Source organism: Hemiscyllium ocellatum, chromosome 19 (genome assembly GCF_020745735.1).
Source record: "Hemiscyllium ocellatum isolate sHemOce1 chromosome 19, sHemOce1.pat.X.cur, whole genome shotgun sequence".
NCBI lineage: Eukaryota > Metazoa > Chordata > Chondrichthyes > Orectolobiformes > Hemiscylliidae > Hemiscyllium > Hemiscyllium ocellatum.
This window is the reverse complement of record NC_083419.1, coordinates 17,897,678-18,041,856: the sequence shown is the minus strand read 5'-3', so window position 1 is coordinate 18,041,856 and position 144,179 is coordinate 17,897,678. Positions and strand designations below refer to the sequence as shown.

Here is a 144,179-nt window from a genome sequence, read left to right as displayed (position 1 = left end):
ATATATATGATTCCTGATGAAGGGCTTTTGCTCGAATCATCAATTTTCCTGTTCCTCGGATGCTGCCTGACCTGCTGTGTTTTTCCAGCACCACTCTAATCTAAACTCTGGTTTCCAGCATCTGCAGTCCTCACTTTCACCCTATATATATTGCCTGGTATAATACCTCAGTGTATTTGTTTCTGCTTTATTTTGTAGTGAATTTGTAGTTAAGGAAAAACATTTTTTCTCTCTTGGCAAAAACATTTGGAATTTATCAGAAAGTGGACTGCAGCTGTTCAAGAAGGTATCTCACCACCACTATCTCAAAGACAGTTAGGGATGGACAATAAATGCTAGCCCAACAATGACATCCAAGGCCTATGAATAAATGAAGAGAATGAAGGAAGGAGGAGATGATGCAGTTATGATGTCAATTATAACTCCAGTTTAGAGCTTGCCCATAATATTCTGGAGATTTAGGCATAGACTTGCTCAGTGTGCTTTGTGTTCAGTGAATGGAGACTCTATGTTCATTAATACTCAGGAGCCTTTTGATGTGGATACAATACATAGGTTCTGCACGTGGGACAAGTGCACAACCCTGACCAAAGCCAAAGCTTGATCACTCAGCTTTACTTCACCCACAAAGCAGGTGAAGTTATTTGCTTTGGTCGAGAGCCTATCTTAATGTTGATGCTTGCTTGTACTACATATTTGACTGAACATTATCAATGTTATGTTGAGAATGTGCTGCTAGAAAAGCATGGCAGGTCATGCAGCATCCGAGGAGCAGGGAAATCGACATTTCAGGCAAAAGCCCTTCATCAGAAGTTGTCAGTGTTGTGACCTTGAATGGCTGGAATATGTGGAAATTGTGGCTGGCAGTCTTTGTTACCTTTTTAGGCTGTGAAGTTTGAGACTTGATGTTGTAGCAGATGATGCAACAACTTCCTTGGTGAAGCAGGGCAGGCAGGGATTACTTGTTTTTCCTTTGACAGGTGGCACCTCTAAACTCACATGAGATAAGACCTGTTACTCTCCCTCCAGCCACATCTCCCTGCAGTCTCCAAACTCAATGATCACCATGTTTTTTCCTCCTATTGATCCTTCAGACCCCCAACAGACAGAGTGAACAGAACATGCATGCACAGGCTATGTTTAACAGCACACTATCAGAGTTTGTGAAGGACTCTCCGTACAAAAATTATCTCTGAGCACCAACACGCACATCCACCCTCACCCTCACTAACCACCAAAATATTTGCAGCCACCTCAGCCAGAAATGGAATAACCCATTGGGGCAGCACAGTGGCTCAGTGGTTAGCACTGCTGCCTCACAGCACCAGGATTCCAGGTTCGATTCCAGCGTTGGGTGACTGTATGTGTGGAGTTTGCACATTCTTCCTAAGTCTGCGTGGATTTCCCCCAGATGCTTCGGTTTCCTCCCACAATTCAAAGGTGTGCAGGTCAGGTGAATTGGCCATGCTAAATTGCCCATAGTGTTAGGTGCATTAGTCCAAGGGAAATGGGTCTGGGTGGGTTACTCTTCGAAGGGTCGGTGTGGACTGGTTGGGCTGAAGGGCCTGTTTCCTCACTGGAGGGAATCTAATCTAAATACAGACTAATACAACTAAACCGGTATCATCTTTGTCGAAGGTGAGGAGTTCCTTAAACAACAGACCAACATCTCTCCCAGTCACTTTTCTCCAGAAGTTGTGAATGGGTTTTCAAATAGGTGAAAGGAGCATTCAACAAATTGAAACTGAAAACAGGATCCTGAAAGGGGCTCGGTTTTAAGGAAGGAAGCTGACCTATTAAATTGCAGCCGCCTCAAAATGTTTGCACTTTGAGCAGACGAGGATGGAATAGATACTGGAGCAAAATCTGGAAGCCCAGAGCTCCCTCACTCAGCCCCGCTATTATTTTAGCAGCACCACATAGATGTCTGTGCATCTACTCTGTTACCGAGCCACGTAGTGACATTAGGGCATGTATAAATAGCTCAGTAATATTTTCATTATTTTGAATTGCAGCTAACAATCAGACAGTAATTTAAACAATGGCTGGAGAGGAATATGCTTCAATGATGGAGGAGGGCAGTGTGGAGGAGATGGACACATCTGATACACAGTGGAACTGGTACTATTTGGGTGAATGTGGAAAATGGCACATTTTTGAGGTGTGCTATTACTTTGTTCCTTTCCTTTACTTGCTAAGCAAATACTTAAGAAAAGAAATGTAAACCAATATGAACAATCAAAAATTGTGGAAAAGAAGTTCTAGTCTCTGGACTGGTCTCCCATTTTATTCTGCATGAACTTGAACTCATCCAAAAATGTCCCTGTGTCTTAAAAGCACTAATTCCCATTCACCCAGTTCCCGCAGACTGACTTGTTTGCTTTAGGCCAGTTCTTCCCAAAAGGTTCCCTCCCCATGACCGCACTTTGAAGTTTGAAAATCATTGCAACCCTTAAATGAGAATTACCAGAAGGAGGGTAGACCTGCTAGAGTGAGATGAGGGCTGTGGAAGTGGGGGCCTATCTGTCATAAATCAATCATTGCTGCCATGGAGCTCGGTACATCAAAATTACATGTGAGACCCTACTTGGGGTCCCAACTTATATTTTGGGAAGTCCTGTTTGCCTGCCTTCATTTTAAAAGTTTTCTATTTCTATCTCGTTCTGAGGCTTCATCCCTCCCCAACTCTGTTATCATTGCCAACCTCACAACCGTCCCAAGACGTCTGTGCTCATCTAATTCTGCCCTCTTCAAACTCCCTTGGCTTCCATATGACTCAGACCCATAGCAATGTGGTGGATTTGTAAATGCCTTCTTGCAATCAGGAAGAGGCCATTTAATGCTAACCCAGATAGCAACACCCTACGTTCTATGAATAAATTTAAAAAGGTCCTAAGCTCAGGAACGCCTTAAACCTCTCCTCCTATTGACCTTTTGTTTCTCCCTTAAGACATGTCTTAAAAGTTTTGAGCATCAGATCTAATATCCCCCATGTGGATCGGTAACATATTTTGTTTTATGTCCTGTAAAGTGTGTTGGGTGAGCATATTTTCACTGTTAAATAGGCATACCATTCCTGTTCACATGAAGCTCCCTGCAGATAAATTTTCTTCAATATAATGTCATAATATTGGGAGTTGCAGACTGAGTTTATGAAATTAAAAAATTGGTGAGTGGGTATTGATGTTGTAGCATTATTGATTTGTCAATCACATCTCATTAAGCTTTTTAGGTCAAGCTTTAAACTTTTAAATGAGTTTTTCAAATAACCAACAAGTTATTCAATTTAGTTTCACAGTGCTCCTAGAATAGTGGATTTTGCTTAATCAAAGGGAAATTTCATTTCGTAATATGTTATGGTTCTGAAATGTGAACCATTGTAAAATTAGACAGCAAAACAAATATCAAACAATTATAACGTTCTGCTTAATCCTTGAATTGCCCTGAGCTTAGGATAGAAAAGTCTCATTGAAATGAATATTGTTTTTCAATTTATACACTGTAATATACTGAAACAATATTAAATTCAGTGAAATATTTATTGCCAATATTACTGATCTTATATTCAAGATCTTTTTAACAGTATCTGATTCAAGACTTGATTAAGGTGAATTAACTGAATTATTAATACTTTTGAGAGGGCAGCATTGAGTAATTCTCATGTGTTGTATAGAATCACGCAGTTCAGGCCCTCTCAGTTGTTATGATCATTGAGAGGCCATTATGTCTGCACTGACTCTCTAATGAGTATTATAATATAGTCTCACTTGACTGCTTTTTTTCCCCAAAATTCCTGCGCATTATATGTATTCAAATAAATATCTAATGCTCTCTTGAATGATTCAATTGAACCTGTTTCCACCACATTTCCAGGCAGTGCATTCTAGATTCAGAACACTCGTTATATGTATGTTTCACTAAGTTTGGCTCATTCTTCTAAATTAAAATGAATGCACATCCAACTCACTTCACAAGAAAATTCCTCCATTTCCAGAATCAATACAGTGAATCTTCTCTGGCCTTCAATGACAATATATGTTTCATTAGATATGGGGACAGTATTCTAGGTATGGCCTCACTAGCCCCTTGTATAATTTTGGCAAAGTTTCTATTTTTATACTCCATTTCCTTTGATATAGAGGCCAAGATTCCATTTGCCTTTCCTATTACCCAATGAACTTGAATGAAAGTTTGTTGTGATTCATGCATGAAGACCCTTCCCGAAACACTCATAGCTGAAGCTGACTGCAGCCTTTCTCTATTTGCCTAATATCTAGCTCCTTTATTCCTTCTGCCCAAGTGCATACCCTTACATTTTCCCAAATTGTAGTCCTTCTTCCAAGTTTATGACACTCAGTTAATCTATTTATATTGCTCTGTAGCTTCTTTGGACCATCCTCACTATTTATCTTCTCACTATGTATGTCATTTGCTAATTTGGCAATAGTACTTTCTCTTTCCTCATCCAAGTTTTTCATATTTATTGTAAATAATTATGGCCCAGTGCTGATCCTGAGGCACGCCACTCGTTAGAGTTGTGATCCTGGAAATGTCCTCCTTTATTGTTAGCCTCTGTCTCATGTTAACTAGTCAATGCTCAATGCATGCAAATACAGTAGCGCCTCGACATGCGAACGTCCCCGTTCACGAACAAATCAGTTTACGAACAGGATTGTACGTAAAATTTTGCTTCAACATACGTACGAAAATCAAGGTACGAACGAAGGTACAAACGCAAAAAGCCCGTGTGCGACCACATGGTTTCATTGTTCTGCTTTGCTATGTGCTTGTTGAACGCAAAAGCTCTCGGGCCCCGCGTGATCTCATTCAGTTTGTCTTTGGCGTGTGCGCTGTGAACAGCCATCCAAGCATTCTTACGCTTTCCGAACAATGGGAAAAATTGATTCAGTTCGCGAACTTTTCGGTTTGCGAACCGATCCCAGAACAGATTAAGTTCGTAAGTCGAGGCACTACTGTATATTGTTCCCAACACCATGGGCATTTTTTAATAGCCTAATATGCAGAACCCTATTGGACACCTTTTGGAAATCCAAATATGCTACATTTACTGGTACCCCATTAGCTATCCTGTTTGTTACCTCAAAGAATTTGTCAGGCATCCTCTTTATGAAGCCATGCTGACTCTGCTTGACCTTAAAATGCAACCTTTTAGACACTCTGCTATTGTGTTTTCTCATTTAATAGTTTCTCATTCCTGGGTTCCTCCTGGTAGATCTTTTCTACAGTCTCTAAAGTATTTACACCCTTCCTATGGAGCCCAGAACTCATAAATGTTATTCTAAATGAGGTCTAATAATTGTCTTATATAGTTCCAGCATAACCGCTTTACACATATAGGGGATGGCTGTATTTATAAAGTCCAGCAAAAATTGCCAAGGGAAACCCATTTGGCCGATCTGGCAGTGATTTACCATGCCGGGTGATCAATTACTCTGCCAACACTATTGCATAGATACGTACACTAACGAGATGATAGTATAGTATTATATCGCAAGACTATTAATCTAGAAACTCAGCTAATGTTCTGGGACCCAGGTTCACATCTTATCATGGTAGATAGTGGAATTTGATTTCAACAAAGAATCTGAAATTAAGGATGGAATGATGACGATGAAACGATTGTCAATTGTTGGAAAAACCCATCCAAATTCATTAATGTCCTTTAGGGAAGGAAATCTGCCATCCTTACCTGGTGTGGTCAACACATGTCTCCAGATCCACAGCAATGTGGTTGACTCTTAACTGCCCTCTGGGCAATTAGGGATGGGCCCTAATTCCTGGCCTAGCCAGAGATGCCTACATCCTGAAAGTGAATTTAAAAAAACAATATTATGTCATGACATAATGCTTAGAAGCGTTAGCCAGTACCCCAGCAAGGCTAAGTATTCCAAGGGGTCTGTGCTATTAAACTCCTGACAGTGAGTTGGCGAAGGAAGAAACCAGTACCAGTCTTTAATTTGTGAGGTTTTACTCTGTGAATAAACCAAATATAAAACTCCAATCTAGTTCTATATCAATAAGTATCTCTTTATAGATGCCCATGTAACCTTTATCGATGCCCTTATACATATCAATTGATACAATTAATATGTAGGTTTGTACTCTAGAAAGGGTTAATCATTCAGGAGTTTATGGAATTATACCATAGCAAGGGTCAAAGTGTTTGAGAACCTGTCTTTCCTGTGATTTTTTTCATATTCCATTTACAAATCATACCTTAACTTTTGTTAAATTCTATCCTAAACATGTGTTACAAATAAATTAAGATCTACCTTTCTTTCAAAATAGTGATAAGAATAGAAACTTTAGCTTTCAAAGGTCATTTTCTGCTAATCACGTGGCACTATGAACAGATATTGTCACTGCAGAAAGGTTTGTTTTTGTTTGTTTCCCAAAGTTGACATGATGGTGTGAAAAATCAGTTCTCTTTTCTTGGATTTTCTATGTTTATTTCAGAGGGACCCAAATATTTCAAGTTCTATGAGCAGCGAAGATATTGAAATGATGTACAGGATGAATCCACAAGGTTGTGTTTCGTTTTCCACTGCAAAATTCAACTACACATTAGACTTCCAAGGTAAGAAGGTTCATCTAATTAATCTGTTTCTCTTCATGGATCGCAGCAGTGGCTGGTGCAAATGAAAATTGATTCGGTGTCAGTGTAAGATTGGTGGTTTAAATGTAATATTGTTGAAAATCTATAGCCTGAAGAGATCCCAATTTCATCTCATATCTGCACTAAAATATTGCAGATGCTGAAGATCTTTAATAACAGCACTAAATACTGGAAGTACTCAACAGATCTGGCAGCATCTGTGGAAAGCTTATGTACCTGAAACACAACTCTGTGTCTCTCTCCATACTGGAGGAGAAAGTGAGGCCTGCAGATGCTGGAGATCAGAGCTGAAAATGTGTTGCTGGAAAAGCGCAGCAGGTCAGGCAGCATCCAAGGAACAGGAAATTCGACGTTTCGGGCATAAGCTGCCTGACCTGCTGCGCTTTTCCAGCAACACATTTTCAGCTCTCTCTCCATACTACCTGACCCACTGGTACTTGCAGTATTTTCTGCTTGACGAACTGCCAAGCTGAGGTTTGGAGAGTAGGTCACATTCCCACTGCTGATGGTTCTCCAATGTTTTGCTGAGGATAGGCAGCGTTTGTTTTGCTGTGCAGTCTTACAAACCCATATACACAGTCTTTATACACAGTTCAGGTTTGCCGCATGAATTAACAATAACTTATGTTTATATCACACTTTGACATAGTAAAGCACACAGTGTTGCCAAACATAATTTGGTGCATCTATGTAGGGAATATTATGGCAAATAATCAAAAGCTTGGTCCAAGAAGATTGTTGTCAGGTGCAACTTAAATGAAGACTAAAAGGTCTAGGGAGGGAATTCCTAGAGCTTGAGACTCTGACAGTCGTAGGTATTGCTGCCAGTGATGTAGCAATTAAAATTCAGGCTGTAAGATAGACAGGTGCAGAGAGCTCGAAGAATAGTAGGGCTGAAGATGGTCAAAAAGATGGGTAAGAGGCTGCAGATGTGTTTGAACATAGCAGTTTTAAGTATGAAGCATTGATGGACCAAATGATCAAGAAAGTAAGGGAGCACAAATGTGATGTGTGAACTGGAGGATGAGAGTTAGGATACAAGTAACAATGTTTTGAATTAGTCACGGAATGTCAAATGTAGGAAGCCAGCCAGGAGTGCTTTGGGATAGTCAAGCCGAGAAGTGATAAAGACACTGATGAGAGTTCTCCTGCAGAAAAACTGAGATGGGCTGGTGTTGGGTCACTTACAAAGTAGGTAATCTTAGAATTGAAATGGATATGGAATTGGAGGGTCAGCTCAAGATCAGACAGAATGATGTGAATCATCTGGTTTGGTGCCAGTAACAAGAATGAAGAGTGTAATCTAAATAAACAAGGTACTAGAAGACTTGCTGCTCCAATGAAGTCAGCATCTCAGTAGCTGAGGAGAGAAATGCATATGTTTTATAGTTAGGCTGCATGAAGTAATGAAATGTGGCAAAAAGTAAATTATGATCCTAACAAATTACTGTCAAGGTAAAGCTTGAAAGGTATATAAATGTAACTGAGAGTCCAGAGATATAATTAAATCCTTGTCCTCTGATAGCTGAGTCATTTATTCTTTTTCCCTGCCTCTAACACTTCTACTTCTGCAAGGTGGAAGCCGCTTCCTACAATGCAGATGTTTTAACCCATATAACTGTATGTGCACCATATTTCATCACTTCATTTGCAGCATAACTTGAACTGCAATGTGCTACATTCTAACTCTTCACATTAGATTCCCTCCTATATTGTTTCGCTGACAAAATGTCCTACTTCTTAACTTCTGTTTCTCTTCACACATGTTCTGTAGTTTTAAAACAGCAAAGTACTGCAGATGCTGAAAATCAAAAGTAAAGGTAGAAAATTCCTGAAATAATCAATAGGAGTTAGCATTCAATAAGAGCCAGGTAACATTTTCAGTACTTCAGGTCTGGTTGTGGTGATGGGTCTTCAACCCATTTTTATTTTAGATTTCCAGCATCTATAGGATCTTGCTTTTCTATTATTGTGATTGTTTGTGCTGCTGATCGACTTCTCTCATTTCACTCTTTTCCTACTTTCCAACCCATCACAGAGCTCCTCTTTTGTTTTCTTCTCGTTCCCATCTTCCTCTGCCTCTGTATTTGCTCATAGCCTGTTATATTTCTGAACATCTTCTCTTCCTGATGATATTTCACTGAGCTGAAACGTTATCTCTGTGCCTATTTCCACAGATGCTGCCTGATCTACTGAGAATTTTCTGCTTTTATTCAATCATTTACATACTTGCTTTGATGTTATGTTGTTATAGATTAATAAATTTAGTTAGCTGCTGCTTGTAGACCTGAGGTTAGGATCTTTCAAAATTGCTTGGTATATAGGAATTCTTTACCACAGAGAGCTATTGAGGCTGGATCAGACCTGTTAGTATATTCAAGGCTGAGATACAGACTTTTAATCAGTAAAGAAAGCAAGGATTCTGGGGAAAAGGCAGGAAAGTGAAGTTGAGGATTATCAGATCAACCGTGGACAAATGCATTTGCAATCAATGTACCAAATTTTGACAGTAAATGTAAAAAATAATTGAAATAGCAAATTAAATCAAGGACACGTTCATTTATTCCTCCATATTTTATTTAAATAAATTCAATCTACAATGATTCTTTGTTCTGAGTCTTTCGGCCAAACCAAAGTTTTGGAGATGGACCTGCTGTTTTGATGTATTAATTGTCAAATTAATTGCAAGTGCCAGTGATAGGAATATCCTTCTTTTGCAGCAATGACACAAACCAATAAAGCAACAGGGAGACAACGACCAGTGAAACGTGCAGCCTTCACGGTCACTGCTTTCAGGTTGGTAAAGTCTGACAGCAAGAATTTATCGAAATGTAATGAAGCTTTCCTAATAATTTGATTGCAAAATACTAACTTTTAAACCTATATTGATCATCTCAGTCTTTTAAAGCCGTTATGTGAACATTGTCAACTGTCATGGAGTAAAGAGAAGAGCCTTTGAATTAATTAGAAGGAAACAGAGCCATAGATCAACAGTAGATAGATCATTGCAAGTTAATGTTTTGAAGACTAGGACAATTGAGATAGGTCAGGTTTACAAAGGAGGATTTAATTAAGCAACAAAAACATTTTAAAAATGTCTATAAACCTGAAAATTTTGGGGATTAAAAAGGGTGACAAACAATCTGAAGGAAACTTCATATAAAATTGATGGGCAACGTCAGTGTCTTTTGTTGGCACCCTAGCATTTAAAAGATAACCAAGGTAGGCCTGCGAAAACATTGTCGAGAGTTAAGGAATTACATGGAGAGGCAGGAGAAATGAAAATGGCAAAATGTTGAAGGAGTTTCAAGGACAGATTCACCTGAAGATTTTTGCACAGGACTATTTGCAGATGGCAGGACAAGTTGAAAATACTGTTTCAAAAAAGCATGTAAGAGTTTTGGCTTTATAAATTGATGATTATGATATAGAGTCAGTTAAGTTTGCTTAGCCTTTATAAATCAGTAGTAAGACCTCAGTTGGCATGTTGTGTTCAGTTCTTCAGAATGATGTGAAGCCTGTGACTTCAGCAAATTGCATTTGAACATAAAATTCTGAAAAGGCTTGACAGGGTAGATGCTGAGAGTCTGTTTCTAATGTTGGGATTTTGTAGGACCAGAGGGCATAATCGCAGTGTGGAATCACCTAATTAAAACAGAGATGGGGAGAAATTTCTTCTGAGGTTAGTTGATCTATGGAATTCTTTATTGCAGAGAGCTATTGAAGCTGGGTCATTAAGAATATTCAAGATGTGGAGGAGCCGGTATTGGACTGAGGTGGTTGAAGTTAAAAATCACACAACACTAGGTTATAGTCCAACAGGTCTATTTGGAAGCACTAGCTTTCAGAGCACTGCTCCTTCATCAGGTGGTTGTGGAGTATAAGATCATAAGACACAGAATTTACAGTGATACATTGAACAAACATGAATTGTTAAATTTCATCTTTTAGAATGGGTTGACCTTTTGATTCATTAACATGTAAATTCCAGAACTTATTTTAAGTCACTTTCTTGAGATAACTTAAGGCTTTATAACAAAAGATGACATCTCAGCTCAGACAGTGCATTAAAGGTGTGAGGTCAGAGTCTGTCTATATCCCAATCTTGAGTCTGACTGGTTCTATTTCCAAAGTGGAATCTACAAAATATTACATGGATTGACTGACTGCAGACTGTGCATTTTTTGAGTAAAATAGAATGTATCTGCAAATATAATTCTGCAAAAACAAATTCATCCCATAGACTTAAGTGTGTGCATGCATGAGAGAGAGAGAAAGTGAGTATGTGTACGTGAGTGTGTGCTTGTGAGTGCATGTGAGAGTGTGTGTTTGCATATGTGAAAGTTTGGTAAAGTATTTGTGTGGGTGTGATGGAGTATAAGCCTGTGTGAGGGTGCGTGCATGAGAGAAGGTCCGCAAGAGTGTGTGCTTTGTGTGAGAATGTATAGTGTAGTGGGGTCACCTGTAGTGTGACATGAACCTAAGATCCTGGTAGAGGCCATTCTCACGGGTACTGAACTTGGCTATCAGACTCTGCTCGACCACTGTGCGTTATTGCCTTTCCCAAAGTCTGCCTTGGAGGACGGTCACCTGAGGATCTAAGGCCGAATGTCCCTGACCGCTGAAGTGTTCCCCGACTGGGAGGGAACACCCTGCTTGTTGATTGTTGTGCGGTGTCCATTCATCTGTTGTTGTTGTGTCTGTTTGGTCTTGTCAATGTGTCATGCTTCAGGGCATCCTTGCCTGCAGCATATGAGATAGACAGTGTTGGCAAAGTCACATAAGTGCCTGCCAGGTACACAGTGGGTGGTGTCCCCATGGATAATGGTGATATCCATGACACATCTTGCAGTGCACTCAGCCAACGTTTTCTATCTCGTACGCTGCAGGCAGGGATGCCGTTCCGAAAGCTAGTGCTTCCAAATAAACCTGTGGGCGATAATGTGGTGTCGCGTGATTTCTAACTAAGAATATTCAAAGTTGAGATGGACAAATGTTTTATCAGTAAGAGAATCAAGATTTATGGGTAAAAGGCAGGAAAATGGGTTTGAGGATTATGAGATCAGCCATGATCTCATTGGATGGTGGAGCAAATGGCCTACGTTTGCTCTAGTGTGTTATGAGGAACTCCAGTTATTTGGACAGGTGGAAGATTGGTTCTCTTGTAGCAGGAATGGTCAAGAGATCCCATTTAGCAGTGGTATTTCTGATTTTAGAGAGATCTTAATGGGACAACTCTTCATTAGCAGGAGAGGCATCTTTATGATAATGTAAAAGAAATGGAGATAAGGAAACAAAATACTGAATTAGAAATTAGAATTTGTTACCTGAAAAGGTAATGGAGGCAGATTCGATAGTAACTTACAAAACGGTATTAGATACGTACTGTAAAAGAAAAGGGTATGGACTAATACTTGGATTTGTATTTTAACCACCCTATCTTTGAGTTTAATAGAAGTTTGAGTTTGAAACAAAATCGCGCTCTATAGGACACATCTGATCTCCCCGTGTTAGTCTGCCCATTAACCTTGCTAACTGAAATCAACCTAGTAATCTTCCACACTCCTCCGTGAGAGCTTTTCTCTGAGGTGAGACACCCAATTCACTTTGCATGAGGCAATCACACTCTACTCCCAGCTGTAATTCAGTTTGGCAGTCTCACAAGACTGCCGAGCAACCTGTGTCAACTCTCTTAAAATCTTTATGGTCCATGGTTTGAGGCACGCTGGTCCAAATTGCTTTTGCCGCAGAAGTGACAGAGTTACTGACCAAGTCAAGCTCACACTGAAATACAATAGCTTTTCATGCTGCAACAAGCTTTCATCTTTGTAGGCACCAGTCGATATAGAAATACAGAGAATTCTATTAAAATGCCCCATCTAAATAACTAAATGAAAGGTCAGCGTGCAGAGCAGGCAACAGGAGTTTCATTTACCAGAGCGACTGGGCTTGTATACACTTGAGTTTAGAAGGATGAGAGGGGATCTGATTGAGACGTACAAGATTATTAAAGGATTGGACATTCTGGAGGCAGGAGGCATGTTTCTGCTGATGGGTGAGTCCAGAACCAGATGACACAATTTAAAAATAAGGGACAGTGGAGGTCAAGTCTCTGGATACTTTTAAGAAAGAGATGGATAGAGCTCTAAAAGATAATGGAATCAAGGGGATAAGGCAGGAACAGGATACTGATTGTGGATGATCAGCCATGATCATAATGAATGGTGGTGCTGGCTCGAAGGGCTGAATGGCCTACTCCTGCACCTATTGTCTATTGTCTGTAAGAGCCCTGCATCACCTCCTTTGGGGGAGGCTTTCTGAAATTAAGTACCTCTTTTCAGTTGGCAACGACAGATCTTCTCCAGGAACAAGGATCCTGTGGGTGGGCAACCATTCCCCATGCAACTGGTGCTGGTCAATCAGAGGGCAGCAGCTGTCCAGTGCAGGCAACGTCCTCAGGGGAGTGTTGACTGCTGCTGACAATACATCCAGAGAGCAGCCTCGAATTAGACAGGGATGCAGGCCATGGGTGAGTGAGTGGGGGAAAGGGTTTTGACACATGCAGGTTTTGGAGGAGTGGTGGTTGGCTTATAGCATATATACACGCACATGCGCGCACACAGACAGACAGACACACACGCACACGGGCGCACACACACTGAATACTTCTGAATCTGGGGACCATGCCCACATGTAGCCCTGACAGGGTGTGATGTTTAGAATTCCCACCTGGTAACTGCCCTACCCTCCCCTCCCTCCATTTGCTGAATAATTGCAACAGCAGAACAAAGCTCTTAAGTGGACATTAAGAACCTGGAGACTTCCTGCCCCAGAATTACAACAAAGGTGATGGTGTCCCCATCAGGCCATCGTCCCGCCTGAACAAACTATCTCAGCCCCTCCCCAGTAACAGTGGATGGGTGCGGTTAGCATTATCTGTGTTATATTTATCAGTTTATAATGTTGAATGGTAACTTTTTGATGTCTGTTTGTTTTGGCATCTTTTCAAAAGTTTCATATGTGGAAACGAAGAAATTCCGGTACCCGTACATTGGGACAGTATAGAGCGAGACAAACCTTATCAGGTAGGTCTGTTCAGGTAATTTATTTCAAAAGCCCCAAGTGCACCATAACTTACCAAACTAAATTATCAACTTTGTTTCTAGCTCAGCCCATTGCACAAATCTTCAAATGAATATGTGGAAGTCGCAAAACTCTTTGGCCACTCAATTGACCAAAATCGAATCAAGAAAATTCAAAGAATTCAGAATCTAGACTTATGGGAATTCTATTGCAGGTAATACATAAGGAAGATCTTGTTTTGATTTTGTCAGTATGAGAGAACTCTCCCTGTCTTTGATTCATTAGAATGGGTTTAAGTCATTTTTATCGAAGGATTGTGCATTAAAGTACTTACTAATATTTCCTGTATTTGGGGCTCAAGTTTCTTTGCTCTATCCCATGCTGATTTATGCTGATTTCTCATAGAGTCATAGAGCATAGAAGCAGGGACAGCAGCCCACCACATCCATGCTGACTAATAAATACCAAACTATATTAATTCCATTTAACTGCACTTGGTCCATAGCCTACTCTGCCCTGGCATTTTTATTAAATGTTGTGAGAATACCTGACTGCACCACCCTCTCAGGCATCACATTCCATATATCTGCCATTCTCTGGATGTTTTTTTTTCTCCAATCTCCTGGAAACCACTTGCTCCTCACCTTAAATTTGTACCCTCTAGTCTTTGACGTATCTGCCATGGGGCAATGATTCTCACAATCTACACTTCCTAAACCTCTCATAATGTTACATCCCCCAATCAGATTCTTCCTCAGCCTATCTAGTCTGTACACATAACCAAGATTTTCCATCCCAAGCACCACCCTGGTGAATCTTCTCCGCACCCTCTCCAGTACAATCACATCCTGCTGATCAGTGTCGGCGGATCGGTAGACGAGCGGATTGAGATCTGTGTAGGTGGAATGGGAGAGGGGCTCACCATCAGAAAAGTATTTCCCTCCCCTCCCACCACCAGCATTCCGCATAGACCATTCCATCCGTGACTCCCTCGTTAGGGCCTCGCTCCCCCCCCCCCCCCACTAGCCCGTGTGGCGACCAGAACTGCACACAGTATTCCATCTGTGGTGTAACCAATGTTTGATAAAGTTGTATTGAGACAGCCTTGCTCCGAGAGTCTACATGCTGACTAATGAAGGAGAAAGTGAGGACTGCAGATGCTGGAGATCAGAGTCAAGAGTGTGGTGCTGGAAAAGCACAGCAGGTCAGGCAGCATCCAGGAGCAGGAGAAGCGATGTTTCAGGCTTAAGCCCTTCATCAGGAATGAGGCTTGTGGGCCAGGAGGCTGAGAGACGAATGGGAGGGGGCTGGGGTTGGTGGGAAGGAGCTGAGAAATCGATTGGTAGATGAAGGTGAGGGAGAAGATGATAGTTCAGAGAGGAGGGTGGCGCATATAGGTGGGAAAGGTGATGGACAGATCAGGAGGGCAGTGCTGAGTTGCAAGCTTGGGACTGGGATAATGCGGAGGGAGGGGAAATGAGGAATCTGTTGTAATCTACATTGATCCCGTGTGGTTGCAGGATCCCAAGGAATAATATGAGGCGATTTTCCTCCAGACATCAGGTGGGAAGAGTTTGGTGATGGAGGAGGCATGTCCTTGACGGAGTGGGGATTGGGGGAAGTTGAAGTGTTCAGCTACAGGGCAGTAGGGTTGGTTGGAGCGGGTGTACTAGAGATGTTCTCCGAAACGATCTGCAAGTAGGCATCCTATTGCCCCAATGTCGAGGGGACCACATTGGTTGCAACAGATACAGCAGCTGACATTGGTGGAGGGACAGGTAAATTTCTGTAGGATGTGGAAGGATCCTTTGGTGCCTTGGACGGAGGTGAGGGGAGTGGTGTGGGTGCAGGTTTTGCATGTCCTGTGGTGGCAGGAGAAAGTGCCAGGAGTGGGGTGCGGGCTGGTGGGGGTGGGAGAGGGGGGGAGCGAGGCCCTAACGAGGGAGTCACGGATGGAATGGTCTATGCGGAATGCTGGTGGTGGGAGGGGAGGGAAATACTTTTCTGGTGTTGAGCCCCTCTCCCGCTCCACCTACACAGATCTCAATCCGCTCCTCTCCCACTCGCCCTACACTGATCTCGATCAGCTCTTCTCCCACTCCCCCTACACTGATCTCGATCTGCTCCTCTCCCACTCCCCCTACACTGATCTCGATCTGCTCCTCTCCTGCTCCCCCTACACTGATCACGATACATTTCTCTCCCACTCCCCCAACACTAATCTCGATCCGTTCCTCTCTTACTCGCCCTACACTGAGCTCTATCCACTCCTTTCCCACGCCCCTTCACTGATCTCGATCTGATCTTTTCCCTCTCTGCCTACACTGAGCTTGATATGCTCCTCTCCCACTCTCCCCACACTGAGCCCAATCTGCTCCTCTTCTGCTCCCCCTCCACTAAGCTCGATCTGCTCCTCTCGCGCTCCCCCTACACTGATCTTGATCTGCTCCTCTCCCATTCCCCCTACACTGATCTCAATCTGCTCCTCTCCCACTCCCCCTACACTGACCTCGATCCGCTCCTCTCCTGCTCCCCCTACATTGACCTCAATCTGCTCCTCTCCCACTCCCCCTACACTGATCTCAATCTGCTCCTCTCCCACTCCCCCTACACTGATCTTGATCCGTTCCTCTGCCACTTCCCCTACACTGAGCTCGATCTGCTCCTCTCCCACTCCCCCTACACTGACCTCGATACGCTCCTCTCCCACTCCCCCTACACTGATCTCGATCTGCTCCTCTCCCACTCCCCCTACACTGAGCTCGATCTGCTCCTCTCCCACTTCCCCTACACTGATCTCGATCTGCTCCTCTCCCACTCCCCCTACACTGAGCTCGATCTGCTCCTCTCCCACTCCCCCTACACTGAGCTCGATCTGCTCCTCTCCCACTCCCCCTACACTGATCTCGATCTGCTCCTCTCCCACTCCCCCTACACTGATCTCGATCTGCACCTCTCCCACTCCCCCTACACTGATCTCGATCTGCTCCTCTCCCACTCCCCCTACACTGATCTCGATCTGCTCCTCTCCCGCTCCCCCAACACTGACCTCGATACACTCCTCTCCCACTCCCCCTACACTGACCTCGATCCACTCCTCTCCCACTCCCCCTACACTGCTCTCGATACGCTCCTCTCCCACTCCCCCTACACTGACCTCGATCCACTCCTCTCCCACTCCCCCTACACTGCTCTCGATACGCTCCTCTCCCGCCCCCCCTACACTGATCTCGATCTGCTCCTTTCCCACTCCCCCCTACACTGACCTCAATACGCTCCTCTCCCACTCCCCCAACACTGACCTCGATCTGCTCCTCTCCCACTCCCCCTACACTGACCTCGATCCGCTCCTCTCCCACTCCCCCTACACTGAGCTCGATCTGCTCCTCTCCCACCCCCCCTACACTGATCTCGATCTGCTCCTCTCCCACTCCCCCTACACTGAGCTCGATCTGCTCCTCTCCCACTCCCCCTACACTGATCTCGATCTGCTCCTCTCCCACTCCCCCTACACTGAGCTCGATCTGCTCCTCTCCCACTCCCCCAACACTGAGCTCGATCTGCTCCTCTCCTGCTCTGCCTATACTGAGTTTGTTTTGCCCCTCTCCTGCCCCCCTCCCTGTGTTTGGTCTGGGTTCTGTTCCTCAGGAAGCTGAGCTGCTTCCCCCCATTCCCCAGTTTCAGTGTTCATCTTGCCAATGGCTGCTTTCCTCAGAATTTCTCCAAGAATCCCATCAGACAAGAGGTATGAAAGCCAGTGTAAAGTGAGAGCAACTTCCCGTCAACTGGTCAACCTGAGGAGTTTTTCTGTCCATGTTTTTCCCTATCAATCAGATCTGGTTTATTTATGTGTTAAGTTGCTGAAGCTTCATTCATGCAAATTAAACAGCATGTTGTAGAAAATGTGGTTGTTGAAGGTATTGTTTTTTTAGTTTTGGAGCATTAAAGATGTGAAGATATAGGGAATACAGTGCACATATCAGCAAAGCACGTTTAAAAATGCCGAGATCTCTGAACTTGTGACCACTATATCTAAAGCTCAGAACTAGAATGTATTCAAGAAATATGATTTGTCTTGTACTTTTGCAGCAAGGTTACTAATCAACTTAGTGAGAGAATTGAAAAGACTTCAGTGGGATGGTGCAAGTTAATGAGGGAATTTGAAACTACCACTGTTTCTTTGGAAGGCTGACAAAAACCTGGTGTGAATCTCCTCAGGAAAACACAGCACAACTCCACATCTAGACTGTAGTTGCATTGAGACTTGCCAGAAAATGTTGGTTGAATTTTAATTTACAAGTTTAATTAGTTTGCTTTCTCAGATGGTAAGATTGTCCTATAAGGTGAGATAACAGTAATTGGGCGCAAATTCTCTTGAGTTAAGAATAATGAGAGAATCTCATTGAAACATGCAGAGTTCTTAACAGAGCTGAACAAGCTCGATATAACAAGGGTGTTGCCCCTGGCTAGGGGATAGGGATAGGAGTGGGGACATCTAGAATTAAGGGACAAGGTCTCAGAATAAGGGCAGAAGAATCACAGACTGTGATGAGATATTTCTTCACTCAGATGGTGATTAATCTTAGAAGTATCTCAGATTACAACAGGATGTTGATCAGATGGGCCAATGGGCTGAGAAGTGGCAGATGGAGTTTAATTTAGATAAATGCGAAGTGCTGCATTTTGGCAAAGCAAATCTTAGCAGGACTTATACACTTAATGGCAAGGTCCTAGGGAGTGTTGCTGAACAAAGAAACCTTGCAGTGCAGGTTCACTGCTCCTTGAAAGTGGAGTCACAGGTAGATAGGATAGTGAAGGCGGCATTTGATATGCTTTCCTTTATTGGTCAAAGTATTGAGTACAGGAATTGGGAGGTCATTGGTTAGGCCATTGTTGGAATCTTGTGTGTGCAATTCTGGTCTCCTTCCTATCGGAAGGATATTGTGAAACTTGAAAGGGTTCAGAAAAGATTTACAAGGATGTTGCCAGAGTTGGAGGATTTGAGCTATAGGGAGAGGGTGAATAGGGTAGGACTGTTTTCCCTGGCGCGTTGGAGGCTGAAGGGTGACCTTATAGAGCTTTATAAAATCATGAGGGGCATTGATAGGATAAATAGACAAAATCTTTTCCCTGGGGTGGGGGAGTCCGGAACTAGAGGGCAGAGATGAGAGGGGAAAGATATAAAAGAGACCTTAGGGGCACGGTTTTCATGCAGAGGGTGGTATGTGTATGGAATGAGCTGCCAGAGGAAGTAGGGACATCACCAATATTGTTAGGAAGAAAGTTCTGTGATTTTGACCCAGCCACAGTGAAGAAATGGCAGTGTATTTCCAAGTCAGGATAGTGTGTTGACTTGGATTACCTCTGTTTCCAAACCCTGTGTGGACCCAAAACCCCAGATCTCTATTTGAATTCAAAGCAAGAGAGAGAGAGACTTTGTTGAAAACCTGAAAATCCACAACTGCATACCTTTTATAAAATTGATCATTTCAAAATATTCTACTAAATTTGTCATTTACAACTCTTAATAAAGGAGTGCTATTTGGCACTAATGCACATGATTTCAAATACACCCTAATTGAATTCAAATCATGCATTTAGAGAATTTGTAATTATCGTTGTTGTACCACAATCAAGTATTTTTTTTCTCTCTGCATGCATTGTATTCTAGTGTCTGGTATGCCCATGGTTCAGACCTCGATGTCTAAAATCCACTGGGAATTGAATAAAATGGTCAAGATGCAGACAACCTTTGCTTTATCTTTTCAAATTGATGTTTTGACTTTTAATTTTCCACATTCAGAAAAAAAATTCACTTGAAAAAGATGAGAAATGGGATCGAGCTGAATGAGAGAATGCTCTTTCATGGTACAGGCAATGAATTTGTCGAAGCAATATGTTTACAGAATTTTGACTGGAGATTAAATGGATTGCATGCTACAGTCTATGGAAAAGGTAAGCAGCAATTATATCAGGAAATTTCATGAGAATTTCCACTTTAATCATGAATCGTTGTTTAATTGATGAATTGTTCTATAAGGAGTGTACTGAGGTATATTTTTAACCCTCACACAGGGACTTATTTTGCCCGTGATGCCTCATACTCCAGCCGTTATTGCCGTACCACTGAAATGACTGAGCCATTCTTGCAAATACCATCCTCATCTGCACCACACCGCTGGCGATCGAATTTTAAGACGATGTTCCTCGCCCGAGTTCTTGTGGGTGACTATACCACTGGAGATCCCAAATATACTCGGCCTCCTTCAAGAGATGGAAGTCTGGTGAACTTGTACGACAGCTGTGTCGATAACATGGAGAATCCAAAGATTTTTGTTATATTTGACTCTAACCATATTTATCCAGAATACCTAATTGAATTTACGTAATTGCAAATTAAGCAATTCTTGCTCAGAGACAGGAAAATAAATAAAATGAAATCAATTGAATTATGTTATAAATGTAACAATTTCTTCAGCTGTCAAGGCTAATTTGGACAGCCCAACCTATCAAGTATGTTGTGGTCATGGAATGGTTGCAGAGATGGTGGACTTGATGTTGGAACTTCCTGCTGCCTGGTCAGAGCAGCTACCTGAATCGAGTAAGGGCATCTCATGAATCTCTGCAGCTAAGCACCCTAGCATATACATGAGACCTTGGTGACGTTGTGAAGGCTGGTGGAGTTGATTAGCTGACATTGTCACTTCACTGTGCTCAGTAAAGCTTGGAGAAATGTGAGTAAAGGCTGTTTGCCAGCTAAGGGAATTGGGGGCGGGGCAGGGGGGTGATGTTGAATCCCACATTTTCTCCCCACTGTGGAACAGCCTCCAGCCTCCAATCCCCACTAATCCTACCTTTTCTATTGCTCGATCATCCTTTGGAAATCCTGCTATTCCAAAGAGGGTGAGCTGCCTCAGGACACTTGACACTATTAATGTATATACGATCTCAATGGTCTAGGAAAGAAAGGCTTGCCTTTAACATATTATATTTCATGACTGTAGGACATCTAAAAGCACTTTATGGATAACTAAATACTTTTGAAATGTAATCACTGTTTTTGGAAAGTCACAGATAATTTGTGCACAGTATGCTCCCACAAATACTAATGTGATAATGATCAGATAAACTGTTTCAGTGGTATTCATTGGAGCATAAATATTTGCCTTGATAATAAGGATAACTCCATGGCTCTCTGCAAACTGGTGCCATGGGATTGTGTACATCCATCTGAAAGGGCCTTTACTTAATGCCAAAAGACAGCAACTCTAATTGTGCAGTTCTTCAGTTCCTTCAGTGTAGGTCTCTAGATTGGTACAAGAACTCACAACTTTTCAACTTGAAGAATTTCTGGTTGCAATTCTTGAGGTGGCTGTCCCACAGACCCCCAAAACCCCCTTTAACCCTGAATCAAAGTGCGAAGAATCATGATTCTGGTTAAGTCTGCTCATGCTTTCACTGGTAACCACAATGCATTCTATTGACCAGCTGCTAGAATTGTAAAACATTAATACAACTAAAAGTAGAAATGCCAGCAGGCCTGGATAGTCAGGTGTTGCAGAATACTTATGGTCAGGATTGAGGTGATTTTATTGGAGGTACTAGAGTAATTTTTGACTAACCCTCTGTTCCATTCTATCCTCCTGTTATTTTTCACATTTTCATGCAGCCTTCCTTCAAACGCTGTGGTACTCCGTTCTCCGATCCAGCATGAATAATCCTAGTGTTTTTTAACAGCTCCTAAAATCGGTTATTCTCATCCCTGGCCTCAGGCTGGCTGCTCATATTGTACACTTCCTGAAGTAACAGCATTGTATCTTATGACATATCACAGACTATGTAACTTCCCACTCACAGTTTACAAATAATAAAAATAAGGTAGAGGCATGAAAGGAATATAGACAACAGTTGAGCAGAGACTCATGTATTTTGAAAGAATATTGGATGAGTGTATTGAGGAGAGGATACTGAGGTACAGTGACAAATTTGGGTAGTAGCATTGGTTTAAGCTTACTCCTGTAGCTCCATTAAATTCATCTCAATATCCCTCAATATTCTTGGATGCCTATCATCTACTTTGCAATCCATTATTGTTTTAATATGACTTTCTTTAAGTTCATATTTCCAGTAGGGCCGGTTTGATTGGCTCCCACATTCCTGTTGACAATATAATACTTTTGCTTTAAAATCCTTCACCGTTTGCGCAGTCTCATGTACAGGCACATCTACCTGAGCAATTCTTTGGATTTTAATATATCTTAAATTTTTTTTTTAATTTTGGGTGCTTATCTTTTCTCATTATCTCTCTTAATTCCTACCTTCCCAGTTCAACATCTATATTTTTTGAGTTTTGAAAAAAGAGCCTACCTAGTGAATGTGGAGGGGATTAAGCAAAAGATATTTCCCATGTTTGAATATCTTGCTCACTAAAGGGATAAGGATAAACCTAGCAACTACAAGCCAATCAGTTTAATCTTGTTGGTGGTAAAGATTCTGGAAGCAATAAACATTTATTAGAACAGAAATTATTAGCATTTCATTTTTCTAAATGTTAACAAACATGGTTGAATTAATTTGCTTCCACATTCAAGTTTTGTTGAAAATTAACCTGACATGAGCATTAAAAAACAGACAGAACTTGTTTTTGCTTATGCTTATCTGTCTGACTTGATTCAACTTTATGAACATAAACAAGCTATAACAATAGTTATGTAATTAATGATGGATTATTTTGTATATTTAGTCATATCTTTTCAAAAGTTTTTCCTAACTTTCATAAATTAATATTAATAAAGTTTTTAAAATCTCTCTTCTGCATTTTCTTTGAATAATGATGAAGGAAAACCACTCATGAAAATGAGAGACTTATCAAGAATATTCCATCAGCAAAGCTCGCTAGATAGAACACCCTGTGAATGATCATTTAAGAGTAAGTAGGTGGTGCTGGAACCGTACAAAACATTGGTTAGGCCACAGCTGGAGTTTTATGTGCAGTTCTAGAATCCAAATTATAGGAAGGATGTGGTTGCACTGTGGAAGGTGCAGAGGACATTTACCAAGATGTTGCCTGGATTGATGTGCTTTAGTTATGAAAAGTGATTGGATAGATTCAGTCGGAGGGATATGATTTTTTTAATTCGTTCATGGGATGTGAGCATCACTGGCTGGCCAGCATGTATTGCCCATCTGTAGTTGCCCTTGAGAAGATGAAGATGAGCTGCCTTCTTGAACCGCTGCAATCCATGTGCTGAAGGTAGACCCATAATGTCCTTAGGGAAGGAATTTAGGATTTTGACTCATGTATAAAACTGAGAGTGTCATAGGCAGAATAGATGGGAAAAGCTGCTCCCCTTGGTGGAGGGATCAATGACCAGTGGGGCAGTAGATTTATGTTAAGGGGCAGGAGGTTTAAAGGGAATGTGAGTGGGAAACAACATCTACGCATAGGACGGTGCGAGTCTGCAACTCATTACCTGTAAGGGTGGTAGAGGGATCAGCCTTGACTGATGATGACACGATTTCAACTTGCATGGGTTTTCATCATTATGCCTTTACAATTTATAATGTGACACCAAAAAGTAAGATCAGCAGCGGTCTTAAAGCATATGTAAATGTAGTGCTTTTGCAAAAGAGAACCAGCCCTGTGCTATTGCTGATATGCAAACGCAGCAAACAATTAGGGCAAATTAAATTTTGGTGCTTATTACTAAAGAGATAGAGTGTAAAAGTAGGGATGTGTTGGTGCAACTGTACAAAGCATTGATTAGACAGCATCAAGAGTATTGCATCCAGTTTTGTCCCCATACTTGAGGAAGAATGCAATTGCATTGGAGGTAGTTCAGAGAAGGATCACTAGATTCATTCCAGATATGAAAGGCTTCTATTATAAGGAGAAATTGAACAGTTTATGCCTATGCTCACCAGAGTTTAGAAGAATGAGAGATCTAATTGAGATGTATAAGGGAATTATGTGGAACAGAGTTTCTCCTTTTGGAGCCATTTAAAATAAGAGCTCACAGTTTTAGGCTAAGGGATGGCAGATTTAAAACTGAGATGAAGAGGAATTGCTTCTGAGTCATGAATCTGCTTCATTCACTACCTCAGAGTGCAGTGAATGCCAGGGCATTAAACAAATTTAAGGAAGTGGATTTTTAATTAGTAAGGGATTAAAAGGTTATGGGAAAGGGGCAGGAAAATGGTGTTGAGACTGACATGAGATTCGCCATAATCGAGCAGGTCCTAGGGGTTGAATTGCCTACTCCTGTTCCAGCTCTTAAATTTTTATGGTAATTAGTTAGCAAATTGGAATTCATGGTCAATACAATGTTTTCAAAAAATGCTGTGAATATTTGTATTAATTCATGTTTCTTTGAGAAGTTTGCATTAGATCATGGTAGGCATCTGAAGTATGTGAAGATTTTATGATGTATGTTTGCTACAGGAATTCATATGGTAAGTCAAGGATTCAGTTATCATGTAATGCACAAGATATGACTTTGCCAAAGTGTTTCCCTTTAAGGCTACGTGATGCACTTTAGTTTGCTATCTTGAATTTAATCCTTGGATCATAGAATCTCTACAGTGTGGAAGCAGGCTATTTGTCCCATCAATTCCACACCAACCCTCTGAAGATTACCCTTTCCCTGCAACCCTGTATTTCCCATGGCTAATCCACCTAGCCGCCTTATTCCTGAATACTAAGAAATTTAGCATGGCCAATCCACCTAACTTGCACATCTTGGGACCGTGGGAGGAAACCAGAACATTAATTATAATGACTGGAGACCCATTGTTGTCTTAGGTGATGGATTCTTCCATTGCTTTGGATGAGTGTTCAGCAGAAAAGTCAACTCTTTTAAAAGTGAAGATTAATGGCATCTTGTGTGATATTGGGCTAAGTCTTGATTTGCATAGGCAATTGTAAGTAGCGTTGAAGGGATGAGTGAAGCATTGGCTTTCCAGTGCACTTGTTCATTCTGAAGGCACTTGACTATATTCTCCTCAAATGTCAAAATTGCTTGATGATCAAAACCTTTCCATTTGGATGTGTCCAAGGTTGCTTTTTCCTATGTATTAAATTTCAGTTTTCAACCTTTTGGGGTTGATTTTTAGACTGTCTTTACATCTCAGTTTGGGAAGTCCAGTAGTTTGCGTTTCCCCACAGTTGGCTGTAGACTATTGTCTTTGTTACATGGGAATCTCACATGCAATGCATCTGTCCAACTCAGCAAAGTTGGTCACCAACTCTGCTGAACATGTATTCAATGGGTAGGCTGTGCTTTAGAGGAACGGCAGTGTTGGGGATTTTAAAACGCACAAAGAGAGTTCAGAGAATAATGGTGGAATGCTTAAAGTTGTTTAATGCAATAGTTATAGGTTGCCTGGAGATGGGGACTTCTGAACTGGATTTTCTTGGAAACTACCACACCGTCTGAAACCAGGGGAATTCAACCAACAATTGTTCCAGGAAGAGAGCCTTTTATCAAAAGTTTAACTGTGGCAAAAATGTCTTAAATTTACACTCGGCAGAGTTTTTATTTCTTTGTTTCTCCACAGACATGTATTGGCTTCTTTAAAACAGTACGTGCGTATTTGCGTAATCAATAATAATTGCAACATTGTTTGAGTAAGTTTGTTTTGGTTACTTGCTGACAAACGAAACCTGGCTAACTCATTCTTAATGCTAAACCTGGCACAGTCTCATGCTTATAAAGTTAGGCATAGCGTCAACTTGGTTAAATTTAAAACGTATTCTGCCCAGTGGAGGGATGAGACTAGAAAAGTAAACAGAACACTTCTGTGTATGACAACATCTTTACCTTGGTAACATGTCAAAATGTTTGAGTGCATACTAGAGAAGAGATGAGAATTATATGGCAAACACTAGAGACAGCCTTCCTTGGTGGCATGGGCTGGCCAACAATTAAAAGATACTGATCTTCTTGAATGAATGCCCTGGGTTGAACCCTTGACCTACATTTGTGTTGTTCCTTGCTTGTCTTTTTCTTTCAAGCTCATGATATCACTGCAGAGCTGCTTTGCTGTCTGTGTGTACATAATTAAGGGGGTATAGCTCAGGTCTGAATAGTATCTTAGTTTAAATGTTAAGTTTGTTCTTAAAAATAGAGTTTTTTAAATTTATTGAAGAAACATGGTGCAAGTCCATTTTACTCTTAAGTAACAAAATAGAGAAACACATTGATTATTAAATATAGCATTTACATATTTGGTAGAACTCATGGAGTAGTGGGACTTGATCGCACTTTTCCTGTCCAAGTCGTAACAATTGAAAGTCAAACAATGATGGCAAGGGCATGCTATATGTGGATCTGCTGTGGCATTGCTTGCATAAATTAAATGAATAAATTACAAATATATGGTGATCTGCTGCTAATTTGAAAATGTGTTTTCTGTTCTATCATTTTTTTTTGTCATTCTCCTGTCATAGGCCTTGTCACTCCCTAAAAGCTGATGATAAACTTTCTCCTTAACCTGGTCTAGTCAAGGCAGTACAGACAAAAGCTTCATCAAATGAGTCGAAATAAATAACTGGACAGAGAACCTTTAACAATGATTAAATGTTAATGAGGAGTGTCACAAGAAGTATGTTAGTATATTGCATACACAACTAATATATGGTTTACTAAAGTATAAGTCATGACAGTTTTGATGGAGTAGTGTTGTGAAGAGATCCAAATATTAATTTTTAAGTATACATAGGACTACTTAATCTTTTATGACCTGAACTTTTAAACAAAGGACATTTAACGAAGCAGATGGCATTGAATATAGCAGCAATAATGCTGTACCTGCAAGGATTGGGAAGATTGGATGAAGACTATCAGAGTGGAAAATTTTGAGAAAGAAAAATCACATGGATCATCATGCTTGCATTTTGAACAGTGAGGGATAGATTCCTCTCAGCGATGTGCAAAAGCTGAAAACCCACTGAAAGTTATCTTTGCCATTTGTAGAGGATTCCTGGAGTGGATTTATTGGAAGCTGTCCATCATGTCTAGCAAAAGGATGTCAGCCATCTGTTCCAGGAAGGAAATGCAGTACCAGCAGGTTATGTCTGTTCAGAATAGCTTTAGAATCAGAACACTATATTTGAGATAAGCCAAGGCATTTTTTAAATGAGTCATTATCATAGTGTCATACCACACAGAAACAGATCCTTTGATCCAATTGATCCATGCCAATGATGTTCACAAACTAAACTTGTCCCACACGCCTGCATTTGGCCCATATCCCTCCAAACCTTTCCTATTCATGTTCTTATCCAAATGTTTTTTAAGTGGTGTTACTGTACCTACATCCACCATTTCCTCTGGTAGTTCATTCCACAGACACACCACTGTGTTTCTGAAAAGAAGTTCCCCCTCAAGTCCCTTTTAAATCTTTCTTCTCCTCTCACCTTAAAAACATGCTCCCCAATTTTGAACTCCCCACCTTAGGAAAAAGACCTTTGCTATTCACCTTATCTATGCTCCTGATGATTTTATAAACTTGTATAAGGTCACTCCTCAATCTCCTACACTCCAGTTCAAAAAGAAGGTCCCAGCCCATTGAGCCTATTTTTATAACTCAAAATCTCCATTCCCGGCAACATCCCTGTTATTTTTTTTTCTCTGAACCCTCTACTTGGTCAATTATTGTGCAAACTTTTCATTTTATTATTTCTTCTCAGATCTGGACATGTGTTGTTTTTACAGGATAGACATATATTTGCATAATTGAAACTGTTTGTCCATAATCTTTGCATCTTTGTGTAAATTTGTTTTTGGTAATAAATCAATTACTTTTTGTCTGAAGAAGCCAGACTGACTTCTTCTTAATACTGAAGGTAACATTGTTCAAGACCTGTAAAATTAACCATATCATATCACCAACCTAATTACATTAAAAATTTGTTGTGACCAACAGCGGAGTGGCCCTAGAAAAGGAAATAGTTGCACACCTTCAAGCTATGTTGTTACTGTGATAAAAATATTTCTCATTGCTGGATCAGTGATGCTGGACAAGCACCGCAGTTCAGGCAGCATCCAAAGTGCAGCGAAATCGACGTTTCGGGCAAAAGCCCTTCATCAGGAATGGTGTTCGTCCAGCACCACTGATCCCGAATCTGGTTCCCAGCATCTGCAGTCATTGTTTTTACCTCTACATTTCTCATTGCTGCAAGAGTCGAGAGCCAGAGGGCACCAATTCAAGATAATCAGCTAAAAAAGAAACAACATGTTAAAGATCATCATTGCACAGCAAATGGTTTCAATCTGGAATGCAGTGCCTGGAGGTAAGTGATGGTTTTCAAGAGAAAATTTGATAATCACCTGAAAGGGAACAAAATTGTGACTTTTGAGAATAGTCAGGATGGTGGGACAGGGCAAGTTGCTCTTGCAGAAAGCCGGCAGGGGTTGAATGGGCCTTAATGTTTATATGTGATTGTGTTGATTTCCCATGCCAGTACTGTTATGACTGTGATGGGAGAAATGTGCAGATAATCAAGAGCGTAAGAAATAGAACAGGAGTAAGCCATTAAGCCCCTATTCAGTAAGATCTTTCCCAGGGCTCAACTCCTCTTTTGTGTCAGCTTCATCACCCTCAACTCTGTGATATTTCAAAAATTTACCTCTTCCTTCAATATTTTCAGTGATATTGCCTCCCCAACTCTTTGGCAGAGAGAAATTCAGACATTCACTACACTCTGAGAGAAAAAAATCCTTTGTAATCCAGTTTTAAATGAGCCAACCTTTATTCTGTAACTATGATCCCTAGTTTGAGACTAGAATCATCAACTTGACATCAAACCTTTCAAGCCCCACTTAGAATTGTGTATGTTTCAATAAGATAATTCCTCATCTTCTAAAATCAAAAAAATTAAGGCCTAACCTAGTCATTTTTGCCAAGTCACCCCTTCATCTCAGTCCTCCATTTGCAGTGTCACCAAAGCTCTGTGCAGTGGTAGCAAGACTTTATTTTAAATCTTCAACCCCTTAGCAAAAGCCAAAATTGCATTTGCTGCCTTCATTACTTGTTGCATCTTAATGCAAACCTTTTGTGTTTCGTGCATAAGAACACCCTGATCCCTCTGTGCTGCAGTTTTTTGGAACATCAATTCATGTAAATAATAGTCTGCTTTTTGATTCTTGCCATCAAAGTTCATGGCTTTGGACTTTCCTTCATTTCATGTGCCAAGATTTTTGCCCACTCACTCATGTCCAAATCCCTTTGTTGATCCTTTATGACCTCACAATATGCCCTCCTACCTATTTTTGCTCCGTGCTCCAAGTCATGAAGATAAATTTGAAATAATTGAAGCCCTTGGTTAGTGGGGGGTCTATAAGTTCCATTTTTCCAACCTGAAAAAGACCCATTAATCCCGACTGTCTGTCTCTGTCTGCATTTCCTTTGAAACCCTTGGATGCAAGCCACCAGTCCTGATTACCTGGTTTGCCTTTAGTTCTGTTAGTTTGTCAAATACTTTGTCCCTCATGAAAGACACTGTTGGAAGATTTTTCTTCTCATTAACACTTTGCTTATCTAGTACCTTTTGGATGTTTACAGCACCCTCCATAGTGAAGATTGATGCAAACTATTGGTTTAGATAATTTTCTTTGTGGAAAATACCAGGAAGCCCTACAAAATCCCCATTATCAATTTCCCAGCTGCATCCTCAAAGGGGACCGCACTTACATCAGCTGCTGTTTTTTATATACTCATAGAAGGTCTTGTTATTTGTTCTTATATTTCTTAGCAATTTACTTTCATAATAAATTTTCCACCTCTTCATTGGCTTTCTAGTCTGTTGCAAATGTGTTGCTGGTCAAAGCACAGCAGGTTAGGCAGCATCTCAGGAATAGAGAATTCGACGTTTCGAGCATAAGCCCTTCATCAGGAATAAGAGAGAGAGAGCCAAGCCGGCTGAGATAAAAGGTAGGGAGGAGGGACTAGGGGGAGGGGCGATGGAGGTGGGATAGGTGGAAGGAGGTCAAGGTGAGGGTGATAGGCCGGAGTGGGGTGGGGGCGGAGAGGTCAGGAAGAGGATTGCAACAGACCTCCCTCCGGATCCTCCGCTCCACCCTTGCAGCCATGCGTCGCCACTTACACTCCCTGCAATCAGCCCTACCCCAGCTCAGGACAACACTCTCACAGACCTGCAAAGGACCCCTGCTGTTCTTATATTTCCCTCCCCTCCCCTATCAGCATTCCGCAAGGACCACTCCCTTCGTGACTCCCTTGTCAGATCCACACCCCCCACCAACCCAACCTCCACCCCCGGCACCTTCCCCTGCAACCGCAGGAAATGTAAAACTTGCGCCCACACCTCCACACTCACTTCCCTCCAAGGCCCCAAGGGATCCTTCCATATCCGCCACAAGTTCACCTGTACCTCCACACACATCATCTATTGCATCCGCTGCACCCGATGTGGCCTCCTCTATATTGGTGAGACAGGCCGCTTACTTGCGGAACGCTTCAGAGAACACCTCTGGGCCGCCCGAACCAACCAACCCAATCACCCCGTGGCTCAACACTTTAACTCCCCCTCCCACTCCACCGAGGACATGCAGGTCCTTGGACTCCTCCACCGGCAGAACACAACTACACGACGGCTGGAGGAGGAGCGCCTCATCTTCCGCCTGGGAACCCTCCAACCACAAGGTATGAATTCAGATTTCTCCAGCTTCCTCATTTCCCCTCCCCCCACCTTGTCTCAGTCGGTTCCCTCAACTCAGCACCGCCCTCCTAACCTGCAATCCTCTTCCTGACCTCTCCGCCCCCACCCCACTCCGGCCTATCACCCTCACCTTGACCTCCTTCCACCTATCCCACCTCCATCGCCCCTCCCCCTAGTCCCTCCTCCCTACCTTTTATCTCAGCCGGCTTGGCTCTCTCTCTCTTATTCCTGATGAAGGGCTTATGCTCGAAACGTCGAATTCTCTATTCCTGAGATGCTGCCTAACCTGCTGTGCTTTGACCAGCAACACATTTGCAGCTGTGATCTCCAGCATCTGCAGACCTCATTTTTTACTCGAAGATTTCTAGTCTGTTACTGGTTCCTAAAATAAAAGATCCCAATCCTGTTTCCATGCAGCTTTTTTTCAAGATGGCGGTGGTGTCACAGCGTAACGAGCGAGCCCCTCAGTCCAGGAGCCCAGAGCTTGTCTACTCCATCCACTACTTTTTATTTTGTTTTAATGCTTTTAGAAAAAATGTTTCTACTTACTATTTTACCTTACCTTTTTTTGATGACTTTGGCGCAAGGTGTCATCTCCTAGCCCAGGCCCAATGACAAGGTGCTTTCAATAACCTAGAATGCTTCTCAGTCTTGGTCATGTTGTAACCGCATCTTTCGTATGAGCTTTTCGCCTGAGAGAGGATGCTCGCATTGTTATGCCAATCCTGCCAGTGGGTTTCCAGGATTTTGCAGAGTCAGTGCTGGTGCTAACTCTCAAGGGATTTGAGGTGTCAGCTGTACATGGTCCATGATTCTGATGCATGCAGGAGGGTGGGCATCATGGCTGTCCTGTAGACTATGTGCTTGGTTCTGGGTTTGATGTCTCATGCAAAGCTTGTGAGTCAATGCACACGTTAAACAGTAAACCACATGCTAAAATCCATTTTAAAGCACATAACGTTAAGTTGCTTAAAACTTACTTTTCAAATAATTCCAGTAGTCCCCATGGCTAGTTGAGTGTTTTTGGAAAAGGAGGGATGGGGTAGGTTCATGGATTCATCAGGAATTTGAATGGACTGAAAGAACAGAATGAACTCTGGCCTCCTGACCCTCTCCCAGAGAATAGGCAGCCAGTATTCACAGCTCCTGATGCCTGAATGTACTGTCAATGAATATTAGACCCTGAAGTGGTGGTGGTAACTTCAGTGAGTGCACAGGAGACACTGCAAGTGGCTACTTTCCCAGTTTATTGATTGACAGATTTTGAAATCCACATCAGAACTGGAACTCTGGGGAGTCTGGAGTCTCTCTTCCTACTCCAACTCAAATCCAAGGATTCCCTGCCAGCGTGAGTTATGGGGTATCGCCACTCATCAGGACCCCTCCTGTATCTTTAGTCCCTAAGAGTGTGAGGTCTGCCACCTCTGAATTCTGATATCTCCCCATTTTCCCAACCCCGAGTCTGTGCTCTCTCAGGGTTCAGGGTTGATTTGGAGTCTGGTATCTCCCTACCCTCATCCCCAGAGTGAGAGGTCTCTTTCTATACCCCCAACCCCCACCCCCAGCCTCCCACTGATTGTGACTATTTCCTGAGAACGCAGGTTATTGGTTTTGCATGGATGATCCAAGTGCTTATAGTTTCTGGTCCTAAAGGTAAGATAAGAGAGGAGTATGTTGATATTCTTGGATGTGTCAATAATAATAAGGAAGGGGCATCGGATGTTATGAAAAACATCAAGGTGGATAAATCTGCAGAGCATGATGGTACCAAAGAAGGAATTTGCTGGGGTCTTGATAGAGGTCTTTGTATCCACTTTAGACACAGGTGAGTTCCCAGAAGACTGGAGAGTAGCTAATATGGTTCCTTTGTTTAAGAAGGGCAACAGAAACAGTCCAGAAAACTAGGTCAGTTAGCCTTACATCAGTGGTCAGGAATTTATTGAAGAAGATTCTTAGGGACAGGATTTACTTGCATTTGGAAAAGAATGGCTTCATGTAGCATAACTTGGAGGTACCGTTGTTGGACTGGGGTGGACCAAGTTAAAACTCACACAACACCAGGTTATAGTCCAACAGCTTTATTTGGAAATGCTAGGTTTTGAAACGCTGCTTGCTCCTCAGGTGGTTGTGGAGAATAAAATCATAAGACACAGAATTTATAGCCAAATGAGTACAGTGTCATGGAGACGTGCTGATACATTAAACAATTTTAGATCAAGTCTTTCATCTTTTAGAATGGGATGTTGTAGTGGTTCTGTTCGCCGAGCTGGAAGTTTTTGTTGCAAATGTTTCGTCCCCTGGCTAGGAGACATCATCAGTGCTGTGGAGCCTCTGAAGAGACACAACAAACAGTGAGACAAACTGTCGTACCTAAGATGATAAGAAAAAGACAAACACATAACCTCAACACCAAGGAGAGGGAAGCACTGAAAGCACTAAGAAATGATAAGAACATAATCATACTACCAGCAGATAAAGGCAGAATGACTGTCATCCTAGATAAATCAGACTACATCAAAAAAGCACAACACCTACTAGCAGACACCAACACCTACCAAATGAAGGATTCGAACCCCACACCACAACTCACCAATAGAATAAATAACACTCTAAGGAATCTACAAAAAAACGGACAGATAACCAAAGCGGACCTACGAAGAATGAAACCGGAAAGCAACAACACCCCCAGATTCTATGGACTACCCAAAGTACACAAACCAGACATCCCACTCAGACCCATAGTATCACTACCAGGGACACCAGCATACAAACTGGCCAAAGAACTACAACAGAAACTGAAACACCTGGTCAGCGGATCCAAACACTCCATATAATCAACACAGGAATTCTTGGACGCCATCAGGAATACACACATAGACAAAGAAGAAACCATGATCTCATTCGACGTGACGGCACTGTTCACTTCGATTGACAAAACCCTAGCCAGAGAAACAATAGCCAACCTACTGGACATACATAACAGAAAACAGGAGGCGGAACCTATCAACAAAGACGGCATACTTAAACTACTGGACCTATGCCTCACTACACACTTTACATTCAACAATCAGATATACGAACAAATCAACGGAACACCCATGGGATCACCAATCTCGGGACTCACAGCAGAGGCAGTTATGCAAAGGTTAGAACAAACAGCCCTACCACAAATTCAACCCAAACTCTGGGTCAGATATGTCGATGACACTTTCGTAATCATCAAAAACACGGAAATAGAAAAAACACACCGGATCATCAACGCCACACTCACAGGCATCCGATTCACGAGAGAAGTAGAAAAGGATAGCCAACTCCCATTCCTAGACGTGATAGTACAGAGAACACCGAACGGAGAATTCACCACAAGGGTACACAGGAAAACAACACACACAGACCAAGTCCTAAACTATGAAAGTAACCACCCCAACACACACTAACGAAGCTGCATCAGGACACTATTCAAAAGAGCTACAACACACTGCAGTACACCAGAACTGCGAAAAGAGGAAGAGGAACACCTATACAAGGTATTCGCCAAAAACGGATACCCGCGCAACTTTATCAACAGATGCCTAAGAGATAGACCACGGAACGAGGACATGCCACAACCAAAAGGACTAGCCACACTACCATACATCAGGAGCGTTTCAGAACTGACAGCCAGACTACTGCGACCCCTAGGACTCATAATGGCACACAAACCAACAGCCACGCTCAGACAACAACTTACTAGAACAAAGGAGCCAATACCCAACATGAGCAAAACTAATGTAGTTTATAAAATACCATGCAAGGACTGCACAAAACACTATATAGGACAAACAGGAAGACAGCTAACAATCCGCATACATGAACACCAACTAGCCACGAAACGACACGATCAGCTATCCCCAGTGTATTCACCCCATAAACATTTATGTGTGCACGTGTAGGAGCGACAGTGTGGGTGTGAGTACACGTGATAGTCTGTGTGTGTGTGTGTATGTGTGTGGAGTTGGTTAAGTGTGTGTGTGATGGGGCAAATTTGTTTTTGCAGAATTACATTTTTATTTTGCTCAAAAACTGCATAAATCCATGTAAAACTCTGTAAATTCTACTTTAGTCATGCACGCACTCATTCTGTCTCTCCTACACGCGCACACATATAACATAGAACATTACAGTACAGTACAGGCCCTTAAGCCCTTGATGTTATGCCGACCTGTGGAACCAATCTGAAGCCCTTCTATCCTACACTATTCCATTTTCATCCATTTGTTTGTCCAAAGACTACTTAAATGTCCTTAAAGTTGGCAGGTCTACTACTTTTGCATGCAGGGAATTCCGCGCCCTTACTACTCTCTGAGTAAAGAAACAACCTCTGACATCTGTCCTATATCTATCACTCCTTAATTTAAAGCTATGTCCCCTCGTGCTAGCCATCGCCATCTGAGGAAAAAGGCTCTCAATGTCCACCTCTAACCCTCTGATTATCTTATATGTCTCAATTAAGTTACCTCTTAACCTTCTCCTCTCTAATGAAAACAGCCTCAAGTCCTTCAGCCTTTCCTCATCAGACTTTCCTGCCGTACCAGGCAACATCTTAGTAAATCACCTCTGAACCCTTTCCAAAGTTTCCACATCCTTCCTATAATTTGGTGACCAGACTGTACACAAAACTCCAATTATGGCCACACCTGAGTTTTGTACAGCTGCAACATGGCCTGGTGGCTCTGAAACTCAAGCCCTCTACCAATAAAAACTAACACACCGTAAGCCTTCTTAACAACCCTACCAACTTGGGTGGCAACTTGCAGGAATATATGTACATGGACACCAAGATCTCTCTGCTCATCTACACTGCCAAGAATCTTACCATTCGGCCAGTACTCTGTGTTCCTGTTACTCCTTTCAAAGTGAACCACCTCACATCTTCCCGCATTAAACTCCATTTGCTACCTCTCAGCCCAGCTCTGTAGCTTATCTATGTCCCTCTGTAACCTGCAACTTCCTTCAGCATGATCCACAACTCCACCGACCCTAGTGTCATCTGCAAATTTACTAACCCATCCTTCTATACTCACATCCAGGTCATTTATAAAAATGAGAAACTGCAGTAGCCCCAAAACATATCCTTGTTATACACTAAACTCCAGGATGAACATTTCCCATCAACCGCCACCCTCAGTCTTTTTAAGCTAGCCAATGTCTGATCCAAACCGCCATACCACCATCAATCCCATACATCTATATTTTATGCAATAACCTATGGTGGGGAACCTTATCAAACGCCTTACTGAATTTAATAAATTCATATACCCCACATCAACCGCTTCACCCTCATCCACCTGTTTGGTCACCTTCTCAAAGAACTCAATAAGGTTTGTGAGGCATGACCTACCCTTCACAAAACCATGTTGACTATACTTAATGAACTTATTTCTTTCTAGATGATTATAAATTCTTTCTCTTGTAACCTTTTCCAACACTTTACCTGCAACCGAAGTAAGGCTCACTCGCCTATAATTACCAGGGTTGTCTCTACTCCCCTTCTTGAACAAGGGGACGACATTTGTCAGTCTTCTGGCACTATTCCTGTAGACAATGATGACATAAAGTTTATGGGGTGAATTTGTTTTTGCAGAATTACATTTTGTTTTGCTCAAAAACAGCATGAAGCCATGTAAAACTTTGTAAATCTCACCTTAGAAATAGAACCAGTCTAACTCACCATTGGGACACAGATAGACCTCGCACCTTAATGCATTGGCTGAGCTGAGATGGCACCTGTTGTTAGAAAAGCTAGACCTTTCCTGAGAATGTAATTTTAAGGAAGATCTGGGATTGACATACAAAGAACAGAAACCAACACATCCCATCACTACATCTCCATGACACTACACTCATTTGGCTATAAATTCTGCATCTTTATGATCTTATTGTCAACAACCACCTGAGGAAGAAGCATCACTTAAAAAGCCAGTGTCTCTAAATAAACCTGTTGGACTATAACACGGTGTTATGTGATTTTTAACTTTGTCCACCCCAGTCCAACTCTGGCACCTCCAAGTCATGGCTACCATCGACACCATGATCCGCCAGCTCAAAGTGGAGATGATCTCCATGACGATCACGCATATCCACACAGACATCAAGTTTCTGCAGAAATGCAGAAAAGCAGGAGAGATCCCAAAAGGATTACAGATCACAAACCCACTCAAGTCGACCTACAACACAGACTACACAGAGAGACTTTGCTATTGCTCCTCTCGCAAACTCCTCAATTATCTTGTGCACCAACCGCACAGCAGGTGCCACAACCTTGAAATCAAGATGGAGTCTCAGCTTGCGCTCAAGATATAGCAATACAGTTACGCGACACTGCCAGCCAGACAAGGTGACAGAACAAGGCCATGTACATGCATACCAAGATCAAGAAACTGGAGAAATTTGTCATTACCATCACCAACAGCCAAGCCTGGCACCACAGTTGAAAATTTTATCTCCACAGGGAAATCAACAGTCAACTTATCGGACCACACCCTTCAACCGGAAGAGATCAAAGTTCTTAGCAGAGGGCTCAATTTCTGCCCCACCACCAAAATGGACCCCATGGGTCTAGCAGCAGACACAGAGGAACTCATCAGACAGATGGGACTCTGGGAATCATAGGGTCATAGAGACGTACAGCATGAAACAGATCCTTCGGTCCAACCCGTCCATGCTGACCAGATATCCCAACCCTATTTAGTCCCACTTGGCCCATATCCCTCCAAACCATTCCTATTCATATACCTATCCAGTTGTGTTTTAAATTTTGGATTGTACTAGCCTCCATCACTTCCTCTGGCAGCTCATTCCATACACGTACCACCTTCTGCGTGAAAAAGTTGCCCCTTAGGTCTCTTTTATATCTTTCCCCTCTCACCCTAAACCTATGCCCTCTAGTTCTGGACTCCCCGACCCCAGGGAAAAGACTTTGTCTATTTATCCTATCCATGCCCCTCATAATTTTGTAAACTTCTATAAGGTCACCCCTCAGCCTCTGATGCTCCGGGGAAAACAGCCCTAACCTATTCAACCTCTCCCTGTAGCTTAAATCCTCCAACCCTGGCAACATCCTTGTAAATCTTTTCTGAACCCTTTCAAGTTTCCCCACATCTTTCCGATAGGAAGGAGACCAGACTTGCCCGCAATATTCTAACAGTGGCCTAACCAATGTCAAAAATCACACAACACCAGGTTATAGTCCAACAGGTTTAATTGGAAGCACACTAGCTTTTGGAGCGATGCTCCTTCATCAGGTGATAGTCATCACCTTCATCACATTATCACCTGATGAAGGAGCGTCGCTCCGAAAGCTAGTGTGCTTCCAATTAAACCTGTTGGACTATAACCTGGTGTTGTGTGATTTTTAACTTTGTACACCCCAGTCCAACACCGGCATCTCCAAATCATGACAAACCAATGTCCTGTACAACTGCAACATGACCTCCCAACTCCTCTACTCAATATTCTGATGAATAAAGGAAAGCATACCAAACGCCTTCTTCACTATCCTATCTACCTGTGACTTGATTTTCAAGCAGCTATGAACCTGCATTCCAAGGTCTCTTTGTTCAGCAACACTCCCTAGGACCTTACCATTACGTGTATAAGTCCTGCTAAGACTTGTTTTCCCAGAATGCAGCACCTCACATTTATCTAAATTAAACGCCATCTGCTACTTCATATTGGTATATCTGATCAAGATCACGCTATAATCTGAGGTAACCTTCTTTGCTGTCCACTACACCTTCAATTTTGGCGTAACCTGCAACTTACTAACTATACCTCTTATGCTCACATCCAAATCATTGATATAAATGATGAAAAGTAGTGGATCCAGTACCGATCCTGTGGCACTCCACTGGTCACAGGCCTCCAGTCTGAAAAACAACCGTCCACCACCACCCTCTGTCTTCTATCTTTGAGTTAGTTCTATATCCAAATAGTTAGTTCTCCCTGTATTCCATGAGATCTAACCTTGCTAACTAATCTCCCATGGGGAATCTTGTCGAACACCTTGCTGAAGTCCATATAGATCACATCTACCGCTCTGCTCAGTCAGTCCTCTTTGTTACTTCTTCGAAAAAGTCAATCAAGTTTGTGAGACATGATTTCCCACGCACAAAGCCATTCTTTCAAGATGTCAGCAGTGATCCCAATAGGTCCACTGATGAACCAGAACACTCATCACAGAGATCCGTAGTGGAACGACCAAAGAAGGTTGCAGCTCTGGGCTCAACATATATGCTCAAATTGTCAGGGAATATATAAATGCCAGATTCATCAGCTGCACCCATTAGGTAGATGAAAACACCACCTGATCACAATGCAATGCTACCCATGCTCTCAAAACCAATCAAAACATTGTCATCAAACCAGCAGATAAAGGAGGAGACATCGTCATTCGGATTAGAACAGATTACTGAAAGGAAGTGTACGAACAACTGAACAACTAGGAACACTACAGGCAACTACTGGCCGATCCAACCAAAAAACACACCCATGAACTAGAATTGTTGATCAGGACTTTAGATCCAGTCCTTCAGAGTTCCCTACACACTTTCATCCCACATATTTCTCGTGTAGGTGACCTCTACTGCCTTCCGAAGGTACACAAAGCCAACATACCAGGAAATCCCATCGTATCAGAGAATGGGACCCTGCATAAGAACCTCTCTAGCTATGTCGAAGGCATCTTGAAGCCCATTGTACAGGGGACCCTTAGTTTCTTTCGCGACACTATAGATTTCTTACAGAAACTCAGCACCCACGGACCAGTCAAACCAGGAACACTCCTTGTCACAATGGACGTTTCAGCACTCTACACCAGCATCCCCCACAATGACGGTATCACAGCAACAGCCTCAGTACTCAACACCAACAACTGCCAATCTCTGGGCACCATTCTACAACTCATCAGCTTCATCCTCCATCACAACATTTTCACCTTTGACAACTAGTTCATCAGCCAGACGCACGGAACAGTGATGGGGACCAAATTTGCACTCCAATATGCCAACACTTTCATGCACAAGGTCAAACAAGACTTTTCTACGCAGGACCTCCAACCAACATTATACACCAGGTACATTGACGATATTTTCTTCCTCTGGACCCATGGCAAGGAGTCACTGAAACTACACAGTGATATCAACAGGTCTCATCCCACCATCAAACTCACCATGGACTACTCTCTAGTATCCGTCTCATTCTCGAACACATGAGGATGGGCACCTCAGCATCTCACTCTATTGCAAACCCACAGATAACGTCACGATGCTATACTTCTCTAGCTTCCCCCCAACACATATTAAAACAGCCATTCCCTACGGACAAGCCCGCCACATACACAGGATCTGTTCAGATGTGAAGGAAGGTGATGGACACTTGAAAGTATTCAAGAATTCCCTCAAACGAATAGGGTACGATGCTCAACTCATTGCCAGTTCCGACATGCCACAGTGAGAAACCATAATGACCTTCTCAGGAGACATACACTGGATGCAACCGACAGGGTACCCTTCATTGTCCAATACTTCCAGGAGCCAAACGACTACACCATGTTCTTCGCTGCCTGCAACACATTATCAATGAGGATGAATACCTTGCCAAAAGCTTCCCTCTGCGTCTACTTCTCCTCTTTAACCAACCACCAAACCTTAAACAGATCATTGTTCATAGCAAACTGCCCAGCCTGCCCAGCAACACTGTAAATCCCTGTCACAGCAGCTGCTGCAAGGTATGCCAGAGTGAAGACCATTACACGAGGGACACCTCCCACTATGTACGTGGCAAGCTCATGTGATTCGGCCAACGTGGTCTATCTCATATGCTGCAGGCAAGGTTGCCCTGAGACACAGCACATTGGCGACACCAAGCAGGTGCTATGACACCTGATGAATGGACACTGCACAACAACTACCAGGCAGGTGTGTTCCCTCCCAGTCGGGGAACATTTCAGTGGACCCGGCCATTTGGCCTTGGACCTTTGGGTGACAATCCTCCGAGGCGTACTTCAGAACATGAAACAACTCAAAGTGGCTGAGCAGAAGCTCTTAGCCAAGTTCAGTACCCATGGGGATGGCGTCACCCGGAACTTTGGTTCATGTCATACTACAGTTGACCCCACTGCACTACACACTCTCTCTCATACACACTCTTACATACATACACTCATGCAGACCCTCTCTCATACACAAGCTCTCTCTCATATGCACACACATCCACCCCCACACTCACATCCACTCCCACACCCTTACACCCTCTTACCCCATCACACTCACACATACACACTTAACCAAACCCACACACACGCACTCTGATCACATGCACTCACACCCACATGCACACACGTACATGCACACACTGTCTCTTCTACACGCGCACACATAAAAGTTTATGGGGTGAATTTGTTTTTGCAGAATTACATTTTGTTTTGCTCAAAAACTGCACAAATCCATGTTAAACTCTGTAAATCCCACTTTAGAAATAGAACCAGTCTAACTCGACATTGTCACACAGACAAACCTCACACCTTAATGTATTGTCTGAGCTGAGAATGGTACTTGTTGTTAGAAAAGCTAGACCCTTCCTGAGAATGTAATTTAAAAGAAGTTCTGGGATTGACATATCAAAGAACAGAAACCAACACATCCTATTCTAAAAGATGAAAGGCTTGGTCTAAAATTGTTTAGTGTGTCATTACATCTCCATGACACTGTACTCATTTGGCTATAAATTCTGTGTCTTATGATCTTATTCTCCACAACTACCTGAGGAGGAAGCATTGCTTCGAAAGCTAGTGTTTTCAAATAAACCTGATGGTGTATTTGGTGTTGTGTGTGTTTTTTTAAACTTTATTCCGCACAGTCAGCATAGCTTTATGTGGGACAGGTCTTGTCTCAAACTTAATTGAGTTTTTTGAGGAAGTGGCAAAAATGATTTATGAGAATAGTGAATGTTGTCTACATCGACTTTTCTAAAGTATCTGACAAGGTTCCTCATTGTAGGCTAGTCCAGAGGATTAAGCCACGTAGCTTCCGTGATAAGTTGGTAAATTGGATACAAAATTGGCTTGGTCATAGGAGACATAGGGTAGTTGTGGAGGGGTATTTTTCTGACTGGAGGTCTGTGACCAGTGGTGTTCTGTAAGAATCATGCTGGGATCTCTTGTTTGCAATTTATATCAATGACTTAGATGAAAATGTAGGTGGTCTGATTAGTAAGTTTGCAGATGACACGAAAGCAGGTGGAGTTATGGATAGTGAGGGAAGTTATCAAAGGATACAGCAGGATATAGATCAGTTTGAAAGTTGGGCAGAGAATGGCAGATAGCCTTTAATCTGGACAAGTATGAGATGGTGCATTATGGGAGGCCAGATGCAAGAGGAATGGCAAGACCCTGAGGAGCACTGATAGATGAGGAATACTGGGGTGCAAATCCGTCGCTCCCTAAAGTTGTCAACACAGTGGATAAGGTATTAAAGAAGGCATACAGCATACTTGCCTTCATCGGCTGGCTACATTGTGTATAAAAGTTGGCAACTCATTTTGCAGCTGTACAAGACTTTAGTTAGGCCATATTTAGAGTATTGTATGCATATTTGGTACCCAAACTATCGAAAAAAATGTTAAGGCATTGGAGAAGGTGCAATAGAGGTTTATGATGATATTGCCTGGATTGGAGGGTGTTAGCTAGAAAGAGTGATTGGCCAAACTTGGATTGTTTTCACGAGAACGTGGGAGGCTGTGGGGGTGACCTGATAAAGTATGTAAAATTATGGGAGGCATGGATAAAGTTGGAATCTCTTTCCCATTATAGACATATCAAATACAGGGAACATAGGCTTAAGATAAGAAGCAGCAAGTTTAAGGGCAATGTACGAGGCAATTATTTGAACCCAGAGGGTGGTAGGTGCCAAACTCAGTGCCAAGTGAGATGGTAAATGCAGATAGGTTGGCAATGTTCAAAAGGCTTTTAGATAGACTGGTGAACAGGCAGGGAACAGAGGGTTATGGGCCATGTGCAGGCAGATGAGATTAGATTAAAATTGCATCATGGTCAGCACAGACACTGTGGGCCGAAGGGCCTGTTCCTATGCGGTGCTGTTCTGTGTTTGAACCAGGAAATTCTGAGAGGTTCTGTGTGGGCTCACACTGTGCGGGAGGGTGGTAGTGCTGTGGGATCGGACTGTGCGGAAGGGAGGCGGTGTTGTGGGATCGGACTGTGCGGGAGGGAGGCGGTGCTGTGGGATCGGACCGTGCGGGAGGGAGGCGGTGCTGTGGGATCGGACCGTGCGGGAGGGAGGCGGTGCTGTGGGATCGGACTGTGCGGGAGGGAGGCGGTGCTGTGGGATCGGACTGTGCGGGAGGGAGGCGGTGCTGTGGGATCGGACTGTGCGGGAGGGAGGCGATGCTGTGGGATCGGACTGTGCGGGAGGGAGGCGGTGCTGTGGGATCGGACTGTGCGGGAGGGAGGCGGTGCTGTGGGATCGGACTGTGCGGGAGGGAGGCGGTGCTGTGGGCTCACACTGTGCGGGAGGGAGGTGGTGCTGTGGGATCGGACTGTGCGGGAGGGAGGCAGTACCGTGGGATCGTACTGTGCGGGAGGGAGGCGGTGCTGTGGGATCGGACTGTGCGGGAGGGAGGCGGTGCTGTGGGATCGGACTGTGCGGGAGGGAGGCGGTGCTGTGATCTGGGAGGTGACACTGTGGGGTCGGATATATCTCAGTTTGTTGAGAGTCAGAGTGAGGGAATGTCCGGTTACCGCGGTAAGTTTGTTCTAAAGTTGACTCTAAGTTTGATGTAAGTTCAGTGTTATGTTAGTGTGAGGGTGTCCGGCTGTTTAATGCGATTGAGGTGCACAGGGCAAAAGTCCCAGACGATCTCTGCCGACCTTAGACAAGGTGTTCCACCTCTCGATTCTGGGAAATACCAGGGAGAAGTGTTGGTGTGTCTGGAACAAGTTTTAACATTGATGATTTCAAGTTGAAGGGACGCTTTTGACAATGGGGACCGAATTCATTCCGGCACACTAAGCTTCACATTGTAACAGGGACTCTCTTCAGTGAATGGCCCCTGTTTGAGATGTTCTTGTTGCATTGGAATGCGCTATATAAATGCAATTTCTTTTGCTTCCTATCCAACCTGAATCCACAGTTCAGCCCCAGTCTGTGAACAGGATTAATTTGTATATTATATGATTCTTGTTGTCCTTATGAACTGTTGCCTTTGTCATGGTTACCCTGGTAACATCAATTTCCTTTTGCAACACGTTTAAGTAGTCTCGCAGCGAAGCATTCTGTTAGCCTGATGCTAATCGAGAGTGTGGTGCTGGTAAAGCAGAGCAGGACAGGCAGCATCCGAGGGAGCAGGAGAATCGACGTTTCGGGAATAAACTCCTTCATCAGGAATGAGCCTAATCCTAATGTCTCAGTTTAGATAGCATGCCTTCTTTTAACATCTTATCAGGTTAATTCGGAATATTCTCATACACATGGTTGAATTCCCAGATCCTAATCAGCCTCGAGTTCAAAATAATCTATTAAATATTCAAAAGAATCAATTAAAATCTCATGGTTTGCTGAGAACCGCTGGGTAAACAGGTAGTTAAGGCATGAATAGCTTTTTAATCAAACTGCTCAGACACGTTATGACACAGGTCTGGGGGAGGTGGGAATTCTTAGAATAGAGACAGAACCATTTCGCTACTGCAGACCCTTGCATTTTTATGTTTTTAATCAACCTGTACAGAAATGTTATGACACACCTCTTGGAGCAAGTGGGACTTGACCTTGGTCTTCTGGCCCAGAGTGAGAGACATTGCCTCAAGACCCCTTCCGGCTTGCATTTATGAATCAGGCAGTGGACTATTATTCAGAAGAAAAGTTATAATGGTGTTGATTTAGCTATTCTCAGACATTAGGAACACTGCAGAAGCGGACAATGCAAGCTAACTCAGATCCGAGGTTTCCTTAAGATTGTCTCAGAATGGCAGCAGGTGGCTCAGTGGTTAGCACTGCTGCCTCACAGCGCCAGCGACCCAGGTTAGATTCCACCCTCGGGCGACTGTCTGTGTGGAGTTTGCACATTCTCCCCGTGACTGCGTGGGTTTCCTCCGGGTGCTCTGGTTTCCTCCTACAGTCGAAAGATGTGAAGGTCAGATGAATTGGCCATGCTGAATTGCCCCTAGTGTTCAGGGATGTGTAGGTTAGGTATATTGGTCAGGCGTTAATATAGGTTAAGGGAATGGGGTTGGGTGGGTTACTCTTTGGAGGGTCAGTGTGGACCGAAAGGCCTGTTTCCATATAGTAGAGATTCTGTGTAGCAAATCTCACCGGCCCACCTTTTCTAGGGCAGTTAGGGATTGGCAATGATTGCATGCTCTCCCACAAAATAAGCTTTGAAGAATTATTCTCTATTTAAGATTTATTTTCTTAATTTGGATACAAAGTTTGAACAAGATCAGGTTTGAAAAGGTTTTCAGCAAATGGCCACAACAAATTGGTTTTTAAAATGTCTCATGGTTTCCGCTCTAGAGTTGATGTGAAATTTATGAGTTAGAGTGTTCCTAATTGCTTCACCTCTGTTGTTAATGATTTAATTTGCGTCTCCAAAGTCTCATCGTGTTCAAATATGAAACCGTTTTCTTGAAACCCTCGAAGATAACCCTATTGCCTATGTCTAAACTTTCACAAATTCCCATCCCATCTGCTGATTGATCGACATTGACTCTGAGGGAGGCAGCTGTGCTTCATTGACTGTAAGGTGTTCAGATGAATATTGTTACTGAAAACTGCTATGTAAATGCAAATTTATTTTATTTAGTGTTACCTTTTATCTATCAGCCTTAACTTGCGGCTTTAACATGGTCCCAAACCATGATTAGAAAGAAGGCTTTGCTAAACTAGAGACAGTACAGGAAAGACTTACAAGGATGTTGCCAGGACTGGAGAATTTGCATTTTAGGGAGAGGCTAAACAGGTTGGGTTTTTTTTCCATAGAGCATTGGAAGCTGGGAGGTTACCCTATCGTGATTTCTAAAATCATTGGGGGGGGGGGGGGGGGGGCACAGATGGGGTGAATAGCAAATGTCTTTTTCCAGTGTAGGGAAGTTCAAAGATTTAAGACGAGAGGGAAAAGTTTTTAAAAAAAAGACCTGAGGGGTAACTTTCATACAGAGGGTGTTGTGTGTACGAAACGAGCTGCCAGAGGAGGTGGTGGAGGCTGGTATGATTACAACATTTAAAAGGCTGAGAGAAAGTGAGGACTGCAGATACTGGAGATCAGAGTTGATAATGTGGCACTGGAAAAGCACAGCAGGTCAGGCAGCATCCGAGGAGCATCCTGATAAAGGGCTTATGCCTGAAACATCAACTCTCTTGCTCCTCGGATACTGCCTGACCTACCATGCTTTTCCAGCACCACACTTGTCAACATTTAAAAAGCATCTGGATGGGTGCATAAAGATATGGGATTAGAGAGATATGGGCCAAACGCTCGCAAATAATACTAGGTCTGATTGGGACATCTGGTCAGAGAGGATGAGTTGGCCCGAAGGGTCTGTTTCCATGCTGTACGACTGTATGAGGGGCTGATTTGCTGGGCTCATTGTCCTACTTCAATTTCCATGTTCTTATGTTGATCACAGGCACAAAACACATTCAAGATGTTACACTGGGCTACACAAAGAGATAATATGGTAGGGAACCAACAGCTTAGTTAAAGAGGTAGATTTTAAAGAGTCTTGTAAAGCCCGGGAGAGAGGGAGATGCAGAGGTTGAGGGAGAATATTCCAGAGATAAGGGTTAAGGTAACTGAAGGCACAACTGCTTGTGATGGGTTGATTAAAATCAGGCCTGATTCAGAGAGTGGAACTAGAGGAGCACAGCATTCTGGGAAGTATTTGGAGTTGGAGATAACACGGAAGGGTGAAGGATCAAAGAGAATGTTCAGAATCACTTTACTTGACTGCAACAAATGTAAATCAGGGAACACAGAGGGTGATTTGTGAATGAAACATGAGGTAATTTGGGATACAGTCAGCAGAATTAACTGAAAGTGTCGAAGGAGTAGAGAACTGTGGCTTCACATACGTTATGTGAAGGCTAGGTACAATAATCAGGGTAAATATAGAATAATACAGGAGGGGAATGGGCCTGGTGGGTTATTCTTCGGAGGGTCAGTGTGGACTTGTTGGGCCGTGGCCTGTTTCCACACTGTAGGGACTCTACAATTCTATGATTTGAAGGTCATGATTTGGAGATGCCGGTGTTGGACTGGGATGCACAGAGTTAAAAATCACACACAACACCAGGTTATAGTCCAACAGGTTTAATAGGAAGCACACATTTGAAGGTGGCAGGGCAAGTTGAAACAAAAGCGCACAAAATCTTTGTTTGTAAACAGGTGTATTATATAAAAGCCAGGAAGATATGCTAAACTTGTATAAAATGCAAGTTTGACCTCAACTGGACACTTATGTCCAATTTTATGCATCACTTGTTAGATGGTCTGTCTAAGCGTTGGAGGAAGTCCAGAGGATGAAGCATCAAAATTATTTGGAGATAGAAACACTGGAATTGCTCTTCTTAAAGCAGAGAAGTTTAAGGGAAAATTTAGTAGAAATGTTCAGAGTTACAATAGATTTAAATAGTCTAAATATTAAGAGATTGTTTCCACTGCTGGGATGATCATTAATCAAAGGACACAGATTGAAGATAATTGACAGAAGAACAAAAAGAGAAATGAGGATAATTTTATTCACACAGATTGTGATGCCTGAGAGCTAGATTATTATGGAAGCAAATCCAATAATAACTTTCAAAGAGGAATTGAATAAATACTGAGGAAAAAAAATGATGTGGTTATGGGGAAAGAGCAAAGACGTAGGAATAATTGCAGAGATTTTTCATATCCCCCCTTTTCATAGTTTAATGTTGCAACTCATTTCTATTGGCAAACAAAGCCTTTGCCTTATTTCCTCTACTTTACAAACTGAAAATGCTGGAAATAATACAATTTAGCAGCATCTGTCAAGAGAGAAACAGTGTTAGATTGATGACTTAAATATAGTTTGATAAAATCAAACAGTACTGATAATAGAGTATGGCAACTTGCTAGGTTCTTTATCCAATTTTAACAATAGCTTACCAACATTTAAACTGTTATGCCACTAATCAACAGACAGTAAAAAGAGTATTTCCCTTTATGAAGTGTTTTATTGCATTTCCCATGTCATCTAATGCTTCACAGTGGTTTCCAGTTCAGTCACCTTCTGCACACACTATTGTTTCTCAAAAACCCATTGAAGAGAATGCAGCTAAATCAAGATGATGAATCCCACAATTTAATGGTTACCTGCAGCTCATTGGCTGTGAATTTCTAAAGGCCACCACACAGCTATGCTTGTGGTTCTCTTAACGTATATCTCTCGCTTCTTTCTAGTTTCCTGCACACTGTGGCTACTGTTGTTTCTTTACCCCAAACCTTGCTCCACCTCCAGTGTGGTTTACAGTCTGCTGTCACACTCAACTTATAGCTCCCACAACTTCTCCTCCATCTCTACACCTGAGCACAGGGTTTGACAAGGATCCTCACTTTGTGTCTGGGCCTTGGTCTCCAAATACATGACCACATGCACACAAAGCCAAACGTCTTTGTAAAACAGAAAGTACAATTAAATGGCATGTTGGGAAGTTAAGAGACTGATAAAAAAAATTTAAAATCAAACATGAGATTATGATCATAGGGTGGGGGGAGGACAAAGCACATAGTTGTACAGACACAATGAAAGACATTCCTCTATTTATTGAGTCCATGCTGAAATGCTCTCATAAATGTACACCTAGAGCAAACAAGGGCGAAGGATGCTTGAAGTGAGTGACACAATAGAAAAGTGACCAATCTCCTCGGTTACTTTTATCTCTGAATGTATGTGCCTTCTCAGAGGAATTACATGAAAAAAGTACAAGATTAGGCCATTCAGCCTCCATTATGACCATGGTGATTAGATTAGATTCCTTACAGTGTGGAAACAGGCCCTTCGGCCCAACCAGTCCACATCAATCCTTCAACCCCTCCAGGCGCTTTTCCAAAGATTTCCAGTTCAGCCTGAATAAGCAAGTGTGAAGGACAAAATTGGAAAACAAGAGACTTTTAGCAGAATTGGTTCAGGTGTTGTCTGCTTTCCCCTTATTGAAAATTTCCACAGTCTCACGGTAGATAAATCAGTTGGCAAACAAATACAACTACATGCAAACTATTGAATTGGGAGCTGGGGAATGACACTCACTCCCTGAGCCATTCAATAAGATCATAGCTGGTCTGATTAGACCAGATTCCTACTCATCCCCCATAACCATTCACAGCCTTGCTTGTCAATAATTTATTCAGCTCTTTCTTAAAAATATTCAAAGACTCTGATTCCACCACTTTTTGAGGAAGAGAGTTCCAAAGATTCATGACCCTCAATGAGGAAAATAAAACCACATGATTTTTACAAAAAAATAATTCATGGGATGAGGGCATCACTGGCTGGCCCAGCATTTATTGCCCATCCCTAAGGTCTGAAGGCACATATAGGCCAGACCAGGTAAGGATGGCAGTTTCCTTCCCTAATAGATATTAATGAGCTAGATGGGTTTTCCAACAATGGATTCACAGCCATCATCAGACTCTTAATTCCAAATTTTACTGAGTTCAAATTACATCATCTGCCATGGTAGGATTCAACCCCAGATCCTCAGAACATTATTGGGTCTCTGGATTAATAGTCTAGATTCGAGTGGTGCTGGAAAAGCACAGCAGGTCAGGCAGCATCCGAGGAGCAGGAAAATCAACGTTTTGGGCAAAAGCCATTCATCAGAAATAGAGTCAGGGTGCCTGCAGGGTGGAGAGATAAATGAGAGGGGAGTGGGAGTGGGGAGAAAGTAGTATAGAGTACAATAGGTGAATGGGGGTGGGGATGGAGGTGATAGGTCAGAGAGGAGGGTGGGGAAAGTAGCAAAGAGTACAATAGGTGAATGGGGGTGGGGATGAAGGTCAGAGAAGAGGGTGGAGTGGATAGGTGGAAAGGAAGATAGGCAGGTAGGACAGGCCATGGGGACGGTGCTGAGCTGGAAGGTTGGACCTGGGGTGAGGTGGGGAAAGGGGAAATGAGGAAACTGGTGAAATCCACATTGATGCCCTGGGGTTGAAGTGTTCCAAGGTGGTAGATGAGGCGTTCTTCCTCCAGACGTGGTGAGGGAGCAGTGGTGGAGGAGGCCCAGGACCTGCATGTCCTCGGCAGAGTGGGAGGGAGAGTTGAAATGTTGAGCCGCAGGGTGGTGGGGTTGATTGGTGCGGGTGTCCTGGAGATGTTCCCTAAAGCACTCTGCTAGGAGGCGCCCAGTCTCCCGAATGTAGAGGAGACCGTATCGGGAGCATCGGATACAATAAATGATATTAGTGGATGTGCAAATAAAACTTTGATGGGTGTGGAAGGCTCCTTTGGGGCCTTGGATGGAGGTGAGGGAGGAGGTGTGGGCACAGGTTTTACAGTTCCTGCGGTGGCAGGGGAAGGTGCCAGGGTGAGAGGGTGGGTTGTGGGGGGGGCGTGGACCTGACCAGATAGTCATGGAGGGAACGGTCTTTGCGGAAGGCGGAAAGGGGTGGGGAGGGAAATGTATCCCTGGTGGTGGGGTCTTTTTGGAGGTGGCGGAAATGATGTCGGATGATGTGATTTATGGGTAGGGCAGAAGGTGAGCACCTGGGGGGTGGGGTTCTGTCCTTGTTACGGTTGGAGGAGTGGGGTTTGAGGGCAGAGATGCGGGATGCAGATGAGATGCATTGGAGGGCATCTTTAACCACGTGGAAAGGGAAATTGCTGTCTCTAAAGCCTGTCTCTTCATTGTCTAGATAGAACAGTCCATCTTCCGTAGTTACATCGGCACCACTTCCCACCTCTTCCTCTGCTACATTGATGACTGCATTTGCGCCACCTTGTGCTCCCGCGAGGAGGTTGAGCAATTCATCAACTTCACCAACACATTCCACCCTGACCTTAAATTCACCTGGACCATCTCTGACACCTCCCTCCCCTTCCTGGACCTCTCCATCTCCATTAATGACGACCAACTTGACACTAACATTTTTTACAAACCGACTGACTCCCACAGCTACCTGGATTACACCTCTTTCACCCTACGCCCTGAAAACAAGCCATCCCATATTCCCAATTCCTCTGCCTCCGCCATATTTGCTTCTAGGAGGACCAGTTCCACCACAGAACACACCAGATGGCCTCCTTTAGAGACCGTAGTTTCCCTTCCCACATGGTTAAAGATGTCCTCCAACACATCTCGTCCACATCCCACGCCTCTGCCCTCAAACTCCACCCCTCCAACTGTCACAAGGTCAGAACGCTCCTGGTGCTGACCTTCTACCCTACCAACCTTCGCATAAACCACATCATCTAATGTCATTTCTGCCACCTCCAAACGGACACCACCACCAGGAATATATTTCCCTCCCCACTCATTTCCGCTTTCTACAAAGACCGTTCCCTCCGTGACTATCTGGTCAGGTCCACGCCCCCAACAATCCACCCTCCCTTCCTGGCACTCTCCCCTGCCACCGCAGAAATTGCAAAACCTGTGCCCACACCTCCTCCCTCACCTCCATACAAGGCCCCAAAGAAGCCTTCCACATCCATCAAAGTTTTACCTGCACATCCACCAATATCATTTATTGTATCCATTGTTCCCAATGCGGCCTCCTCTACATTGGGGAGACTGGACGCCAGCTCGCAGAGTGCTTTAGGGAACATCTCCAGGACACCCACACCAATCAACCCCACTGCCTTGTGGCCCAACATTTCAACTCCCCCTTCCACTCTGCTGAGGACATGCAGGTCCTGGGCCTCCTCCACCACTGCTCCCTCACCACCCGAAGTCTGGAGGAAGAACGCCTCATCTTCCGCCTCGGAACATTTCAACCCCAGGGCATCAATGTGGACTTCACCATTTTCCTCATTTCCCCTTTCCCCACCTCTCCCCAGGTCCAACCTTCCCGCTCAGCACCGTCCCCATGACCTGTCCCAACTGCCTATCTTCCTTTCCACCTATCCACTCCACCCTCCTCTCTGACCTATCACCTCCATCCCCACCCCCATTCCCCCCATTCACCTATTGATCTCTATGCTACTTTCTCCCCACCCCCACCCCCCTCTCATTTATCTCTCCACTCTGCAGGCACCCTGCCTCTGATGAAGTGCTTTTGCCCGAAACATCGATTTTCCTGCTCCTCGGATGCTGCCTGACCTGCTGTGCTTTTCCAGCACCACTCTAATCTAGACTCTGGTTTCTAGCATCTGCAGTCCTGGTTTTTACCTCTGGATTAATAATCTGGTGATAATAGCACTATGCCAATGCCTTCCCTGATCACTGACTTAAATGTTTGCATGTTGTTGATGGAATTTCTTTGGAGTATTGTAAACAGCAGCAGGAGAGGAAGAGGGGGTTTGATGAACACGGTGTTCATTCATTCCATCTTCTACTATCCTGTCATCACATGGTCACATGGTAATAGAGTCATTGACTGATCTTAGCAATCACCTGTTACCAATTGGTCTAGTCAGACTCAGGAATTCCATCAGGCAACCAATGTAGTGAGGAGTTTAGGAGTCATAGATTGAAAGTCACCTGCTTCTTCTAAACATTTTACCCAGCCACAAGTCAAATCACATATTGCATCTGACAAACTTATTTTCTGGGAGATACTATCTAGAAGATTCAAGTAGCCTCTTTCAACAGCATCTTCCAAACCCTTGACTGTTACTATCTAGAAGGGCAGTGGCAGTGGATATATTGGAATATCACTGTGGGCGGCACGGTGGTACAGTGGTTAGCACTGCTGCCTCACAGCGCCAGAGACCCGGGTTCAATTCCCACCTCAGGCGACTGACTGTGTGGAGTTTGTACGTTCTCCCTGTGTCTGCATGGGTTTCCTCCGGGTGCTCCAGTTTCCTCCCACAGTCCAAAGATGTGCGGGTCAGGTGAATTGGCCATGCTAAATTGCCCATTGTGTTAGGTAAGGGGTAAATGTAGGGGTATGGGTGGGTTACGCTTCGGCGGGTCGGTGTGGACTTGTTGGGCCAAAGGACCTGTTTCCACACTGTAATGTATCTAATCTAATCCCTTGCAAGGGCCCCTCCAACCTACTCACTGTACTGCATTGCAAACGCGTCATCTTCAGTGCTGCTGAGTCAAATGCTGGAAATCCCTTCCCACCAGCAATGTGGGTGTCCCTATATTCAAATGACTATTGCAGTTCAAGCAGATAGCTCACCACCACCTTCTCAAGGGCAGTCAGGAGTGAGCAATAAATGTTAGCCTCGACAGTGACACCCACATCCCGTAGACAAAGTTTAAACATGCATTTTTCAAGTAATTGAGTAAAATGAGTCAGAAGTTGTAGAATACTCAGTTATGAAAAAGACTCCTCAATGGTATAAACTTTTACACTATGAACAGGTAAACTTATACATGTGAGAAACCCTCAGTTCCAGTTATAGATTTTGCGGCGTTAGGGTTCAATTCAAGATTGCCTGGTCTTGTCTGGGGCAGTGGGTAGGTTAGAGTGCTATTCACCTTTGCACCATTGTGCATAAAGAAGACGAAATTAGGAAAAGAGGAAAGGGAGGCTTCTCTCTCAGCAAGGCTCAGCAACTTCTGCTGTAAGTGCATTTAGGTAAGGGTTGGATGGAACATAGCTGTCGATGCCTCTATGCAAGCATTGCTGATCAAGATTGCTGATATGTAATGTCCATTGAAGTGAAGTAGGTGTGAAACCAGCAAAGGGCCAACCAATTCAGATGAAAAAGGGGAGAATACCCGTGTGTATGTGTGTGTCTGAGAGAAATTAGTCTATCTGTATAGGTTTTTTAAACAATTATAACTCCTCAATTGGAGCTGTTAGGATCAGGAAGATCTCTGAACCAATTTCCTTCAATTTCTATGTAACTTGGATCTGCTGAGCCACTTACCTCTCCACACAAAGGAGAAACGCCAGTCAAGGATTCTCCTGACAGTTTATAGCTAGACTGTAATTTCTGGGCGATCATAAGGATCTTTGTGAGAGCCCTCAGAAAATATTCCCCACTAAAGGAGATAGGAATTGGGCTCGCTGAGCTCTTGATTCAGAAGATTGAATGAAACAATTAAAATTTTAAGTAAATGTGTTAATTCAATATAATAAGAAATCGTGCAGTTTTGATGCTTCTGTGAAGAGTGTGAATCAGAAAATCATACGCTGGAAAGAATAGATAACTTGTTCTTATTTCTACGAGGGAGTCCAAACATCAACCTCTACATATTACAGCTACAAGCCTTTGAAAAAGGACGAGAATATCCCTCAAACATCAAAGCAGGATTACCTCAAAACCTGAGTGTGAGACCCATTAGAGGTTTCAGAATGAATCTCAACCAGAGGTGATCAATAACTCCTCTGATCATTTAAGTTATATTGAGATATTCTAAGTCATTTTTCCTGTGTTGTTTAATTAAAAAGTGATGTGGGATACTATTTATTGAATAGTAGGTATTCAATAAATGGGTAGGTTACCCATTAGGCCATTCCTAATCATTACCATTTTGGGTGAGAGGGCCTTCCCAGTATAATTAGGTTGCCCATTTACTCTGCAAAATATGTCTTTTTTAAAAAGTTATTCTTGGAAAACCAGCTCTGGATCATAGTCATATTGGTTAATATGTTTGGTCACAACCCTGGGTCACACCCTGAAACCAGTGTGAGAAATAAGACTTGGAGCCTAGAGTTCTTATATCAGGTCAGGGTTTAGTTATCTGAACTAGTATTGCACCTTAATACTAGTGGCATCCCAAGGATGTCCAAGATAATGGAGTTTAAGCTCTTGTTATGTTTATCAAGGAAGGAAGTCGACCTTTTTATGCCTAGTCATCTTTGTCTTTGGAAAAATGCAGTTTGTTGTAGCTTTTACTGAAAAGTAACTGATTTAAGTTAATTTTTTCTATCCATCCCAGATATGTCAGTCCTGATTCCTTCACACAGATATTGGGACTATCTGCACATTACCTATCTACTACTCCCCCCAGAAACATAGTTAATGCATATCCATTGTCTAAGGATTGCAACATTTCTTGGCAACTGGTGCATGTGTGGGTGATCAGTGTGAAGGCAGTAAAATATTCAGAAGTCTATATCTTTGTTCATTACTTAAGTAATTAGGTGTGACCAAATATAGGGCGGCACGGTGGCTCACAGTGCTAGGGGTCCCAGGTTTGATTCCAGCCTTGAGCGACTGTCTGTGTGGAGTTTGCACATTCTCCCCGTGTCTGCGTGGGTTTCCTCTGGGTGCTCCGGTTTCCTCCCACATTCCAAAGATGTGCAGGTTAGGTGAATTGGCTATGCTAAATTGTCCATAGTTGTTAGGTGCATTAGTCAGGTGGGTTACTCTTTGGAGGGTGGGTGTGGACTTGTTGGGCCGAAGGGCCTGTTTCCACACTGTAGGGAATCTAATCTAATATTGGCAATAGAATCTGTAAAGCCATTGATTCTGTATATTATCATCCTTATTGACACTGAAATTATTGGTTTGTTGGTATTTGTGGAATTAGTACATCATTTTTGCATGATGCACATGTTAACTTGGGGTTAGAAACAAAAACAGAAATAGCTGGAAAGGCTCAGCAGGTCTGGCAGCATCTGTGGAGAGAAATCAGGGTTAACTCTGAACTGAGGAAAGGTCACTCGACCCAAAACATTAACTCTGATTTCTTTCCACAGATGCTGCCAGACCTGCTGATCCTTTCCAGCTATTTCTGTTTTTGTTTCTGATTTACAGCATCCATAGTTCTTTCCATTTTTTAATTTAACTGGGGGTTAGTTTGATGCAGTTATTCAGTGGTTGGTGGAGCAGTGAGCAGGGTATGTTGGTTCTGGCAATGGAGGAATAACTATAAACATTAGGGCCATTGTCTGGGAATAAGGCGATCAAATGATTAACTGGGAGCTAAAACTTGGACCTGTGAGGCAGATGTTGTTGGTAAAGGCTGAGAGTGGGCAGCCATAGCTGGAAGCAGCTTTATTTCAAGTTACCCAGACAATGAATGTTCTGTTGGAGCAATATCTAACATATTGAATTTTCACTTGTTAATGGACAGAAGCTGTGAACTGCAGAATGATACTGTTCCCTGTGCTGGTTATAGACTGGCCCTGGAGGCACTTCCTAAGTGTTAATTGTCGATAACATTTGATATGAAATGCAGTGGTTTGCTTGTCATATCAGGGTCATTTACAACAGTTGGCATGCCTGTGAACTGAATATTCCAATGCAACGCATTCAGAAAATGATTAACAAAGTACATTTCATTTTGCTATCTGTTTGAAACAACTATAAATAGGAAATCTTTAACTGGATGATATTGGAATGCTGTAGATTAGATGGGCTTTAGACTGGTTTCTCAGGTCAGTGCAACATCGAGGGCTGAAGGGCCTGTACTGCGCTGCAATGTTCTATGTTCTAGAAGGAATTTCTCATTTAACCAGAAGAAGATCTCATTGTCAATGGTCAAGGATATACAATCCAATGCAAGGAGTTTAGCAAATAAAGCAGACCAGCTGAGAGCACAGATAGAATGATGGCAGATTGAGATCATAGTTGTTACTAGAATATGGCTTTAAAAAGGGACAGATATGGTGTCTTAATGTTCCCAGTTACAGAGTTTTCAGACTAGCTTACTTTATAACCATCGTATCCATTCATAGCCTCCTTATTTCCTTAATTCAACATGTCATTCTACCTTTCTTGGCATCAACACATTCAGCAACCATGCACCCTTGGTTCCTACATCTGAGTAATTTCAATATCACTTTGTAAAATATTGAGGCCTCAGCACTGATCTCTATGATGCACCTCATATTCCATCTTGCCAACCAAAGAAAGACTCACTTTTGCCCACTCTCTGTTTCCAGTCTTCTATCCAATATGTTACCCCCAGTCCATGAGCCTTTAAGTTTTTTCCCCTCCAAGCCACTCACCAACCTGACGTGGAAAAATATCGTCGTTCCTTCCTGTCACTGGATCAAATCCTGGAATTCCCTCCCTGAGGGCATTGTGGGTCTATCTACAGCACATGTACTGCGAAGGTTCAAGAAGGTAGCTCACCACCACTTTCTCCAGGGTGGCTAGGGATGGGCAATAAATATTGGCTGACCAGTGATGCCTTGTACCGTGAGAGAATGTGATATCTGATCAACTCCATCCCAGAAATCTGAGTATAATAGATTAACCAGTTCTCCTTTATCTACATGATACTTCCTGAAAAGATCCCAATAAGTTGATTAAAAATGCTTTATCATTCCCTAAAACATATTGACTCTGCCTATTATCTTGAATTTTTCTAACTGTCCTGCTGTCGCTTTTAAAAAATTTAGCTTCTTGCATGTACTCAATGACAGATCTTGAATTAACTGGCCTGTGATCTCCCGATTTCTATCTCCTCCCCTTTTTGAATAAAGGGGTCACATTTACTAATCTTCAAACTAATGTAAACTTCCCTACATTTAGAGAGTGTTGGGGGAAAGGGGTAAGGCGTAAATGATTAATGGGGATAGAGCCCAAAGAGAGAGAGGAATAGTTAGTCAGAAACAGAGTTGCTAATGATCTGGCTAGGAGAGTAAAAAGCTGTTAATGGAGACTGTTAATGGCTAACAATGGGTTGGGTGTCATAGCAAACTATGTGATCGGGGGTGGGGGGGTGGGGGCGCGTGTGGTGGCACTGCAGGTGTGTGTGTGTGTGTGTGTGTGTGTGTGTGTGTGTGTGTGTGTGTGTGTGTGTGTGTGTGTGTGTGTGTGTCTCTCTGTAGTCCTCAAGCAGCCAATGAGATGCTGTTCTTCCAGCTTATGCTCACTGTAGAAAGCCTGAGGCAAAGGTGTTGACCAGGGAACAGGGTGGTTTATTGAAGTGGCAGGCGACTGGAAGCTCAGGGTTATTTGTGTGGACAAAATGTAGATGTTCTACAAAGTGTTCTTTCCCCAATATAGAGGAGACCATATTGTGAGCAGCAGTAACTAAAAATCAGTGCAGATCCCATTTCCATAGTACTGATGCTAGTCACTCATGAACAGGATTCTGGATCAGTGGTGCTGGAAGAGCACAGCAGTTCAGGCAGCATCCAATGAGCAGCGAAATCGATGTTTCGGGCAAAAGCCCTTCATCAGGAATAAAGGCAGCGAGCCTTTATTCCTGATGAAAGGCTTTTGCCCGAAACGTCGATTTCGCTGCTCGTTGGATGCTGCCTGAACTGCTGTGCTCTTCCAGCACCACTGATCCAGAATCTGGTTTCCAGCATCTGCAGTCATTGTTTTTAACTCATGAATAGAGCTCACTTCTCCTCCACCAGTCTTTGAGCTATTCTTTCATCTCTCTAATCTGATTTTCCCAATGCTTCTTGTCTCTCATAATAATCTAGAGATTATTTAGTTTGATGACCAGCTCCTTATACAGACCATGGGCAACTTCTTTCCTTGTCGGCACTACGTCTTCACCTATGTCTTCGGCACCTACATTGCTCATGCCAACTGGATTTTCCCACATCCCAGGGCAAGGTCATCTTGAGCCCTGAGCAGATGCTCTTAACCTTGGCACCAGACAAGCAACACCAGACAAGCTACAGAAAGCAGTTTTAACCCTCTCATTACAATGCCACTATATTCCTTTCTGTTCCCTTCAATCGAATACTTTCTTGCATCATAGAGTCATTGTCAATTAATTCATCCATTCTGCAGACCAAAGTCTCATCCAGACAAGTTTATTATTAGATTTTTATTTCTTATTAGATTCCCTACAGTATGGAAGTTGAGGGAACCTGAAGCCTGTTAGACATTTACACAAGCTGATTCAACTTTGCTAGGGTTCCCTTATCTCTTAACCTTGCAGTCATACTCGCCTGACCTGTCTTCCACCACAAACTATATCGAAAGACCCAATCATAAGCAGTATGATTGCCTCCTGGTACCAAGCATTCAGGTAACTGTCTGCACTCTGAGATGCCTCAGTGTCTGCAGCTCAGCCACCAATTTATAAACTCGGAGTTGAAGTTCCTGTCACTGCAACCACTTGTTACCGAAATGTTTGCCCTGAATCACATTGGCATCTAGGAGCTCCCACATGTTGTGGCTGTGATACATCACCTGTTCCACCATCCTTCACATTTATTAATTAATGACTCAATTATTTTACTTATTTATTTACCATTTTATGTATAGGCAGTTCCTATTTGTTGTTGGCCAACTTAAAAACATTTTGTTTTAACATTGTTTATTCTTTGAAATCGGTTTATGTAAATGTTTCCCACATTTACTGTGATTTGACTCATACATCTCCTACCTTACTACAAGGTCAATAGTCCTTTCCTTTTCTATTAGATTTTGTCTGCTTAGATGTCTCAATTGCCATTTTATCTCTAATTCTGGCTTCATTTCCCAACTCAAGAATAAGTCGGAGACATATTAACCACACAAGTTGAGTGGGGAATGTTTTTGTGAGGATATGAGGGGCAACTGTTTTACACAGAGAGTAGTTTGTGTGTGGAATGAACTTCCAGAAGTGGATGCAGATACATTTACAACATTTAAAAGACATTTAGATAAATACATGAATGGAAAGGGTTTGAGGGGATATGGGCCAAACGCAAGCAAGTTGGGCTAGTTTAGTTTGGGAACATGGTTGACATGGACTAGCTGGACTGAAGGGTCTGTTTCCAAGCTGTTTGATTTATAAATCACTTGCTGTTAAAGTTAAATACAGTAACTTTTACATGGCACCTCTGGGACCAGGAATGTGCAAATTGATCAAGAGGTCCACATAAACAATGTAAAACACACAGCACGTAATAGAAATGTAATACAGAGGATAAACATCACTGTTATATGTTACTTACAGTGTAAATCACTGAAACAATAATGCAACTTTGTCTTAAATAAAACTGACCAGCAGAGAGCTGTCTCGCCTTTGACTGACTACTCAGACATTATCGTATCATTTGAAGAGAAACGACTCGAAATGGAATCAACTTTTGATATTTCATGTGGACGTTTGATTGAACATTAAGCATATTTACATTGAGGTAAATAAATTAACAAATCTGTAATCATTGGACAGAATAAATGTTTGAGGTCCAAAAAGTTTGCCGGTATATCAAAACTCCAGATTCGTGAAGTGTCAGTTCAAACAAAGTTTGCTGTATCTTGTTGTGACTAATGCTCAGCTCCAGTGACATTCTCTCTCACTCTAGTTGCTGACCATTTCTTGACTGTTCTGAAGTCCCTCTGCCCATTCTGCCTTGCTGAGTCCTGCCACTTGGTTCACTTCTCAAATGGGATTTGCAAATGTTCAACTCTTCCAGCTGTTTTTAAAGCTCTGTTAGAATAAATCTTCAGAACTCAGCCACTGCCAGTATGTGGGAGGCAGGTAAATGGAGTACACATTCTTTGTCACCATCTTGTAAGATAAATCCCCACCACTGCCCACCACATTGTATAAGCCATCTGGTTGATTTGGTAACAGTACCCACTCTCCTGGTTTGGATTACAGAATGATAGGATAATGCACTACAGAAGAGGCCCTTCAGCCCATCAAGTCTGTGACACCAAAAGTACATTAGTCCCACTTTCCCAGGCCTATAGCTGTGAATTCAAGTACTTTTTAAAAAGTTGTGAGGTTACCCACCTCAAGTACCATCCCAGGGAGGCACTCCAGACCTCCCAGCACCCTCTGAGTGAAGATAGTATTCCTCAAATCCACTGGTTCTAGTACGTCTACAGGGTCCAGAGTGAAAGAGGAAAGTCACTTTACCTAATGAAAAGAGAGTACTGAGTTAAATACAATGTTGTTCATTGCTTGATAGCAACTAAGTATGAGTTGGCCTGGTGTGATAGATATTGTTACAGAGGCGATGAGGAGGACCCCTGTGGTATGTCTCACCCCTTCGAGATCATAAGCTTGTCCCCCACCACTCCATCTGACACCATCATTGAGGCACTTGTCAGCATTAACCTATTCAGATATTTTGTTGCTTGAGCTACACCCTTGCCCAAAACCAGCCAGAGACACAAACCGTGAATAAATAAATAAATAATTGTTGCCGTGTTTTTTAAAATTGATTCAAACATTGGCGATAGTTCAGCAGTGGGCAGGGTTTTGTTTGTTTAGGGAGCAACACCACGGTTCTAAGTTCAGACCATCTGTCAGAAACTCCATGGGCTGGTCAGGTTGGGAGAGCAGGAACTAGTGTTGCCTTGGTGACAATGTGTCCTTTCCAGTAATCCAATTGTACACTGCTGGCGTTGTGTAAATGTTTACTCTGTTAGAAAGAATTAGGTGGGATCACAATGAAATCATGACTAACCCATTTGCAGAATACTATTTCAACAGTACAACAGACATAATGCGGAGAGAACGAACAGGATGTAGTTTATCTCCCTGGAATTTGTTTTAACACGAGAGCAATCATGTTATATTAAAAATGCTCACAAGAGCCTCGGGTATCATAAACTCAAAACCTGATGCTGCAGGAATGATATCTGATTTCTGTTCTAATCATGTGTGAACAAAATAGGCACCAATTAGGTCTGATAATATCGGATATTTCTGTTCCTTTTCAGAATGTAAAGCATTGTTGCTTGAGCTACTAAGCCTAGAGAATGTACACAGCATCTGTACGGTATGCATAAAGTCACAGAAAATTCCAGGACCTTCATATCATTAGGTTTGTTCTCGTTTTCTCAAAGCACGACTCCTATTTCTTAGGTTCTTTCAGTAAATTTATTTTCTCTTCCCTTTTACAAGCTAGTGAGGATTGTATTTCCTTCAAGGTAGATCATTCCATGCCCTACGAATTTCTAATATTTCCATAATCCGTCTCATGGCTGATTTTAATGGTGTTAACTCACCAACCAGCAGAAATTGTTTACTCCTGATTTCCGTTCTCAGTTGAACACCTCTATCATATCGCTGATTGTCATTCTTTGTTTTCCCCCTTACTTCTTCTAATCTTTCTTGGTGATCCTTAGCATCATCACAGAGAATCTCTTCTTAAGATTCTCCAGAGACTTGATATTGGTGTTGTGTCTTAGTTCACTCGGAGAGGCTGAGTTGCCGTGGAAACGTGCACTTTTACACACTAGGTTGATATCTGAAATGAGTGGGTTGTCTTATGTGATGATGCTGTGCTTAAGATATGCATTTTGTCCATTTTTGTTTTGAAGAGAGGTTTTTAGGCAGAAATACAGGACAGTTTACCAAAGCCACTAGAGGAACAGGTGTTTTTTTTAAGTCATTGAAACAATAGAAGCAGCCTGAATGCGTCTGGTCAAGATTTTTAGTTTGAGTTTTTAGCAGTTGCTTTTGGGGTCTTGGAGTGGAAGCTATTTTTCCCCTCTCTTGGTTACAGATGGGGTGAGGGGGGTGGGGGAGGGGGGGCGCGGTGTGGTGATGGGGTGGCTCTCTTTCTGCAACAGGAGTTGCATGTGAAGCAATCTGTTTTCTGAATTTGTCTTTTGTCAAGGGTGTGTTTATGGGATGTTGCTATATTGGAACAGTTAATTAGAAATACTTAATGTATCTGTTAGTCTGTTATGCTTTCTAATAGAGTTATAGTATTCCAATTCCTACTTTCTTATGTTGTATTTTACATATAACGGATGAATACAGTGTGTTTTACTTTAAATCTGATAGTTTGACCAATTGACCTGCACCTGGAACGCAACACCTTACATTTACCTTTAAAAGAAAAAAAAAGGTAGGGTTTAGACTATCTTCTGAATATTTTAAGGGGGTTTGGTTTGGTCCATAACATACATGAGGTGGGGTTGGACATGCTAGGATTGTTTCCAATGGAGTTTAGAAAAGTGAGGGCGACCTGATTGAAGTATATAAGATCTTCAGTAGTCTTGACAAGGTGGATGTGGAAAGGATGTATTTTCTTTTGGGTGAATCCAGAACTAAGGCGCATAGTTTTACAATTCAGGGTCACTCTTTTTGGTTAAAGATGAGGAGAATTTTATTTCTCTCAGAAGTTTGTGCGACTTTGGAACTCTCTACCTCAAAAGGCAATGGGAACCAGGGTGACTAAATATTTTTCAGTAGGTCGACTCTTATTAGACAATAGAATCAGAGATTATCAGACTAGCTGGAAGGCAATGGCCTAGTGGTATTATCACTAGACTATTAATCCAGAAACCCCAGTAATGATCTGGGGACTTGGGTTTGAATCCTGACATGGCAAATGGTGACATTTGAATTCAATTTTAAAAAATCAGGAATTAAGAGTCTAATGATGACCTCGAAGCTATTGTCAATTATCAGGAAAAACCCATCAGGTTCACTAATGTCCTTTAGAGAAGGAAAAAGCTGTCCTTACTTGGGCTGGTGTACATGTGACTCCAGACCACACAGCAGCGTGGTTGGCTGTTAACTGCCATCTGGGTATTTAGGGATGGGCAATAAATGCTGGCCTAGCCAATGACACCCACATCCTGTGAATGAATGAAAAACAAGAATTTGTAGATTTTGAAACACAGACAGATCAGCCATGACCTTATCCAGGTGAGGTGTACATCAGTTGGAGAGCTGGCATCGCTTTTTATCAGGAAGGGTCACTGCATTGTTCCACAGAGGAACTTGATGGGCTTATCCCACAATCAAGGGCCTGCGGGTGAAAGTTCCACTCACTGAGAACTATGGCCCACCAGTGTCCCACCGCTAATGGCAGCACCCCCAGGAAACTACCCACTTAAAGACCTCAACTGTGCTGGGATCCTGTACCCCTCCTGCCTGATTATATTCCCTATCACTGAAGCTTCCACCAGGAGGGCATACTTTCTGCCTATCGTCACAAAAAAAAACCCATTCGCCAATTGGCAGCCAGCAGTTTCTCACATGATCATGATCATAGGGAGGCATTCACGAGAGGCTAGACCGGGCCTTGGTTTTATGGTCTCATTTGACACACAGAAGTTGAGGCCAAAACATTGAATGTGTTCAAGAGGAAGTTAGACGTAGTTCTTCGGGATAAAGGGATCAAAGGGAATGGGGAGAAAATGGGAATGGAATATTGGTTTGGAAGATCTGCTATGCTCATATTGAATGGGGTACTAGGCTCAAAGAGCTGAATTAGCTCCTCCTGTCCCTTTTTCCTAAGTTTCTATCACAAAGTCATTGCTAATGAATTAGATGCCTTTAGATGGAGATGAGAATTTCTCTCTTTTTTCAGAGTTGTCAGAGTATGGAATTCTTTTCTACTGAAAACGCTCAAGACATAGTCATTAAATTAATTCAAGGCTGAGTTAGAGAGATTTTTGATAGACAAGGTAGTCAGCTATGTTGGGTGGGACATACAAGTGCAGTTGAAACCACAAATGATTCATTCATGAACTTGTTGAATGTCAGAGCAGGCTTGAAGGGTCAAATAGCCTACATCTGCTGTTATGTTCTAAACGACAGCTCCTCCAATGGTGCAGCACTGTGCAGGGTCAGGCTGGCTTTTGTGCTTAAGACCCTAGACCTTCTAGTTCACCGTGAGAGGTTAGGCTCTGAGATATATCTGGCTGTCCTTGAGAAAAGCCAGGCTTCTAAACAATAAAGACATTTCCTGTTGTATTTGATTTGAATGATTGGAACATTTTAGGCATAACGTCATCATTGCTCCATCCTCTTGTCATGTTGAGAATATGAATATAGAATGTTTTTGTTCTTCTGGCTATTCTGTCATCTGGAGATAGTTAGAAAGTAGCTGAAAATGTGTTGCTGGTTAAAGCACAGCAGGTTAGGCAGCATCCAAGGAATAGGATGCTGTCTAACCTGCTGTGCTTTAACCAGCAACACATTTTCAGCTGTGATCTCCAGCATCTGCAGACCTCATTTTTTACCCGATAGTTAGAAAGTAGACCAGGTCAGTAACTTGAGCAGGTATTTCTGAAACGTTACTGTACAGTATTGATCGCCTTTGCATTGTGCTGTTGAATGTTCAGGTTCTAAGCATTGGTAATGGAATTAGTCAACTCAGGAAGCAACAACGTTGTATTTGTTTGCTGCTCTTCTTCAACATTTAGTTTGAACTGAAGTTCAATTTATTGATAAAATAAAGTTTTTTAAAAAGGATTTTTTCCCTTTCCCAGACACCAGTTGAAAGAAAGAGGCTATTGCTTGGAATGTCAAAGACTAGAACGAACCTGAAGTAGCCTTTATCTGTTGGAACTGGACTAAGGAAGCTTGGCAGACATGACAAGTAAAGACCAAAGGGAGGGCGACAATGGTTTATCAGCACAGAGAGCTTTGGTAATGGCTGACGGGAAAAGCACTGAACTGCAAAACCATGCACATTTGGCACTCCTGGAGAAATCCCGGGAATTCTTCCAGATCTGTGACCGAGAAGAGAAAGGATTTATTAACCGAGCAGATTTGCAGGTGAGATTTGGCAACCGGGATTTACAAAAGCTCAAGGAATGTCTGAAATTCAACAATGGATCCTTCAGCCAGCTTTCAAAATAACTCATGCTGAAGCTTTATGTATTTCTGCTCCTCCCAATGTCTTGGATTCTTTTTCTGTCAGAGTACTACACTTTGTGGACAGCATCTCTTGTTCTTTGACAGACAGGAAGCCAGGGCCTTACAGGTGATGACAGGCTATCAGTGATTGTTTCCCTTCAGAGGCATTTATAGCCATTTTGGACATTTAAGCCTCCATCGCCGTCACTGACAGAACAATATTGAGGAACAGGAGTTAGCCATTCAGCTCCTAAGGATGCATTCAGTCGATTTATGGCTGGCCTGTATAGAATCCCGACAGTGTAGAACGAGGCCATTCAATCCAATAAGTCTGCACCGATCCTCTGAAGAGCATCCCACATAGACCCACCTTACCCTGCATTTCCCACAGTTAATCTATCTAACCTGCAACCCCCTCTTTACCAATCCACCTAACCTGCACATCTTTGGACTGTGGGAAGAAACCAGATTTCCCAGTGGAAACTTATGCAGACACCAAAGAACAAATGTATGTCAACTCTATACATCTACTTTTGTTCCCTTACTCTTAATACCTGTAACTATTAAAAATTAACCCTCCTGCCCCATCCCTGACCCCGACCTCCACCTCAAAAGCTTTCTGGGAGAGAGATTCACATTTCTACTCTCCCACAATGTGGTTCAGTGCCCCCCTGGTGTCACCCCTAAACAACCTGGCCTGACTTTGATGGTTCTACACCTTAGTTCTAAGCTCTCCTTACCCACCAGAGGAATCAGTTTCTCGCTATCATCCCCAATGAATCCTTTCCTCATCTTAACCATCTCAGTTACATCCCATCTGAAAGAGTGCAAGTCTAGTCTATACAATCAGTCCATTCCAGGTGAATCACATCATTGTTATAGTGACAAAAACACAAGTTGCTGGAAAAGCTCAGCAATTCTGAGGAAGGGTCACTGGACCCAAAAAGTTTACTCTGATTTCTCTTCACAGATGCCGCCTGCCCTGCTGAGCTTTTCCAGCAACTTCTGTTTTTGTGTCTGACTTTCAGCATCCGCAGTTCTCTTGGTTTTTATCATTATGGTGAATTGAATTTGCACTAACACCAAAGTTAACATTCCTTTCTCATTCTTTCATTGGGTGTGGGCACCTCTGGCAAGCACTAGCATTTATTCCCCTTGAACTGAGTGGCTTCCTACTTCCTCTTCAGAGGACAGCAAAAAGTCAGCCACATTGCTGAGGATCTGGAGTCACATGTAGGCCAGACTGGGTTAGGATGGCAGATTTCCTTCCCTGTAGGACACTAGTGAACCAGATGGATTTTCCTTCATGACAATCAATGATAGTTTCATGGTCATCATCACTGAGACTAACTTTATGTTCATGCTTCCCAAACTTTTGTCGCCATTTTGGCTTTTGAAAATTGCTGTGAGCCCAATTGGAGGAGAGAGCTGTAGGAAGAATGAGGCATTGAGGGATATAGCAGAGGTTGTGGGAGACCTGTGAGCGAAGGAGTGTTGGGGAATGGGGGGTGGGGGGGAGCTTTTAAACCAACAGAGTTATTCAGTATGAGGTACTTTTGCTACTTCAGGATTCAGGCCTCAGGGATCAACCTGTTAACAACAATAGTGAGACTTGAAGGAGCCATGCACCTGCTGGTATGGCAGCCATTGCTGTCTGAAAACTCCTGATCTGAAAATTTCACAGTTCAACAATCTTTATATCCCAGATTTATTAATAGATTAAACTTCTATTTCCCAGGGGCTAAGAGCCTTGGGAGGGGGGAGGGTGTTAGATTTTAATTCTGTCCCCAGATCATCACCTTGGGTCTTTGAATCACTGCTAGTTTGGGTTGAATCAGTAGCAAAATATCCATTCCTTCATGTTCCAGCAAATATTCCAATGGCCTTTTTGATATTTTTTCTTGCACTTGACGGCCCCAAAATATCAGGGAAAAGGACAAACTGAGTTGAGTTGAATAATTTTCATTCTAGTTTGAACATTTCTGCAGATTTCCAGGAGGGGGCAATGGTTCTTTTATTGTGCAATCCTAAAATGTGATTGCTGAAATTTTGTCAAAGTGTTTTTAAGCTGTGATTACTGAGCTCTTTCTTGACTGGGTTTTTTTTTCATTTTGTAATTCTGAAGGGGTAAGTAATTTTCGTGGTACTTGCAAATTGCCTGTTGAACACCAGACCTCGCATCCTGTTACAATTGGATTCAACAGTGACCCTCGTAGTATTTTTGTTGCCTTTCATCTGGAATATTCCAGAGGATCTGGGAAATAAACCAGGTCATTAATGAATGACTATTCAGTCAGAACACACGCAAGTCAGAATCTAACAATATCAATGTGGTTCATATCCTCACATTGAAATAATGGTCTTTATGCACAAACAGCCGAGCTAGGAGTAGGAGTTGGCTATTCACCCCTTGAGCTGCTGTAAATTCAGTAAGGTTATGGTTGATCCAGTTACTCCATATTCCCGGTTATCTCCTGATAATTATCCACCCCTCTCCTGACCAAGAATCAATTTACTTTGGCTGGATAAAGGTTTAAGGTCTCTGTTTTCACCACCTTTTGATGCTAAGAGTTCTAAACATTCACAATCCACTGTGAGAAAAGAAATCACTTCTCCCTCCATTTTAAATGGGCGATCCCTTCTTTTCTCAAACAGCGGATCCTTGTTCTAGATTCTCTCACAAGAGAAAACATCCGGTCCGCATCCATCTATCAGGAACCCTCAGGATTTTACATCTTTCGATCAAGTCACCTCTTAATCTTCTAATCTCCAGTGGGTGTAAGCTTAGACTGGTTGACCAAAGGTGTGCAGCTTAGTTGGATTGGCCATGGTAAAATTGCACCATAGTGTCCGGGTACATGTAGGCTAGATGGATTAGCCATGCTCACTGCAGGATGAAGGGGATGGAGTAGGTGATGCGTCTGGGTGTGTTGTTGTTCAGAGAGTTAGTGCAGGTTCAATGGGCCAAATGGCCTTTATCTGCACTGCAGGGATTCTATCACCTATTCTAGCTATGGTCTACAAAACCTTTTCTGAACTGCTTCCAGCATATTTACATATTTCCTTAAATCAGAAGACCAGTACTTTACACCGTACTCCCAATGTGGTCTTGCCAATGCCCTGTATAACTGAAGGCTAACCTTCCTAACCCACCAAAAATGATAACATGCTGAGGAAAGATACGTTTTATCAGAGTTTTTAATCACTCAACAAGACAGCTGCAAGAATACCATTTCAAGGGGAAACCCAATGTGTACACAGTGTAAGAGGAGAGTGCTTATTGATTGGTCATTGTATACTGATCAGAAATGGTGTAACAATGGAAAATGTGCAGGGTAATGATGACTGACAATTAACTGCCAAATTTTGATTAAACTAGGAGGGTCTACTCTAGTTGGTTAAAAGGGTTGCCCTGAGGAATGAACTCGAAAATGGTTGTTGCTCATTTAGTTGACTCGAAATGGGCACAGTAAATAACTATGTTCCTTCTGTCTGCAAAGAATACAGCACTATTTATAAATAAGTTTAGTTTCCAGTGCACATAGACAACATATCCTTTAAACTGCATGACTGCACACCTGCGCAGCTGCTCTGATGTTCCATGCATATCAATTAGCGACACTGCGCTAATCATGGCATTCACTTTCAGTTCGGGGCATTGCTGTGCACTGGGTAAGAAAATTAGAGGGAGCACTGCTTACAGCTACACTGCGCTGTGAGCCTAGGTGACAGTCTTAAATTGGTTGTCATTGCACTGCCCTGCAAATCAAATCATTCTGGCTTTTACAGCACTGAAGCCAGCTTCACCTCAGCAACCCACTGGAACTGGCCTCTGCTACTACTCCTGTCCAAGCTGCATTCTTCAGTCAGAATGGCCGCAATTTCCCACAGGGAAAATAACTTCCCTCTTCTCCTGGACAGCATTCAGGAGAACCTCCAGGGAGGCGTTACTGAACCATGATCTTGCTTTCTCCCAGCTCTCTGAGAGGTTAGTAAGGGTAATAAGCAGAGGTTGGATCTGTGTTGCAGAGAGTGAAGTGCTGCCAGGATGCCAATTAAATATGGCCACCGGGAATTGGAGCTTAGAATCTGTCAATCTGCCCACCTGCCCATCCACCTGCCTTCCTACCTGACTGCCAGCCTGCTCATCTACCTACCTGACTACCTGCATTCCCACCTGCCTGCCCACCTGCCGGCCCACCTGACAGTCCATACAAGGTCACAATATAAAAGAACAATAGTTTCATAATCTTTCCAGTTCCCAGGATAGCGAATTAAATACCTTATCTAGATCAGCGTTTAAACAAAAAGGTCAACTACGTTCCATCATGAACACAATGATAGGTTTAGTGTCAATAAAGGTGCGAGAATTAATTCATGTACAGAGTCCATATATATAGAAATATAAATGTTTATCACTATAAGTATTTCAAAATATACATGCAATCGTGCACACACTTTCTTTCTCTCTCTCTCTCTCTCTCTATCTTCAGGAAAAGGGGAAGATCAGCTCCCCATTTCCACTTGAGGACTCTTCAGGACTCAATATTAAGTTCAACAATTTTAGGACTTGAGCACCTTCTCCCATGTCCTTCAGCCATTCCTGAGGCCCTGTCTGGACAGCCACTACATTTTCACCTACTCATAGTCCCCATTATCAGCTTTTCTTTCACATTGCTATACTACATCCATCCATCTAACTGTTGTTTGCTCTTTCTGAGCTCTATCCCCAGCTATCTCCTTACTCCTTTTCTCCACCCCTCACCCCCAACCCCAACCCGCTATTTTCAAATATATCACTTTTTCCCAGCTACTATCAGTTCTGAAGAAGGGTCACTGGTTTCAAAACAAATTTTGCTTCTTTATCCACAGATGCTGCCAGACTGCTGAGTTACGCCAGCAATTTCTGTTCTTGTTACACAATTAGGAACACTGGCTCTCACTTAGTTCATCAGTCTCTGGAAAGCCCCTGGAGCAGCACGGTGGCACAGTGGTTAGCACTGCTGCCTCACAGCGCCTGAGACCCGGGTTCATTTCCCGACTCAGGCGACTGACTGTGTGGAGTTTGCACGTTCTCCCCGTGTCTGCGTGGGTTTCCTTCGGGTGCTCCGGTTTCCTCCCACAGTCCAAAGATGTGCGGGTCAGGTGAATTGGCCATGCTAAATTGCCCGTAGTGTTAGATAAGGGGTAAATGTAGGGGTATGGGTGGGTTGCGCTTCGGTGGGTCGGTGTGGACTTGTTGGGCCGAAGGGCCTGTTTCCACACTGTAAGTAATCTAATCTAATCAATCTTTCGCTGAACTGACATCACCTGGCATTGGGAAAGATCATCTAATGTGACAAAGACAGATATTTCCTTAGCTCTTGGGGTTAGAGGAACTTACCAATATCCATTTAAAAATCTCTTTTGGTCAGAAATCTGGCACAACCAACCTTGTCAATAAATTCATCCAAGTAGGGGATTGTGTAGGAATCTGCCTTTGTGATGACATTGAGCTTTCTGTAGTTGATATTGAATCTGGTTAAGCATCTGGCTTTGGAACGACCATTTCTTGGGAACTCCTTTAAGGTGTGTTCCAACATTAGATTTCTGTTTTCACCTAGACCTCCTTCTCAGGAATGTCAGTTATAAGGATACTACTTTATAAGAAGGGACTCCCCTACATTCACATCATGGTTTGTCTCTGAAGCTTCCTTTAAGTTCAGCAAGTACCTGGTTAGGTCTTTTCATCCTTCTACCTCGAAATATCAAAGCATGATATCTAATCTCATGCAAACATCAGTATTAATGAACTGAATAGGATGTGGTTTAATTTGGAAACTATCTAGGCCTCAGTCTACCTTATCCTCAATAACCCTTCCATCTTCCACTATCAAAAATCTCCACAGAGCTTTGCTGAAAAATAGCAATATGCCTCCAGACTTGTGAAAATCTCTAGCCAGAGACCTCCCAATTTGGAGAAAACAAATTCGTAAAGAAGCTAGCTATATTGAGTATCTCCGATGGGCCCAGTCAAGGCGGTCAAGTGCAAACAGTGGGAGGAGCATGCAAAAATCCAAGGTTCCAATTCAGTCTCCCCTTCAAACACTACCTACCACCCCTACAGAAGGATGTGTGTATCTGGTACTGGACTGATCACTAATGCTAGAGTGAGAGAAAATCATCCTCAGTCTTGAGGACTGCCGATGGAGAAGAATAATCCAACACAAATAGCCAATAGTTCACTCCAAAGAACTTTCCTTTGATTAGTTTCAGAGGTCCCCTTACATCATGGCTGTAACCTAATTTGAAAGGACTAAAGCCAGGAGGTGACAGTACGTGGCAAATAAAATAAATTCCAATCTTTTGTCCTAATCATGAAGATATTCAGATGCTTCCTCAATAACCTTCCCTCCATCATAAGGTTAGAAGTGGGGATGTTCGGTGATGATTGCACAATGTTCAGCACCATTCATGGTTCCTCAGATACTGAAGCTGTCCATTGTCATATACAGCAAAACCAGCACAATATCCAGGCTTGGGCTGAAAGGTGATAAGTACCATCTGTGCCACACAAATACCATACCATGACCACCTGCAGCAAGGGAGAATCTAACTATCAACCCCCTCGACTATCACAGAATCCCTCACAATCAACATCCTGGTAGTTAAGAGTCACGGTTAGTAAGTTTGTGGTTGATGCCAAAATTAGTGGTATAGTGAGCAGTGAAGAAGATTATCTAAGATTACAAAGGAATCTTGATCGGTTGGGCTAATGGGCTGAGGAGTGGCAGATGGAGTTTAATTTGGGTAACCTGTGATACAACTTTCAAAGCATTATGTATCTGAACCCCCAAGTGTCTCATACATGGAATTTGTGCTTGTTGTTGTGCCAAGCCTTGTCTTAGAATCCCTACAGTGTGGAAACAGGCCCTTCAGCCCAACCCGACCCTCCAAATAGTAACCCACCCAGAACCATTCCCCGATTCTATATTTACCTAATGCATCTAACCTACACATCCCTGAACACTATGTGCAATTTTGCATGGCCAATTCACCTAACTTGCACATCTTTGGATTGTGGGAGGACACTGGACCTCTCAGAGGAAAATCCACACACACATAGGGAGAATGTGAAAACTCCACACAGACAGGCATCCAAGGCTGGAATTGAACCTGTGTCCCTGGCGCTGTGAGGTAGCAGTGCTAGCCATTGTGCCGTCCCTAATTGTCTTTCTGACATTTTCTCAAAGGTGGTCTAATGACAACAGGAAAGTTGAAATGTGTCCCCCATGCGAAAAGATCGAATACCCCTGCTGTGTGCTACATGGTTGTCCACACCTTTGAATGCAAATTATTGCATTCTGGTGATCTAATCACTCTAACCCACTCTAATTAGCATAACTCCACTAATTATCCCCATCTCACTAAATATCCTAATCTCACTATTTATCCTTTCTCCACCTCTGGTGGTCATTCTACCTTCTTAGCTATTCTAACCCTCTCTAAGGATCCATTTCTAATCTCTTCTGATTGGACAGTTTTAATATTCATTTTTGTTGTGAATTGCAGTAAAGGTTTTCACCAAACCTTTTCAAAACAACTGTTCCGCCTCTTCGTTTCTTCCATTACTCCATCTCTTAACCCTCACTGTGACCTTTTCACTTAATGTACAGTTAGAAAGCCAGCCGTTTCCTCATAATTTTCCATCAGCTGCCTTTTGGCTTGTATTTCCTTTATAGCTTTCCCTTGTACACTTGCCTCAGTGTTCTTTTTTATTTGTCCTGTGAAAGCTAAGTGCTTCTATTTTTAGTTCCAATTTGAGTTAATCTCTTTATCTATGAAAGCCTAGCCCTTGATACACTTCCTGTTTTCTCCTGACTGTAAGTTTTTTTGATGAGTTTGCTTGCCAGTTTAAATATTCCATTCTAGTCAAGGAAGCTTTTAATTATCCTCATTTTCTGCTATCAGCCTAGCAATTATCACAAGGGGATGTGCTCTAAGGAAAATCTTAAAACTGGGGACAGGGATGCAAATGTTGAGAGAAGGAATTCCAGAATTTATGGCCAAAGTATCTCGGGAGTGTTGCCCATCTCTGTCAGCTACTGCCCAGACTCTCAGCCATGCTTTCTGTCTCATCTGTTGGAGTCCACACTTGGCTTTTTAAAAAGAAATTCATTCACAAGATATTCCTGGCCAGGCCGGCATTTATTATGCAACCGTAATTGCCGAGAAGGTAATGGCCAGGGAGTCACATGTAGGCCAAACCAGGTAGATACAAACCTTTTCTTCCCTAAAAATGAACCTGATGGATTTTCACCAATAATGGGTCATTGGTAAACACAAAAATCCACCATCTGGCCCTGGTGGGATTTGAACCCAGGTGTCGCAGAGCATTAACATGGGCCTTTGCATTAATAACCTAGTTTAATACCATGAGGCCATTACTTCCCCTTGTTGCCTGTAGAACCGGAGAAGTGTGACAGCACAGAAAGAGGTCATTCACCCCATTGTGTCTACACACGTTACTCATTCTAATCCAACTTTGCAGTTCCATTGCATAGCCTTGCAGGTTAAGGTATTTCAGGTACAGACCCAAGTTCTTTTTTTAAATGAGTTCATTCCGAACACATCAAAAAACTCAACCCCAAATAGGCAACGGATTCCAGATACTTACTAGATATTCATTTTATCAATGGATGATAAAGGTTTCCTCATATCCCCCCAAAACCATCTACTGTCACCTCAAATCTGTGTCTTCAGTTAATTGACCTCACTGCTGGAGGAAACAATCTTCCTTGTCAGCTCCATTCAAGCCCTCTGTCATTTTGACCTATCTTACATTCTCCATGACCTTGATCTCACCCACCCTCACCGGTGTCAATTCTCAATTCCATATCGCCCTTGCTCCCTGACCTAAATCTGTACCCAGATCTGAATGCTTCACCTTAAAAATTCATAATTCCTGTGTTCAAGCAGTTTTATTGTCTCATCCCTCCATGTCACTGGTAACGTCTCTATACAAGTAGCTCATAAACCCCAGATTAGTGCTATGGGGACCCATGGCAGATAGATTTTTAAAACAAAATCTAGAATTGTATCGATAGTAAAATCCCATCTGGTTCACTAATATCCTTGAGAGACGTCGAGCATCTTTACCTGATCTGGTTTAAATGTCATTCCAGACCCACAGCAATGTGGTGGACTCTTAACCACCCTCAGAATCAAGCCAATCAGATCAAAGGGCAATTAGGGGTGGGCCAGTCAGTGAAGCCAATAGCCCATGAATGGATTTTTAAAAATGGCATGTAAGCAGCTTGATTTTTGAAAGAAAATTAATCGCAATAAGCTTCTGAGAAAGGTTTGTTTATTTGCAGCACCTTCAGACTGAGCTGTCCCTCAGTTCAAACGAACTCCAGGATGTGTTCGATGTCCTGGATGCTGATCAGAATGGCTCCCTGACCTTGGAGGAGTTTACCACAGGATTTAGTAAGTTCACAGCCTTAACTTCACCCTTCAGTTTCTGTCAAGAGAGTTTATACCATGACAATTCTTGGACTTTTCCCTTTTCCATTTATCCATTCATGAAAAGTGGATCTCACTGACTGGTCCAACATGTGTGGCCAATCCCTAATTGTCCTGGAGAAGGTGGTGTCTTCTTGAATGAATCACAGCAGTTCAAGAACGAGAAGAACAAAGACAATTATAACACAGGAACAGGCCCTTTGGCCCTCCAAACCTGCATCGATTCAGATCCTCTATCTAAACCTGCCATCTATTTTCTAAGGGTCTGTATCCCTCTGCTCCCTGCCCATTCATGTATCTGTCTAGATACAGCTTAAGTGATGCTAACATTCCCACCCCTACCATCTTCGCTGGCAACATATTCCAGGCACCCACCATCCTCTGCGTAAAGAACTTTCCCTGTATATCTCCCCTAAACTTTTCCCCTCTTACTTTGAACTTGTGACCCCTACTAATTGAGACCTCCACTCTGGGAAAAGGTTTCTTATTATCCACCTCTCATGATTTTGTAGGTCTCAGTCAGGTCCCCCCTCAACTACAACCTTTCGAATGAAAATATTCCTAATCTAAACAACCTCTCCTGATAGCTTGCACCCTCCATAACAGGCAACATCCTGGTGAACCTCCTCTGCACCCTCTCCAAGGCACTCACATCCTTTTGGTAATGTGGCAACCAGAACTGTACACAGTATTCCAAATGTGGCCGAACCATAGTCTAATACAACTGTAACATGACCTGCCAATCTTGTACCCAATACCTCCTCTGATGATGGAAAGCATGCCGTACACCTTCTTGACCACTCTACTGACCTGTGTTGCCACCTTCAGGGGCGGCACGGTGGCACAATGGTTAGCACTGCTGCCTTACAGTGTCAGAGACCTAGGTTCAATTCCCGCCTCAGGCAAAAGTCTGTGTGGAGTTTGCACATTCTCCCCGTGTCTGCGTGGGTTTCCTCCGGGTGTTCCGGTTACCTCCCACAATCCAAAAACGTGCAGGTTAGGTGAATTGGCTATACTAATTGCCTGTAGTGTTAGGTGGATGGGCTTCTCTTCGGAGGGTTGGTGTGGACTTGTTGGGCCGAAGGGCCTGTTTCCACACTGTAAAGTTATCAATGGACCTAAACATCCATATCTCTCTGAAAATCGCTTTTCCATTTACTGTATAGTTCACTCTTGAATTGCATCTTCCAAAATGCATCACCTCGCATGTGCCCGTATTGAACTCCATCTGCCATTTCTCTGTCCATCTCTCCAATCTATATATCTTGTGCTATATTCTGTGACAGTCCCCTTCACTACTTCACCAACTACTTGTCATCTGCAAACTTGCTAATGAGGCAACCTTCACTTTCCTGCAAGTCATTTATGTATATTACAATCAACAGCAGTCCCAGCACAGATCCCTGTGGGACACCACTGGTCACAGGTCTCCATTTTGAGAAGCTCCCTTCCACTACTACTCTGTGTCTCCCATTGTCCAACCAGTTCTCTATATATCTAGCTAGAACACCCTGGACTCCATGCGACTTCACCTTCTTCATCAACGTACCATAGGGAACCTTATCAGATGCCTTACAAAGTCCATGTATATGACATCTACATCATTTCCCTCATCAACCAACTTTGTCACCTCTTCAAAGAATTCTATTAGGTTTGTAAGACTTACTCTTCCCTGCACAAAACCATGCTGCCTCTCACTGATAAGCCCATTTTCACCCAAATGGGTATATATCCTATCCCTTAGTATCTTCTCGTGGCTTCCCTGTCATTGACGTCAGGCTCACAGGTCTGTATTTACCTGGATTATTCCTGCTACCCTTCTTAAACAAGGGGACAACATTAGCATTTCTCCAGTCCTCTAGGACCTCTCCCATTTTCAAGGATGCTGCAAAGATATTAAATTAAGTCCCTACAGTGTGGAAACAGGCCTTTCAGCCCAACAAGTCTACACCAACTCTCTGAAGAGTAACCCAACCAGACCCATTTCCCTAAGACTAATGCACCTAACACCGTGGGCAATTTTGCATGACCAATTCACCTGACCTGCATGATTGGACTATGGGAGGAAACAGGAATACCTGGAGGAAACCCATGCAGACAGTTGCCCGAGGCTGGAATCGAACTCAGTTTCCTGGTGCTGTGAGGCAGCAGTGCTAATCACTGAACCACTGTGCCTTCCTTATCTGTTAAAGCCCCAGCTATTTCCTGTCTCGCTTCCCTCAGTAACCTGTGATAGATCCCATTTGGACCGGGGACTTGGCCACCTTAATGCCTTTTAGAATACACAACAGTTCCTCCCTCCTTATGCCAACTTGACCGAGAGTACTCAAAGCTCTATCCGTAACCTCAACATCCACCATGTCCCTCTCCTCGGTGAATACTGATGCAAAGTACTCGTTAAGAATCTCACCCATTTTCTCTGACTTCAAGCATAGCTTTCCTCCTTTGTCCTTGAGTGGGCCAACCCTTTCCTCTTGTTTCTTAAATATGAATAAAAGGCTTTGGGGTTTTCCTTAACCCTGCTCACTAAGGATATCTCATGACCCCTTCTAGCCCTCTTAATTCCTTATTTCAGATTGGTCCTGCATTCCCAATATTCTTCCAAAGCTTCATGTGTCTTCAGTCTCCTAGACCTTATGTATGCATCTTTTTTCCTCTTAGCTAGTCTCTCAATTTCACCTGTCATCCATGGTTCCCTAATGTTGCCATTTCGATCCCTCTTTTTTACAGGAACATATCTCTCCAGAACTCTAATCAACCTCTCACATATCGAATGTGGATTTCCCTTCAAAAAGCTGCTTCCAATCTACATTCCTCAGCTCCTGCCGGGTTTTGGTACAGTTGGCCTTCCCCCAACTTAGCACTCTTCCTTTAGGACCACTCTCGTATTTGTCCATGAGTATTCTAAAATTATTGCATTGTGATCACTATTCCCAAAGTAATCCCACACTGAAACTTCAACCACCTGGCTAGGCTCATTCCCCAACACCAGGGCCAGTATGGATCCTTCACGAGTTGGACTATTTACATACTGCTTTAGAAAACCCTCCTGGATGCTCCTTACAAATTCTGCTCCATCCAGTCCTCTAACACCAAGTGAAACCCAGTCAATATTGGGAAAATTAAAATCTCCTATCACCACTACCCTGTTTGCTCCGACATCTTTCCACGATCTCTCTACATATTTGTACCTCTATCTCATGCTCGCTGTTGGGAGGCCTATAGTACAATCCCAACATTGTTACCGCACCCTTCCTATTTCTGAGTTCTGCCCATATTGCCTCACTGCTTGAGTCCTCCATCGTGCCCTCCTTCAGCAGCTGTGATATTTTCTTTGACTGGAAGATTCGCTGTAGATAGACCCACAATGCCATTAGGGAGGGAATTCAGGATTTTGACAGTGAAGGAATGGTGATATATTTCCAAGGCGGGATGGTGAGTGGCTTGGAGGGGAACTTGCAGGTAGTGGAGTTCCCATGTGGTGGGCGGCACGGTGGCACAGTGGTTAGCACTGCTGCCTCACAGCGCCAGAGACCCGGGTTCAATTCCCGCCTCAGGCGACTGACTATGTGGAGTTTGTACATTCTCCCCGTTTCTGCGTGGGTTTCCTCCGGGTGCTCCGGTTTCCTCCCACAGTCCAAAGATGTGCGAGTCAGGTGAATTGGCCATGCTAAATTGCCCGTAGTGTTAAGTAAGGGGTAAATGTAGGGGTAGGGGTATGGGTGGGTTGTGCTTCGGCGAGTCGGTGTGGACTTGTTGGGCCGAAGGGCCTGTTTCCACACTGTAAGTAATCTAATCTAATCCATGTATTTGCTGCTCTTATACTTTGCGATGGTAGGAGTCACAGGTGTTGGTGAAGAAGCCTTGGTGAGTTTCTAGCGCATCTTGTAAATGAAATACACACTCTTGCTACTGAGTGCTGGAAGTGGGTGTTTGTGGATGTGGTGCCAATCAAGTGGGCTACTTTGTCCTGGATGGTGTCACGCTTCTTGACTGTTGTTGGAACTGCACCCATCCAAGCAAGTGCCTTGTAGGCGGTGGACAGGCTTTGGAGAGTCAGGAGAGAATGTGGTATAGGTGGTATTGGCACTGGACATAACAGCCTAAAGAGTTTTCATGAGACTTTGTTGGCTTTTAAGGTCTAATTTGGCAAATTTAGCTAATTCAGTGTAAAAGATTGAAGAACTTTAATCGAAAATCGAGCTTCTTGTGTTTATCTAAATAAAACGTGTGCAGGAAGTTTACCCCCCGATCATGTTAATCTAATCAAGCCAGTCACTAGGATGAAGTTTCTGATAATTGTGCTCATTTGCATACTTCTGAGAACTCAATGTTTAACATTAAACCTCTTTTCTTTCTGTAGACAATGGGCTGCATTTTAAACTCCCCTCAGGTGGTTGCAAATTTGTGGCACGTGGAGGTGGGTCATACATGCACAAAGTATCCTGCCCGCTGCTTACTTGCCCTCTCCTGCCCTCACTGTGGTATTTCCCATGGCACAGCTGGCAGCCAACCTACCAGTGGATTAATTCAGGATGGTACATAAATGGTCTACGCCAACCTAAAGGCCTCACTGCACTGCTGTTGGGATTCTACCTGAAGTGGGTGATGTCCACTCCAAGAGGGTGACTTTCACTGTGTGGGTTAGTGATAGACTTGGCAGGGGAGCGATCCCTGTTTTATTGGAACCCCCTAAACTCTTTTGAGGCTTTCTCCCAGCAAGGTGTTACGCTCTCCTGTCTTCCATCCCCCTCTCAAACTGTGCTGTCTCTCCCCATCCTCCTATCCCCATCACCCAGGCGTGTCAGTTGGTATCTAGACAGCTTCCTGACTCCCCTACTAGTGTGAGGAACAGGATATTCAGTACTTCATACAGTTCAACTCAATATCACAAATGGACATGTTTCAAAATTACTAATGAATTAAACTATTAGCTATTAATTTATGAGGAAACTGCACAGTATAATAAGTAAATGGTCATGTTTATATTTTTAAAGCCCTTTGAGTTATTGACAGGATGTACACAGTCGATGGACTGGACATACTGAGTAAACTTTCTATCTGATAAACGCATGTTCAGCTGGGTTATTGAAACTGTGCCAGGGTACACCCAAGGGATATGTGTAATGCAAACAGAAAGTTCTCAAAACTCTGGCTGATTGTGCTTAGTCAAGGTGGATTTGCCAGTTTGCCAGGCAGAAGTGTGTTTGAGTGATAACTTGCAAAAAAGCATCATGCCAGAAAGCTCACTCAGTTACCCAAAGTGGAAACTCCTGGCAAACATCTTCAGATGGGTGAAGATTAAAGAAAAGGTAAAACTGCAAGATGTTGAGGAAAAACACTCTTGAAAGCAGATGGATTTTACAGTGTGCTTTCCATTGTGTTCCAATTATATGTGGCATCACATTGAATTGATGTAGGACGGAAAATTACAGGGCGGCTGGGCAGATGGCTCCCTCAAGGGGGTAGAAAAGACAATGGCAAACCAACAGACATAGAACAGACATATTCACTGTGGGCGGCTAAATTAGGGCAGAGTGCTACTTCTGCCCCTCAGTGGCCGGAGGCCGAACTCTCTTGAGTGGTTCTAACAGTGCTCACACATGGTAATGGCGATTGTCAGGACCCCATAGAGGTTGCGCGATCAATCCCGGAGTGAGGTAAGCTGGAGATTTTGGTCAGGTTGTGTTTTTTTTTGGTAGGGGGATGGGATTGGAGTTAGTTTTAATGTATGTACAGGTAGAAAGGAAGAAGGTATTGTTATCTTAAGGGACATGTCACTTAAGGGACATGCCACTGAGGGACAAAAGGCACATCCTGAAGGGAATAAGTAAGGATTGTAGATGATAGAGATCAGAATCAAATTAATGTTTCAAGCATAAGCTCTTCATCAGGAATGTTGTGGGGGGGGGGGGGGGGGGCGGGGTGGTGAGGTGGGAGAGGAGAGGAGGGGGGGGCGCCCAAGGGGGCTGAGAGATAAATGGAAGGGGGGTTTGGCTAGGGGGAAGGTGGCTGAGAATGCAATAGGTAGATGAAGGTGGGGGGTAATGGTGATAGGTTAGAGAGGAGGGTGGAGCCGACAGATGGGAAGGAAGATGGACAGGTAGGACAGTTCAAGAGGGCAGTGCCGAGTTGGAGGGTTGGATCTGGAATAAGGTGGGGTGAGGGGAGATGTGGAAACTGCTGAAATCAACACTAATTCCGTGTAGTTGGAGGGTCCCAAGGAGAAAAATGAGGCGTTCTTCGTCCAGGCGTCAGATGGCTAAAATCTGATGGTGGAGGAAGCCCAGGACTTGCATGTCCTTGGCAGAGTGGGAGGGGGAGTTGAAGTGTTCGGCCACAGGGTTGTTTAGTGTTTGTGTCCCAGAGATGTTCCCTGAAATATTCCACAAGTTGGCATCCTGTCTCCCCAATGTACAGGAGACCACATCAGGAGCAACTGACAAGTAGATGATGTGTGTGGAGGTGCAGAAAATTTCTGCCAGATGTAGAAGGATCCTTTGGGGCAGAGGTGGAGGAATTGCAGAGTAAGGGATAGCATTCAACTTTTGATCTACTCCAAACCCATTGACTCCCATAGCTACCTGGACTACACCTCCTCCCTACCTACCTCCTGTAAAAACGCTATCCCTTATTCTCAATTCCTCTGCCTCTGCTGCATCTGCTCCCAGGAGGACCAATTCCATCACGGAATATCCAGGATGGCCTCCTTCTTCAAGAACCACAATTTCCCCTCCCACATGGTCAACGATGCCCTCCAGCACATCTCCTCCACTTCCCACACCTCCACCCATGAACCCCACACCTCCAATTGGAACAAGGACAGAACGCCCCTGGTCCTCACTTTCTACCCCACCAACCTCCAGTTACAATGCATCATCCTCCACCATGTACATCACCTATAAACAGACTCCACGACCAGAGAGATATTTCCTTCCCCACTCCTATCTGCGTTCCACAGTGACCATTCCCTCCGTGACTGCTTAGTCAGGTCCATGCACCCCCAACAACCCACCCTTCACTCCCGACACATTCACTTGTCACCACAAGAGGTATAATACCTGCTCCCACACTTGCCCCCCTCACCTCCATCCAAGGACTCAAAGAATCCTTTCATATTTGGCAGAGATTTTCCTTCACCTCCACACACATCATCTACTGTATCTGTTGCTCCTGATGTGGTCTCCTCTACATTGTGGAGAAAACGTGCAGAACGTTTCAGAGAACATCTCTGGGACACCTGCACCAACCACCCTACCACCCTGTGGCTGAACACTTCAACTCCCCCTCCCACTCCACCAGGGATATGAAAGTCCTTGACCTCCTCCACCATCAGATTCTGGCCACCTGACGCCTGGTGGAAGAACGCCTCATCTCCTGCCTTGGGACCATCCAAACACACGGGCTCAATATCCACTTCAGCAGTTTCCTCATTTCCCCTCCCCCCACCTTATCCCAGATCCAAGCCTCCAACTCGGCACCACTATCTTGAACTATCCTACCCGTCCATCTTCCCACCTATCGGCTCCACCCTCCACTCTGACTTATCACCATCACCCCCCCCCCACCTTTATCCACCTATCGCATTCCTAGCTACCTTCCCTTCAGCCGCAGTCTCCTCTCATTTATCTCTCAACCGCCTTGCCCTTGCCCGCTCCACCCCGCATTCCTGACGAAGAGCTTATGCTCGAAACATCGATTCTCCTGCTCCTTCGATGCTGCCTGACCGGCTGTGCTTTTCCAGCACCACACATTTTGACCCCCCCCGGCCCACTTCTTAAAAGGAAACAGGCTACACCAACGTCAGTTTTTTCAATTAACCTGCATGGATATGCTATGACTCATCTCGAGAGCAAGTGGGTCTTGAACCTGGAGTGTCATGTTTTAATTATTGGAATGTTACCACCGAACTGTAACAGCCCTGTGCTGTAATTGCTTTGAATTGACCTGTTCTGATATCCCCAGGGCAGGTGGCCCTTGACCCCAGACCCTCCAGCCTAAAGGCAGTGGCACCACCATTGTACCGCAGAAATCCCTATGCCTATTGTATTATGGCAGGTGCAGTGTAATATCGGGATAATGGAGATTTTAACAAGCTGAAGAACAGAAATTGCTGGAGAAACTCTGGCCATATTTGTGGACAGGAAGCAAAGTCAATGTTTCAGGTCTCTCCATAGATGCTGCCAAGGTTTCTCTCTATCGATGCTGCCAGACCTGCTAAGTTTCTCCAGCACATTCTGATTTTGTTTCAGGCCTTCCGCAGTTCTTTGTTTGATTTTAGCAAGCCCAATTGAACTTAATCATTGATTTATATTTGGAGTGTGGGCTGTTGCCTTTAACACCCGTGTTATTATGGGGCTGAGCTTGTGGAGGAGTGTTGTGTGAGTGAGAACGTGGTGGGGTGAGAACCTGCTCTGTTTACAAGCCCTTCCTACCATCAAAAACACAACCAGCAAGGGCACATAATATCTGTCCATAGCGAGACTGTATTGAGCCAGTTAATGGACAGCCATCATCTGAATTAGACATTCGATTGAACCAGAAAGTGCCTGTTCTTAAACTCCTGAACAGCAATTTATGGCAATGTGAAAGAGGACTGTGAGACCAGCAAAGTGACTCCTGCAGTGAGCCAGTAAGGGAACAATGGGCTGAAGAGTCCCTGTTATCACTCCATGGTATATTTACTGACTGAGAAATATTTGGAATTTTCACACATTCAGGTCAGTTCCTATTTGGAGAAAAGACAATTGTAGACAAGTTAAAGAGGAGCCAGGATCAGCCCGAGAGCCTGTACCTGAATCAATGTACCCAAGAGTTGGTAACAGCTGATGATGATGAGGAGCACCACTTCCAAACCATGATGGAGAACCTGGGAGCAAGGAACCTCTTTAAAGAGTGAGTGAAACTTTGCAGCACCCAAGCAGGTATTTGTGGCTGTGTTTTCCTGGGAGGATTTGACATTACACCTGAAAGCATGTTCAATGGATAATAGGGAAGGCAGATGGAACATTGGCTTTTATTTCATGGTGAATGGAGTACACATGTAGGGAGATTTTTGCTCAAACTATTACAAGGCATTAGTCAGAATACACTTGGAATACGGTGGACGTTTCAGTCTCTTTATCTCAGGAGAGATATATTGGCATTGGAGACGGTGCAGACAAAGTTCATTCCAGTTATGGAGGGATGTTCTTATGAGGTGAAGTTTGTAGTAGGTTGGGCTTGCACTCATCAGAGTCCAGAAGAATGATAAGAGACTTTATTGAAACATACATGATTCTTTAACCTGTCCTGACAGGATTGATGCAGAAAGGATGTTTCCCCTTGTGACAGAGACTTGGACCAGAAGGAATAATCTCAGAGTCATCCATTTAAGATAGAAATGAGGAGAAATTTATTCTCTCACAGGGGATTGAATCTAGGGAATTCTTTACTGCTGTGAGGCGTTAAGTATGTAGCTAGACCGATTTTTAATCAGGAAGCGAATCAAGGAAGGAGAGTAGAGTGGAGGATTATCAGATCAGCCATGATCTCATTGAACAGCAAAGCAAACTTGATGGATTGAATGGCTAATACTGCTCCTATGTCTTATGGTCTAACAGAAATGCTCAACTCATTTAATTGAACAAAGTTGTTGATAACTGTTTGCCATTTATGTGGTTGGAATATATTTTTAAAAAAGTATTTATTGAGTCAATTACAGGCAGGAGGAGGCCATTCAGCCCATCAGGTCTGTTCCAACATTCAGTAAGATCATAGCTAATATTGATGTGGTCTCATCTCCACCTCCCTGTCCTCCACCAATAATTCTTTGTCTAGTAAATATCTAATTCAGCCATGAATAGATGTAAAGAGCCAGCCTCCAGAAAATTCCATATTCTAAAGATCCTCTGACAGAACGGATCTGTCTTAATCCTGTCTTAAATTGCGAACCCAGATTCTTGGTATTAATCTCAGCTACAAGAGGAAACATTGTACTGGTCCAGTTCCCTCAAGATCTTACATATTCCAGAAAGGAATCAAATGAATCTTTCCTGTACTGCTTCTAATGCCATTATATTGTCTTTCAAATGAGGACACCAAAACTGTATGCAGTAACTCTAGATGTAGTCTTAGCAGGGTCCTGTACCACAACAATAAATCTTAAAAACTTAGCTTAAATCTATATATTTATTCCCTTTGTAAAAATCACCCATATTCCATTCTCACTTGTGCCCTTAAGCATTAGCCGTGGGTCAGAGGCTGTATCTCTTGTCCAGCCTTTCAACTTTTGTGATTTTTTAAAATTCCTGCCAACGTTAACAAATAATATTTATAAAGCTGTGACTTAGTAAGACACCTGAAGGTGCCTAACAGGAATAGCATCAAACAAAACGTAATGCTGAACTACAGGGGGAAGCAGACAAGAAGATTTTAAGGGTTGTCTTAACGGCATTGTGAGAAGTAAAGCGTTAGAAAGGTTCAGAGAAGGTCAATTCCAAATTTTAGGATCAAGGCTGTTGAAGGCACTCCCTCTCCCCGGCCCACTCCATGAACAAAGAGAACGGAATTGTGTTTCCCACTTTCTTCTCCCTCTGCCATAATGTGTGTGTCTGTGTGTGCTCATGTGTGTGCGCGCATCTGTATGTGTGCGTGCGTGCATGCGTGTGTGGTGTGTGTGTGTGTGTGTGAGAGAGTGTGTTAATAAAGGGACTGGAGTTTTGGTTAGTAGTTTCCTAGAATCATACAGCTGTACAGCATGGGAAAAGATACTTCAGTCCAACTCATCCATGCTGACCAGATATTCTCCATTAATCTAGTCCCATTTGCCTGTATTTGGCCCATATCCCTCTAACCCCTTCCTATTCATGTACCCATTCAGATGCCTTTTAAATATTGTAAGTGTATCAGTTTCCACTGCTTCCTTTGACAGCTCGTTCCAGACAGCCTCTGTGTTAAAAAGATGCCCCTCAGATCCCTTTTAAATCTTTCAGCTCTCATTATGCACTCCAGTTATGGACTCCCTTACCCTTGGGCAAAGTAATTGGCTAATCACTCCATCCATGCCCCCCATGATTTTACAAAGTTATATAAGGTCACTCCGCATCCTCCAATGCTGCAGGTAAAATAGTCCCAGCCTATTCAGCCTCTCCCTCTAGCTCAGGCCCTCCAACCCTGGCAACATCCTTGTAAATCTTTTCTCAGCTTTTTCAAGTTTCACAACATCTTTCCTATAGCAGTAATATAATATGCCAACAGTTTATAACTATTTACCTGTAGCCAGAGTCTGATTACTTTTAATAAATAGTGATTCCTGTTCGGTACGGAAACCCAGTATGTATTTTTAATCAATTTGGTTTCAAAACACTTTTGTGTATTATTAAACATCTTTAACTTCAGTGGTGACTGCAGGAATAATGAAGCTTGGTTTCCTATAAGCTATCTCAATGAATCATGACATTGGAATATGTTCTAACAACTCCTTAAACCATCTGTTCTGAAAAGCCACTTATCATCTGTCAGGTTTGAACACAAGATATTTTTTATCATAATGTATACCCATTTGGATACAGGGATTGGTAAAGTAGAATTTTATGCAGGGGTAATGTACAATTTGTAGACTAGCCATGGCTTAATTGGAATATTTTCACCTCTTAAAGATTTGAGGTCAAATCCTACTCTAGAATGTAAACACGAACATCAAGGCTGGCACTCCAGTGCAGTACTGATGGAGTGCTGTACTGTCACAGGTGCTGATGAGATGTTCAATTGAGAATTCAAGGTGGCATCAGATGATTACTTAAATAGAAATATTGTGCAGAGTTACAGGGAGAGGATGGGAAAGTAGAATTAAATTATAGTGCTCTCAATCAACATCCTGGAGCATCAGAGGCTGAGGGGTGACCTTATAGAGGTTTATAAAATCATGAGGGGCATGGATAGGGTAAACAGACAAGATCTTTTCCCTGCGTGGGGGAGTCCATAACTAGAGGGCATTGGTTTAGGGTGAGAGGGGAAAGATATAAAAGAGACCTAAGGGGCAACTTGTTCATGTGGAGAGTGGTGCGTGTATGGAATGAGCTGCCAGAGGAAGTGGTGAAGGCTGGTACAATTGCAACATTTAAAAAGCATCTGGATGGGTATATGAATAGGAAGGGTTTGGGGGAATATGGGTCAAGCGCTGGCAAATGGGACTAGATTAGGTTAGGATATTTGGTCAGCATGGACGAGTTGGACCGAAGGGTCTGTTTCTGTGCTGCACATCTCTGTGACTCTCTGACTGATTATTTGGCCATTATCTTATTGCTGATCAAAAAGGAAGGTTGTATTAAAGGAGGAAAGTGAGTCTTGAGGAGGAGATGTGTGTACTCAACTATTTATTCCTACAGTGTGGTGACCAGAACTGCACACAGTTACTCCACGGTTACTATGACCGCACCAAAGTTCAGTACAGCTCCAACATATTCCCACAAGCCTGTCCAATTCAGAATGAGGGCGAACTCAATGTAATGGGGGTTATAGTCGTGTCAGTGAAATAATGCAAAGTTGCAGATTGAAAATGTGACTTGCAATCTGCCTTTATAAGCACTGTGCACGTCAGAATGATCCGATTGTTTGAGTCTTGTTAAGAATGTTCTGCTCATCAGGACAAATGCAAGAATCCCAAATCTTGAACAATTACAACAATTTAAAACTACTTTAAGATGCTCCCAGTGTTTTTATTTTCAGGCAGTACCCTACGTTGCTGAAAGAGGTCACTGAAGAAATGCTGTAGCCTCCAGGTAACAATTTCCAGTTCTCCTTAAACATCTCTCGGAGGAGAATGTGGTTGTAAATACTAGGAGGCAACCCGTCAGTTGCGATAAACTAAATGAACATTGAGAAACAAGGACAGCCAGTATCGATTTGTTACAGGCCATGCATGTTTAACAAATGACTTTAATTAAAAAATGACAGCTGGAACACCAGGAATGCCATTGATATGGAACCACAGAGAGGATACAGCACAGGAAAAGGCCCCTTGCCCTGTTATGCCCATTCCAGCACACTGCAACAGCAACACATCGGGTCTTACGACCCTGCTCTTTCCCTCTAGCTCTGTTTTCTGTTTTCTCTCTCCTCAGCTCTCATCCAAATCCCTTTTGAAAGTCATCATCTTCAATCATATTCTCAGATAGTATAATCTAGATCCTAACCACTTGCTTGTAGGTTTAGATTAGGATTGATATAGGGCTATGAGGAGAGAGCAGGAATTGGGATTGATCTGAGATTGATACAGGGTTATGAGAAGAGAATGAGCAATTAGTTTGGAATTGATCCAGGGCTATTGAGAGAGTGAGGCAGTGGGATTAGTTTGGGTTTGGTACTGGCTTTTGGTGAGAGGTGGTAGAGTGAGGCAGACATTTTGAGTTGGATATGTTCTCTTTTAGTGCAATAGAAAATCCAAGTTCCTGTCTTCGAGCATCCTCTGAAACATCAGCTGATCAGTGGTATAAGTTGTTGGAGGGGACTTTGAGAGATAGGATTTGCATGCATTTAGAAAGGCAAGGACTGATTAAGGATAGTCAGCATAGTTTTGTGTATGGGAGATTGTATCTAACAAACTTGATTCAGTTTTCTGAGGATGTAACCAAGAAGTTTGATGCAGGCAGAACAATTGTTAACCTAGATTTTAGTAAAACCTTTGACGCGGTTCCTCATGGTAGACTTATTAGTAAAATTCGATCACATGGGATTCAGGGAGAGCTCACCAATTGGATACAAAATTGGCCTGATGGTAGGAGACAGAAACTGGTTCAGTTAGTTCTTGGACAGTGTAATATAGAGGGTAATTTTATTTGTTTTAGGTATAATAAACGTTGGTCTTGTTTTGTTAAAAAATAAAGTGGCAGCCTTTTGCAAATGTTCAGTGACTGACCACCAAATTAATTAAACTGCAAAAATAAACATTATGACTACCAAGCAAGTTTCGTGCTGGAATCTGACTTGCCTGGTGTGGCCATCAGCTGGGATCATAACACCTATCTCTTGCCTCCTTTGTTCTTGCCTCTAAATAAAATCCTGCCTTCTAACAAAAGCAAAGCTTCAAATTTTAGCAGGCCAGTTCGTGGCATTGGAATTCAATTGATAAATCTGAAATCTATAAGTTAGCCTCAATAATTGTGATGTACATGTACCGGTGTTGGTCTAGGTGGAGAAGGTTATAGTCCAACAGGTTTATTTGAAATCACAAACTTTAGGAACACTGCCCCTTCATTAGGTGAAGTGAAGAGAGAACTCAGGCACAGAATTTATAATCAGAGAGATCAAAAGATCACACAAATAGTGTGAGTGGAGTGTCACTCGAATAATAAATCTTTGCTGGTGATCAAGAGTGTCAGACTGTGTGAGTAAAGTCTAGATTAGAGTTGGGCTGGAAAAGCACAGCAGGTCAGGCAGCATCTGAGGGGCAGGTTTTCCAGCACCACTCTAATCTAGACTCTGATCTCTAGCATCTGCAGTCTTCACTTTTCCCTGTGTGAGTAAAGTGTCAACAGTTGAATGACAAGTGAGAGGATACTTATAATCTGGTTAATTGAGGCAGAGAGATAATTACAAAATATTTAAAATAATGATGGTGCTGGAGACAAAACAAATGACTACAATAACATGCTAGGTGTAAGAGTCACACGCTGAGGATCTAATCAAGTAACAAGTGATCAAGAACTGTTCAAACTAATTAAGGTACAGAGATCATACCAAGTTATCAAGGTGATGGTGTCAGAACAGGAGAGTAAGGAAGATTTTACAGAACAGTGTGGTGAGGTCACATGTAGCACAACATGAACCCAAGATCACGGTTGAGGCTGTCTTCATGGGTACGGAACTTGGTTATCAATTTCTGCTCGGTGATTCTGTGTTAGAATCAAAGAATCAGAGAATGCCTTCAGTGTGGAACAGGCCATTCAGCCCAACAGGTCCACACTGACCCACTGAAGAGTATCCCTCCCAGACCTATTCCCCCATCCTATTACTCTACATTTCCCAAATCTAATCCACCTAACCTACCCATCTCTGAACACTGTGGGCAATTTAGCATGGTCAATTCATCTAACCTGCACATCTTTTGTCTGTGGGAGGAAACCAGAGCACCCGAAAGAATATGCAAACTCTACACAGACAGTTGCCTGAGGCTGGGTCCCTGGTGATGTGAGGCAGCAGTGCTAACCACTGAGCCACTGTGTCTCATTGTTGTGTATCTCGAAGGACGCCTTGGAGGATGCTTACCCAAAGATTGGAGGCTGAATGTCCTTGTCCGCTGAAGTATTCCCCAATTGGGAGGAAGCTCGAGAAGTGCAGTGTCATGAGGTTATCCATGGGCTTGCGGTGCCCGTCCTTGATGGAGATGCGTGTGTCCAAGAATGAGACTGATTCTGAAGAGTAGTCCATGGTAAGTCTGGTGGTGGGATCAAGCGTGTTGATATCATTGCGTGGTCATTTCAGTGATTCCTCACCATGAATCCAAAGGTAGGAAATGCCATCAGATGTATCTGGTGTATAATGTTGGTTGGAGGTCCTGTGCAGCAAAGAAGTCTTGCTTAAACTTGTGCAGGAAAATGTTGGCGTATTGGGGTGCAAATTTGGTCCCCACTGCTGTTCCATCTCCATCAAGGACAGATACCTCAGTACCTCACTCTACCACAAGCCCCCAGATAACCTCACGATGCTGCACTTTTATAGCTAAACCCTAGACATGTTAAAGGGGTCATCCCCTGTGGATAATTCCTGCGTATACATAGGATCTGCTCAGATGAGAGAGAGAATGCAATGGACACCTAAAGGTGCCCTCATAAGAACGGGATACGATGCTCAACTCATCGAACACCGGTTCTGATGTGCCACAGTGAAAAACTGCGACGACTTCCTCAGAAGACAGGATAGACTGATAGAGTACCCTTCATTGTCCAGTACTTCCCCGGAGCGGAAAAACTACATCATATTCTTTGCAGTCTTCAACATGTCATTGATGACGATGAACATCTCGCCAAGATCATCCCTATGCCCTCCACTTCTCACCTTCAAACAACCGCCAAACTTTAAACAGATCATCGTTCATGGCAAACTACCCAGTTTTCAGGACATCAACCACAACGCCACACAACCCTGCCATAGCAACCTCTGTAAGACATGTCACTTCATCCACATGGATATCACCGACAATGTGGGAACACCACCGAGCACACACATAGCAGATACTTGTGTGACTTGGTCAATGTGACTTGGTCAACTTTACCTGCTGCAGGCAAGGATGGTATATTGGTAAGACCATGCAAACGCTATGTCAATGGATGAATGGACACCACACAACAATTGCCAGACAAGGATGTTCTCTCCCAGTTGGGAAAAGCTTCAGTGATTGAGGGTATTCAGCCTCCAATCTTTGGATAAGCATCTTCCAAGGCAGCCTTCAAGATACACAACAACACAGAATCGCTGAGCAGAAACCGATAGCCAAGTTCCATAACAATGAGGACAGCCTCAACCGTGATCTTGGGTTCATGTTGTGCTACATGTGACCTCACCACACTGCTCTGTAAAATCTTCCTTACTCTCCTGTTCTGACACCATCACCTTGATAACTTGTTATGATCTCTTAACCTTAATTAGCTTGTACATTTTTCAATTATTTGTTATTTTGGTTAGACCCTCAGCACGCGACTCTTATTCCTATCGTATTATTCCAGTCACCTGACTTGTTCCGGCACCATCTTAATTTTTTGTAATTATCTCTTTGCCTCAATTAATTGGATTGTAGTCATCCGTTCTCTTGTTATCCAACTATACTCACACAGTCCACTACTCTTGGTCACCTGCAGAGACTTATTACTCGCACTCACATCATATGTCTGACCTTTCTGATCTCTCTAGTTATAAATTCTGTGCCTGTGTTCTCTCTTCACCTGATGAAGGGCCAGTGCTCCAAAAGCTTGCAATGATGCAGTGCAGAGGGACCTGGGTGTCCTTATGCATTAAGCACAGAGGGTTGGTTTGCAGGTTCAACAGCTAATTAGGAAGGCAAATGGAATTTTGTCCTTCATTGCTAAAGGGATTGAGTTTAAAAGCAGAGCGGTTATATTGCAGCTGTGCAAGGTGCTGGCGAGGTCACATCTGGAGTACTGAGTGCAGTTTTGGTCTCCTTACTTGAGAAAGGATGTACTGGCACTGGAGGGGGTGCAGCAGAGATTCACTTCAGTGGAGTTGAGGGGGTTGGCTCATGAGGAGAGACTGAGTAGACTGGGATTATTTTCATTGAAATTTAGATGAATGAGGAGGGATCGAATGGTAATATATAAAATTACAAAATGAATAGGTAAGATAGAAGTAGAAAGGATGTTTCCACTGGCAGGTGAAACTAGGACAAGAAGGCATAGCCACAAGATTAGAGGAAGCAGGTTTAGGACTGAATTGAGAAGGAAGTTCTTCATCCAGAGGGTTGGTAATCTATGGAATTCCTTGTCCAGTGAAGTAGTTGACGCTACTTCAGTAAACATTTTTAAAGCTAAGGTAGATACTTTTTTGAACAATAAAGGAATTAAGGGATAGGGTGAGAGGGCGGGTAAATGAATCTGAGTCCATGAAAAGATCAACCATGATCTTATTGAATGGTGGAGCAGGCTCGAAGGGCCGGACGGCCTACTCTTGCTCCTAGTTCTTATGTTCTGACGTGTCCAAATAAACTTGTTGGACTGAAACTGGTGTCGAGTGACTTTCAATAATTGTGACCATCACAACTGTCATTAAAATCTGATCTGCACATGTCCTTTAGGGAAATGAATCTGCCATCCTAACCTGATCTGGCCTACATGTAGCTCCAGACCTACATCAATATGGCTGACTCTTAACTTCCCTGAAAGATAGCCAATGAGCCACTCAATTCAAGGGCAATTAGGGACAAGCAACAAATGCCTTTCATACCAACAACATCAAAATCTACTAAAAGAATTAAAAAACAGTGTGAGTACAAGATTCTTTTAATAAATTTAGATTTCAAAAATTGGAAGTCTGGTTAGTGATTTAATAATCTTGCATTCTTGTTATCGATGTTGCAGCTGTAGCTTTTCTTTCAAAACACAGAGAGACTTGAATGTAAAGTAGACAATCTTATAGAGTGCCTAATATTTAATTCCAGTGACCACAGTGGAACCCAAATTACCCTGTGTCATCAGTAACTGTTGGTTTTTCTAAGGAAATATAATGGTATAATGTTGTATCAAATCAAATCAAATGCAATGCCTTCAGGTGGGAGCTGATTGATGGTCTGTGTCCCTTGACCCAATCATTCCCTGAGCTCTAACCTTGAGGAATCCTGAAAGTCTTGCACAGTCTCCCACCAGGTCTGCTCATGTGTAAATATCAAATAAAATTCTGCATTTTTCAGCCAACAAGAAATCCGAAACTTATGGACACAACTGAGAAAGGATGAGCCACGTTTACTTAGTCATTTCGAAGAATTTCTGGAAAGAGTTTCTATTCAGATTCAAGAAGCCAACGAGGAAAGGGAAATGATGGAATTTGCTCTAAAAAGGTTTGTTTGATCCCTAACAATCTCCATCCCCCAACTTACTTTGAATACACATGGAAATGGGAAAATATATACGTTCATGCATGGTCTGAAATTTTCTTTCATGTTAACAATTAAACTACTTTGGCAATAAATGGTGCTATTTTATTCACAACACAGGGTTTTTTCAGTAGGGAAATATGAGATGGGAATCTATTGCAGGCGACAGAAACCCTGCTGGAAAATCTGAAACTGAGTGAGAAGGGGCTGGCTAATTGGGAGAAGTGATGTGTGGGATCTGTCCAGTTACATGCCTCTGAATTAGCCCTTTTGCCTTTCCTATTTTGACACAAATAGCACCCCTGGTACCTCCAGATGCCTGTCTGAACACTGTTGCCCTATTGCTCCTGGCTCTGATTGTGACCTTTTGACTGACCGTGGATCTAATGTGTCAGTGTTAGCCCCTGAAGTTGATCCAGGAGCCCCTCCCACTTTAGAACTCTATTTTACTGGTTGCTTGGATGTGGTTGTGTCTGGAAATGAGATTGATAAAGGTAGCAGGACTCTTGGAAGTCTTCATTCAAACTGGTAAGTAGGAACAATGTACAGGACAACACTTTGCAAAAGATCTCTGAAGAGAACCATCTGCTCTTACCATGTGATCTTACATCACTTTGCCTGATGACATAGATTCCCTCATTTATATATTTGTATGAACCCTTTATACTACAGGAGCTATGCCCCTCAGATGGTTCCATCAAGCCCCCCCCCAATCTATGCCCCACGCCCTATTTCCATCAGCCCAACCCCCTCTGATCTATGCCCCATGGACTATTCCATCAGCCCATCCCCCTCTGATCTATGACCCCCAGATGATACAAGCTTCAATATTCTTTCTGTGTTAGGTAATTGCAAGATGGCTGACTATCCACTAAATCCCTCGCTGCTTGGGGTAAGAACAGAAGGTGCTGGAGAAACTCAGCAGTTCTGGCACCACCTGTGGCGAGAGAAACAGAGCGAAGATTTCACGTGCTACAGAAAAGTGTGGGAGGAAGAGCAAATGGAAGAGAAGGGAAAGCCGCCCATGGAAAAATGGAAGAGAAGTGCCTAACATTATTGAGGAGACAAAAGGAAAGGGGGCTGAAGAGTTTCTCCAGCCCTTACTGGTTTCTTTTCAGCATCCACTCACTGGTCAGGGATCTGACAACTCATAATCTCTGCTCCCCACTCTCATATTTCCAAACTAAAATGTGCATTCCACATGCATGCAAGTGACTCTCACCTGCCTTATAATTACCTTCACTGGTTCCCTGTCACATTCCTGTGAAATTACTGCCTCACTCTGTATTCCTGCTGACCATTTGATTCCTCAGTCAGTAAACACCATAGGAATAGGAGCTGACCTGATGGAAACATAAAGGATGCTGAGAGATCCTGGCAGGGTGGACCAAGAGAGGGACATTTCCTGCTGTCGAAGAACCTGGAATGAGAGGGGTTACTGTTCCATAATCAGGGGTCTCCCATTTAAAACTGAGATGAGGTGATTTTTCTTCTTACAAAGAGCTGTGATCCTTTCGAATTCTCTCCCCAAGAAGGTGGAGGAAGTCGAGTCCTTGAATATTTTTAAGGCAGGGGTAATTTGGTTCTTGATAAATCACAGAGGTGTGAATTTTAGGTTACATTCAATTGGCCATGATCTTATTCAAGGTTGGAGTACATTCAAGGAGCTGACTGGTCTACCCCTGTTCTAATTTGTATGTCCGTATGTTGGTAAAATGAAATCTTACTGAGGCATATACGATCCTGAGGGAAGGGGGTTTAACAGGATAGATGCTGAGAGGATGTTCACGCTTCATAGAATTTAGAAATCGGGGGCAGGGGAGGGGGAGAACTTTGGAATAAGGGGCTCCCCATTTAAGACTCTCGTCCCTAGACCTGCAGCATCCTACCTTCTGTCCTCACATTTATGCCCAGTCACTAATCACATGAAGACACTTCCTGTGGTCCAACTCCCTAAACAACACATGACATCAATTCTCCTTTATCCTCTGCCCCACCTCACTGCCCTCCATTGTTTTCCCATCTGCCCCTTCAGCTCCCTAACTGCTTCTTTGCCCCTGCTCCACCCCATGCTCCTAACCCTGCTCCCTGTTTTCTCGCTGTCCCACAGAAACTTCCCTGAGCTGATGTGATCAGATTTCTCAGCCCTGACGTTCAAACCTATAAGATGTGAAGTGTTTCTGTTCCTCCTATTTCTATCGGGTTAATCTCTGTAGTCAGCTATCACCTTGTTGTACTGTGTCCCGCACTTACTAATCACAGCTAGATTGTGCAGTCCATTATCTAAAAAACCTTAAGCAAGGTCAGAACAACCTTTCTTAACACGATAATCTACACAAACTCAACTCTCCTGCGCTTCCCAGCATTTGACCAGAGTGTTCGGTAAGAGTTTTGAGGTTGAAACTAAGTTGTGAAAATTCCAATGGGAACTTTGACAAAGAGAATTGAGAAATGGAGTTTGAGAATTTTGTATAATTCGGACTTTCCGCTTGCTTGATATGTTTGATCCTTAGCTCACTGGATCTGACTGTGAGAATTCAGGGAAGTGGCCGGCTGTTCAACTTGATTTACACTTGTTTCATTTACAGCGAAGTTCAGAAATGATAACGCAGGTGAATTTATTGCTTATTTTCAGAAAAGCAGCAGAATACAGTGAAGAAATAAAACATCTTTATAATGAAATGGAGCAACAAATAAAATGTGAAGAAGATAAAATGTTTCAGCAAGTAAGAACTTTGTATTAAAAATCGTGAAGTTTGAATGATTTCAAATACAGATTTATATGTTAATTTCAAAAGGGTGTTAAAGACATTCTAACTGATTTTATACATGGGGCTTGTCTCTCTTTCATTTGTTCAGAATTCAGATTCGAGGTCACGATGCCAAGAACTGGAATATGTGCTGAGTGTTAAAGAGCAACAGCAGGAGGAACTTATTCAAAAGCAAAACAGGGTAAACTGGGTGCAGTTTCTGATGTGTCTGCAGTACAACCTTGCTTTGATATTATACCTCCTTGTTCCACAGATCCCCCACCATCGTACTAAACCTGCTTTCTGTTGTTTTCACTCAATCTTTTCTCACTAAACCCATTGGATGTTAGGAGAATGAGAGATGATCTCATCGGATTGTACAAGATCCTGTTAGAAAGCTTGACAGGGTAGATGTTGAGAGGATTGTAGGATAATTAGATTAGATACCCTACAGTATGGAAACAGGTCCTACGGCCCAACAAGTCCACACTGACTCCTCCAAACAGCAACTCACCCAGACCCATTCCTCCATTTTACATTTCCCTCTGACTAATGCACCTAACACTATGGGCAATTTAGCATGGCCAATTCACCTGACCTGCACATCTTTGGACTGTGGGAGGAAGCCAGAGCACTCTGAGGAAACCCACGCAGACACGGGGAGAACGCGCAAACTCCACACAGAGTTTGGAGATAGGAGGGAGGAATCGAGTCTGGGTCCCTGGAATTGTGAGGCATCAGTGCTAACCACTGAGCAATCGTGCCGCCAACTAATCTGGAACTCGAGGGCACAGTTTAAAAGTAGAGGGGGTCTCACTTTTAAGATAGAGATGAGGAGGGATTTCTTCTCTGAGAGTCATTAGTGTTAGGAATTCTCCTCCCCGGAGAGCAGTTGTTTAATATATTCAAGAAGGAATTAGATACTTTTATGATTCACAAGGAAGTTGAGGGTTATTGGTGACATGCAGGACTCTGTGGGGCAGGTTTGAGGGGCCAAATGGCCTGCTTATCCTCCAATTTCTTATGATCTTAATTCTTATGAGCTTTTAAAATCCTTCATTATTTTAAACACCTTAATCATGTCTGCTCCCAATCACTTAAACTGAAGGAAATATAATCAATATGTTAACTTTCTTCAAGACTTAACCCTTATAGCCTGGTAACGTTCCACCACCTCTTCCTGAAGCTGTGGTGCATAATCAAACACGCTTATGAGAGATGCCGATGCATAATTGAAGCATCCATCCATTATATTTGAAGATCCTTGAAGTTTAGGCCAATATTTATTTTTCACCTTTTTGATTCCAATTTGTCCCACTAGTACTTGGTGCAATTTGTACATGACCACTAAATTTCTCTTAACATCCACATTCGGTAGCTTCCTTCATTTTGAAAATCTTTCTTTCCAAGAGAATGGTGTTGCCTTTTCCAAGATTGGATCTCACCAACTCCACACCTCCCCCTCCCCACCACCACCACACACACACACACACACACACACACACACACTTTACTACAGGGTGGTCCTTATCAGTGACACCATGAGAAAGTTCATCGAGGTTATTTAGATATGCTTGACCCTTAAGGAGTCCCTGCAGATTGCCTTTGATTGGCTAATGTTTGTGTAACTATTGTGGAACTCTCTCTCTATTGACAGGCTCTGGTTGCTTCCCCACAGCTGCCCGAAATGTACAGGCCTGCTGTTGCTGCAGGTCTCTCTTCCCACTGTTCTTAAACAATAGGAACTTGTACAAATCACACTTATAAGAGACAGAGGATCCTGGCACTGTCAGGATCTTATAGTATTGGATACAGCCTGGGACATCTTGGGTAAATTCATTGCCACCAATCCTTCATTGGTCTAAACCCTTGATAATGTCTTACGCAGAAGATCAGCTTAATCTTGATGAAACAGGAAATATGTTTGTTACATAGTTCTTAATAACTCATTACTTTATATCTAAGATACACAATTATCTCTTGTGAGATATTAGCCTCGACTTAAGATTTTTGCTTTTCTTCAACTACAGAGTTAATATCCATCACTACTTTAGCTACACGGTATTCCTCATGATGTTGGTGGATGCCTATTAACACATACCTGCTGAAGGGCTTATGCCTGAAATGTCGATTCTCCTGTTCCTTGGGTGCTCCCTGACCTGCTGTGCTTTTCTAGCATCACACCTTTCCACTCTGGTCTCCAGCATCGGCAGTCCTCACTTTCTCTCTAGATGCCTATTATCATCCTGTTTTTTTTTATTCTTGGTTTAATACTTCACTTTGGACTTCAAAATTATAAATTACGAAGGAAGGAAGCAATAGTGAAATTTTCTTCAGAAGCTAATTTGGAGGGAGTTATAATAGTCTCAAATTAAATATGACAGAAACTAAATGACAGGAACATTGAATGGAAAAGGACAAACTATAATGAGTAGAGCAGAGTGGTAGCAAAGAGAGATCCATTGTTCAGATTTCTTAGTGGCGAAGTGTAATATATTAAAAATGCCATCTCTTATATGTTCTTTTTAATTTGAAAGAAGTTCTTTTCTCTAGCCACAGTTAGGTGTACAGAACAACCTCGGTCAGCTGAACGTCAATTATACGGATTTCGGATTGTCCGAACAAGATCTCAAGGTCCCATAAAAAACATTATCCATTATCCAAACAATCAATTATCTGAACAATCAGTTATCCAAACAAAACACTCCCCGCCTGTCTCGTTCAGATAATTGAGGTTGTTCTGTATTTTGTTTATTCAAACATATGATTGTATCCGTATCCACTCCAGCCTTTACCAGCAAAATCCAAAATGCTTGATGAAAATGTTTTGCTTGGAAACTTCAGTTGCTAAAATTTGAAGGTACAGGGACTTTTTGCTCCAGTGTAGTTCCTTGCCATCACTGGGTCAAAAACTTTGCATTCCCTTCCTAACAAACCCAATAGTTTACCCTACACCCCAAGGCCTGCAGTAGTTCAGGAAGGCACCTCGCCATCACCTTCTCAAGGGCAATTGGGTGTGCAATTAGTGTTGTCCCAGCCAGCAGCACCACATTCTGTGAACAACTTGCAAAAAATGTTCTTATGATCTGTTCTCAGTTCTTTCCCAAGTCAATTTTTATTGAGTGTTTCTCAAAGAAAAGGTTAATGCAAAAGGGAAAAATAAATTCCATTTGACTTCAAAGTATATTGAGCTGTGACACAACATGCCCTGTCACTTGAACCTTGTAAAATTCATACACGATCCTGTTAAAGTACAGACATATATTAAGTTATAAAGGTAATATCGACCATGAGTGCACAGGTTAGGTGGGATGCTGAAATCATTGGGGTTAGGTCCGATTCATTGTGAGAAATGTTGTATATTCCAAATGAGAGCCTATGTCCCTTTATTTATCACAGTATTTATTCTTTGAGATTGTACTCAAGAACCAGGAGCAGGAGTCGGCTACTTGGCCTGTCATGTCTGCACCCCTATTCAATAAGATCATGGCTGACCTTTGCTTAAACCCAGTTCCGTTTACCCGCCCATTCACCATAACCCTTAATTCCTTTACTGTTCAAAAATCTATCTATCTTTGCCTTAAAAACATTCCATGAGGTAGCCTTAACTCCTTCACTCGGCAGGGAATTCCACAGATTCACAACCCTTTGGGTGAACAAGTTCCTCCTCAATTCAGTCCGAAATTTGCCCTCCCTTATTTTGAGGCTGTATTCCCTTGTTCTAGTTTCACATGCCAATGAAAGAAACCTCCATGATTCTGTCTTATCTATTCCCGTCATAATGTTATATGTTTCCATAAGATCCCTCCCATTCTTCTAAATTCCAATGAGTACAGTCCCAGTTTGCCCTATCTCTTCTCATAAAGCAGCCCTCTCAATTCCAGAATCAACTTAGTGAACCTCTTTGCATCCCTTCCAGTGCCACTACATCTCTTCTCAAGTAAGGAGATCAAAACTGTACATAGTACTCGAGGTGTGACCTTACTAGCACCCACCCTATACAGCTGCAGGTCAACTTATTGCATACTAATGAAATCAGTTAGCAGTTCACTTCAGTGTCCTGCAAACAAAGTTTTACTTTATTTTCTAGGCGTGCATGATGTTAGTAAGGCTCCAATTGAAGTGTGTGTGAAAGTAAGGTGGTATTAGATTAACCCTGGGCTCACATGTCAAGAGTCCAGCGAAAATGGCCTCCTCAGTCTCATTATTTCTTCATGTGGACCCATCTCAGCTGGAGAGACAGTGTGTCGAGCTGCTGAGTGAGAAACAAGAGTCAAAGCTAGAGAATCAGAGGCTACGACAGATGAATGATGAGTTGGAGAAACATCTCCAAAAAGTGAACAATGACCTGTTGGGTGTTCATCGTCAAATGCAGATACTGGAGGAAGAAACATCTCAACAGCACGAAGAAAGAGAAATGTAAGTTCCTGCAGCAATAATTATGAGGATCAGTCTTACACTGTAAACTTAAAATAGAGGAAATTATGCTCCAGATAGTTAGAATTATGGCATATGCTTTAATCATTCAGTTATTTGGTCACTATGCAGTAAACACCATTTTTCAGTTTGTATTACCTTAATTATGCAATTCTATGGAATTCTACTGATTTAATATATTTTTTGTAGCTTGATATTCTAGGAGGTCCTTGTGCAAAATCCAATATTAACTTTTGAGAGAATATATCCTTCATTGTTATAGCAAGGTCAAGAAGTTCCAAACCCAATAAAGAATGTAGATGCAGTTGAAATAATTTTGGGAGGGTATTACATTGCTATTTCACTGTCAAGCTTAGTCAAAAGTTTAATTTGATCTTCCTCAACTGCCCATCTTAGAGAGGCATTGCAAATCTGGTTGTAAAAATGCTTAATGTTGGTTGATAAAGGACTTTTAATCATCATAGAATCCCTCCGAAGAGTATACCACCCAGACCCATTCCTCTGCCCTATTATTCTACATTTCCCATGACTAATTTACCTAACCTACACATCCCTGAACAGTATGGGCAATTTAGCATGGCCAGTTCACCTAATCTCCACATCATTGGATTGTGGGAGGAAACCGGAATACCCGGAAGGGATGCACGCAGACACCGGGAGAATGTGCACACTCCACACAGATAGTCACCCCAGGCTGGAATCAAACCCAGGTCGCTGGTGCTATGAGGCAGCAGTGCTAACCACTGAGCCACCATGCTGCCCTTTTATTCCATTCTTGCTTGAGAAATCGATGGAGCTCTTTGAGGAATTGATAGATAAAATGTTGCAGATGATATTTATAGGGACTTCCAGAAGCTTTTGGCAGCTTGCCACTCAAGAGACTACTGGAAATAATCTAGGGATGAAGAGTAAGGTAAATGTTGCCATTGGAATAATAAGTAAATCGAAAACAAGGAAAGTAGAGTCAGAATTAAGGACAGCTTTTCCAAAAATGTAGAGGCATGCACTGATGTCTCACAAGCTCTGGTTTCTTTCCATGTTTTAAAAATCAAAGGGAGAAATGTCCAGATAATATCAAAACAAGAGACAATGTAAATATTTCTAAGGACCAGAATTAGATATGGGGATTGGTCATAGGTTAGAAGAATGGCAAAATTATAGAATTCCTCTAGTTTGGAAGCAGGCCGTTCAACCCATTGAATCCACACCAACCCTTCAAAGAACATCGCACCCAGACCCACTCCATCCGTATAACCCTGTGTTTCCCGTGGTTAATCCACCCTAGCCTCTATATCCCTGGCAACTTTCCGTGGCCAATCCATCTGATCTGCACATCTTTGAACTATGGGAGGAAAACATGGCACCCAGGGGAAATTCACGTGGACACAGGGAGAATGTGTAAACTCCACATAGACAGTCACTCAAGGCTGGAATCGAACTCAGGTCTCTGGTGCTGTGGTAAGAACTACTGAGCCACTGTCCCACCCTGGTGGATGGAACTCAATATCAGTAAATGTTAGGTGATAAGTTTGGGGTGAAATATTAAATGCATGTGGGAAATGCAGAGAGATTTGGGGAACAAGTGCATCACTATTAAAAGCAATGTTTCAAGTGATTAAGATCATAAAAGCTTAATGGATTCCTGGGTTTAATGACAAGAGGTATAGAATTTAAAAGTCAAAACGTAATGTTGAATCTGTCTAAAACCTGAGCAGGACTGTATTTAGAGACCATATAGTCTTGGATTCCATGCTGTTGGAAGGATGTTAGAGCAATGAAGTGGGAATAGTACAGGTTCGGTCACAAAGCAACACAATAACACTGAAATAAATAGGAAAACATAAGTGGAGGTTTCAACAAAGGAGCTAGTGATAGAAATATGTCCAGTTCTGAATGGATAGGACAAGATAAATGGAAATCAGGGATTTGAATGTTTTAGTGGTTAATGTATCTAAAACAAAACAAAGTGAGGATAGGCTGAAATATAAGGTCTAGGACAGAGCTTTGTGATGTTATGGACCAGGCCAGACCCCCTCAAAACATTTCAAGTAAGTAGCCCGGCTCCTAACTTTGCTGGTTGTTTTAAGCAGGTGTACAGTGGATATTCTAAAAGGGATGCAGCTGGTCAAACCACTTAGTTTTATCAAATCAGAATTTATTTGCAAGATTAGCAAATGAAACACAAACAAAAGAGAACAGAATATTGAATAACTTAACCTATCCAAACTTAATGATGCTGTTCCAAATACTTGCAACGATCCCCGTAGACACCCCTTGGCAAAAAAAAGGTAAAATCAAACACAGGATCTTGCAGGAGAGGGAGAGAGAGAGAGAGATGGCAGAGAGATTCTGCACGGAACACCACCTTGCATTTAGCTGTTTCTTTGACCAGCAGCCTCAAAGAACTAACTGCTTTCTCTGAACAGGCACACAGCTAAAGCCCAAACCAAACCAGAGAAAAGCTGAGCTGGGAGAACTGGCCTCTCCCCCTTCATTGTACAAGTTTTTTTTTAAACTTGAAAGCATTTTGCTTAAGGCAGTATCTGTTAGCTATAATCAAATTGGCCCTAAAACCCATCCAAGCCAGATGTCTCGGCAACTCTGCCTTGTTCAACACTTTTGAAAAAAACCAAGGACAACATAACCTTGTTCAAGGAGCAGCATCATCACAATGAGAATTTGTTTTTGGCTTGTCTTTTACTTATTGTTTATTAAAGGAATCCCAAATGAGCAAACAATGTATCGTGCACAAATCCTTTCCTTGCTAGTTAGTTTAATTCCAGAATGTGCCGTTACACATCTCAACCTGCTACCTACAAACCAACAGCCCTTCTCTATTTGTCTTCAAGATAATTAATCAGTCAAGACCCTGTTTATTCTTAACTAATAATACATATAACATTGACATTGTTCAATGGCTTACGACAGAAGAAGAGAGAGAATGTGACAGTGGTTCAATAAATCTGGGCCATAATTCCTTCCTTTAGCTTTCCTTTTATATACTTGATCTGAATGTCAAGGTGGTGATTCCCCAGTTAATTTTCAAATTGCCCCTTCGTAGACTTAGCAGTGCAGGCAGCAGGAACATAAAGGTTTCTCCAGTGCGTCAGTGTTCCTGGTGTTAACCTGAACTATACAAGTGAACTCCTAGTTTTAATTGTCTCTCTCCAGAAAATGTTGGAAGTGTAGTGGAGGCCCTTCGGCTTCAGTACCTCTTTTTGAATTGTGTCCTTTATTTGGTATTGTCTCTCCTCATCCTTCTAGCAAAATGTAGGACTTCTTGCACATCACTGCATTAGGTGTCATCTACCACATGCCCAACCTTTCATCAGTCTGTCTCTGACTTATTGAATCCTTTCACTGTCCTCCTTGCTGCTTAAAGTACCTCCAACATTGTGTCATCCGCAGGTTTTCAAACCATGATCTATCCACCAAAGCCTGAATTGTTAATGTGTGTCCAGTAAGGCTACTGACCTCACTTCCTTCAGAAAATCAATCACCACACTGTTTCCTATAGCTCAGCCAAACTCACTGATGCAATAATAAGGTGCTGCACACAAACAAATTTCAAATGTGAATTGTTTAAAAAGACATTAGTTAAATGGTAAAACAGATCAGTCTCTAGGTTCCATGAGAGATAGCTGGTGGAACCTAATTCCTGTTTGTTAGGATCATACTGGTGATTGGTTTTACAGCGTGGAAGCAGGCCCTTCAACCCAAGAAGTCCACACCAACCCGCCGAAGCGCAACCCACTCCCCTACACCTAACACTACGGGCAATTTAGCATGGCCAATTCACCCAACCTGTATATTTTTGGATTGTGGCAGGAAACCGAAGCACCTGGAGGAAACCCACGCAGACACGGGGAGAATGTGCAAACTCCACACAGACAGTCGCCCGGAGGTGGGCATTGAACCCAGGTCTCTGGCACTGTGAAGCAGCTGTGCTAACCACTGTGCCACTGTGCCACCGTGCCACCCACAGTTGGTTAAAAGATTCTGAAAGTTAGCTCACAAACTTGCCTTGTTTCTTTTGTGATGATTTGCTGCCCTGCTTGACACAGTACTCAGAGCAAGAGACAGCCTTTCTTTACCTGCAATGCATGTAAACGTAATGGCTGGCCTAAAGCTGTGACCTTCACAGTACATCAGTGTGCACGAACACATCGGCCCAACAATATATTGAGATGAGGGCTAGGGATTTTTCAATTGTTGGGTATTCTTGAGTAAACCTGAGAGGGTAAAACACAAATAAAAACGAAGTATTGGAGACCTGAAATCAAAGCCAGAAGAGCCATACTGGCTTTGAAATGGTAACTCTGTTTCACTCTCCACAAATGTTGTCAGACCTGCTGAGTAGCGCCAGCACTTTGTGTTTTTACGTTAGAGCATTTTGGCTCAAGTCCACAGTTTGGGATATAACTGTCAGTTTTTGCCTTCCATCCCTTTGTTTTAAGTGTCATTATTTGAAGTTTCGTTCACATTGTACAGGTCTGACATTGCACGGGTTCACACTGTGGCCTTTGGTGCTCAGTCAATTCCATTTTCAGGATTCACATTATCACCCATTCTTATTTTGAGAGTCTTCTTTAAAATAACACATGTTTTCTTTAAAAGTACGATATGTCCATCAGTGATTTGGAGTTATGAACTGTTGTCAGGAGTATTGAAAGATTCTGGCCAATGACTTAATCATTTTCAGCAATACTTTCTTCAATATCCTCATCTAGTCCAGGTGTTTTTTGATTGAAAATAAAGAATGGAAGGCTGCAATTTTAAATTGAAGAAGAGCTAAAACACCTATTGAGATGTAATTTAGTATTTGAAGCTGGTTATTAATATAGCTGAATGATGTATTTTCCTCAGGGAGCTATATCGAGTGACTGAGGGTCTGGAGAGAGAGAAGTTGAGTCTCTGTAAACAGTTAGATCTCCTCAGGTAAGAAATCAATACTGACTCCAATATTAAACCGTGATCATAAATTGTAGTTTATAAAGTTTTGAGACCGCAGGGTGAAAATCAACAATTTACGGCAAGCTGCCTAACCATTTGTAACTTTGCCACAAGAGGTTTGAGTGCTGTGTAAAGAATAAGATTTATATATTTTTTAATTAATACTGTGATATAGTAGTTGATTAGAAGTACTGTTATTGCTGAGATAAGGCACATTTTGTCAAAACCTTCCACTCATAAGGATGATTCGCAAGAATGCCAAAGTGAAAGCAGAACAACCTTTTTAAAGTGGAGAAGAGGAGAGTGTTGATTGGTTGGTAAATGGACTCTGATTGGTAGGTATGTATTTTCCATGGCAATGGCACTCATTTTAAAATTTGTTTTGCATGCACCTCCAGCTGTGAAATGTAGTCTCCATAAACCAAAACCTATGGATGCTGAAGATCTGAAACAAAAAAGGGAATCGCTGCAGAAACTCAGCAGGTCTGGCATCATCTGTGGAGAGAACGCACAGTTTATGCTTTGAATCCAGTGACTTTGAACTGATGCTGTCAGGCCTGTGTATACATGTAGTGACATGTTAGGTGTAGCAATCCAATTTGAGGTCCCTTCAATCTCTCAATCTCTCGCTATTCTGGTTCCAACATTGGAGAAACCTTAATACTTACAGACAGGCACTTCTTTCACACATTACTTTGTCATATTAAGTGGTGCCAATGTTCCACTTAGACTCATTCTTGTTTAACATCTATTGTGATGTATTGAAACTACTATTTTTGTGTGCATCAAAGATGAAAACACAAATCTTAAAAGGGCTTGGTGAAACCTTAATACTTACAGACAGGCACTTCTTTCACACATTACTTTGTCATATTACAGTGGTACCAATTTTCCACTTAGACTCATTCTTGTTTAACATCTATTGAAACTACTATTTTTGTGTGCATCAAAGATGAAAACACAAATCTTAAAAGGGCTTGGTGGAGCCACCTATGACTGGACGAAACACAGAAAAGGAAGCTGTGAGAGTTGTTAATCTGTGGAACTCAGAAATGTCCACAAAACACCTGTGAGCAGCAGTTGAAGCATCTAAGCGTTTGCTAGAATCATCTAAAATATCAATCCATTTGTGTAATTTGGGTAATGAACAGAGTCAAGAAATGTGCAAGATGTCACCAAACATGTCATATATCCTGTAAATTAATTAGGTTTACAACAAATGATTGGGAATCACAATGCATTTATTCTCATAAATACAGTTCAAGTTTCAGATTGAATATTGGATTTGTCCTCATAGTTTTGAGTAACATTTTGTGTCTTGGACTTACATGCAACTATTCTGCAGGGAAATGAATAAACATCTTCAAGAGGAACGGGATATGTCCCTGATGGGTTTTCAGGTGAGTCATTGACTGAAATCTAATACGGATCTGAGTGACCTAGACTATGGCAGGATTTGCGACAGAAACAGGCAAGAAGTGCAGGGAGGCCTATCTCCATGTTACTGCTTCTTCTGTGCATCTGCTGAGTGGCAAGGTGAATTGCCCATTAAGGAGGATTGTAAATTGTTAAATGCCTCAATGACAGCACAACTCACCTCATTAATAATCCGCTTCCGACTGTACCAAATGCACTGAGCAAGCTAGACATGCAAGTGAGAGCAGGCTCCTGGTGGCTTTAGCTTGCTCCTTGCTTGATTCTTTCTGTGGGACACTGGACACCAATGTTACCTGAAAGGCGTACTCAAACCTCTCACCTTGTGTGACAGATAAATGACCGGGAGCTGACTCACACTTTAATTAAACAAACCCTTCTTTAACTCCTTAAGTTCCAATACTCAATGTAAAACATACATTCATTGCAACATTTACTTCTTACTTGGTCGAACTTAATTTCAATTTTAACTCACTTCATTTAACCTCACTTTACCTTTAACTTAATTCACATATAACTCTAACTTTATAAGTTTGGCTTAAAACAATACAACCCCAATTTGAATGAAGTGGCCAACTTTGCTCTTAGTGTAGATCTTGCCTCAGTTCTATGTTCTCTCTGAAGATAACTTCAGGGCGCTTAATTACAAAAGTTGATCTCGAGATCTCAAGTCACAACATATCCTGGTCGCAGTTTTAACTGAGGTCAGAGTGCAAACTAGCTTGACCAAAATTCCCAGCATGCTTGATTGTAGCTCTTAGCCAGTCACATAACCATTTCTGCTGCTGACCACATGACACCATTATCTCAGGTCCACTCTATAGGCGCGGCCACATGCAGCCCCTGTCCATAGATGTTTGCATCTAACATGTACCAACCTCTAAAAGCCCTTATGGCACATCTCCATTGCATGTTCTACACTTCAGTGCTTCACCTTAGCAACTATCACTGTAATGTTGCGGCAAGGACACTGTGCATCAGGTATGCACACCCAACTCATGGCTACCTCTGGCCAATTTGTTTGTACCCTTAGCATTCGCTCACACTGAGCCTACATCCCTGCCTTGCCTTGCCTTTCTTCTGCTTCTCCCCCCTTAGTCAGAGCTACTAAGCTCACAGACTGCTGTATTCAATATGTACACAAAATCCGGAAACTTGCCATGGTTGTCAGCAGTCAAAGGAGATAGTTTCAAGCCCTTGAAACTGTCAGTCAGCCACTGGGGACAACGTAGACAGAATGCTTTCCACTTGAAATGTAAAGAGCTAAATGTCAGGGGGAACATTACCCACCATGACTCTTTCTGCCTTATTAGGGGCTGCTTTCCTCCTGGAATGGGAGCAAGGCAGATGTTAAAGGAGATGAGGGTAGTGGCACACCTGTTAGTTTTGGTGCAGATGGGGGTGTGTCCTGACTGAGAGTACGCAGCACTGAGGACATGCAGGGTTAGTGGTATCAGGGAGTTGGGATGCGTGACAGTGAGTGAGGGAAGATGTTGTGAGCAATAGTGAGAGAAATGCGTTTTCGGTGGGGGTTGGTTAGATAGCAGAGGTAGAGTGAGTATGAGGGAGCAGAGAGAAGACTTACGCTGGTGGATTGGAGGAGATCACACACCTTCTTCCTCCAGTGCTGGCGTTCTTCCAGACCTCAATGGTCTGGGTGGCACCCTTGGACCAGGCTGGCACGGTCTGATGTTTTGGCCTCCACTGCTGGCCTCAGGGGGAATGAGGAATCCCTCTTCATGCACCATTACCCTGTCCAGCTGAAGGTCAGGTTCCTGCCCATAATGTGGGGCAGCGATATGCCCTGTCAGCCATGTCTGGTGAAAAAGGCAGGATCCATGGATATTGGCATTTTAAAGATGGTACCAGTGCCTGGGATGCCAGTCAATTCTGGGATATCTCCGCAGTGACAGATTGTTCTGGGAAGAGCATGTGATTTGATGGAGGTAAAATCAGCCAACAGGTATGATTGAATTGAGTTGAATTTATTGTCACGTTTGCCGAGGCACAGTGAAAAACTTTGTCTTGTGAGCAATACAGGCAGGTCACAGAGTTAAGTAGCATAGATAAGTAAATAACAGGTAAACAGCAGCAAAAACAAAAACACAGGTACAGGCAAATGCTAGGAGTTTGTGAGTCCATTCAATATTCTAACAACAGTAGAGTAGAAACTGTTTTGAAACCGGTTGATGCATGTGTTCAGTCTTCCATTCCTTCTCCCTGATGGTAGAGGTTGTCGAAAATCATTGCCAGGGTGTGATGGAGCTTTAAGAATGCTGGCGGCCTTTCCTTGACAGCGGGCCTGATAGATGGATTCTGTAGATGGGAGGTTGGCCTTTGTGATTGTCCGGGCCAAGTTCACCACTCTCTGTAACTGTCTCCGATCTTGAATGGTACAGTTTCCAAACCAAGGAGTGATACATCCAGACAGAATGCTCTCGATGGTGCACCTATAAAAGTTGGCAAGGATCTTCGCGGTCATGGCAAATTTCCTCAGCTGCCTGAGGAAGAAGAGACATTGTTGGGCCTTTGTAACCAGTGCGTCCACATGAAGAGTCCAAGAAAGCTGGATGTGGATGACCACTCCCAGGAGCTTGACACTCTCCACTCATTCCACCTCTGTGCTATTCATCTGTAGAGGGGCATGAGTAACATTCCCGCTGAAAGTCAATAATGATAGGGGCAGACAGGAGGTTAATAAGAAATATTTGGTAAAAGAAAGCTTGCCAAAAAGCCTTCCAAAAAACCCAATGCAACTGTCACTTAGCCAATAAATTGGTAATATTCAGCCCATTGTCTTTTTCCTTTCAATGTCTTTTACATATAGACATGGTAAATGTCTTCTCAGATAAATTGCTGCAAGGTTGTAACCCTTTAAAAATGTTTCTTGGGGATCACATGTCCATGAGATGATTCACATCTTTATCATTTCACAGAAACCTTCCATCCGTGGCTCTTCTGCCTTCTGGAATCAAAGGGTATCTGTCACCACTGACCCACATACAGATCCCAGGCTGTTCTGCAACAGGTAATACTGTTATATTGCCAGCTCACTGTCCTGTTCAACACTCCAACTTACCGCACGAGCCTGTTGATATGACAACACATTAAATGTCAAACAGAATCACAGAACTGTCACAGCCCAGAAGGGATCCATTCGGTCCGTTATGTCTCTGCTAGCTTTCCCATTGTGCGTGTCACCTTGTGTCATTCTCCTGCAACTTTCCTCCATCTTCCTGCACATTGTTGCCTTTCACAGAACAGTCTAGCTCCCTTTTTGTGTGCCTCAACTGAGCACTTTTTCAGGCACTGCATTCCAGAGTGGGGTCAATCACAGTGTGAAAAAGATTTCCCTCCAATCACTTTTTTCCCAACCACATCAATTTTGTGCTTTCTTGTTCTCGATGCTTTTACCGATGAGAATTTTTTTTCCCTATTCACTGTGTCAGGACTTCACACGATTTTGAATATTTTGACCAGCCTTTTCTTCTGTGGACAGGGCAGTTTGAATTTCCCCAACCTATTGACATGACTGTAACTCCCCATCACTAGAACTATTCTCATGAATCTTTACTGCCCTCTCTCCAATGCCTTCACATCCTTCCTTCACACAGAGTCATAGAGATGTACAGCACGGAAACAGACCGTTCAGTCTAACTTGTTCATGCTGAGCAGATATCCCAACCTAATCTAGTCCCACCTGCCAGCACCCGGCCCATATCCCTCCAAACCCTTCCCATTCACATGCCCATCAAGGTGCCTTTTAAATGCTGCAATTGTCTGAGCCTCCACCACTTCCTCTGGCAGCTCATTCCATACACGTACCACCCTCTGTGTGAACAAGTTGCCCCTTAGGTCTCTTTTATATCTTTCCCCTCTCACCCTAAACCTATGCCCTCTAGTTCTGGATTCCCCCACGCCAGGGAAAAGACTTTGTCTACTTACCCTATCCATGCCCCTCATAATTTTATAAACTTCTGTAAGGTCACCCTTACACTCCAGGGAAAACAGCCCCAGCCTATTCAACCTCTCCCTATAGCTCAAATCCTCCAACCCTGGCAACATCCTTGTAAATCTTTTCTGAAGCCTTTCAAGTTTTACAACATCTTTCTGATTGGAAGGAGACCAGAATTGCATGCAATATTCCAACAGTGGCCTAACCAATGTCCATCTGGTTGCTAGAACTTGACCCACTGCTCCAGAGATCAAATCCAGTTATGGGGGGGATAGTTTCTTTGTTGGAAATGTGTTGCTGGAAAGGCGCAGCAGGTCAAGCAGCATCCAAGGAGCAGGAGAATCGACGTTTCGGGCATGAGCCCTTCTTCAGGAATCAGGATAGTTTCTTATCAAGGAAAGCTGAGTAGGTTAGTCCTGTACTCATTGGAGTTTAGAAATTTCAGAGGAGATCTTACTGAAACATACAAGATTCTTTGGGGGCTTGACATTGTGTTTCCTCTTTCAGGAGGGTCTAGGACCAGACAGCGTAATCTCAGAATGACAGGTCTCCTTTTTAAGACAGAGATGAGGATGATTTTGTTTCTTTCCAAGGAGGGTGAATCTGTAGAATTCTTTATCACAGAGAGCTGTGGACATTGGTTCACTAAATACATTCAAGGCTGAGATAGACTATTTTTTTAATCAAGAAGGAAATCAAGGGTTATTGAGGAAAAGGCTGGAAAGTAGGCTCCAGGATTATCAGATCAGTCATTGAATGGTAGGACAGACTGGGCTGAATGCTCTATTTCTGTTCATGTGGTGTAAGCTGAAAGTTACATGCTGCATGTTTAAAGATGCTGGAAGCTAAAGAGGAAAGGTTTTTCAGGGCAATGTTCCTTCCGATTGCCCTTTGCTATGCACAGCCTGTTTTTGGCATTGCGAGGTCCCTTTAAGATTGCACACAGCACCTTAAAGAGACCACTACTTGTGCGCAGCTCATTTGTTTTATGCACGGCTCGTTCCCAACAGACACAGCTCTAAGGGAACCTTGCCTGGGCTATGGAAACTGTCACACTGGTTTCAGAGTCCAGGTACCAATCACCTGAGAAACATTTGAACTATAATTGTCAGCATCCTTGAAAAAGCTTTGAACAACTTCACACTTATAAATGTAGGAGCTTGCTGTCCCTCATGGATATTAGGCAGGATGATACTCACTGGTGTTGGGCCTTGTGACCTTTCACACGTGATTCGACTGCCAACTGAAGCGTGAGCTTTATAAATGATTTCTTTTAATTGTGCTGAAGAAGTCGCATTTTGTCAAAGCTTTACACCTTGCACTTATCAGGACCACTTGCAAGAGTACCAATTCAAGGAGGAAAAGTGTATACTGTTTGAGAAGAGAGTGTTGATTGTTTAGCAAATAGACTTTGATTGGTAGAGATGTTGCCATGGGGAATGTATCAGTTAATCATAAGACATTGGGCATAGTTTAGTTTTATTTAGATAAGTGTGAGGTGTGCATTTTGGTACGGCAAACCAAGGCAGGACTTATACAGTTAATGGTCAAGCACTGGAGAGTGTTGCCAAAGATACACAGCTCCGTGATAGTGGAATCACTTGGAGATAGAGTGGTGAAGAAGGTATTTGGCATGCTTGCCTTCATTGCTCAGAACGTTAGGACTTCATGTTGTGCCTGTATAGGACATTGGTGAGGCCACTTATAGAATACTGAATACAATTTTGGTCGCCCTTCTATAGGAAGGATATTGTTAATCTGGAGAGGGCACAGAAAAGATTTACAAGGATGTTGCTTGGGTTGGAGGGTTTGAGCTATAGAAGAAGGTTGAACAGGCTGGGGCTGTTTTTCCTGGAGCGTCGGAGGCTGAGGGGTGACCTTATAGAGGTTTACAAAATCATGAGGGGTATAGATAGGGTAAATAGACAAGGCCTTTTTCCTGGGGTTGGGGAGTCCAGAACTAGAGGGCATAGTTTTAAGGTGAGAAGGGGAAAGATTTAAAAGGGACCCAAGGGGCAACCTTTTAATGCAGTGTGTAGTGCGTGTATGGAATGAGTTGCCAGAGGAAGTGGTGGAGGCTGGTACAATTATAACATTTAAAAGGCATCATGGTGGGTATATGAATAGAAAGGGTTTGGAGGGATATGGGCCAAGTGCTGGCAAATGAGACTAAGTCAGATTTGGATGTTTGGTTGGCGTTTAGTGTTGAACTGAAGAGTTTGCTTCCATGCTGTAAATCTCTATGACTCTATAAGGCATAGGTCAGATAATTGAGGCAAAACTGAGTCTCTTACTAACTGGAATAGAAGAGAACCCAATTTCTGTTTGCAACATTATCTTATTCTTAACTGTTTTTAGGAATGGTGATGACCAGGAAGAACATAGTAATTCCAAGATACTGTCGAAGAATGTGGGACATGGGCATGGACACAGCTTCATCGGGAAAGAAACCAACAAGGAATCCAAATCCAGAACCAGTGAGAGACTGTACTTGCAGAGAATTATTTCCATTGAAGAAGATCCATTGCCCCAGTTCCTTGAAATGCATTCTACAACCCAGTTAAATGACTGGACCGAGGTGGAAGAGGAGATGGAGAATGAGCAGGAGGAAGAGCTGGTGCAGGAAAGGAATAGTCCACAGAATGGACAAGTCCCTTCACTTCCAAGAACGCAGCCTGCTGGTGAAGAAGCTTCGATGCCGGTGAGTGGGAAATTTCCAGTGTCTCACCACGGATTGAAGACAGCAGTTACCATTAGACTAGAAAACATCATTTGTTCAAAGTCAGTATATAAATCACACTATAGAGCCATTGCACATGTCCATTTGCACATGTGTGGTTCTGAAACGGCCATTTTCTACAGCACATCCTCCTGTTCGTTTTCCACGTCCTGTCAGAATTTGCTTTTTTTTGAATATTTAGCAACTGACCATAGCAAACTCAATTGCATTTGCATGACACCTTTGACAAAGTAAAACATGACAATGTGTTTCCCTAAAGAGATATTTGACCCTGGCATAGGTAAAGGGATGTTAGTGCAGAGACCGAATGTTTAAATGAAGAGGTCTTGAGAAGAACAGAGAGCTGAAGAGAATCAAGGGCAGAATTCCAGAGCTCAGAACCCAGGCAGCTATAGGCACAGACCTCCAGTGTTGGAGTGATTAAAACTCAGGACACTTGAGCTGTCGGAGTTGGAGATGTGTAGATATCTCAGAGTGCGTTGTGAAATTGAGGAGATTCTGATATGACTCTCAAAGCCATATCGAGTTTCCTATGATTATATTTAGTTTCTGAATTACCACCACAGTCAGGCCCAGTGGGAATTGATCATTGTTCTGATGTTTTATTGCATTTGTATACCTAAGTACTGTAGCTCCTCATTCAGAAAGGCTGTACACTGAGTTTTGCCTTCTATGTTTTTCTTAATATTGAGTCACAATAAAAATTGAGAAGGTTCTGCGGCTGAAGGCTAAATGTTCAATGTTCCTGATCTACATGAAGGGTATGAAGTTGAATTTCCAGACTTGAAGCAGGAGAATCTTGTGTGAATTTAGCATTTTCTCTGGACTCTGTTTACACTGATTCATGCTCATTTCCATGTCTGGATTATTCTCACGATGTTGACAGGAAGTTCCATCTTTTCACATTGGGAAACGGGGTGTTACTTTTGGGTTTCATTTTCAGCAATATCCTGAACAGAACAGTCAATGTTGTGGTTATATCTATATAAACAAATGTGCCTGGGGAATGTACACACAAGTGACCTGCACACTACAGTAATTTGCCCACTTCAGGTGAACACACACACCACATTTGTGGTTAAGCTGCTTTATTGACTATAATACTTTTCATGCGTTTTCTAAACTGTTTGAGATTAAGACCCTGTTACAGAATCTTGCCGATCCAACACTTGCAGATTTTTTCAGTATTGCCATCCTTGACTCTGATTCAGTGTCCCCCCAAACCTGTTTCCACCATTTCGGAACTTGAACGTGCCCAGGATGCAGAGTTAAGAGCTGTTGGTGCTGGTCTGGGAGAAGGAGACCTCCAGGAACAAGGTTGGGGTTTGTGAGAGTGGAGACCTGTCTGTGAAAGTGGGAACACAGCTATTATAACTTAGTCGGAGTTCGATAATGACTATTGCTGCCTTGGAATCCTAATCTAAAGATTCAGTTGGTACAGGGTCCTGACCCCCCCAACATTGAGACACCCTGCTTTAATCTTTCAGCTTATGTTCCTTGCAGACTTGTGTCTTTGTTAACTGTTTCACATCTGCATCTGTCTGCTTTGCCTATGGGGTATGGGGTGTGATTGATTTTTTAAAAATTTAGATCCTGCTCCATGTCCTGTGTTTAACACTTTTTTTTTAAACAGGCAGTAACAGTGAATTTAGCCAACTCACCACACATAATTCCTCTAACTTTTCACTTATGTTTTGTTGGGATATGGGCATTGCTGGCAAGCTCAGCACATTTGTTGCCAATCTCTAACACCCTTGAACTGATTTTGGAACTGGTTAGCCCATTTCAGAGAGATACCGCATTACTGTGGGGTCTGGTCCCTTGTTCTGGGCATCCATTCAATGTTGGGACTGGAACTTGCTTCCACTCACTAACTGTGCCCTGACGAGTGTTGCATGTCATAAACCTGCTGAAAGCTAATGTATAAGGTGATAAATTTGATGTCTTTTCAAAGCATTTGAAATAAAACAAATGATATTCTTTGCAGGTCAACGAATCGCACTCCAATCCTGACCGTTTATTTAAAATCATTTTTATTGGCAATTCCAGTGTGGGGAAAAGTTCTGTTTTAAGAAGGTTTTGTGGCGAGGGATTTAACCCTGGAATGTGTGCTACCGTCGGTAGGTGAGCTGATGTCAACTTTTGTAATTTGTGGGATTTGTTTTCACTACATGGAATTAACATAGAGTCATAGAGATGTACAGCATAGAAACAGACCCTTCGGTCCAACCCGTCCATGCCGACCAGATATCCCAAACCAATCTAGTCCCACCTGCCAGCACCCGGCCCATATCCCTCCCAACCCTTCCTATTCATATACCCATCCAGATGCCTTTTAAATATTGCAATCATACCAGCATCCACCACTTCCTCTGGCAGCTCATTCCATGCATGTACCAATCTCTGCGTGAAAAAGTTGCCCCTTAGGTCTCTTTTATATCTTTCCCTTCTCACCCTAAACCTATGCCCTCTAGTTATGGACTCGCCCACCCCAGGGAAGAGAATTTGTCTATTTATTCTATCCATGCCCCTCATGATGCTCCAGGAAAAACAGCCCTAGCCTATTCAACCTCTCCCTATAGCTCAAATCCTTCAACCCTTTCAAGTTTCAAAATATCCTTCCGACAGATTTGCACGCAATATTCCAAAAGCGGCCTCACCAATGTCTTACTGGGTGATTTCATTCAATGACATAGCAGACTCAATGGGGCAATGGACCGACTTTTTATCCTACATCTCGTGGTCTATGTTGGTTGAAAAGTTCTTGGTGCTACATCTGTGAACAGAACTTTGGATTAAGATCTCAATGTCAGAGTCAAAATGGAGTCTTGGCCACACACTATGTAAGGAACAGTCACCCAGCTGTGACTTTCCCGGAGTTGGTCAATGGAATGGCTCATTGTCCAATTAATAATGGCAGAGCTAATTAGAGGTCCCCATCTTGGAAAAAGTTACTTTGAGGATCTCCCTCCACTGTCTGAAAGATTATCACTGATAAGAAAAGGTCACGTACAGTATCCAGGTCACCGGTGTGGAGGAGGGAGACTCTCTTCAGGAAAACCTACCATTGTACCTGACTCCAGGTAGACAGGAGAAGCTGAGAGTTTGCTTGCAGCTGTACACCCATCACCTGTTGTACTTCAGGGTTCATACCCATTACTCTACAAAACCTATTAGGGCTCTCATTGAGACATATAACATTAACATTGTTTACTGCATGATATCTCAGACTTATATATACACTCTAGTTTATCTATTTAGATTACTATTTTGTTGTATACAAAGCAACTGGCTGATTAACAACCAATGATTAGAAAGTCCCATTGTATCAACAACATTAATTATTTCTGACGTATATCCCAAAGAGCTGCATCGACACTTAAACCAGATGATACCAATGCATGCTCCATTGCAAGCAGTTAGCTTACTGTGTGTGGATTGTACCACATCATGCCAGTTTCAATCTCTTATACATTGCATGACAGGATAGTATTTGCCCTTGCACCAGTGTCAGGCTTGGCATGCAGTACCTGTTGTCCATTCCTCTTGTAATTCATGAGTTGGATGGACGTAAATACTTTTTTTTTGACAGTGTCTGTATGGTGAGTCAAATGACCACAGTGTTCTGTGGGACTGAAGTCTGTGAACTGTGACATTGTAGTTACTGTTTGGACCTCTTGCATGTACCGATGCTTGGGATCCACGGATCCCATGGATGGAAGTTTGGAAATGTATTTGAAATTGTTCCTTTGTTGAATCATCTTCACATGCTGCTGTGGAGCAATGTGTTACAAACAGTGTTTCTGTGAGTACTTGGATTTCTTGTACATTTCAGCCCAGAGTTCTCAGGGAGCACACAGCTCACATGTACCACTAAATGCCGGGAAATGTTCTGATTGATGAGACATCTCAGACAAGATCTGGACAGTTTGTTGTTCTTGCTGACTGCTGCTGCAGTAGTTGCAGAGTCAAGACCTTGCAGGTGCTGTGTCCTGTTCCAATTGCTTTGAATTTGAGCTCTCCTCCTCGCCTTGCTTCAATGGTATAATCCTTAAATTTGTCTAGAAGTGCCTCTCAGAAAGTTTTGATAGACATAGAGGTAACGACCTGTTCCATAAACCTTTTGGTTAGGTTTGCTTTGGTGAAATCATTTTGAACTCCAATATGGCTGTTCACAATATAACATGAATTCAGGCTAATGAATTCTAACATTGACTCTAACCATAACTGCATGTTTTAGAATGGGCCGGGAGAGTGTTGGCAGGTGTTGTCCCAGTAATGGGAGTAATATCTCTGCCCATATGAAGGGCAAATAGAGGAAATGAGGCTTGTGACGTACTTGCTGTCATGAGTGTGTCTGGGATCCAATGTCAGCAAGGACCTCAAGTGGGAATTAAAAGTCTCGGATACTGCAGAGTAATCAGGTAGCTATTGGGGCAGGATCATAGGACATAGAATTTATAATAAAATCAATTACTATAAATTCTGTGTCCTATGATCCTGTCCCATAGCTATCTGCTGAAGGAGCAGTGCTCTGAGAGCTTCTACTTTCAAATACACCTGTTGGACTAAAACTTTTGATTTCTAACTTTGTCCACCCCAGTCCAACACCAGCTCCTTCACATCGTAAGCAATTCTAGTCCTTCCTTTTCATCCACACAGACCAATACCCAGGTGTGATGATGAATATTAGTTAATCAGACTGTGAATGTGACAACAGCAAGTCATTGAGATACCATTCAACCCAGATGCAACATTTGGAGAATAATAGGAGAACTTTGCAGCGTTAATGAGACCATCCAGGGTTAGCTGGAGTCTAATGTATCTAGATTTCAGGTAGGACTGGAGTGTGGTTTAGGAGTCTGTTATAGACCAGACTGCATGTAGGACTGGAGTGTGGTGTAGGACAGACTGTAGGCAGGACTGGACTCTGCTATAGACCAGACTGCAGGTAGGACTGGAGTATGGTGTAGGACAGACTGTAGGTTGAACTGGAGTGTGATGTAAGACTGTAGGTAGGACTAGAGTGTGGTGTCGGACAGACTGTAGGTAGGACTGGAGTGTGGTGTAGGACAGACTGCGCATAGAACTGGAGTGTGGTGTAAGACTGTAGGTAGGACTAGAGTGTGGTGTAGGACAGACTGTAGGTAGGACTGGAGTGTGGTGTAGGACAGACTGTAGGTAGGACTGGAGTGTGGTGTAGGACAGACTGCGCATAGAACTGGAGTGTGGTGTAAGACTGTAGGTAGGACTAGAGTGTGGTGTAGGACAGACTGTAGGTAGGACTGGAGTGTGGTGTAGGACAGACTGTAGGTAGGACTGGAGTGTGGTGTAGGAGAGACTGTAGGTAGGACTGGAGTGTGGTGTAGGCCAAATATGAGATTTGAAATTCTCTTGGGTAGGAAATCTGTATCATGGAGAAAATCGAATGTTTTTCTGTCTTAACCAATTCCTGAAAATGAGATGAGGGCCCAGGTCAGGCTAATGTTTGTCTGGAGAAAGTTGCTCCTAAAATTCAGTTTAGCAAGTTCTAATTTTAAAAATGTTCTTATATTTAAACCTTTTTTGCTTCCAGGTATAGACTATCATGTGAAGACAGTAAATGTAGATAATTGCCTACTGGCTCTGCAGCTCTGGGACACAGCAGGACAGGAACGGTGAGCTTCTGCAGCGAGTTAATCTTGTGGCTTCTTTATAAAGGACGTGTCAAGTTTTTTTAACTGCTAATTGTCTGCAATGAGTCACTAAAATGATCACCACTTAATTCTGTTTCTGGTGTGGGAGTAAGGTGTCAGCTGTGGCTCAGTGGTAGCATGCTGACCTTTGGCTATGAAGACTGTGGATTCAACTCCAGAGCTTGGGTGCAAAGTTCAAGGCTGACACTCTGGTTCAGTATTGAGAGGGTGCAGCAATGTTAGAGGTACGACGGTCACAATGAGATGTTAAACTGGGACCTCAGGTGTATGTAAACAAATCTAGTTTAGAAAATGGAAGTAAGAGAAGACCATGTGGCCCTTCACATCAGCTCTGCAGTACAACAATGCTGACCCTATATTTCAATGCCATAGTCCTGCTTTCTCCTCACACCCCTTGGTAGAAAGAAAATTCTCCTCAGCTCTGACTTCGAAGAGAGACTGCTTATTTTTAAACCGTGTCCTCTAGTTGTGGTTTCCCTGACAAGAGAATGCACCTTCCCAGTGTTCACCCTATCCAATCCCCTCAGGATCTGAGAAACCTCTCATTCCCCCGACCGCCAATGGATACAATCCTGGCATGTTCAACCCGACTTCATAGGGTAAGCCCTTCACTCCTGGATGGTTCGAGTGAATGAACAAACCATTGGAGAGTGCTGCGTGTTTGTATTTATGGACATCCGAGGTTTACTACTGACAAAGTGAGGAATATTCTTCACTTTATATTTTAATGATCGTTTGTAAATTTTATAAGAGCAACAGCAAATTTAACATTTATGAGGGCAATATTTAAGAATAAGCTTCATTTGGGCATCTATTTCTGAGCGCATTGTGATGGTTTGTTTGACGTTGCAGGTTTCGTAGTGTCACGAAGCAGTTCTTCCGTAAGGCCGATGGAGTCGTTCTCATGTACGACATCACAGCTGCCACCACCTTTCGCGCTGTTCGGCAGTGGCTGGAGAATGTGCAGGTTCTGTCACTAGATCCTCTGTACTTTGTAACAATGCCAATTCAGCTTTCTTCTTCACTGTCGTTTGTCTATTTGTAACTCTTCAAGTCAGCAAAGTCACTGAGGCAGGCAGACTTCTGCTTGAAATTTAGGATGAATTTTGAATGGTAGAAGATGCCTTCCTTCCTTCCTTGGAGGGTTGTGCCTGGTTGGGCTCCTCACATAACTGTTAGAATCACAGAATCCCTATGGTGTGGAAACAGGCCACAAGTCCACCAACCCTCTGAAGGGTAACCCACCTAGACCCATTCCCCTACCCTATTACTCTAGATTTACCTTGACTAATGTTACACATTCCTGAACACTCTGGGCAATCTAGCATGGCCAATTCACCTAACCTGCATATTTTTGAGTTGTGGGAGGAAACCCACGCAGATACGGGGCGAACATGCAAATTCCACACTGACAGTCGCCCAAGGCTGGAATCAAACCCAGGTCCCTGGCGCTATGAGGCAGCAGTGCTAACCACTGGGCCACCTTGCCGCCCCTACTAAACCACCGTGCTGCCACCGCATTCTTGTATTGTGACAAACACTTTATAATTAGTGTGTTTGGCAGGATAGTTGACTCAAATTGCAGGATAGCTGCCTTGCTTTGTTAAATATGCTTTGTTAATAATGTTAAATATGGGGCGGCACAGTGGCTCAGTGGCTAGCACTGTTGCCTCACAGCACCAGGCATCCGGGTTCAATTCCAGCCTCTGGTGACTGTCTGTGTGGAGCTTGTACGTTCTCCCCGTGTCTGTGTGGGTTTCCTCTGTGTGGGTTTCCTCCGGGTGCTCCGGTTTCCTCCCACAATCCTAAGATGGGCTTGCCAGGTGAATTGGCTATGCTAAGTTGCCAATAGTGTTAGGTGTATTAGTCAGGGGTAAATATAGGGTAGGGGAATGGGTCTGGGTGGGTTACTGTTCAGATGGTCAGTGTGGACTTGTTGGGCCGAAGGGCCTGTTTCCATACTCTAGGGAAGCTAACCAGGTTGACAGTGATGTTCTATTCAACCTTGTATGCTGATCCAGGAAGACCACTGCTGGCAGTAATATGAGCAAATGTAACAGGTTAGCAGTTTTGGATGTCTGCTTTTGGCATTAATGGGTTTGAATGTTGTTAATGCATAGTTATTGACAAATTTGGCAGATGAAGTTTGCCATGGATAAGTCTGAGGCTGGAGGAATAGAAAGGCAACTTATTATCTAAATGGAGGGAAACTTCAGAGTGTTTCAGTACAGAGCGATCTGGGTGTCCTTGTTCATGAAAGCTAGTATATATCTACAACAGGTAATAAGGAAGACCAATGGAATTTTGGTATTTATTGCTAAAGGATTAGAATGTAAAAGTAGGGAAGTGTTGTTGCAACTGTAAAAGGCATTGATGACACCACACCTGGAATATTGTATACATTTTTCCTCCCCTTACTTGAGGAGGTAGCTGCATTAGAGGCAGTTCAGAGAAGGTTCATTAAATTGAGTTTAGAGATGAGAGGATTGGAGTTAGGTTTGCTTGCTGAGCTGGAAAGCTTGTTTTCATTGACTTGGATCTCATTTACCACCCTGGGAACAAGAACAGGAAATGACATCACAGGAGGAAATGATGTCACTGCAGGAAATGACATCACCAACCCAAGGAAACCCAAACATATAAATATAAATAGCTACACCACCAGTGCTTCATCCGGAGGCTCACTGATGATGTTACCTAGTAGGGTGACAAAACATCTAAAAATGAACCTTCCAGCTCAGTGAGCAAACCTACACCCAGAACCTCAACCTGAGCTACAAGTATTCTCAAAACTCGCTCAGATGAGAGCATTGTCTTGAGAAGAGAGAATTGAGTATTTTAGGCTTGTACTCTCTAAAGTTTTGAAGAATGAGAGGAGATCTAATTGAGGTAGACAAGATGTGAAAAGGGATTGACAAAATATGCATAGAAAGGATGTTTCCTCCTGTCGGACAATGTAGAATGGAGGTCACATTTTTAAGCAGATTTAAAACAGAAATTACTTTTCTGACAGGGTCATAAATCTGTGGAATTCATTACCGCAGAGTGCGGTGGATGCTGAGACATTGAGCAAATTAAAGGAGGCGATAGATGGAGTTTTAATTAGTGACAGGTTGAAGGCTTATGGAGAGCAGCAGGAAAGTGGATCTGAGGCCAAGGTGAGATCAACCAAGATGGCATAGCAGTCGCGAGGGGCTGAATTGCCTACCTCTAACATGTTCCTAATTCTTATATTCTAACATGGCCTGAATTTCACTGCAGACTGAGGACTGAGTGTAACACCAGCACCAGAAACAGTGAGCACAGAGTCCAAACCTTTCCAGACTGGGACATTTACTGCAGCGTTTCAGAAAAAGATATTCAGTTACTGAGGTGCAGGGAAAGATATCAGTTAACAGGGGGAAGAGCTTGAGGTAGAGGGCAAATTATTCACTCATTAAGACACAATGAAGGATATTCGGAAATTTGGGTTCAAGGAATGGAATACAGCAAAGGATATTCTCAATGAGCCAAAGAGCCTCTTTTGCAATGTATGACTTTTATGATATTCTGATATTGACCTTTCAGAGACAGTTGTACATTCAATTCCAGACCTTTTTTTGAGAATGATATTTAAAGGATGACTGATATTGCTGAATTTTTTTTTTCTCTGTCTTGTATCAAGAGGATTGTGTCTGGGGATATGGCGAAAATGTTTATATGATGAAAGATGTTGAGAAATTAGAAAAGTTGTGCCACCCTGATCAAGGGGCGATTCTCAAAAATTGGTGACAACAAAAATTAGTAAAATAAAGGTAACTTGTGTGTTTGTTATTGGGGTGCTGAGTGTATCAAAGAGATTACAGATGCTAGAGAGAACATGAAATCTACAAAGGGAGGAGGAGAGAGGCAGGGATTCAAGGTCATTAGAAATTCAGTGAAAAGGGCACAATGGGCTGAAGGATCCTAATGAGCTGGATCAGGGATTACAATATCTGATGTAAGGATCTGTTCAGTAATATTTCATGTCACGTGCTGGGAGCTCATTTAATTGGTCTTCATGTTGTGTTGTTTTGTGTTTGCAGGAGGGAGCAGGCCCTGAGATCTTAATCCTGCTCCTGGCCAATAAAACCGATCTGGAAAGTAAGCGGCAGGTTGCCAGTGAGGAGGGTCACCGATTGGCTAAGGTTTGCATTACAAGATCTGTATTACAAAGGCTTCACGGTGTCTTTAAAGGTTGCTAAAGAGTTTGACAAAGAAGCAAAATGGTCCCTGGAGGAATGGGTGGATCCCGGAGACTACCCTTAAATCATGGAGAACGTGTGAACAGAGAGCATCACAAGAAGAAGGTTTGAATGAGTGAATCAGTGGCTGAGAGACTCTGCTCAGGCAGAAGATCCAGTGAATCAGATCTCCTGGTCACCCTTGACAATTTGCAGTGGGTGACTGTTGGTGTCACTGGTGATGCCATTGGTGTCCAGTAGAAAATTTCTAACATGCAGTAAATCACTCAACCCTCTGGCTACGAATCCCTTTGCCAACACCTTGCAATCAGGCAGCTGTCTCAGTGAAGTTCGAGTAGTATGAAATAAAAACTACATTGGCAGTTCTGACTGCCTTGAGGCTTTGTCAGAGTTCTGTTCCAAACATAAGAACCTCCCACTGGATGTGAAAGTAATTAGTCTTGCAATGCTGTCAGGACAGTGTATGTTATGCTACAAACTTATCTTCAGCTGCAAGTTTACCAGACACCATTTCTTCACATATTCCCCTCTTGGTCTAAATGTACTGCGATTTCCAATTCTCTTGACATCCTTTTTGCTTCACTGCTTCGTATTCATATTGCAGGTTCCAGGATGGGAACACAATGGCTAGATTTGAGGTCACTGCAGGCTGAACTTATTTAGGTGCTCTGCCATTTCCTAATTAATACGGCACAATGTTAGAAGTCGCATTACACCAGGTTATAGTCCAACAGGTTTATTTGCAATCACAAGCTTTCTGAGCACTGCTGCTTCGTCAGGTGAAGTGGCAGCACTCTGAAATCTTGTGATTTCTAATAAACCTGATTTGGAGATGCCAGTGTTGGACTGGAGTGGACAAAGTTAAAAATCACACAACACCAGGTTATAGTCCAACCGGTTTAATTGGAAGCACTAGCTTTCGGAGCGACACTCCTTCATCAGGTGGTTGTGGAGTATAAGGTTGTAAGACATGGAACTTATAGCGAAGGTTTACAATGTGTTACAGGTTTACAGTACATCACACTGTAAACTACAATCTTATATTCCACAATCACCTGATGAAGGAGCAGCACTCTGAAAGCTAGTGCTTCCAATCAAACCGGTTGGAATATAACCTGGTATTGTGTGATTTTTAACCTCGAATAAACCTGTTGGACTATAATCTGGTGTCATGTGACTTCTGACCTTGTCTACCCCACTCCAACGCCGGCACCTCCACATCATAGGGCCAAGGTGGCAGAGTGGTTATATCATGGGACTGGTATGTCACTGGTTCAAATCCCTCACAGGTTTGCTGGAAATTCAATTCAAATTCTGGAACTGAAAGCTAATCTCAGTAACGGTGACAATCACCAATTTGAGGGCAAATGACTGAGGTGTCAGTGTGGGAGCACTTTGGGGCCAGAAACCGTAATTCTGTTAGTTTTAAAACAGTGATGGAAAACAAGGCACAGGATCTAAATGTCAAAGCTCTAAATTAGAGCAAGGCCAATTTTGATGGTATTAGGCAAGAATATCAAAAGTTGATTGGGTGCGGATCTTCACAGGTAAAGGGACAGCTGGAAAATGGGAAGCCTTCAAAAATGAACTATTGAGAGTCCAGAAATAGCATGCTCCTGTTGAGGTGAAAGGCAAGGCTGATAGGTGTAAGGAATGCTGGATGACTAAATAAATTAAGGTTTCGGTCAAGAAAAAGAAGGAAGCATATGTTAGGTACAGACAGGAGAGATCTTGTGAATCCTTAGAAGAGTATAAAGGCAGTCGGAGTATACTTAAGAGGGAAATCAGGAGGGCAAAAAGGGGTCATGAGGTAGTTTTAACAAGTAGTTTTAAGGAGAATCCAAAGGGATTTTATAAATGTGTTAAGGACAAAGGGGTAACTAGGGAGAGAATAGAGCCACCCAAAGTTCAACAAGGCAACCTGTGTGTGGAACTGCAAAAGATACTAAATGAGTACTTTGCGTCAGTGTTTACTGTGGAGGAGGACATGGAAGATACAGAATGTGGGGAAATAGATGGTGACATCTTGAAAAAATGTCTATATTACAGAGGGGGAATTTGCTGGATGTCTTGAAACACATAAAGGTGGATAAATCCCCAGGACCTGATCAGGTGTACCCTAGAACTCTGTAGGAAACTAGAGAAGTGATTGCTGGGCCTCTTGCTGAGATATTTGGATCATCGATAGTCACAGGTGAGGTGATGGAAGACTGGAGGTTGGCCAACGTGGTGCCACTATTTATGAAAGGTGGTAAGGACAAGCCAGGGAATATAAGTCGGAGAGTCTGACATCAGTGGTGGGCAAGTTGTTGGAGGGAATCCTGAGCGACAGGCTTTACATGCATTTGGAATGGGAAGGACTGATTAGGGATAGTCAACATGGCTTTGTGCATGGAAATCATGTCTCACTAACTTGATTGAGATTTTTGAAGAAGTGACAAAGAGGATTGATGAGGATAAAGCAGTGGACATGCTCTACATGGATTTCAGTAAGGTGTTTGACAAGGTCCTCGTGGCAGACTGGTTAGCAAGGTTAGATCTCATGGAATACAAGGATAACTATCCATTTGGATACAGAACTGGCTTGAAGGTAGAAGACAGAGGTAGTGGTGGAGGGTTGCTTTTCAGATTGGAGGCCTGTGACCAGCGGTGTGCCACAAGGATTTAAGTGAACAATGTGAATGTGAACACAGGAGGTATAGTTAGTAAGTTTGCAGATGACACCAAAATTGGAGGTGTAGTGGACAGTAAGAAGGTTACCTCAGACTACAACGGGATCTTGATCAGATGGGCTAAGGAGTGGCAGATGGAGTTTAATTTAGATAAATGTGAGGTGCTGCATTTTGGAAAGACAAATCAGGGCAGGACCTATACACTGAATAGTAAGGTCCTGGGCAGTGTTGCTGAACAAAGAGAGTGCAGGTTCATAGTTCCTTGAAAGTGGAGCTTCAGGTAGATAGGATAGTGAAGAAGGTGTTTGGTATGCTCTTCTTTATTGGTCAGAACATTGAGTACAGTAGTTGGGAGGTCATGTTGTGGCTGTACAGGACATTGGTTAAGCCACTTTTGGAATATTGTGTGTAATTCTGGTCTCCTTCCTATCGGAAAGATGTGAAACCTGAAAGGGTTCAGAAAACATTTACAAGGATGTTGCCAGGGTTGGAAGATCTGAGCTATAAGGAGAGATTGAATAGTCTGCGGCTGTTTTCCTTGGAGCTTTGGAGGTTGAGGGCTGACTTTATAGATGTTTATAAAATCATGAGGGTCTTTTCCCTGAGGTTGGGGAATCCAGAACTAGAGGTCTAGGTCAGGTAGGGAAAAATTTAAAAGGGATCTAAGGGATAATGTTTTCACGCAGAAGGTGGTGTGTGTATGGAATGACCTGCCAGATCAAGTAGTGGAGGCTGATACAATTGCCAAGTGCTGGGAAAAGGGACTGGATTAGGTTGGGATATCTGTCCGGTATGGACGTGTTGGATTGAAGGGTCTGTTTCCGTGCTGTACATCTCGATGACCCGATGTCTCCAGAGGGCCAGGGTGGCATAGTGGTTACACCGTAAGACTAGTACATCACTGGTTTAAATCCTCACAGGTTTGCTGGAAATTGAATTCAAATTCTGGAATTGAAAGCTAGTCTCAGTAATGGTGACCATCATCAATTTGTTATTTTAAAGCTTATCTGGTCCACTAATATCTCATAAGCAAAGAAATCTATCATTCTCACTTGGTCTGACTAACAAGTGACTCCAGACAGATTACAATGTGGTTGGTTTGTAGCTGACCTTTAAGATGACTGTGCAAGTCACCCAGTTCTAAGGCATTTAGGGATGGACAGTGAATGTAGGCCTTGCCAATGACATCCATATACTCTGAAAAGCAGATAGTTTTAAAAATGCATAATATTTCTACCTGCTTCTAATGTTTTTCCCTTGGTCTAATCTGATCCTCCTGTTAATTATCTTGGTCTATCTTAGGATCATTTGTGTTCATGAATTTTGAATTCTGCACATGTTGAGTTATTGACCCAGGAGCCTGAAGCAGCCTCATTATACTTCCACCTTTTGTTTTAACAGGAATGTAATTTGATTTTCTATGAGTGCAGTGCCTTCTCAGGTGTCAATATAACTGAATCCATGATGCATTTGGCCAGGTAAGGTGGTAAATTCATTAAATCAGAAGGTGATTAACATCTCATTCATTGATTTGTACATCTTAATGATTATATCACAAAAACACAGTGACAATATAGAAATTATGAAACTAAACCTTGGTTTCTGACAAAGTCCAAATGCAGAGTGACATGCATGAATGAATTTTTGATTCTATCACACTGTAACATTAGTGTTCGTGCTGCATGAACCTAGCTAAATATATGTAGCTTGGAACTGGTTTAAATATTATGGTCTAGATTTGTTACTAGCACTTTTAATGAATTAGTCTACTGATGCTAAAGTCACAATGATTGGAAAGGCTGAACTGAGAAGCAAATGATTTTAAAAATTGGCTCATCCTGTCACAGGTTCTCCCAAACTCTCCAGACATTTTAAAGGGAGAAAATAAGACTTATTTATGAATAAATCTGAATATATTGCATTCTTGCTTATACATAAGTTCACCATGTATGAGATGTAAGACGTTTTAGAAATATTCACCTGGAGTAGACAAAATAGGGAATGGGATATTCCCAGGGACAATAATGGCTCTGAGAAGGCTTCGGACTCTGACTCTGTCCATGGTCAGTCCTGCCAACTGCATGTGCTAACTGCACCTTAAACCTTCTGAAGTTAAAGGACTTCAAACAGGGTCTTACTATCAGCAAGTGTCATCCTTGTTCCGAGGAACTAACACATACATGCACCCACGCACATAACACATGTACGCACATATACGCACATAGACATGCGTATACTTGGAGTATTGTGTACAGTTCTGGTCACCGCATTATAAGAAGGATGTGGAAACTTTGGAAAGGGTGCAGAGGAGATTTACTAGGATGTTGCCTGGTATGGAAGGAATGTCTTACGAGGAAAGGCTGAGGGCATTGAGGCTGTTCTCGTTAGAGAGAAGAGAGGTGACTTAATAAAGACATACAAGATAATCAGAGAGTTAGATAGGGTGGACAGAGAGAGCCTTTTTCCAAGTATGGGAAAGGCAAACACAAGGGTACGCAACTTTAAAGTGAGGGGGGATAGATATAAGACAGATGTCAGAGGTAGTTTCTTTACTCAGAGAGTAGTAAGGGTATGGAATGCTTTGCCTGCATCAGTAGTAGATTCACCAAGTTTAAGTGCATTTAAGTTGTCATTGGACAGGCATATGGACGTACATGGAATACTATAGGTGGAATGGGCTTCAGATTAGTATGACAGGGTGGCGCAACAGCAAGGGCCGAAGGGCCTGTACTGCGCTGTAATGTTCTATGTTCTATGTTCTATACAGATAAAAACACATGCATGCATACACACACACACACACAATATACATTTGGGAACATTGGCTACGCATAGGCAGAGCTCTGTTATCTGCTAGTAAGCTAATGCTATTAAAATGATAGCTCCCATGTGGAAAGGAGCATAAATATTTCAATGAGTAAATTTATCTGCAAATGAAAAAAAATTTCATCCATTTGACAACAAGGCTCTTTGTGATGCCACCAGTGAATCTGCAGTTTTAGAACTATGAGAATCTGTAATGTGTGAAGATGTGCTGACATTGCTGCTTCACTCAGGAGTAAACAGGAGTTCTGCAATATGTTTAATTTTGAAGATTTCACATTGAGCTGGTTACGGTGTGGAGTTGAGAAGCAGCTCTGTTGTTGTGATTTATCAGAATAGCAGAAAAGACTTGAGAGGCTGAATGGCCTCTTGTTTTTATGTTTCTTCCAGCCCAATATAAAGCAGCATGAACGAGGAGCCCCTGAATTGTTAAATAGCCTTCATCTGGCATTTGACATTATACATACATTGTCAAGGACAGTGCCCCACCCCAAGATGAACACTGAGTCCTTTTGGTGTCTAGCTGCAGAATACAGAATATGTGTAATTATTAACCCTCCCAATCCCTGTTGAGATCATGATGTCAGTAACAATTCATTATTGGAGTAACCTAATGAAGTCAGCCAAGTCAACCTCATGGAATATGAGTTCCTTGATTGGGGCTGTTAATCTGGTCCAATCAGTGAGTCCTGGCTGACAGGTATAGACAGGTGTGTCATAAGTTCTGTTCACTCTGACATTTGGCTTTGTGGGAGCTGGATCAGTGTCAAGGACTCTCCACATGTAAATAAAGGGTGACTTGGGGTGATGGGATACTGGTGGTTGTGGAGTTACTTCAATCAGCATTGAAGTAACAAACAGCAGAAACAAAATCAGACACATTGGAGTTGTAACAGGCTGTTGGTCCAATCAATTTCACTAGATGGCATAATTTTAAAGTGAGAGGGAAATGTTTTAAAAGGGACCTAAGGGGCAACGTTTTCACGCAGAGGGTGGTGTGTATGAAATGAGCTGTCAGAGGAAGTGGTGGAGGCTGGTACAATTACAGCATTTAAAAGACATCTGGATGGTTACATGAACAGGAAGGATTTAGAGGGATATACGCCAAATGAGACTAGATTAGATAGCGTAATCTGGTCAGCATAGACGAATTGGACTAAAGGGTCTGTTTCTGTGCTGTACATCTGTCTGACTCTGTGATTCTATGTTGATATTTATCCTTCAGATGGGCAGAAGCCTAATCCCTTGAACCAGCCTGGTTCCCATATTCCCTATTTCAGAGCTGACAGAGGTGGGAATGTATCAAAAGGTGTAAGTTTTCAACTGTGACTACAATAAAGGCCCACTGAGCCTCCCCACCTCTACGAGTATTTCACTCCTTTGTGCATCCTGTTCTCTCAATCCAGACACCCAGCATTCATTTAATGTCCTCTTCGCTGAATCTAATAATTCTATCTATACTAACCTTGTTGTCCCTAACTGTTTGTGCAGAGTAGCAAGAGCTGATTGTTCACCACTGAGTGCTGCCCTGCCCCTAACTGCCCTCCACCCTGACCCCCACTCCCCTACTCCCAGCCCTCAGTCCTCTCTGCCTAGCCCCCACTACCCCCTGCCCAGCTCTCACACCATTCCACCCTGGCTCCACTCCCCTCTATTCCCCTATCCTCCACCCAGCCCTCAGTCCCCTCTGCGCAGCCCGCCCACCCCTTCCACCCTGACCACCACACCCCTCTGCCTTGACTCACTCCTGTCTATCCTGCCCCCACTCCACCCTGCCCTAGTCCTCTCTGCCCTGGCCTCTGCTTCCCCCTCCCCACCCCGGTCTTCCTGGACCCTAGTCCCCTCCATTCTGGCCTGAGCCCTTTGCCCAAAGTCCCCTCTTCCCTCGTGCCAGTGACCTCTGTTCAGTTGAAGCTCTCACAAATCCACATGATGTTGCTCATAGTCATAGAGATGTACAGCAAGGAAACAGACCCTTCGGTCCAACCCGTCCATGCCGACCAGATGTCCCAACCCAATCTAGTCCCACCTGCCAGCACCCGGCCCATATCCCTCCAAACCCTTCCTATTCATATACCCATCCAAATGCCTCGAGTGTTGCAATTGTACCAGCCTCCACCACTTCATCTGGCAGCTCATTCCATGCACGTACCACCCTCTGCGTGAAAAGATTGCCCCTTAGGTCTCTTTTATATCTTTCCCCTCTCACCCTAAACCTATGCCCTCTAGTTCTGGACTCCCCCACCCCAGAGAAATGGCTTTGTCTATTTATCATATTCATGCCCTCATGATTTTGTAAACCTCTATAAGGTCACCCCTCAGCCTCCGAAGCTCCAGGGAAAACAGTCCCAGCTTGTTCAGCCTCTCCCTATAGCTCAAATCCTCCAACCCTGGCAACATCCTTGTAAATCTTTACTGAACCCTTTCAAGTTTCACAACATCTTTCCGATAGGAAGGAGACCAGATTTGCACACAATATTCCAACTGTGGCCTAACCAATGTCCTGTACAGCCGCAACATGACCTCCCAACTCCAATACTCAATACTCTGACCAATAAAGGAAAGCATACCAAACGCCTTCTTCACTATCCTATCTACCTGTGACTCCACTTTCAAGGAGATATGAACCTGTACTCCAAGGTCTCTTTGTTCAGCAATACTCCCTTGGACCTTACCATTAAGTGTATAAGTCCTGCTAAGATTTGCTTTCCCAAAATGCAGCACCTCGCATTTGTCTAAATTAAACTTCATCTGCCACTTCTCAGCCCATTGATCCATCTGATTAAGATCCCGTTACAATCCGAGGTAACCTTCTTCGCTGTCCACTATATTTCCAATTTTGGTGTTAGCTGCAAACTTACTAACTATACCTCTTATGCTCACATCCAAATTATTTATATAAATGATGAAAAGTAGTAGACCCAGCATCGATCCTTGCGGCACTCCACTGATCACAGGCCTCCAGTCTGAAAAACAACCCTCCACCACCACCCTCTGTCTTCTACCTTTGAGCCAGTCCTGTATCTAAATGGCTCATTCTCCCTGTATTTCCATGAGATCTAACCTTGCTAATCAGTCTCCAGTGGGGAACCTTGTTGATCACCTTACTGAAGTACGTACAGATCATGTCTATCACTCTGCCCTCATCAATCCTCTTTGATACTTCCTCAAAAAACTCAATCAAGTTTGTGAAACATGATTTCCCATGCACAAAGCTATGTTGACTATGCCTAATCAGTCCTTGCCTTTCCAAATACATGTAAATCCTGTCCCTCAGGATTCCCTCCAACAACTTGCCCATCACCGATGTCAGGCTCACTGGTCTATAGTTTCCTGGCTTGTCCTTACCACCTTTCTTAAATAGTGGCACCACATTAGCCAACCTCCAGTCTTCCGGCACCTCACCTGTGACTATCGATGATACAAATATCGCAGCAAGAGGCCCAGCAATCATTTCCCTAGCTTCCCACAGAGTTCGGGGGTACACCTGATCAGGTCCTGGGGATTTATCCGCATTTATGCGTTTCAAGATATTCAGTACTTGCTCCCCTGTAATATGGACAGTTTTCAAGATGGCACCATCTATTTCCCTACATTATATATCTTTCATGTCCTTTTCCACTGTAAACACTGATGCAAATTACTCGTTTAATATCCCCCCCATCTCCTGCTGCTCCACACAAACGCCACCTTGCTGATGTTTGAGGGGCCCTATTCTCTCCCTAGTTACTTTTTTGTCCTTAATGTCTTTGTAAAAATCCTTTGGATTCTTCTTAATTCTATTTGCCAAAGCTAGCTCATGTCCCCTTTTTGCCCTCCTGATTTCCCTCTTAAGTATAATCCTACTGCCTTTATACTCTTCTAAGGATTGACACAATGTATCCTGTCTATACCTGACATAGGCTTCCTTCTTTTTCTTAACCAAATCCTCAATTTCTTTAATCATCCAGCATTCCTTACACCTACCAGCCTTTCCTTTCACCCTAACAGGAATATACTGTCTCTGCACTCTCGTTATTTCATTTCATAAGGCTTCCAATTTTCCAACCATCCCATTACCTGAGAACATCTGCCCCCAATCAGCTTTTAAAAGTTTTTACCTAATACCATTTAAATTAACCTTTCTCCAATTTAGAACTTCAACTTTTAGATCTCGTTTATACTTTTCTATCGCTATTTTAGAACTAATAGAATTATGGTTGCTGGCCCCAAAGTGCTCCCCACTGATACCTCAATCACCTGCCCTGCCTTATTTACCAAGCTTTGCACCTTCTCTAGTCAGTACATCCACATACTGAATCAGAAAATGTTTTTGTACATACTTAACAAATCCCTCTCCATCTAAGTCCTTAACACTATGGCAGTCCCAGTCTATGTTTGGAAAGTTAAAATCCCCTACTATCCTATTATTCTTACAGATAACTACATCTCCTTACAAATTTGTTTCTCAATTTCCTGCTGGCTATAATACAATCCAATAAGATGATCATTCCTTGCTTATTTCTCAAATAACTTCCCTGGATATATTTCCAGGAATATCCTCCCTCAGTACACTGACTCCCACTGCCACCTGGATGACACCTCCTCCCACCCTGCCTCCTGCAAAAATGCTATTCCTTATTCCCAATTCCTCTGCCTTTGCTGCATCTGCTCCCAGGAGGACCAGTTCCACCACAGAACGCACCAGATAGCCTCCTTCTTTAAAGACCAAAATTTACCCTCCATGTGATTGATAATGCCCTTCAGTGCATCTCATCCACTTCCTGCATGTGCACCCTCGAACCCCACCCCTCCAACCACAACAAGGACAGAACCCCACCAGTCCCTCTCCTGTCCCCAGTCCTCACCTTCCACCCTCCATATACATTGCATCATCCTCTGCCATTTCTGGCAGCTACAAGTAGACCCCACCACCAGAGATATATTTCTCTGCACCCCTATCCGTTTTCCGTAAAGACCATTCCCTCCCTGATTACTTGGTCAGGTCCACGCCCCCCAACAAGCCACCCTTCCCTCACGGCACCTTCCCCTGCCACCCCGTAGGAATTGGAAAACCTGCTCCCACACCTTCCAAGGCCCCAAAGAACCCTTCCACCTCCACCAACGCTTCACCTGCTATTCCACGCATGTCATTTACTGCATTCGTTGCTCCCGATGCAGTCTCCTCTACATTGGGGAGACAGGACGCCTACTCACAGAGTGCTTCAGAGAACATCTCCAGGACACCCTCAGCAACCAATCCCACCCCCCTGGCCAAACACTTCAACTCCCCCTCCCACTCCACCTGCAGGCTCTGGGCCTCTTCATTGCCACTCCATAACCACCTGATGCCTCTGCCTCGGGACCCTCCAACCCCAGGGCATCAATGTGGATTTCACCAGTTTCCTCATTTCCCCATTCCTCACCTTACCCCAGTTCCAACCTGTCCTACCTGTCAATCTTCCTTCCCACCTATCCACTCCACCCTTGCCTCCGACCTATCACCTTTACCCCCACCTCCATCCACACATTGCACTCTTAGCTACCTTCCCCCTAGCTCCAACCCCCTCCCATTTATCTCTCCACCCCTGAGGCTCCTAGCCTCATTCCTGATGAAAGGCTTTTGCCTGAAACGTCAACTTTCCTGCTCCTCAGATGCTGCCTGATCTGCTATGCTTTTCCAGCACCACACTCTCGACTCTCATCTCCAGCATCTGCAGTCCTCACTTTTGCTTCTCCCCCTTGAGAACAATCTGCATCCTATCTGAGACATCCTTGATCCTGGCACCAGGGAGACAACACACAATTCTGATTTTTCATCACTGGTCACAGAAACATCTGTCTGTGCCTTGGACTAGAGAGTCCCTTAACACAATAGATCTCATGGAACCCGTCGTATCCCTCATTATATTAGAGCCAGTTACAATACCAGAAAATTGGTTGTTTGTGCCACATTCCCCTGAGAATCTATTATTCCATACATTTTCCAAAACAGCATACTTGTTTGAAATAGGGATAGCCTCAGAAGACTCCTGCACTAGCTACCTACCTCTCTTACCTTTCCTGGAGGTAACCCATCTATGTGACTGTATCTGTAGCTTTCCCTCTTCCTAAAGCTGCCATCCATCATATCCCCTTGCTTTTGTAAATTCCTCATTGCCTCCAACTGATCCATTCAATCTGATTGGATTCGCAACTAACAGCATTTATTGTAGTTATAATCCTCAGTAACTCGTAAACTCCCCATAAACTCCCAACAAGAAGAGCATATCACTCCACTAAGGGCCATTTTTGCTTCTTCCAACCTGCAGACCCAGAAAATAGTACTGTCTCATTCCTCTACAAAACACTGCTCCAGGCTAACTTAATACTTATGGCTTATATTTTTAAGTTTAATCAAGAGACATAGCTCAATAAAACATATAATCAATAAAGAACCCACTCTACTCACTACTGCAGACTTAAGCAAGGCCACACTTAAAAACTGTTCACTTATCTATTTCTGTGCTGTGACTTCTCTCAAAAAGGTTCCTCCAAGATCAGTTGTGAATTTTGCTGTTTGTTAATTTTCCCAGACACCCACAGATATCCAGTGATACATGATATTCAACAGCAAAGTCAGCTTTCCTCCTTTGAGGAGGACACCCACACAAGATTTCTCCTGGCTTCTCATAAGCTGCTACATACCAGAAATAATGGTGAACACAGGGTTTAGTGAGAGGGAGGGAGTGAAGCAATCCATATTGGTAGAGAAATGGTGTTGGAAACATTTGTTGTGAATGAAGGTCAATCAATCCCCAAGGCCTGATGATGTACATGACAGAATACTTCACGAAGTGATCCTCAAAGTGCATTGGTGCTCATTTTCAAAGTTCTTTATACTCTGAAACATTCCTACAGATTGGAGAGTTGCTATGTAACCCATTATTTAAAAGCCATTATTTAGGAGTTAGAGGCAAAATAGGGAATTCTAGAGCAGTGAGTCAGTAATGAGGAAGATGCTAGAGTCTATCATCAAAGATTTTTTAACAGAGCACTGAGAAAACAGTGGTAGAGTCAGACACGCTCATCCTAGATTTATAAAAGGGAAATCATGTTTGACAAATCTACTAAATTTCTTTGAGGATGTAACTAGTAGAATTGACCAGGCAACGTCAGTGGAGTATTTATTTATTTGGATTTTCAGAAGGTTTTTGACAAAGTCCCACAGAAGAGATCAATGTGTAAAACTAAAACTCATTGGATTGGATTTGTGTATTGGATAGAAAATTGATTAGCAGGCAGGAAACAAAAAGTAGGAATAAATATGCCTTTTTTTAAAATGGCAGACAGTGATGTGCTGCAGGGGTACAACCATTTACAACATACGTTAATGATTTAGATGAGGGAATTAAATGGAATCTCACAAAATTTACAGATGACGCAAACTTGGATGGAGAGGTTTTGTAGTGGGATTTGGGCAAGTTGATTGAGTGAGCAAATGCAGGGAAGAGGCAGTATAATGTAGATAGAAGTGAAGTTATCTACTTTGGTAACAAAAACAGGAAGGTAGATTGTTATTTGAATGGCTGTAAATTGAGAGAGGGGAGTGTTCAGCGAGGTCTGGGTGTCTTCGTGCACCAGTCCCTGAATGTAAACGTAGGTGCTACAGGTAATAAAGAAGGTAAACTGATGATGGCCTTCATAGCGAGAGGGTTTGAGTACAGAAACAGGAAGATTTGTTACAGTTATACAGAACATTAGTAAGGTCTCCTGATCTGAAGAACGATATTCTTATGATAGAGGGAGTACAACGAAACTTCACTAAAGGAGATATTGAGTTGGTTAGGATTGCATTAACTGGAGTTTAGAAGAATGAGGTGTGATCTCAGAAGCCTATAAAAGTCTAACAGAACTAGATGCAGGAAGGATGTTCTCTATGGTGGGGGAGTCCAGAAACAGGGGTCATAGTTTAAGGATAAGTGGTAAATGTTTAGGAATGAAATGAGAAATTTCTTCATCCAGGGAGTGGTGAGCCATTGAAATTCACTACCACAGAAAGTGGTTGAGGCCAAAGCATTGTGTTTTCAGGAAGGAGTTAGACATAGCTCTTGTTGCTAAAGGATCAAGAGATAGTGGGGGAGATGGGTGGGATTAGGATATTGGGCTAAATGATCAGCCACGATCACACTAAATTATGGAGTAGGTTTGAGGGATCGAATGGGCTACTCCTGCCCCTATCTTGTGTGTGTCTCTGTTTCTGCTGTGGGCAGTCCGTCGCTCAGTGTTTAACACTGCTGCCTCACAGCACTGGGGACCCAGGTTCGATTCCACTCTCAGGCGATTGTCTGTGGAGCTTTCACATTATCTGTGTGGATTTCTGCTGGGTGCTCTGGTTTCCTCCCACTGTCCAAAGATGCGCAGGTTAGGTGGATTGGCCATGGGAAATGCAAGGTTACAGGGATGGGGTGAGTCTGTGTGGGATACTGTCCGGACTGTCATTGTGGACTTGTTGGGCCGAATGGCCTATTTCCACACTGTAGGGATTCTGTAAACGTCTTTGTTTCTACTCTATTGACAATGCCACATGCTCCTCAAAAGGAATGAGAAGCAGTTTGACCCTTGCAGGAATATCAACATCTAGCTAGCTTTCTACAAACTAATGGATAGGGAGGCTGAGTTGGAAAGTGATGTGAGATATTACAGCCATAGTATAACCAAATGAGACAGCAGGCTTAATGGGATGGATGAGCTATTTTTGTTTTGACATTCCAACTTGTCCTCACCTGATCCCTTAAGTAACTAACTGAAGATGCAGAATCATCTCGACTCAAAACGTTAGCTTGCTCTGTCTCCATGGATGCTGCCTGACCTGTTGCGATCTGTGGTATTTGTTGTTTTCATTACAGATTCCAGCATCTGCAGTAATTTTCTCCTGTTCTAACATTAACTGAATCTCATTCACTGCAACAGCTCATGCTAGTTGAGATCATTGATGCCTGTTCCTGATTAAACCGTGCATTTTAAATGTACTCTAATTTTAGCTTGAATTATGGACTCTAAGTGATTATTCACACCTTATGTTTGACTAAATGGCCCCCAATTAACTTTCACTCGAACCTGAAATGAAGGTGTTGCATCAGCCTATCTCCTGGCTCATATTACAGTTTGCACATTTAGCGAGTGATAATGAAGAGACAGAGCTGATGGCTGTATCCGAGACTGAAGTTTTCCACTCTATTGATGCTATTATTCAGAATGACAACTCCCTGATGGTGCACACGAGGGAGACCATGTGTTACTGCTGCTGAACTCCGGCACTGGGCTGATTATGGCTGCCATTCACATTGAGTTCCTAGTTAAAGGACTTCTCCACTATCCCTCCCCCGTCACAGTTACTCACGACTCACTCAAACTCATCCTTTCAATTAATAAATAAACAAAAGCTTGTAAATTCAGAATGGACAAACATAGAATCTCTACAGGGAGAAAAAGAGGACTGCAGATGCTGGAGATCAGAGTTGAAAAGTGTGATGTTGGAACATTCCAGCGGGTCAGGCAGCATCTGAGGAGCAGGAGAGTCAACATTTCTGGCATAAGCCCTTCATAAGACCAAAATGTCGAATCTCCTGCTCCTCAGATGCTGCGCTTTTCTAGTGCCACACTTTTCAACATAGAATCTCTACAATGTGGAAGCAGGACATGAAACCTACATTGAGCCTTCAAAGAGCATCCCACTCTCTATCCTATCCCTGCATTTCCCATGGCTAATCCACCTAACCTACACATCTTTGCAAAGAAACCAGAGCATCCGGAGGAAACCCACGCAGACACGGGGAGGATGTGCAAACTCCACACAGACAGTCACCCGAGGGTGGAATCAAACCTTCCAATCACTTAATCTGAACTATCAACATGTTTTCTCCCCCAGCACTCGACACCCACTACACCCTAACAACGGCATAAATGATGTCCCCTCCACACTTCACATCAGCTCTGATGAAGTCATCTAGACTCGAACCGTTAGCTTGCTCTCTATGAATGCTGCCTGACTCGCTGTGATCTCCAGCATTTGTTATTTTCATTATAGAATGGTGGAGCAGGCTTGAGGGGCCAAAGGATGTACTTCAACTTCTAATTTGTATGTTACTGACATGGAGAAATAAGCAAGTGTCTCTCTTTTTCTCTCTCTCTCTCTCTTCTTCCTTTCTCTCTCTCTCTTTCTTTCTCTCTCTTGCTCTCCCCTCTCTCTCTCTCACTCATGTGGGAGTCAAAGATGGACACAAGCCGAGAATTTTCTCTGCTCAATTCTGATTGCTCATAAGGGTTACTTTATGACTTTATCTGCTCTAATTATTGTAAATAAAATACTTATTGGTTTCCTTACCAGTAACTGTTTGATCTCCCTTGCTCTCTCCTGTATCCCAATATAGAGCTGCCAGCATTGATAAGGTTTTGACCAGGATAGAATCAGTGAGTTCTCATGCTGTACGTTTCTCCATATCAAAACATTAATCATCTCTGCTCCCTTTCCAGTTATTTCTTCATTTCTGTGAAGCAGTAATCACAGGACTGCAGTGGCATTGACTTATTATGAGATTCCTTGTTTATATTTTCTGAAAGTACTAAATCTTTTTGAACTTGCAGCCCACATCTTTTCTGATATTCTGACAGACATTTATTTGATCTGTTTATTCAGACTTCTGAAGGAACTCGAAGATAAGGAAAAGGAGAAGATTGTTGAGCTGTGTGAAGATTCTCCCAAACAGAAAACTTGCTGCTCAAAATAGTGAGGAGCGTTTGTCACATCCAATCACCAGAGGAGCCTTTGTGTTACCTGAGAGGAACACACTTTGTGCTATTTACATCTCGCTGCAGGATATTGTAGAGAACATCTGAACGAGAAACACAAATTGAATTTCAGTTGATGTGTCAGCTGGCAATTTGATCATTAGATCCTTCAGCTAATGTGCTGCCATTTAAGAAATGTGCAGCTTGTTTGAGATTGGGGATTCTAAACTCCTCCAGCAAGTACAATGGGACCATTTAAACAGCAGCTGATGGCAGGTGACAAACTGGATGCAGTAGGAGTTTATAATTAAGCCAGTTATTGCACAAAGTGAAAGGATCCTTGGAACTTTGAATTTGTATTTTGTCTGGTTGAGTCCTGTACCCCTTAAATATCTGTCACGGCTTTTGTTTGTGTTGGAGAATCTTGGAGACTAGGCTGAGAAATCTGTGAAATTCTATACATTCAGCTTCTGGAAATGCAAAGGAAAAACCCGATGTTTTAGTATGAAGATAGAAGGAACTCAATAGCAGAGAGGGTATAACAAGCAAGCTTGGGAAAGATAATTGTTTTTTCATTCTCACATGGGATGTGGGCACTGACAGCAGGTCACTATGTATTGTCCTTTCCTGATTGCTTTTTTTTTAAGATTACTTACAGTGTGGAAACAGGCCCTTCAGCCCAACAAGTCCACACCGACCCGCCGAAGCGCAATCCACCCATACCCCTACATTTACCTCTTACCTAACACTACGGGCAATTTAGCATGGCCAATTCACCTGACCCGCACATCTTTGGACTGTGGGAGGAAACCCATGCAGACACGGGGAGAATGTGCAACTAACACTTCTGGAACTAACAGCTTGTCGAGGTTATTTGACAAGGTTACTCAAGCACTAATCACTTTGTCATAGATCTGGATCACATATAGGCCAGACTGGGTAAGGATGACAGATTTCCTTCCCTAAAGGGCATTGGTGCCAGATGGTTTTTAGGAAAACTGATGATTGTTCCACAGTCACCATCATTGAGACTAGCTTTCAATTTTTGGATTTATTAATTCAGTTTAATTCCACCAGTTTTTCACAGAATCCCTACAGTGTGGAACAGGCTATTTGGCCCAACTAACATTGACCCTCCAAAGAGTATCCCACCCAGACCCATTCCCCGTACAGTTCCCATAACTAATGCCCTTAACCCTATGGACAATTCACCTAAGCTGCACATCTGTTGGACTGTGAGAGGAAACCAGAGCACCCAGAGGAAAACCACGCAGACACACGGAGAATGTGCAAACTCCACGCAGTTACCTGAGGCTGGAATCGAACCCAGGTCCTTGATGCTGTGAGGCGTCAGTGCTAACCATGGAGCCACGGTGCTGTGCTGTTTACCAGGTGCGATTTGAATCTGTGCCTGAATCCCTGGATTACTAAATCCAGCGACATTACCACAAATAATCTATCCAATGATGCAACAGAACATTTTGAAGATAGTTCCCAAGTAATTTTTAAGCTGAGTTTATTGAAAGTGACTGTGGGATATTGTGAGGTTTTGCAGATTAAATCAACACCAGACAATGTTTACACACACAAAAACAAATATTGCTGGAAAAGGTCAGCAGTCTGTCAGCATTTATGGAGAGAGATTAGATTAGATTCCCTACAGTGTGGAAACAGGCCCTTTGGCCCAACAGGTCCACACCGATCCTCCAAAGAGCAATGCACCCAGACCCGTTCCCCTATATTTACCCCTGACTAATGCACCTAACACTATGGGCAATTTAGCATGGCCAACTCACCTGACCTGCACATCTTTGGACTGTGGGAGGAAACCGGAGCACCCAGAGCAAACCCACGCAGACACAGGGAGAATGTGCAAACTCGACACAAATAGTTGCCTGATGTGGGAGTTGAACCCAGTCCCTGGCGCCGTGAGGCAGCAGTGCTAACCACTGAGCCATCAGATCAGAATTAACATTTCTGGGTTCAATGATCCTTCGAGGAGAAAGTGAGGTCTGCAGATGCTGGAGATCAGAGCTGAAAATGTGTTGCTGGAAAAACGCAGCAGGTCAGGCAGCATCCAAGGAGCAGGAGATTTGACGTTTCGGGCATATGCCCTTCTTCAGGAAGAAGGGCTTATGCCCGAAATGTCGATCCTCCTGCTCCTTGGATGCTGCCTGACCTGCTGCGCTTTTCCAGCAACACATTTTCAGCTCCAGTGATCCTTCCTCTGTTTCTGTTTCTGATTTACTGCATTGGCAATTCTTATGGTTTATGTCCAGAAAATATTTAGCCTGATTAAAATTGTCATTAGTGAACCAAATTAACTAGACTATTTCTAAGAGACTACAATCCTTCCAATGAATATTTTGGTTGACGTTGTATGAATTATAGAATGGAGGTCAACATTATCTCTACAACCTCCAGGAGTTATAATGTTTACAGCAATAAGCCCTTTTACTCTTGATATTTCCACCTTGTTTGTAGAAAAACATGTTTTATAGGAGAGTCTATAGATCCTGGTAGGAAGACAAGTGTGAGGTTTATAATAGTTATTTAGCATGATCAACAAGCAGTCTATGGCATGTTCCAGTTTTTCTTGGCATGTCATCATGTTAGAACTATTCTTGGCTTAGTGTCATGTACAGTATTTTATATTTCTAAAATAACATTTCAGTCTTGTCATAGTGTCTCCATGTATCTGTTCTAACAGGGAATTCTATCTTGTGCCAAATTAAAGTAACATTTTAGCATGGTGTGCAGAATCCTGGCTTCAGTTCAGTAGTCCTGCATTTGTCAGAATTGTACAGAATTAAATCTTCAACTATTTAATGAGCTCAGCACCTCTAAAACATTCTCTATTTTTCTTTTGATTTTCAGAGAGGATGAGAGAAGGAGAGCAGTCTGAACCTTGAATCTTAGAGAGTCATAGATATGTACAGCACAGAAACAGACCTTTCAGTCCAACTCATCCATGCCGACCAGATATCCAACCTAATCTAGTCCCATTTGCCAGCACTTGGCCCATATACCCATCCAAATGCCTTTTTAAATGTTGCAATTATACTAGCCTCCACCACTCCCTCTGGCAGTTCATTCCGTACTCGCACCACCCTCTGTTTGAAAATGTTGTCCCTTAGGTCCCTTTTATATCTTTTCCCTTTCACCCTAAACCTATGCCAACTTGTTCTGGACTCCTCCACCCTAGGGAAAAGACTTTGTCTATTTACCCTATCCATACCCTTGGTGATTTTATAAACCTCTATGAGACTACCCCTCAGCCTTTGACGCTCCAGGGAAAACAGCTCAAACCTATTCAGCCTCTTCCTCTACCTCAAATCCTCCAACTCTGGCAACATCCTTATAAATCTTTTCTGAACCTTTTCAAGTTTCACAACATCCTTCCGATGGCAGGGAAACCAGAACTGCATGTAATATTCCAACAGTGGCCTAACCAATGTCCTGTACAGCCGCAACATGACCTCCCAACTCCTATACTCAATGCTCTGACCAATAAAGGAAAGCATACCAAACGCCGCCTTCACTATCCTATCTATCTGTCAGAATAAATTGTCAACATTCAAAAAAATGTATTCACTGGATATGGGTGTCATTAGCTGGGCCAGCATTTGTTGCCTGTCTCCAATGTCCTCAAATAGGTGGTGGTGAGCTGCCTTCTTGAACTGCTACAGTCCTTGAGGTGTAGGAACACCCATAGCTAATAGGGACGGAGTTCCAGGATATTGACTCAGCAAAACTGAAGGAATGGTGATATATTTCCAGATCAGGATGGTAGGTGGTTTGAAAGGGGCCTGGTACGTGGTGGTGTTCCCCATGTTCCTGCTGTCCAATCAGTCAGCATTTCCTGTTCTGTAGCTTGTGTTCCAAAGCAAAATAGCTGGGAATGTTTTGGAGAATTATCTTAAAAATCAATGTACAACAAACAAATGGCTGAAAATGAATTGTAAAGTTGTAGTGATGCAGTGATTCAATCTCCAGGAGTTGCATTAGCAGGAAGAAAGGGTTGGCAGCATAATGGACAAGTGATAACAATAATATTTCATTTTTAAAAATAGAGTCATACAGCATGGAAAATTCCCTTCGGTCCAACTAGTCCGTGCTGACCATATTCCAAAACCAAACTAGTCCCACCTGCCTGCATTGGCCTGTGTCTGTCCAAACCTTTCCTATTCATGTACTCATCTAAATGTCTTTTAAATGTTGTAACTGTACCTTGGACCTGGTGATTTGTGTACAGGCAAGTTAGAACACTCAGTAACACACCATTGCTTCTCCTGGTAGATATAGGGAATGCTGGATGACTAAAGAAATAGAGGATTTGGTTAAGAAAAAGAAAGAAGCATATGTCAGGTATAGACAGGATAGATCGAGTGAATCTTCAGAAGAGTATAAAGGCAGTAGGAGTATACTTAAGAGGGAAATCAGTAGGGCAAAAAGGGGACATGATATAGCTTTGGCAAATAGAATTGAAGAGAATCCAAAGGGTTTTTACACAGACATGATGAACAGAAGGGTAACTAGGGAGAGAATAGGGCCCCTCAAAGATCAGCAAGGTAGCCTTTGTGTGGAGCCGCACGAAAATGGTGGAGATACTAAACGAGTATTTTGCATCGGTATTTACTGTGGAAAAGGATATTGAAGATATAGAATGTAGG

The 144,179-nt window shown here is 42.9% G+C and overlaps 2 protein-coding genes across 6 annotated transcripts in view; both read left to right on the top strand.

Moving 5' to 3' along the window:
* Positions 1-20,169, top strand: part of LOC132824642 (protein mono-ADP-ribosyltransferase PARP11) — a 22,180-nt gene extending 2,011 nt beyond the window's left edge. For 4 of the 5 annotated variants that reach the window (XM_060839265.1, XM_060839264.1, XM_060839267.1 and 1 more), the window contains 7 exons: positions 2,016-2,161; positions 6,478-6,598; positions 9,358-9,433; positions 13,650-13,722; positions 13,804-13,934; positions 19,524-19,675; positions 19,796-20,169. In XM_060839265.1, the coding sequence (XP_060695248.1) occupies positions 2,042-2,161; positions 6,478-6,598; positions 9,358-9,433; positions 13,650-13,722; positions 13,804-13,934; positions 19,524-19,675; positions 19,796-20,109 (987 nt within the window). In that variant the 5' untranslated portion in view covers positions 2,016-2,041 and the 3' untranslated portion in view covers positions 20,110-20,169. Of the gene's footprint in view, positions 1-2,015; positions 2,162-6,477; positions 6,599-9,357; positions 9,434-13,649; positions 13,723-13,803; positions 13,935-19,523; positions 19,676-19,795 lie in introns of those variants that run through there. The other variant, XM_060839268.1, reaches the window with a different exon arrangement.
* Positions 20,170-64,783: 44,614 nt separating this feature from the next.
* cracr2aa (calcium release activated channel regulator 2Aa) lies at positions 64,784-139,594 on the top strand. The gene is made up of 17 exons (XM_060840049.1): positions 64,784-64,909; positions 74,347-74,458; positions 83,215-83,389; positions 92,892-93,038; positions 95,710-95,800; positions 95,934-96,026; positions 100,056-100,243; positions 105,128-105,199; positions 106,560-106,614; positions 109,585-109,676; positions 112,962-113,304; positions 115,331-115,463; positions 118,919-119,000; positions 119,892-120,006; positions 123,104-123,205; positions 127,336-127,412; positions 139,415-139,594. The coding sequence occupies exons 1-17, from the start codon at positions 64,784-64,786 to the stop codon at positions 139,503-139,505; spliced, it is 2,094 nt and encodes a 697-aa protein (XP_060696032.1). The 3' UTR covers positions 139,506-139,594.
* Positions 139,595-144,179: the final 4,585 nt, after the last annotated feature.

Bases quoted from the DNA above. Each gene is read 5' to 3' on its own strand.
- cracr2aa (XM_060840049.1), top strand. From the start codon at position 64,784: ATGGCTGACGGGAAAAGCACTGAACTGCAAAACCATGCACATTTGGCA. The intron at 105,200-106,559 runs GTAAGAAATCAA...ACTATTCTGCAG, and splicing joins AAACAGTTAGATCTCCTCAG to GGAAATGAATAAACATCTTC. The intron at 123,206-127,335 runs GTTTGCATTACA...TTGTTTTAACAG, and splicing joins AGGGTCACCGATTGGCTAAG to GAATGTAATTTGATTTTCTA.